General features: G+C 46.8%; 5 protein-coding genes across 7 annotated transcripts; 3 read left to right on the forward strand and 2 right to left on the reverse strand.

The window, feature by feature from the left end:
* The first annotated feature begins 942 nt into the window (after positions 1-942).
* On the forward strand, positions 943-6,604 carry LOC125947671 (ionotropic receptor 93a-like). Its single transcript, XM_049672885.1, has 3 exons — positions 943-1,098; positions 3,577-3,794; positions 6,437-6,604. The coding sequence occupies exons 1-3, from the start codon at positions 1,020-1,022 to the stop codon at positions 6,602-6,604; spliced, it is 465 nt and encodes a 154-aa protein (XP_049528842.1). The 5' UTR covers positions 943-1,019.
* An 8,609-nt stretch (positions 6,605-15,213) lies between these two features.
* LOC125947495 (uncharacterized) lies at positions 15,214-38,399 on the forward strand. The gene is made up of 6 exons (XM_049672318.1): positions 15,214-15,547; positions 20,900-21,003; positions 24,431-24,555; positions 28,883-28,990; positions 37,299-37,406; positions 38,204-38,399. The coding sequence occupies exons 2-6, from the start codon at positions 20,942-20,944 to the stop codon at positions 38,320-38,322; spliced, it is 522 nt and encodes a 173-aa protein (XP_049528275.1). The 5' UTR covers positions 15,214-15,547; positions 20,900-20,941; the 3' UTR covers positions 38,323-38,399.
* An 8,602-nt stretch (positions 38,400-47,001) lies between these two features.
* LOC119461467 (uncharacterized) lies at positions 47,002-79,074 on the reverse strand. 3 transcript variants are annotated; one of them, XM_037722783.2, is made up of 13 exons: positions 78,680-78,815; positions 69,049-69,123; positions 68,427-68,516; positions 68,271-68,361; positions 66,994-67,077; positions 66,607-66,683; positions 61,247-61,380; positions 60,617-60,713; positions 58,206-58,319; positions 57,228-57,343; positions 52,935-53,069; positions 49,755-49,952; positions 47,002-49,033 (listed from the first exon to the last, which is right to left on the reverse strand). In XM_037722783.2, exons 1-11 carry the CDS (start codon positions 78,680-78,682, stop codon positions 53,051-53,053), a joined length of 900 nt encoding a protein of 299 aa, XP_037578711.1. In that variant the 5' UTR covers positions 78,683-78,815; the 3' UTR covers positions 47,002-49,033; positions 49,755-49,952; positions 52,935-53,050. The 3 variants fall into 3 exon arrangements, with proteins under 3 accessions (XP_037578711.1, XP_049528688.1, XP_049528689.1); XM_049672731.1 differs by lacking the exon at positions 68,271-68,361 and having other exon boundaries at positions 78,680-79,074; XM_049672732.1 differs by lacking the exons at positions 68,271-68,361; positions 68,427-68,516 and having other exon boundaries at positions 78,680-79,074.
* A 4,566-nt stretch (positions 79,075-83,640) lies between these two features.
* Positions 83,641-102,404, forward strand: LOC119462717 (uncharacterized). Its single transcript, XM_049672729.1, has 6 exons — positions 83,641-83,763; positions 88,363-88,480; positions 89,907-90,034; positions 92,929-93,036; positions 96,555-96,662; positions 102,194-102,404. The coding sequence occupies exons 2-6, from the start codon at positions 88,407-88,409 to the stop codon at positions 102,328-102,330; spliced, it is 555 nt and encodes a 184-aa protein (XP_049528686.1). The 5' UTR covers positions 83,641-83,763; positions 88,363-88,406; the 3' UTR covers positions 102,331-102,404.
* Positions 102,405-115,077: 12,673 nt separating this feature from the next.
* On the reverse strand, positions 115,078-125,681 carry LOC125947672 (endothelin-converting enzyme 2-like). Its single transcript, XM_049672886.1, has 3 exons — positions 125,507-125,681; positions 115,763-117,377; positions 115,078-115,084 (listed from the first exon to the last, which is right to left on the reverse strand). Exons 1-3 carry the CDS (start codon positions 125,679-125,681, stop codon positions 115,078-115,080), a joined length of 1,797 nt encoding a protein of 598 aa, XP_049528843.1.
* Positions 125,682-144,179: the final 18,498 nt, after the last annotated feature.

Consider the following 144,179-nt stretch of genomic DNA (forward strand, 5'->3'; position numbering starts at 1 on the left):
TTGTGAATCTGGCCCCTGTTCTTTATTTACATTCAGCGTTACAGTAAAAACAACTTTACCAAAAAAAAAAAAACGCAACAAACCGTGATATCCGGCTGCTAAACGTTATTTAAGATCAATTTCGTTTAGGTTGCATTCCTTTTCGGGTTTATATTTGCTGCCCGTCACGGCCGCCTCAAGCGCCGCCTCACGCGGCTTGCGCGAGCTGGATGCCTAAACCTCTCGATCATGAAAGGCGCGCTGTGACACATTCTGATGATGGAACTTCGTGCATAGCTTCCATAACGTTTCACGCTAAGTATGCAACGGAGTATAGCATCATCGCACCGCTATTCTTGCCATCATCATCGTCATTATCATCATCCTCCATCCCTCTTTCGTCCCCTTTACCCATTCAACCAGCCCAGAGTAGCAAGAGTGGGCGAGCTGTCTGCCTTTCTAAAAATGAAATTCCGTCTCTCTCTCACCAATAAGTATTGAAATTATTTTCTGCCTGGCTTGGTTGTAATGGATGCTTTTATGATCCAGCTTTTTCCCGTAAAACACATTTGGCATAGAAACGTATGAAACACCACACTGCGCTGTGTTTCTTACCACCTGACGGAAGTTCCTGCGTTCACTGCTTGTATCTTAACGAATGAATCTCGCAATATAATCCTATTCGTCATAGTTTTCATGAGATAAATCCCTCGACACGAATCCTACCCTCGTTTGTCCAGCAGTAACTACAAACCACGGTAAGCTGTGCCCCCGTCCACTTTTCGTACGTGCATACCTAAGGAAGGCATGCTAAGCGCGTGCAAGTCTAAGCAAGGTCTTCCTGTGAATACAGCCTTAGGGACTTACCAGCCTTAGTAGACTTACCAGTTTCTAGGTGTGCCGGCGAATGTGTCAAACCTCTACCATTCTCACGCCTATACCTTTGCTTCGCAATATACGCGCAGGTATGGGCGCTCCTCCTCTTCTTTCTGGTTCTGCTTAGCATCGTCCTTGCCTTCTTGGATGTGGCACTCCACAAGATGCGAGGATTGCGGGCCGCACCACTCGAATCCTGGAACGAGCACTTCTGGATGCTATTCGAGAACATGTTCTGCGAAGGTAGTCTTTCGGGTGCATGAGTGCTCTTGAGCAAAGAACGCGTGTAGCTGCGTTGCACCATATACATAAACCAGAAGTTTGCTAAGCAGTTGGTTACCTAGAAGGCAGCATAGTACCAGAGCGGTGCAAGCGGTTGTATATCTCATTATTGAACCATTGACCTGTGTTAAAGTAAGCGTTACCAGACTAAAATAATAATGGCGAGAATTTTACTTGCTCAAGGCTAATACAATATGATTCTGCAGTACAGCATGCTGTTCGCTCCATATTATTTGAATTCGCCACAGTATACACATGTGTATAGTAGCTATATTGTGCTATTTAAATAGCCTCGAGGGTGTAGTGAAATGGCTTCGAATATGCTAGCACTGAACACCGCAAAAAGAACTACGAGTACGCAGTACGATAAGTGCCTATTCTGTTAATAAACGTTGTCATTAAAAAGTACTCAACAAAAGCGCGTAAATGTCGCAGCTTCGGCGGCTCTAACTTCTTACTGGAATTCATCAAATAAATGATACACTCATCTATTTGCAACGAATATGTCGTTCAGCTATGTCTTCTTGCACGCGCGGCCATTTATGGGAGAACGTAAAACACATACTTATAAGTTGTCCTGAGTTTGAAACTGCAAACATGTGCTTTGAAGACAACGCCGATGACCTTTGATGATTGTCCTTTCAGCTTAAAAACGTTGCTTGGTCCGTTGGTTAACGTGCCATTACAGCGATCAACTCTGAATGCTTTATTAGCCTTCTTTACTGAAAATGACATTGTAGCTTTGCAATACAATTAGTATGTCCTTGTGTGTTCGCATTGATCGCATTATTGCGATAGCTTCATCGCATTAGGTCTTTCATGTGTCAATTGATTCGGTCCATTTAAAATTAAGTTTAACCTAATTTCTTGCACTTTCTGAGTCACGAAAAGTGAACAACTGCAGAATAGATTGAAAATTACCGATTCTTGAGTGAGTTTTCAAAGGTTTACCAAATGTGGACTTCTTGTCAAAAATGAGGATTGTCAAAAATGAAAGAATAAACTGTTTCTTGTCTAGCGTACTTGGAAAGAACCTAACCAGCCACTTGAAAGTTATGCCTGGTGCTAAACATAGTAAAAAAATAACAATGAAAGAAGTGAACCCGCCACCTGACAACATCCGGACACTGTGAGCACACATCCAGACGCCTGCCTTCCAACTCGTTTCACCTAAAGCGCTTTACACATAATATTCACAATTGCAGCACGAGTCTAATCAGAAATGTTTCACGGTGTGTGCTACACGTTTTAAACGTTATTATTTTCTTCAACGCTATTCCTCTTTATGCACTATCTTGGTGCACCTAATTGTGCACAAAGCACCTGAGACGGTTATTATATACATTCGTCGTGAGATGGGTTCTTCGGCATTTTTTAATGTGTTATAGTGGGCGCAAGGCACCTTCGCTTTCGCCTGAGTGGGATATGAGAGAGAAAAAGAGAACCAGGAAATGCAGGGAGGCCAACCAGACGGACGCGCTGTTTGGTACCCTGCATTGGGGGAAAAGAGATGACGGAGTGAAAGAAAAAATAAGGGAAAGGCAAATTGAAGAACAGTCGGCGTGCATAGCAGTAGACACATCGTGTCTACAGACGCCTTATCCGGTGCATCAATTTAGGAAAAGTCGCTAGAGCTCACGTATCTTTCTGCGAGGCTGCTGAGTCACGATGGCTCTTGAAAATGTGGCCTGAGGGTATCTACTGTTAAGCAAACCAGGTTGTGGTCAGCAATCTGGGAGAGATGTCGAATATCCTCTAGTAGTCACATAAGTCGAGATTGTGTGCTTTCTGGCGATGAAAATTGTTGCGGGAGTTGAGGCGCATCGTAATAGACCTCGACATTTGTTATAAGTCTGGACTTGTGTGCTCTGATGAGCACAATGATCACTTATTCCGATACGCTTGTGTGCTCTGATGAGCACAATGATCACTTTTTCCGATATCAGACATGATAATTAAGCCAGCTGAGTTGTAAAACTTCCAAAAATATTTCTCTGAATGATTGAAGCATGGACCTCACTGACGTGCCTCAAGTCGTGCCCCTGAACAATCTCACCAAATGCGCAATTTACCTTAACTTCAAGTTATCACAGTAGGGACTTCACGAATGATCTCTATGGATGATGAAGCATAGAAAGCGTTGAGCTGTCTATGAGTCTGCTCACTTGTTGATTCAGACACGTTACTATGTAGGCTATTCACGCGCGAGTAAATGCCATTACCGTGCCTATTCATTCGACATATCCAGACGTTGAGGGCGACATGCATGCGTATAACTATGCGCACCTGTCTTGAATAAAGCCTTTGTTGAAATGCGTGCTTGCGTACGTTCAATTGCTTGATCGCGCCTGTCAGTACGCTTAAACAATTCGAAGTACAACTAGTTGACTGGGGCCTCTGGCTCTACTTTTTTTAAATGAACGATGTTTTATCTTGCAGCCTCCGCAAGAATGCCTGAAACCACGGCACTACGTATCGTTAGCGCTGTATGGTGGATCGCCATCGTGGTGCTAATGAACGCCTTCGCCGGCCAGATGCGCGCCTGTCTCATGGTTAAATCTGAGCGGCCGAAACTCAACACGCTGGTCGATATTGCATCGAAGCCTCAGCTCAAGGTGTATCTTCTGAAAAATACTGTGGCTACCCGCTACCTAGAGGTAGGTTATTGCACCTCTAGGCTCGGTCAAGAGTGCGACTACGTATTATCGGCGTTTTGTACAGGTGGGCGCATGTCAAGTTTTAATAGCGGAGCTGTTTAAGCCGGCCTTAAGTTGCGCCGCGAGCCGCAAAACATCGCTGAGCGATGAGTCACCTGGGTTCTGGGTTACCTAGCAATCACCTCGCGGAGCGGCGTGTGCTTCGCCTCCTCTCCGTGCCGTGCACATGTTGCCTTGACATGCGCATGCTCTCCTTCCCTCTCCTTAACGTCCCAGAGATTGTGGTTGTGAAGAGGAAAAGGGCTGCAGAAAATAGCGCCTCTTCCTGTTCACAACCACTATCTCTGGGACGTTAAGGAGAGGGAAGGAGAGCGTGTGCGCGGCGCGCGCAGGGCTCGGGAGAGGGCAAAAGAAATTGAAAGCGAGAGAGAGAGAAAGAAATTCTAGCAGCACCAACGCAACGCGCAAAGCTGCTGCCAACGCCGCCCGCGTTTCCCCGTGTCCCCGCGTTCGCGCTGAACGCGTGCGGTGTCCGTGACTGCAGCAGGCGCCTCTGGCGTCGGCTCGGCAGGTTTCGACCAGCCACGCCCCGGCAAGTGTGGAGACGCAGGTTGGCCGTGACGTCGCTGGGGAGATCAAGTTCGGAGCGGTTCGGAGCCGCCGTCACAGCGGCAGAACTCTCGTTGACTCTGTGGCGAGTACATGTAGCCTTGACATGGGACGACGAAAGAAGATCCGGGCACCAGAAGAAGAATCCGCTCATCTTGAAGCGCGTCGCGCGGCCAAGCGGAATCTGCGCGTCGGCGGCGAGCCGATTCGGAATACCGTGCCTAGCAGCACTTAGCATTTCCTAGCAAAACTTAGCCAAGCCTAGTAAAACTTGGAAGAAGAGCTAGGTCGATCGCCAGCTCCGCTGTTTTACTCCAGCCTTGCAACACTAGTGCAAGCTGATCACGTTTTTTATTTTCATATAAGAAATTAATGAGGAAAGTAAGTCTCGAATATGGAATAGTCATGAGCAGGAATGCAACAGGAAAAAATTAGGGGCAGCTTCGCACTAAGTGGGGCGAAGAATGGGCAAACAGCGAAGCTGGTGGCCCTTCCTTGGTTTAACCTTGCTTTCCTTTGCTTAACTTGGTTTGGCTTGGCTCGTTCTTAGCTTTAACATTGCTTAACTTGGTTTGGCTTGGCTGATTCTTAGCTTTGTCTTTGCTTTCCTTTGCTTAACTTGGTTTGGCGTCGCTTGTTCTTAGCCAAACTTAGCCAGCCCGGAGTATCGGCACGATACTCGGGTAGACGCGCAGTCTTCTAGCCATATATCTCGGGTAGCGCCACGGCGCTTTTGGTGCCGCGCTTCCACTTCCTCGGGAGTGACGATATTCTTCGGCCGTCCCATAAACACAGCGATGTTCTCAGTGCGGTGGTACGAGGCGTACTGTCGCCTCGCCGCGGCGACACGGAGCTTTTATTCTGTGCAGTGACGTCATATCCACAGCTGTGGCGCGGATGCTGCGGAGCACGCATGTGGCGAGGGTGGTGCGGCCACAGGGAAGCTCCGCAATGCTTGGCTGCGGCGACGGTAACGTGGGAGAGGTTGGTAACTTCGCCAAGCGATGACGTCACGTGCATCGCCTAGCAACGCCTCGCACCAGCTGGTGCAAGGCATTGCTAGGTGACGCACGTGACGTTCTCGCTCGGCGAGGCTCTCCAGCGTATAGAACTAACGGTAAACGCCCCGGTTAAACAGCTTCGCTGCTAATAGTTATTTCGGCACAATTAGGTACCACGAGCGTATTGGCGAGTAAAAAATGCAGCTTACTATTAGGGACAAAGGATAACTTTTAAACGCAAGGTCACTAATTATTACATCAAAGAACTGCACGAGTAGCCTCTCAAAAACTTTGGAGCTTGGTTTCAAAAAACGCGAAAAAAGAGTGGTTGTCAATAAAAGACTAGAAGAGGAGAGAGAGAGAGAGAGAGCTGCTCGAGAACTTGGGTGTCATAAAGGTCCCGTTGCAAGGAAAACGTCACAGGTTGTAGCGTAAAAAATAAAATTGTTACATGATTGGACTGACAAAAACAGCAAATCAAGCAAAATTATATGTTGTCGTGAGGCTTCTACCGCCAAACCAGAAACAGAGAGTGCAATACCCATTTCGTTTCTGCATTGCTTGGAAAAGTTTTGTCGTTGTCTCATTTCTGATAATTTGCGATACTGTTTAGCAGATGGAGCGCAATAACGAGAGTCGCATTCGGTTGTTGCAAACTATTTGGTTCCATTCGAATATTAAGAAAATACCAAATAGTTGCTTTTAGAATACGAACATGAATAGTTAATCTGCAGTATTCATTTCGTATTCGAAACTTCGCATATTTTCCCACCTCTGATATTTATGTGTGGCCCGTTTACGGACACGAGGTCCCTTACCATGTTTCGAATGGCTACCTGTGTTTCCAACCCTTACCTGCGGTTAACACACCCTGAGGTGAGCAACGCGAATATCAGACTTGATAGAAAGGTAAGGAAGATGAACACAGCATATTAGAAGCCCGACGATCCTGCCTACCTTTCCCTAATGACTTTTCTCTTTCACTCTCTCTCTCTCTCTTTGTCTTGTTCTATCGCACCTCGTGCCACGCAGTCATCCCAAGGAACGGCCGAGAAGACAGTATGGGGCATGATTCGCCGCCACAACACCGATCTCTACGGCCTCCTGCGCTTCTCGGACGAGATGATGACCGAGATTCTCCAAGAGAAAGCGGTTATGATACACGCTGACTCAATTTCTCTAGCTCAGGTATGCACATAGCACTTCCTCTTACCGTGACATAAATTAAGTACAATTTTTTTCTTCGCGAACGTGAATAAGAAATGAACACATCAGCGAGAACCCATCCCGCAAGTAGCGGAAAAAAGTAAGTGACACACCAATGCATTTCGTCGGACACTACGGAAATAATATCGCGGAAGTGGTGCAGTCCAGAGCATTCGTTCCAGGTGGACATACCTTGTCTTATAACTTGCTACCGGGCCGGTACGGCGTTCGGCCAGCCGGCCAGGAGCATAAGTACGCTCACACAAGAACGGGAACACTGCGCGCGTTTGTTCAGTGACAGCCCTTTTTAATGACGCTCTCCCGCAGCTATGGCTGACTGTATATAATCAATGTTGGTCTCACTTCAAGTAAACATGCAAAATAAAGTTTCTAGCACTGCAACCTCTTCCCACATGGACGTCGTTTTTGATAGCCTTTATCCTAAGAACGCCAAGTCACTCCCGTTGTGCATATCGAATGGCCTTTTCAAGATCACTTTAATTAATTTCTATCCTGCTGTGTGATTGCAACAGATGCAACACAAGCAAGGAAAGAAAGCTGGCGTTTGTATTTTTCCTGCTCAGCTTCAGTGGGCTTTTGTTTTTCGCTTGCCTGACCATACCCCGAAAAATGAGTCCGCAGTATGTTACTACGACTGACTCCCTAAAGTTTCTACGAGTTCAGCTTTCCCTAAGAATTCTGCTTTATTTCGCCAATTTGTACACGCATACCATATAACATGTGCCATATATATATGCTCGCCTTATGTGGGTACCTGGAAGTGCAGGAATCCGCATGAGTAAGTGTGCCGATTCTCTTACGTCATCATCCCTGCTAGGACTCAGCCTTCATGTTCAGCCTTCTATTTCAGTACTCAGTTCAAGCAGTTACTATCATTGAGATGCGCTGTATCTTCCACACTTCTATCTAAGGTCGACTTGCAGCATCTACATTACCCATGGAAAGCGGATCAATGCCTCTCACGTCAGTGCGAGGTTATGTTGACCAGCTTGTAATCCGGAGCACCCGTGCATTTTTATCGTTATCGCTTTGGACTCTTGACTTCGAAACCCTGCTTGTACTGTACTGAAGACGAAACCATTGATCATTTCTTTCTTCACGCCACCGTTTCATTTCGTTGCAGAAAATTTTTCAACTCCCTACATCATTTTGCGATCTCAATGACTATCCCAAACTTATTATCATTTGGAACTGTGTTGTTCGGCCGGAGCCACTGAGCAATTTGCAATGCACTCCTTAACTTTACAGAAGCATCAAGCCAGTTTCATTGCTCGGGGTTCTATCGCCCTGCTGGGATTTTATCACATGCTCTTTTAATCAGTAATTTTTAAACCTTCGCAATATTTTATTATTAAATTAGTATTATCTTGGTTTTTCAAAAATATTACCGTTTGTGAATACTCTTATAAATTCTCATTTGTGTGGCCAACCACCATGTGGGTATGTGTCATGTTGAAAAGGTATCAATATCAAGTCTATGCTACCTCTGTGTTATATCTGGATCGCCTTAGATTAAGAAAAGGTTGGGCGAGATACAACACACACCATGTTGAGCGTTGCTCGTGAACTGGCCTCTCTCTGCCTAGGAGAGACTTTTATTATGTAAGGGCGAAGAGATGTGTAGGGGGCGTTAGCAATCAAATGATATCACGTAACACGCCGCCACACAAGAACTAACAAAGCAAACAAAAGATCACATGAGGAATCGTGATGGAGTTCTTACTGTTCTTCCCGAACGAGTCTTCTTCGGGAGTGCTTGCGGTGGCACTGTTCTTGGGTCTGAGGGGCGGTCAGGAAGAGATCTTGGCTGTGGGTCTGAGTGGCGGTCAGGAAGAGCTCTTGGCTGTGCAGAATGGCTTGGCTCATTTACTATTGTTGACTCGACAGGGTAGTGGTCTTCCCGAATTGCCTGGGTATCCCTTGAGTAGCGTCGTACTCGTAGGTGGGGTCGGTTGCGCACGAAGGCTTGACCATTGGATGCTGTAACAGTATACCTCCGTGGCTCTGGGCCTACCTGGGTTATGACTGCTTTCTCCCATTTCTCTCAATGCCAAAACCAAACGGGCAGGTTCTTGCTTAATTGAGGCAGATCTCTAGCATGCTGGTCAGCATGCTTGTGCTGTGCCTGTTGCCTTGGTTGAAGCTTGGTCTGGAGAGCCTTATGCGGGTAGTGCGGTAACAAAGTGCTCGGATGGGCTGGAATAAACGTGCTTATCCTTCTTCCCATAAGCATCTCTGCAGGGGACAAGAGTCCAATGATTAGAGTTGCTCTGTGGTTCATCCAGGGGCGGATCCAGGTTTTTTCTGAGGGGGGGGGGGGGGGGGGGGGGGGGGGGGTCAGCTTCTGTCACTGATGATGATGATGATGATGATAGCCTTTCTTATTTACCGAAATTCACCGTTTCTGCTCACGACAAACCCGCGTTTCATACGGCTAGAGCAACACCTGTAGTCCGCCGTGGTGGCTCAGTCAGTCCAGGCGTTGCGCTGCTGAGCACGAGATCGCGGGATCGAATCCCGGCCGCCGCGGCCGCATTTCGATGGAGGCGAAATGCAAAAACGCCCGCGTGCTTTCGTTGTAGTGCACGTTAAAGAAACCCAGGTGGTCAAAATTAATCCGGAGCCTTCCACTATGGCGTGCCTCATAATAGGAACTGGTTTTGGCACGTGAAACCCCAAAAAGAGGAAGAAGACCTGTAGCGAAGCCATGTATCGGTTTCTCCGAGCTTATAGGAAAAGGACGTTACCCAATACAGCCATGTGCATGGCGGCTGTGCCTGATAATACAGGGTGTTCAAAACTAAGCTTTATGGTTTTCTTAAAATTAGGCACTGGGAGGCAAGCGAAGACCACCGGTACAAATAAGTTTGTGGCCAGGGGGGAACAAAGTGAGATGATAATTATCGCTGTGAGCAGCCTAATTAACTAAAATTGAACAATTATTTTTTGTCAACTGCAGTAAGTGGGCATGTTTGTATTGAAAACTTAGAGGCAGTCATGTTTCTACACAGTATCAGTCGGAAGAATTATTGTAGCGTGTCCGTGCTCCGAGATATCCGACTCCAAATTTCAATTGTTGTACTGCGCAGAGTTATCGAATCGCCGCGAAAGCGGTTTATGCTTTGTGTTGCTGTGGAAGGGAGGCATTTTGAACATTTTTAGGGCATTCACATCTTGATGGGTGAAGTGTTGTCATGAGATTTGTGCATGACAACACCAAACTTAAAGCGGCAGTATGAAATATTCGTTAGCATAGCTAAAAAGGTTTCTGCTGTCGATGGTGCAGTTGGTGCTCTTGATTTCAATAAAACTTACCATACTTGGAAATCAGCAGTCACTTTATTTGCGTAGCCCAGGCAAGGACCATGCCCAGTTGTCTAGTCACCATTACGCACGCGCACTGCCCTCCGGCTTCTCCGCTCGCGCCATTATCTCGGCATGGCAGCTGCCGCCATCTTTACAGGCTGCGCGGTCGCGTGTTACGACAGCGGTTACGGGTTCTTCGATATTTTTTTTTCATTTTGCCAGCCGTGAGGGGAAGGGGGACAGTTATTATCTTTGCCAATGCCTCCGCCCCGTTGTCAGACTCTACACCTCACGCAACAGCCGCGTCACATCAGGGAGGAGCTTTGCGCCGATCCTCACTCTCTTGCAAGTTGCATGCGTAATCGTGCGAACGACAATTAAAATTTGGAGTTGGATATCTCGTAGCACAGACATGCTAGAAGAATTCTTCCAAGTGAAACTGTGTAGAAACACTACTGCCTCTAACTTTTGAATTCAAACATACACACTTACTGCAGTCAATAAAAAGTTAATTATTCAATTTTAGTTGATTCGGCTTCTAAAAGCAATAATTATATCATCTCACTTTGTGTCCCCCTGGCCACATAACTTATTTGCGCAGGTGTTCTTCACGTGCCTCCCAGTGCCTAATTTTAAGAGCACCATAAAGCTTAATTTTGAACACCCGGTATATCTAGCCTGTTTTGTTTCTTAAAATAAAATTTGGGATGATCTGTGGCAGGTTCGTTATAAATGCGTAAGCACGCGTACGTTTTTGGAGTTCTATTGGGACACCTTGATTGCCTTAAGAAGATCCTTGTGTTCGGCTGAGACACCTTCGTTTGCTTTGGAGGAATAACTCCCCTATTCTCAAACAGTCCTCGACTCGAAGCTCTTCCTCCACTCCACCTTGTTGAGCACAGCGCCGCCTCTCGACTGATAAAGACGCGACAATTCTAAAGAATTCCCGTGAATGGTCATGAAGCTCAGTGAACACTTCTTTGGAGGGATGGCGGTGCTATCTTTCCTCTTGAGTCGACGTGTTGTGTTGACTAGAGGAACATTCTTGAATACGGGCGTAACGCCCCGCTCCAACGCGGCAACCACTACGCTGGGTGTTTACGATATGCGAATCACCGCGTATGAAGACTCACGACGCCACCTACAAGAAGAAGGATGTGGCGTGTTAGCCGAGAGCGCGAGCCAGCGTCTTCATGTTTTGTTTCCCACTCGACGTCATCCTTTTACACAAGGTGCGCATCTGCTCCTGTTTCTCTAACCACGCGACGCCATCCTAGACCAGCGCGCTCGCGTTGGCCGTTGACGTCACGCTCCCGCGAGAACGCTTCGCCCATGCTCCGCGAGAACGCCCACTCAGATAAAAGGATCCGGCGGGTTTGAGCCTCCTATGCTTAATGTACGACAATAAAACTGCGAAGTTACAATGAAAAACTTGTAGCGTACGAACGGTACTGTGCTCGTGCTAGATATTGTCAACGTGTAACTGTGATCACAGTTTAAAAAATGTTGCCTATGAGTAGTTCTTAGTTTAGCTGTTACTTGTTATTAATTATATATAAACACTTCAGCGACAGATCTTTCATTAAGCAGGTTGGTCGCGGAACCGATGACATCCAATGAGGCAACCGATGACACCCCGAGGGGGAGCTAAGTTAATCAGGTGCGAAGGCGCTCGCGCGCACATCGGCGTGCTTGGCAAAAGGGACGTCCCCTCGTTCATTCGACGCACGGCCGGAGCCAGGAGGTCCAAGGTGTTCATGAGAAAAAATAACTACGGCAACTTCGCGAAACCACACCCCTACGGAATACAACTAAGCTTGTGAGTAAGCTAGCTTTACTTCTACATGGCTGCTACAACTGGTACTCGCGAAAAATCCTTTGAAGAATGCTGGCGGCCATATTTTTTTGCGACAGGGCCATCCCCCTGTCAGAGAGGGGGCGATGCAGAAATCTGAGGGGGGGGTCAGGACATCCGGACATCCCCCCTGGATCCGCGCCTGGGTTCATCAGCACCACTGAGAGTTCTTTGCCTTCAGATAGTGCTTTTGTCATTGATGCTTTATTGGTCTGGACAGTTCTCTCAACTTGTCCATTTGAGCGAGGGAAAAGAGATGATGTGGGTTTGTGGATGATGTTCCATTCCTTGTTGAAGTTTCTGAAGTCAGAGGAATTGAATGGAGGGCCTTGATCACTCACGACTTCTGAAGGTATGTCAAAGCGTGCATACATATCCTTGAGCACTGTGATGACAGATGAGGCTGAAGTGGTTAACATTTTCTTTACCTCCACAAACTTAGAATAGTAGTCCACTAAAAGCAAATAAGTAGCACCACTGTGGTGGAAAAAGTCCACTGCCACTTTCTCCCAAGGACGTGTCGGTAGTTTTCTGTGAAGGAGTGGTTCTCGCTGGTTAGCTCGCTGATGGCGTTGGCAGACCTCGCAGTTAGATATCATCTGTTCAATGTCTTGGCTTATACTGGGCCTGTAGACACTTTGGCGAGCTGTATTTTTACACGAGACGATGCCTCGATGGGTCATGTGGAGCCTTGAGAGCACTTCCTTTTGGCATGCCTGGGGCACAACAAGTCGTTCAGCATAACACAGAAAGCAATCAGTTGTGTACAGTTCGCTTCTGATCGAATAATAGGGCTTCACTTTTGGGGCGATTTTTGAGATCTTGTCAGGCCAGCCATTCTGGATGTACGAGGCTACACGTTGGAGTGTGCTATCAGTAGCTGTGCAGTCTCAGCTAGCTTTGGAGTTGAAGCTTGCACCAATGTACAGGCTAGAACCTGATACTCTTGGTCCGAGGTCTTAGTTGTCTCTGCTGGATCAGGCGCTCGAGACAGTGTGTCTGCAACTGCCAGGTGTTTACCGGGTACATTCACCAACTTTGTAGTGTAGCGCTGAAGTCGATGTAGTAGGCGTTGTAGCCTGGGGGAGACTTTGTGGAAGTCCTTGCACTGTAGACCGATGAGAGGTTTGTGATCAGTCTCTACCACAATGCTGCGGCCACAGATAGAAATTGCTCACAGGCAAACACCACGGCTAACAGTTCCATCTCAATTTGCGCATAGCGCTGCTGTGCTGGCGTGAGCACTGCAGTTGCATAGGCTACTGGGTGTCCATTCTGCCGATTCCATAGGAACTTGCGTCTGTGGATATGGCAATAGACTGTGCAGGGTCGAAGTAGTGCAAGACTGGAGCTGTTGTCAGCTTGCTCATGATCTCATTGAATGCATCTGACATCTTAGGAGTCCAATGCCATGCAACATCAGACTTGAGAAGTTCTCGAAGGGGCTGTGTCCTTGTTGAGAAATTCGGGACGAACTTCATGAGGTATGTTGCCATTCCCAGGAATCGAAGAAGCTCAGCTTTGCTAGTTGGTGCTGGAATAGCATCGATGGCCTTGACCTTGCTGGGGTCAGGGGTGATGCCTTGCTGTGTCAACTGATGTCCTAGGTAGGTGACTGTCGGCAAACGCAGTTTGTGTTTGCCATAGTTCAGTCTGAGATTGTCAGCTCGTGCTGTGCTGAGCACTTTACGCAAGTGAACCACATGTTAATTCAGTGTTCTTGATAAGACCAAAATATCGTCAAAGTATGGCCTTACAAGACCTTGACGTTCGAAGATACTGTCAATTGCTTGCTGAAACAGCTCAGGGGCAGTATTGAAGCCAAATGATACCGGGAGCAACCTGTAGCGTCCCCAAGGTGTGGCAAATGTGCATAAATACGAGCTGTTTTCATCAAGTGCTAGCTGCCAAAAAGCACTCTTAGGATCCAAAACTGAAAACACAGTGCACCCACTTAGTCGCGCAAACATTTTTTCAGGAACTGCAATGTTGTAATGATGTCGCTTCACTGCTGCATTTACGTTCCTTGGGTTTAGACAGATTCGTACACAGTAGCTGCTAAGAGCAAACTAATAATTAGGCTTTTCAATTTATAGAATCACAATTAGACTTGTCGCCGGATAGATTAGGCAGAATATAGCGAGCTTCATTATAGCATTCTTTGAATAATGCCGGCTTATTTCGCGCACCCACTACAGCGATAACAAGATGTTGCAACCAGTTTTTTTCTCTTTTTTTTCGCCACATGAACCATGCATGCGCCAAGTGTTCATAAGAGTAATAGACACCGGGTGTCATAGAGGGTAAACAAGAACGGTACATTTATTGACATTAAGGGTAACAAAAGGTCATCGAGCAAGCCAGTTTTCCTATTCATTCGGATAAGATTCGAGAGGTAGAGCACTATATTTTTTCCATTATGTCACATTCAGTTTTTTAAGCTCAAAAGGTACTAACACCCTGCTACGCGACCGATATGTTTTAACAGGATTATGAACACCTTTTGATGGCACGATCATCTTAAAAACACGGTAGCAAGGAAGACACTTCACCCTTCCTAAATGGAAGAAGTTTAAGGCAAAGCTTTATATGGCTAGGCGAAAGCACCTGTCCTCATAAAACTATCATCATCAGCATTGGCTCGAGTGTCGTCGTATTCTTCCGCAGCTGGCTCCTTGAAGCCCCTCGGGTTGCGCTCATGCTCGGCACGCGCTCGTGCCACTGCTCCCGCGTTCGCCCTCGTCGTCTGCTTCCACAGCTGGCTGCGTTGCCGCTAATCATTCCAGCGTAGAATTTAACTTTTTGGTTGTCGTAATGGGGAGGCCGCGTTTACGGGCCATTCATTGTCTTACGTGACGGACAGATTTAATTTTGAAGCAATTTAATTTCGAAGAATCGCAAGCGGAAATGGCGGGCGAATGCTGCTAACCACGCCTCCGAACTAACTCCCGATGTCGAACACGAGTGACAACAGCAGACTGCGGGCCAGTGACGTCAGTGACGTCACTGAACGACGTCATTGACGTCGTTCTCTCCATCGCATCCGAACGTGTATGTAACCTCATAATTGAGAGAGAGAGCGAAATACCTTTATTCAATAAAAATATATACGTATTATATATATATATATATATATATATATATATATATATATACGTATTAAAAGGCAACCCCAGTGGTTTTTCCGGTGAGGTGCCTAGATTAGGTTAGTTGCTTCGCTCAGAAATACTTTAATGAACCCTCAGGATTAATCCCGTGATAAACACCGGGGCCACAAGTTTCAGCTTCGCTGGTTCACCATCTTCACAGAGCGGAAGGGCCAACAAATTTTCTCTTTCTTTATTATTATTATTATTATTATTATTATTATTATTATTATTATTATTATTATTATTATTATTACTTTGCTGTATGCTATAACATTCGCGGTAAAAAACTGTTACCATGGTATCTTCTGCTTCTTCATCTTTTTTTTTTTTTTTACTGTCACATTTAAACTGATTTATGGTTGCACTGGTTGAATGAAGGATCTCTTTTAAATGTTCCAATTGTCTATTCATCTAAACTGCTCTGTAAATTACGCCCGCATCTTTCGTTCCCTGTTATTTTTTTCGTATTGTTGAAATTCATGTATTCATCAGATGGCTCGACGCTCGGCGCTTCTAATTGCAGGCACCTGCCATGCTTGAGACTCATCATCATTATCCTCTACTCTGCCCTGAACTTCAGGTCGCTGCCACTTCACACTGGGAAGCGTAAGTGTATTTCACAGACACAAGCAGCGATTTTTTTATAGTGGTCCAGCGAACCATGTCACACATCATAGCAAATTCTTCTAGCGAAGGGGCCAAAGGGCAGGTGTTCGCGTTAAGATATTTATCACAGCAGCACATACCGTGACTGCCAGCGTAATCTACAAGAATAGACTACTGGGTGAGGTTTGATTACGTTCATCGCGGAACAGAGCAAAGAAACCTCCCAAGACATGGATGGCAGTGCTTGTGTGGTCTCTTCCTATCTGTGTTGGCTCTTTGCGCTTCTAGATGATAAAGTAAGCGTTCCAGTTGTGCAAGGTTTAGCATAATTTCACGACCCAGCTCTTGAAAACGAAAGCCTTTGCCACTCCTAGTATTGTCTAATTTACCGAGCACTTGAGAGTTAGCAGCCCGTACTGCTGCGCGAACGGCTCGACTTTGCAGGCGCCCTCTTACGGCTTGTAACACTTCCCTTGGAGGTAGCAATTCAAGTCTGGTGGCATTTCCCCGTGGTCCGTATGCATGGAACCCTACAAAGCGAGATTTCTTTTTATTGTGCGAAAGGTAACTACTGGGTACGATGCTATTGCTCAAGTATGTACTTTGTCAACGTTTTGCGCACCACATGTGTAATTGAATCGAATTGGATTGTTTAGTAATGTGCCAGAAAACAGTATACGTGCATAGTAATTTGGTGCTGTAAATTCCTTCTAACTTTAAAAATCTGAAGTGTTTTCAAAATTTCTCGTGCCTATGTTTCCCCTCCGACTTGGGGTTGAGGCGTCCTTGCCTATGATAGGTCGCGAAGAAGGAATGAGCGCATGCACGAGTCGACCACTGCAGCAATGAACATGAATTCTCCGCAACGCCCGCGAATACCATGAGCATGCCTATATATTTGCTTTTGTTCGGAAAATTTCAGTGTTAAGTGTGGCCTAAATAAAGCACGAAATTGTCGGTGACTTCCATATGCCAGGAAATATTTTCGTAATCTATTCTCCGCAGGAGGCACTCGACATCCGAGGGAAAGCCGCCACCACCAATTTTCTCATGGTATTTATTCATGGCACGACGTTTCGCCATGCGCGTGTACGCGTATTCGTACAGTGCACTACCCGCGGAACCACTCTCCGAACATGGTGCGACAATTTCGTGCAATTCTGGCGTTCACACTGACGTACGCGTCCCCGAATGCCTAATTCAGCTACCGGTTTATGTGAAAACGCTTTGGCACATTAATGCAATGTACGTGACTAAAGCTTCGAACGTTCGCTCTGGAAGTTTCCGAAAATGCGGCCGTCGTGTGCACATGGCAGCTGAAAGCACGAAAACTAACACAAGAACTGTAACACAAAAACGCTGTCATGATCTCCGAGAAATATCGCGACGTATGCATACAGCCGATAAACCAATATGTGCTTTTGCTGCCGTGTTTATAAAAGCGATGCTTTTCTTTGCACACCTCGCTGGTTTTCGTGACCGTGGGAGTTGCGGCCTCGCTGTTCCCATGCCGGATAGGCCAACCACTCACAGCGGAGCACGCGCGCCGCACGCTCCGCTGCTTCCTTGCAGCAACACCAGATGTCGCTGGCCTCCGTGCATCCCCGATTAGAGAAAAAAATTAGAGAGGAGCGGACTTGGCTTCAACCTTTCCTTTTTCAAGCAAGGAGAATGGATTAAACAGTCATTACCAGGACTGAGGTACGCGGATGACATTGTACTTATGGCTGACAGCAAGGAAGACTTGCAGAGATTAATGGACATCTGTGGTAAAGAGGGAGATAGCTTAGGTTTGAAGTTTAGTAAAGAAAAATCGGCAGTCATGATTTTTAATGATAATCAGGGCAGTGAGCATATGATACAGGAGGTTACGCTGGAGGTGGTGGATAAGTACAAATATCTTGGAGTGTGGATAAACAATGGGGCTGAGTACCTAACGGAACATGAAAAATATGTAACAGCTAAAGGTAGCAGAAATGCAGCTGTGATGAAAAATAGGGCACTGTGGAATTACAATAGGTACGAAGTGGTGAGAGGGATTTGGAAAGGGGTGATGGTCCCTAGTTTGACTTTCGGCAATGCGGTCCTTTGCATGAGATCAGAGGTTCGAGCATGGTTGGAAGTTAAGCAGCGAGGGGTAGGTAGACTGGCTCTGGGAGCACATGGAAATACACCAAATCAGGGGGTACAGGGTGACATGGGATGGACGTCATTCAAGGGCAGGGAAGCCAGCATCAAGGTAGAATTTGAGGAGCGATTGAGAGAAATGGCAGAAAAGCGGTGGGCAAGGAGAGTTTTCAGTTATTTGTACATGAGGAATGTTGACACAAAATGGAGGAAGCTGACCAGAAAATTGTCAATCAAATATTTGGACTGCAGGAGGGGTGCAAACCAGGAAACAGCGGTTAAGAAAAAGGCTAACGAAACATAGAGGGGTCTGTGGAAAACAGGGATGCAGACGAAATCAGCACTGGGAACATACAGAACTTTCAAGCAAGAAATTGCCAAAGAAAATATCTATGATAATTCCAGGGGAAGCTCTTTGTTGTTTGAAGCCAGGACGGGAGTATTGCAGACTAAGATGTACCGAGTCAAGTACCAAGGTATAGACACGTTGTGCTGTGCGTGTGGAGAAGACGAGGAAACGGCTGAACACCTCATACTTTTCTGTAAAGGCCTTAACCCTACAGTGCAAAGTAACGGGGCTGATTTTTTCAAAGCATTGGGGTTTAGGGACAGTGAAGGCAAGCTAGACTTTAAGCGGGTAGAAATAACCAAACGGAGGTTATCTGATTGGTGGCTAAAATCAAGGCAGGGGTGAAATTTCACCCACCACAAACTACAAAATATGTTAATAGTCATGGCTAGGTGGCGTATGCCACCGCCCGATTTAAAGGGTTCAGCCCTGCCCGCCCGCCCGTCCGTCCGTCCGTCCGTCCGTCCGTCCGTCCGTCCGTCCGTCCGCCCGCCCGCCCGCCCGTCCGTCCGACCACCCGCCCGCCCGCCCGCCCGCCCGCCCAAGCCCGCCCAAGCCCGCCCGCCCGCCCGCCCAAGCCCGCCCGCCCGCCCGCCCGCCCGCCCGCCCGTCCGTCCGTCCGTCCGCCCGCCCGCCCGTCCGTCCGTCCGTCCGTCTGTCCATCCATCCATCCATCCATCCCCGGCAGTGGAGGCGCCGGCCGCGCGGGGGAAAGAAAAAAAAAATTAATTTCGCACTAGTGGCGCGAAGACAGGGCAAACAGCGAAGCTGGCGGCCCCTGCGTGGTTATACTTCGAGACTCAGCCAAGTTTTCCGCGAGGTTATGCTTCGAGACTCGGCCATGTTATGCGTGGTGTTGGGAATCGTCGATATCCCCTTATAGAGCAATGACCACTCGATCACAAAGTAGGTACAGTGTGTTGTTTTATTTTCAGTACCAGTCATTCCTTTCGTCATCGTCGTCAGTTGGTACAACTAAGCATGACAAACCTTCGTAAAGCGCGTCTTCACGCCGGTAGACCTCGACCTCTTTTTCATCTGTCCCGGCGAAACCTGTGCATTGCTAAAGGGTGCCTCGTATGGCTCTTACTCTACTCTGTCTACAAACGTATCGCACTGAGTCCGATCGCAGAATCCCTATTTTTTCAGCTACGGCTCTTGCCGATCTTAATCAAGACCGCCTTGTGATCGCTGTGGTAGATTGCAAGCGGCATGCCAATCATTTGAACGCTAGCCGAATCCAGGTTGCCAAGAGCAAGTCTATGCACGTTCCCCGAATGGTAGTGCGTAACGAACCCCAGCTATGCGAGTAGCACTGCCCTCCGCCGTGCGTAAGCCGTCTGACGTTCATGAAGGGGATGCGTAGCGACACCACTGCGTTCTTCGACCTCGTTCACTCGGGGCAGCGACGCGAGTTTCGGTGGGTACACGAAGCCGCTCATCGTGCTAAACTGCCGCAGGAAATTATCCAGGGCTCGCAGGCCCGGATCGTTTTGGCGACGCTTCTGGTTGTTCAAACGGGTTTGCTCCCTAACGCGGGCTCGAAACTCTGGATCTTCTGCCATTCGCTGTCATTTAGTCGCCGCTTCGCCGGCGCGATACTCTGGATTGGCCCAAAGTCGTCTCATCCGCTCTCGAGTAGCGGCGCGCTGTTTTTCGCCGCACGCTTCCTCTTCCTCGGGAGTGACGAACCTCTTCAGTCGCCCCATTCCCCTCCGCAACGATGTCGACGCGGCGGCAACGCGGAGCTATATATACCCCGCGGGACCCTGACGTCTCTGCACAGCTGCGGCGACCAATCCGCATGGCGTGGTGACGTCATGGCTAGGCAGAGCTAAGGCGAAGCGATGCCGTGAGCGCTATGACGTCATGGCTTGACTCCCGCAGCTGTTGCGATGCTCGGCGCCGCTGAGCGAGGCGTTGTTAGGCGACGCATGGGATGTAATCGCCAGTCGGAGGCTTTCTCCGCACACCTACCGCTGCATCTGCCGGCCTAAATAGCTTCGCTGTTAAATAAAAACAAAGAACTAGCTAATTTTCGTGCACCCGCAGCAACACGGTAATGAGGAAGCAAACGCTCCTGGCGGATAGAATGAATTTGAATTGCGCTACCTACGTATGCGCATGCTGCCTCTGAAACCATGATGTATTCAAGACGTCCGTCGTACTCGCCGGTAGTCACCAACTCCGCTTAACAAAAGGCTCCGTATAACTTGTGAGCTCTCGATCGTGCGTGCTGCGTGCGTGCGTGTGCGTGTGCGTGTGTGTGTGTGCGTACTCGGGTTTCGATTCTTTATGCACTCACACAAAGCTTTGTTGTATATAGATTCGAACTCACTGGATCTGCTGCATTTTTTCTTGTCACAGTCCTCAGGCCACTCTACTTTTTGAAACGCGAGGCACTTCTTTGCCTAGTAGGAGCCAAGGTCAAACGTCAGGCTGTCCTACGTGACACAGTGTCGCCTATGCGCGCTTTCCCCCATGCGCCCGCTCGCTGGCCGCTATTGGACCGGCCCCTCGTATTCTACGAGCTTGTGCGCGCTCTCCCACGCGCCCGCTCGCGCACCACTACTACTATGCGCCTATTGGAGGACCGCCACTTGCGTGACGCAAACGCGTACTTTGAAAATCACTTTGTCGAAGACGTACTTGGTGCGGCGTATAGCCTCTGGGACCGCCTCTGGTTCCGATCGTATCAGGGTGTCGCGTCCCGCACATCTGGTGGTCCTGCAGAGTGATCGTTTCCTCAGGATGACGCGAGGTCGTTCGGCCTTTGCGCGACGTGCAGGAGAGAAATGATTTTCATTGGCTTAGGTATTCATGGAGTATGTTATATGCCGTGATATTTATTCAGTTTTAAAACCTCTTCCTTGCAGCTGCCGGCTTCTGAGTAAACCGAGACAGAACACGGCGTGATTATGTTGACCATATTCCTACTTGTACTAATCTGCATTGTTGAGAGCCAGGGCTTTCCAAATATGTAAGTACAGAGGAATTCCGTGCTCTTCTACTTTTCTTTTTACTTCAGAGTGCGAATAAGGGCAACAAATTACATTTTGCCTCGCACATACTGCTTCAAAAGCAAACCAACAGCCCAGCGCAATGTACTAGTAACATTGTGGTTACCAGTTATTTTAAGGGCATTTTGTTATTGATACCGCGAAGGAAAGTATTTCTCCCATCTTCGAGTCGCTTCGATGCGGTTGAAAGTAAAATACGCTTTGTCCCAAGTTGACAGTTTGGTGATGCATTTAGCAGTGGCAGACTGGCTCATTTGCCAACCCTTACAAGTATTCGCTAATATATCCGGGCTGCCTCTCACCTAAATGCAAAAACTGGGACGCCTATAAAGCGGACCTGACACATATATTGAGCGACTGCTCCGGGCTCGAACGGAGGGCGGAACTCCAACTTAATAACACTTGGGACTATAGGAGGTAGGGGTGTCCAGCTCGGATCCCGCGGTCCAGCTGCGGACCGTCAACTGGGCTTTGGAGGTCTCCGAAAGTCAAGGGCTTTCGGCCACCTCACTCCACCTAGCAGAAGAAACCCAGTAATTCAAATAACTCTTCTTCTGACGAAAATAAAGTTTTCCCTCCTCCTCCTCCTCCAAATAAAACAATAATTAAGAAAAAGAAAAGCTGCATCTTCTAATTGACAGTGTTGTTCAAGAAAGCCCACGTGAACTTGCTAATGATGTTGGGGGAAAAAAAGCGAAAATTAAACATTCAGTAAAGTTAAAAAATGTGGCAGCACTTAGATGACGGAATAACGGAACCGCAATGCATGTCGCTTGTGTGGGTAGTAAAATATACGTAGTAAACTACTGCAAATGCTTTACTTCGTGACCCCATTTGTTCGCGAATCGGAGGTTTTAGGTATATTCACGGCTACTTCGCGATTTCGGACTTGTGCCGTACGGCTCATTTGTGCTGCAAGAACTACAGTGCGTTGTTCATTATTTGTGTACCATTTCTGCCGCTTTGAAACAGGGCAATCTGTTGAGCTAATTACACGCCACTTCAATTAAACGTGCTTTTCATGCGCCACTTCTCATGCCGGCGCCTGGCTCTACGAAGTGGGACATTCGTTAGTTAGTGAGTTTGTTGATACTGTTAGACCTCGAAAGAACCACTACATAACAAATAATAACACAGTGCTAAGAGGCAATATGTAACATTATTATGAAACATAAATTACCACAGAAATTCATAACCATAGCTATGCAGGAAAATGGGCAGGAAAAATCACAGTAAAACAAAGTTTTCCCCATTCATAGTTTGGACGAGAGAGCGCACAGCGATTAATAGTACACAAGACACGAACAAAAAAAAAAAAAGATGCAATTTTTGAGATTTGTGCTATAGGAAGAAATAAATTATTCAAGCAGAGTTAAAAAATTTTCGCCTCCATTCCAACCTTTGTAAGTGGATGTACAGCGAAACTGTTGCCGACGTCACGCAAGCGCCACCGATACAAAGCGTGGCACCGTCGAGATCAATGTGGCGTCCACGACCTCGTTCGCGCCCTTTCCGTTGGTGCTTCGACGCCGCGGTGCACGTTCGCGGCGTCCATAGGCTTGCACGCAGCCCGCGTTCATGAAGTGAACGTCACTGTAATTTTTTAACAGCCTTTTCTCTGATGTACATTGCGGGCGCAGCACAACCGATCCAACGGACAGAGCGCCCACTCATCATGGACATACACATCGTGTGCACACGTTCGCCACGCGCGTACGCAGGTGTGCCGGAGTGCAGCTTATATCCTCATTCTATATAGTAGACTCTCCGCCTGGCGCAAGTGCGATATTGAACTAATTCAATTTCTCAAAGTAAAGTTTGACAAAATTTGTAAAGTACGACTGGCACACAACCTGCAGACATGATAGCATCCGATTGTAATTTCTACATACGAGAAAACATAATTCTGTGCCGCGTAAACTCAAAATTACACAAGCTCTGGAGACGAAATTTCTTCTTTGTCGATGCGACGGTGTACACTCACGGACGCAGAAAGTTTGCCGGGGCAGCCATATACAGCTTCGTTGTAAAATTCATTCACAGAAGAAGGTGTTACCACGGAGTCCGGAAGCATGTTCCAGTCTCGAATCGCCCTAGGAAAATAGCTGAACTTGGCATCGTTTCGTGTGCGCGGTGGCTAGATATACATGCTACACCGATGCCTTGAATGACGTCCATATCATCGACGCTGCAAATTCGACATGCAGCATTTGGGAATACTGCCATAGCACAGGTTTGCGCAACTAAGTAAATGGAATGCGCCATGTTCTAGGGTTTTTCGCCAGCTAGTTCTGCTAGCTGGCGAAATGAATTTTTAGTTTTCAGCATGGCGTTCAGGCTAATTCGCTTTCACTGAAAAGTCAGCGCGCCGCTAAATTTAGTGCTATTTTATAATTCCAAAACCAGCTTAAATTAAGGTCGAACGTCAGGAAAGGGTATTGGTCAATGATGCCCACGTTTTACTCGGCGTAAGCTGATACCCGTTTACTTCTCAAAATCTAAATTGCGATCTCTTTCGCAACGCTTTCCATTAGTTTACTTTTAGCAGTCCGTGACGTCATTTGGAGATGAAATCGTCGCCGCGCGCCGAACGCTGTATGTGCGAGTGAAAGGGCGCGAGGGGCGCGTCTTTCACGGGGAGTGAACGCACGGCGGAGAACAAACGCGCGTTCTGCGCCGTGCTCGCTTAAGGGCTGCAGAAGTAGGCGTCTCTTTTCTCCTTTACAATCACCATATATGTAGAGCAAACGCGCCTTCTTCGGACGCGCGAGAGGCCGTGGGGGAGGGGGAGGGAAGGGAGGCGACGTTTAGCTGCGGCACCAAGTGCCTATTTATATCAGAGGCTCCAGCAACAGTCACCAACGCCGCACGCATTTTGAGCTAACGCGGGCAAAACGCCGATGGCGTCGACAACAGTTCTGCGTGTTGTTGCTACCAAAGCCGCTCACCTTACTTCGTATGACATTGCTGTGTTGCTATCGCATTCATTGCTTCGCCCTTAGGGCGAAACTGTGACATTTGTTTTTTTTTTCTCAGGAGTCATTCCTTTCTCTTGCTCTTGTGGCTGTCTAGTATTTTTTTCTCGACAAAAAACCTCAAAAAAAGAAAAAAAAGTGGACTGTAATAAACCTTACAATACACCTCAATTCATTTATCTATCTGTAATAATTTGCCAATAAATGAAAACTGTTATTCCTTTTGAGATGGTTTTTCTTTTTAGTGTAAGCCTTAGTAATGCCAGTCGGTAGCAAAAGTTGAGTATAAAAACTTTGTATAACGTGACGGCTTCGGACGCTTTCCTTGTCTAAGTCGCTATTTTCGCGAAAATGTGAAAAGAAACATTATGTTCAGCTCCCTTCGTTCCCTCTTGGGACATTTATATTTTAGGCGATCCCTGTTATGCGAAGAGAATGCCTGCAACGCCACCTGCAGCCACCAGTTTGACGGATCTATTGGCATTAAGACCATTGGAATATGTGAAAACAACGAATGTCAGTGCTATCACAGCTCACGTAAGTGCCTCACAAGGTTCACATTATTCTTTTTTTTTTGCACACTGCACGAGATTATTGAAGTCTGCCGGACCTCAATACTGTTTTTCATACCATACCATACCGTAGTGCTCGAGAATAAGCGGTGACCTCAGTCTGCTTTTAAGATGGTTCGAGGTCTCAAATCTTTACTGAATAGGCTCCTTAGACGCAGACATTTCCCAAAATGCGGCAGGAAAGAAAATATCTCCCTACGGCATATCCTTGAAGTGAACAAAATAGGGCACAAGCGAGTGGCTGACAAACACCGGGCACTGCCATTTGATGGTCCTGTATCTCGCGATGTTCCCTTCAAAGATATGTATGCTCCTTTGTCAGCTCACTTCGATTTGGACTCTAATGCGTATCGACCTGCTAGCGACTGCCTTCCGGCTCTGCCACTCATTGCAAGCCGTGGACAGGTAAGACGAAAACGGTGAAAACACGTCTAGACGCTACTCTGACCTATGACTCGACATTCTCATAGAAGCGTATCATGATATGTAGTGATTGACATGCAATCTACTTTTGACATTGGCCTATTCACTTCATTGCATTCAATCTAGGCAGTATACAATTATGGAGGTTTTTTGCATGGTCTCCGAGGGTGCAGCGCGCTGTTTTCATTGTGTCAGCATACAAGTCGCACGATGTTTGAATATCAAGCAGTCTTACGACTGAAACTACTGCTGCAACAGATGAACTGATAAGAATATTGACCTCGAGGGCCACCACTTGAGAAACCGGCGCTGCTAGCGTTATGACGCTAAAAATGACATCACGTGACTAACGTTCATGCCTTTTCCGCAGTCAACGATGCTCGCTACATGCTGGGCGAAAGAAGAGCCTCGATTGTAGGGTTGCAGCTGCAATTTAGTTGTCCACTCTTATATAATAGTTTACTCCTTGGTGCCGCAGTGCCGGACGTATTCGACCGAGCCCGGTTTGAGTTCTCTAGCGCCCCAAAACGAAGCGGCTGTGAAATGCTTGGCTGATAAAGTCACCCCAAGAAAACGAAATAATATAGTAATCGTAAAACTCGAGCAAGCGATGTACACGGGGCTTGTGGTGTGCCCGCCCTCTTCATATGACATCAGTCAAAATACTCTGAGCAGATAAGCATATGACTCGCATGCACACACACGGCGGAAGCGCGGATTGAGGAGGCAAAAATATAAGTTGTTGAAGTTCCACGTATTATACAAGACCGTTAATTAATTATCGCCCCACAAGTGGCAAGCCGCATTCCACGCGACGAATGCTGTGAACAGTACTGTTATTGCGGCAAAAATGTGTATAACAACTTTTATGCATGATCATGCGAACAGATTAACCAATATGAAAGCATGAGGTTGCTCGCTCGCTAAAGATGTTTCCTGCGACTGGGATGATGTACACGCGCTAGGTTGTTAGCAGCCAAGACGCCACACACACAACGCTTAAGACATGCAAACACTCAGAATGAACCGTGGGTGAACCACTAGAAATCCGAACAATTGGCAGCCTGTATCATTGTGATGTCGCATTCTACTTGACGGAGAGATTCCAGCAGAAGGTGCCAAGGTATATCTTTGAGGCCAATAGGCTCTTCGGGCAAAGAGCAAATAACGACCAATACACGCCAACTGGCAAACAGCGAATGGGTCTGCCGCGTTAGTATAAGGTTTGTATACAACTGGTTGCTTTTTTTCTTTTTTTTTTCTTGTAATAGGGTGTCTAAGAGACAGTTGCGAGCGATGCTAATTTTTGTATTTGTATTGTCTTCTGTTAACACAGCATTTCTTGTAAACCATCGGGGGCTTATCTCGTCTGCAAAACAATCATCGCACTTGTTTGCATCTCCTTCCTTTAACGATGAATGCCCACCCGTATTTTCAGGTCGCTAATAACATGCGCGTATCAGCATGACGAAGCGTACGTTTCTCAGAGTAAAGTACCAGCGCATCGTGCTAAAGAAAGCAGGGAAGATAGATGCCAATGATTGTTTAGAGGCAGCATCAACCCAAGTGGATGTAAAGTTTTTTAAAGCGAATAGCTTTCTCGCTCGTTTGGCTGTTTTCGTAGTATAGGTCGGCGGTACGATGGTATAGTCGGGCGAGGGAAGGCAAGAGTACACGTGCTTACTGAAAGGGCACGGGCTCTCGGGCAAATGAGTTGTGAAAGGGGGGGGGGGAGATGAGTGAGGGGGTGTTTGTCACGAGTGATCTCTCACGCAACCTAGTGGCGAGGAGAGGTGGGAAAAGAGAGAGGGGGCGCACTGTCTTCGTTTGCTCGTTTGCCGCGAGAAGGCGAGGAAGAGGGCTCGTGCTCTCGGGCAAGTGAGTTGAGGGGAGGGGCCGAAAGAAGGAGGAGGGGAGGCTGTGGCTCACTCGTTCACCGCACGTCTCGCTAGTCGCCTGATAGTGGCCAGCCGATCGTGGACCATGCGGCGAACGAGAATCCCCCGAGAGGTAGGCGAGCGTTCCGGCGGACGCTGACGGCGTTCACGCCAGCGCACCAGGGAGAGAAATTTGGACGCTTCCGATCTCCACGGCAGCCACGAAGGAATTCCGGGATGGTAGGGAAGGCGCCGATGAGCAACCAAGTAGTGGGGATGGCCTCGCTTGCTCGTTCGTTCATTACGGCCATTCGCTTACGCTGACAATCGTCGATGATTTATGCATAATTTGTTTAGAGTTTCAGTCAGAAACGGTACGTCACGATTACACGTGCACGCCACAAATGACCTGAAAGTACCGGGAGCGTGGTGCTAAAGAAAGGGGGTGCACGCAAGGCAAAATGACGAATATTGTTTGGGGTCAAGGGGATCCGCGAAGAATGCCAACATTTCTCCTAATGTATGGGCCGATTTGCGCGCGGTCACTTACGCTATTGCGACGACAAAAGTAACGTGCTGTCTCAAGAATTCACTGTTGCTGCGACAAAAATGTTTGATATACTCAACTACTAACGTTGATACTCAAGATAGTAATCACATTCTGATATGCGATTAAAATACGCGTCAGCATGAATTTTATTAGGATTAACTCAAACCCCGTTCCTTCAGTTTTTAAGGGAAGCTTTATAGGGTCACAAGTTTCGGCGGCGGTGGCGGTGGTGGGGATGCCACGATGAAGAGTGGGCCGATCCTGGCGCTTGTGCAGAAAGGGTCCAAGCTCAATTGCACATACCAGGGACAAAAATGAAAGAAAGAGAGTGAGAAGGAGAGAAAGAAAGGGAGAAAGATAGAGAGAGACAAAGAAAGAAAAAGAGAGAGAGGAAGAAAGAAAGGGAGAGAAAGAAAGAAAGAGACAGAGAGAGAGAGAGAAAGAACGAAATTCACATGCCCTTCCCCTGTCGAGAAAGGGGGAGTAAGCAAAGATTGTCCTGTGCGTACTTGATCTACTACTTTCCCTTCCCTTTCCTACTACTTTTCGTTCCTTTTCGTAGTATTTTCGGTCCCTTTCCTTCTACTTTTTTTGCCCTTTCGTGCAACTTTTCCTTCCATTGCGTAGTTGGTTTCCTTCCCTCCATGTATACATTTAATAAACGTTTGTTTCATTACCGTTAAATGTCGTGAACTTAAGTTACCCTGACGAAGGTCAGATACACACTCGACAAGCTTCGCTTACCCCCATTTTCTCGAGATGTAAAGGGATGGTGAATTTTTTTTTACTCTTTGTGCATTTGTTTTCCCAGTCAACTGTCCGAAATGCGAATTCAACAATACACCATGAGCCAGTACATGTAATGTGATCACAAATAATAAATTATGGGGTTTTACGTGCCAAAACCAGTTCTGATTATGAGGCACGCCGTAGTGGGGGACTCCGGAAATTTAGACCACCTGGGGTTCTTTAACGTGCACCTAAATCTAAGTACACGGGTGTTTTCGCATTTCGCCCCCATCGAAATGCGGCCGCCGTGGCCGGGATTCGATCCCGCGACCTCGTGCTCAGCAGCCCAACACCATAGCCACTGAGCAACCACGGCGGGTGATGTGATCACAAATCACGAAGTGTTTTGTATGGGTGTTCCAGCTGCTGTTTTCGTCTCTTTTGCAGTCGGTCAGCAAACTGTGTGGGTGGCTCAGATTCTTAATAAATAACGCAGTATCTTAGTGACCTTATGGGGTAGACCCAATCGAAAAGGATGCGATGCTTGCTAACTTTTTAGGCGATACATACCCATTTTGCAGTTGGCATGAGTGAAACGCGAAAGTATTCAAATTATTCTCTGCACCTGGGACCCGCAAACTTTTACCTCTAAGTGCACAGTGACAAATTTAGCAGAATACAGGCTGAATAGCGGGCGCGTTTTGCTTGTGCAGTATGTGATGCAAACACCTGCAAGAGAATGTGCAAGGAGCGATACGGCAATGAAACCGACCTACACTCAGAATGCTTGAACGACGTCTGCAACTGTGGCTGGAAAAAGAGTAAGTTCTGCTTTGTACGTTTTGTCCACGCTTCCGCAGATAACTAGGTTTTGGTGCACGTCTAACATTTTTGGCTCGGAGTCTTAACACCATAACTACGCAAGACCTAATTGACCAAAGGGAATCTTTATGCATTCAAAAAGAATATGGCTTAGAAATGCGTTCATACTAGTGGTTGCCTAAACTTTATCCCTCAGGTATCCTTTCACCTTTAAATATATCGGGTACGTCTTTTCACAAGCCTTCTTTGCTCCACATACGGCTTCAGTTCGGCGTGCATGCGAGCAGCGAATGTTGCTTTTTGTAGCTTTTATATTTCATTGTCAGTGCAAGCTCAACACGAGGGATCCAGTTGAAGGGAAATGGGATAAAATGAACGAAAGGGTTAACGAAATCATCAATTCTTTTTATTAAGAAAGGACTGGCTTGATCGCGCATATTTATTCCGGTGAAGAGGCGTTTATTTCGTTGCGCGATTTCGTAGAGAACACAGCCGGTGACCGCCGCGTCTACAGCGCTGTACATATACACTGACTCGATAAATATGGGTGTTCTGTCTTGTCTTGAGCCGTATAGAGTCATGATGTAGTTTCCGTGAAACGGAAGCGTGCAGCAGAGCTCGAAAATAACAGCTTCTGCAATAAAACCGAGTTGACGCTTCCGCGCGCAGGTGCACGAACGAGGGGAGCCTATACGCTGGCGTACATACTCAGAAAAATTACACCCTCAAGGGAAAATTGGATGTCTAAACATCCTTCTCACACCTTTACTTACATTGCAAATTTCGAAAATGTGTGCATTGGTTAGCAGAATACCCTTACTGCATCCTTTTATATGTGCATGTAGTTAAAAGGTGTCTTGCGCGAAACACGCGCATACCACAATTTAAGGGTGCTGGGTCACTTCAGCATTTCAAGCAAGTAAAACATTGGCTGTGGCTTATCTCAGTTATGCCTGGGTGTGTGTAGTGAGAGGTACGGTTAATCTTATTGTTTAGCTTGGTTTTCTCTACGGTTACATCTTTATCGTTTAGCTTCGTACGTCAAACTGTTTAGGTTTGGTTGTTACCTCTCGTTAAGTTACATTAAATACTAGACATTTTTAAAGCGTAACGCATTTATTTTGAAAGTCTTCATCTTGTTGTTTCTCAATTGCCACAAAGACGGCTCCATTGTCGGTGAGGCGCGAGGATAAGGGGCTGTCGTCCAGTGACTTGAACAAGTCTCGGGTCCTATCCTCATCTGAATCCACTCGCCTGGCCGCTTCGTACTTACGACGCTTCTCGACGCGTGCGGCTCGTTCTTCCTCCGTCCACTCGGCTCGCTGCCTCCTCTTGGTTTCGTTCCGACGACGAAGCCTGGCTTCTTTCAGTCTCTCCGACTCACTTTCCATATCTGCCGACGAATCCCACCGAGCCACCCCTTCTATATATACGATGCAACGACGGCTCCTCCTCTGCTGCAACGCGGTTTCACCGGCTCCTCCTCTAAGTCATGCCAGATGGCGCGGCGAGCGGCGCTGCGGCGGTTGGTTGCTAGGCAACGGCTCAGCTCGCGGTGCGGCCACCGGTCACAGCGAAACGGCGAGAACACGGCCAATGTAGCTTTCGCTACAACAGCCAGAAGTGCTTATTTCCCAACGGTTTGAGATCAGTCATTGTACTAGCAGGTCGTATGGTCACAGTAGGCAATGAGTGTCAGCCTGCTACTTCACGTACATAACGCCCTGGTGGTGCAGTGGAAATAGTTTTTTTTTTCATTTATTTCCTATCCAGCTTTTCGCTTTTTGCCACTGGCTTCCTTTAAGCTGTTTCAGATCGATGTGTGTTATAGATCAGCTGTCAAACGTCAGAGAATCATAGGGCGTCAGCCAATCATGATTCTTCAAGGTGCGTGCTTTTGCGCAGTAAGTCTAGCGCTATTTCATGTTGTATCGGATGGAATAAACATTCGCAAGTGTATGCGGAGCAATCTTCTACCGATTTAAGAACACAGCATTTATTGTAGAGGTGACGCGCCCCATTTGTAAAGTGGAAACAGGCAACTAGATTGTCGGCTTTTCTTCTTGCTGCCTTTCACATCTTATTGCTGGCATCGCTAAAATTGGTTCACCTTGGTGCTGTTTTATAGCCTATCAGCGTAACATCCTATCAGAACAGCTAAAGGCGCTACTGCGCTCTTAATGTGCTCTGTTATTCCCTGTGGTTGTGACCGTGGAGTGATCGAAAGTTAATGCTTGCGAGTGGAAATTTGTAGGTCCACGGCTGCACGGATTCTTTTCTGTACTTTATGATTTTATTAACATCTAATAAAACACTTCAGGATTACATTGGCGGACGTCCGAAGGAGTGGGCTAGTGATAGAATAAAATATATCGCTGTAAGTGCAAAACGTAGTGCGCATTTGGGCAAATCACACATTGGGGAAAGGCTGCAATACCAAAAATCACCCTTTCAAGTGGGTGTACAAGTTCGTCTAAACACCATATTTTATGGGTGCAAGGCAGTGAGTTATAGCCACGAGAAAACACCTTGAAGAGTGCAATTTTCGTTAGTGTGTACGTTACCTGAAGCAACGCCAAATACATAGCAATGACAAGTGCGTGTCGTCTGACACGGCTCGAAATATGTCTATTTATCTTCAACGGAACGGTGGTGCCATGTCCATCAATCACTGCGCGGTGTGCTTTGCTTCGTCCTACCGAAGCGCTTAGAAATGGCGCCGCCGTTCCGTTGCAGTGACATCGCCAGCTTCGCGCGCGCGCGCGCGCGCGCACGTGCGTGCGTGCGTGCGTGCGTGTGTGCGTGCGCGTGCGTGTGCGTGTGGCTTAGAAGAATAACTGTAGAAGTGTATAGTATTCTTTCGGTAAAAAAAAAAAAAACGTCACATGCGTCAGTTCATCCTCGATCGCGCTCACAAATAGGCAACTGTCTTTCTGAGCAACCAGAGAAGAAATCCAGAGCGTGCATACAACTAAGAATTGCCTACTAAAATGCCACTACGTTTTTGCTGAACAACAAACAGGGAAATGTGTTTTGTTTTGAAATTTTATTAGCAACTTATATAGAGCAAGAGATAAAATACACAAAAGAATATTGCAGACCTGAGTATCTCGCATCTACAGTACAAACTGCACATTTAGTAGGCGCATATACGTAAAGCTTCTTACAATTTCTGAATGGCAGAAGTCATGGTTTTTTTTTTTTACTTTCCATGAGACAATCCGATCAACGCAAATTGGTTATCGCAATAGTTATGTGTGATTACCCGTGAAAAACTTGACACGATGGTAAATTCTCTCGGCGTGAACAAAATATGCTCGTCTGGTTAGTTCTCATTTAACAACCACGAACTTCGCACATCGCAGTTGAATATTCGATAAAGAAGAACAGGCAAGCAGGCGTGTTTTTAATTTTTCTTTGCCGACGCGCAAAATTTCGCTGCGTAACGTAAAATGCACCCAGCGCCGTAGAAGACAACGCGACGAAAACAGCGCTTGCTGTGCTTTCTGCACTAGTGCAGCACTCCTTCAATTAGTTTCCGCACCTTGCGAGGTCTAGCCAACTTGCAATGTCTAACCAAGAACAGGCAAGCACAATGTTCTGAAACTTAACCCCCTCGTCCGTGCAGCAAGCATTCGAGCATCTTCAGCAAATTTTCAGCTTCAGCTTATTTTTTTTTCATAGCGCGAACAGCAGTCGCCGATATTTAACAAAACTCAATTTCCGTCAGCGGGCCAGCTAGCACTCACTCGTCTCAGGAGTTGCTGTCGATAGGTAGCTTCAATGTATTTACACACCACAGAGAAATATACTACAACGCACGGAATATCCTTCCTTTCGTCTTATAGCCGTTTCAATAAGGTTAGGGGCTATTTGCTACATAAGTGCATAAAAAGCGTGCTTACCTTTCAGTCTCTTGGAAGCGGAAAAAAGGGGCCCTGCTGTCCCTTCCCATGTTGGTCCACCATGGAGCCATGGAGCCACGCAGAACATCTTGTGGCCTTTCTTCTGTTTTCATATATCGCTGGAGCACTGGCCGATGCCGAAACAAAATGTTGCAGCGCACAGTAGAAGGCAAAGGCGTGCACGTGTGCAGAGAGCAGCAGGAGCAGACGAATGGAATGGCAGCCAAAGCGATAAGAGCGAAAGCGCCACCCGTTGGCGCAATAAGTGAAACGACTAAAAAGATATCGCATGCCAAAAAAAAAAAAATAGCCAAGAACGGGAGATTAAAAAAATTCAGTGACTATAGTGGGTGTGCTAAAGAATTCATATAGTGAATCTATATATTATCTATATTGAATATATTGAGCATCTTCGGCATGTTCGTCAAAGAGCAAGGACACCGGCGCCTTGTTTTCGCCCGGCGCAATAGCCAAGTAGTGCATTTGCTGCGCCAAGTCCTCCTCATCGTTATAGACTAGCGTACGAACCACAGCGTTCATAGCCGTGGCACACTGTGCGGCATCGTCAGGATCCTGACCTCAGGATCCTGGAAGATGTAGTTAAACGAGCGTCCGTCCCATAGCGAGTCCAAAGGGCAACTACTGATAACAGCGCTAGCGCGATCTCTACCTCACGAGACAAAGGGACACAACGATTTGTGGGACGTGCACGCCACCGAGTATCGCAACACTTGTGATAGAGGCATCGGCGGTGGTGAGGGGTATAACAATGGGCCATCTATCATCAGTTTTGACACCTGTGCTCGGGCACAACTGGCGAGAAACCGACACGTACATGGAGCCAAATCTTATGCTGATGATGATAGTTTTTTCTATACGCGGACACAATCCTCAGGTACCTAGCCTTTAACAGCTTCGCTGTGAAAGTTGAGTAGCCAGCTATGTCGTGACGGGAAGAGTTGTAGGTGAAGGTCACAAAATGCAGGTTGATGTCCCAGTCTTGGTGGTCCTCAGATACGTACATAGCAAGCGTATCTGATAGTATGGTTGAGGCGTTCAGTCAGGCCGTTTATTTGTGGATTGTGCGCAGTGGTGAACTTGTGATTGGTTGAGCACGAACAAAGAATGTCGTCGACTATTTTAAACAGGAAGCAGCGGCCGCGGTCCGTGACTAACCATCGTAAAGAAAAAAATCGGCTACATCAGTAGTACAGCTGGTGCGAAGTGGTCGTGTCACAGCGTACCACGTTGCGTAGTCAGTAGCGACTACAACCCATCTATTTCCAGTGGTTGACATGACAAAGACCCTTGAAGGTCGAGTCCCACCGGAAAGATGGTTCATCGGAGACGTCATCAAGGAGCTGAAGGCTGCCAGCAGGCAGTAGGGCAGGAGTCTTGCTTCTCTGGCGGAGGTCACAAGCCGCAATGTACAAGCCGCAGAGAACGGAAGAGACCAGGCCAAAATAAGCAAGTACGGATGCGATTATACGTGCGTGGTATACGCCTAGATGTCCGGCGGTCGGTGGATCGTGAAGCTGGCCCAAAACAGCAGAGCGAAGATGCGTGGGAACAACAAGCAAGAGCTCAGCGCCGTCAGACCGGGCGCTGTAGCGTTGTAAGGTCTCGTTGTGAAGCTCAAACAGTTGCGCTGGAGAGTTGAGACCGTCTATAATAGGCCGCAAGTACGAGTCGCGGTGCTATTCTGCAGCTATGTTGACGAAGTCTGTAATGGCCAGAACGAAGGCGTCAGGCTCGATCATTTCATTTAATTTCATTTTATTTCCCATCTTACGGTACAGATGGAGGGGTTGTAGAAAAAAGCTGCGTCAGGAAAGCTTGACCAGTCTCTTCAAGTGTATCATGGGGATCGTCTTGGTACCGCGACAAGCAGGCGGCGTCTTGGTGAAGCCGTCCAGATTTGTAGAACTCAAAGCGTGTATTCTTGCAAGCGTATAGTGCCCAACGGCCAAGGTGACCAGTGAGGGCCTTGAGCGAGGAAAGCCCGGAAAGTGCAGGGTGGTCTGTAATAACAGAATTGTCTGCCTTGCAGGTATGAGCGGAATTTTGTGATGGCCCAGCCGAGAGCTAAGCACTCGTGTTCTGTGATGAGTAATTTTGTTCCGACGGCGACAGAAGTACTGTGATGGAGTAATTTTCCTCCGAGGCGACCACGCAGTGTAGGCCGTGCTGCTGTTGTGCGAGGACGGTGCCTATACCGCGGCCACTGGCATCGGCACGAACGTCCGTGCTGCAGGCTGACCGGTCAAAATGTACTAAAACAAGTGAGTTCGTGAGGATGGCAACGAGCGACAAAAAGGCGTCCGCTTGTTCACGTCCCCCAGTGAAAACGACGTCTTTCTTGAGTAGGCCACTGATAGGGCGGGCTACTTCCACTAAGTTCTGGACAAAACGACGGAAGTACGAGCACAGGCGAAGAAAACTGTGGATGTCCTTGGCCGACTGTGGAGCAGGGAACTGACTAACCACGCGGACTTCGTCAGGGTCTGGCTGCACGCCTGCAGCGTCAACAACGTGGCCGCAGATTTGACGCAGCGTCAACAACGCAGATTTGACGCTGTCCAAAGCGACATTTCGACGAGTTAATCTGAAGGCGAGCACGCCGAAAAACATCAAGCACGGTGGACAGGCGAGTGGCATTGTTTTCAAAACTAGTCGAAAAAACTATAACACCGTCCAGGTAGCAAATGCGTAGGGACCACTTGATGCCTTGAAGTAGAGAGTCCATTATGCGCTCGAAAGTAGCAGGAGCGTTACATAGGCCAGACGACATCACTTTAAATTGATAGAGGCCATCAGTAGTCGTACATACCTACATATATGAGCGCGTGTGAGTGTGCGCGTGCTACTGGTCGCCGCCCTTTGAGCCCCCCGCCCCCTCCTTTCAATGGAGACTTTAAACACAGGGAAAAAGAGACTTGTCTTCGTCATAGCAGCAACTGCGCTTGTTAGCGCCATTCTTAGGTACACGTAGCCCACCCTTCCCTACCCTCAATGGTCAAAGAGAAAAAGTCTGGTGCGCCAGGTGCGCCGAGTAAGCAGAAGTCAAATTGTTAAAAAAAAAAAAAAAAACCATCGTGGGGAAGGAAGGAGTCAACGCCTGTGGCCTCCCTTCTATCGAGCTAGTGGGACTGCTTTAGCGCTGGCGGTACGCGCGCGATCTCGCTAATATCATAGCTAATATGTTCAAACGTCATGCGGCCGCCAACGTCATCAGACTGCGAAATTCAAGCGGCAGCTTGAATTTCTCAGTCTTCAAGCGGAATTCAAGCGAAATTCAAGCGCCAGCTCTGGTTTAACTGAATGATCGATCCCCCGGTGCTTCGCCCACTCATCATCTGTCACTTCGTGGATATGCGGTGATTTTTTTTTTCTGATTCGCGTCCAGCGAAATGCGGCCGCTGCTGCTAGGATTTCATCCTGCGACATTGTGCTTATAGAAGCGCCACGCCATTTCCGCTAAGCCATCACGGTTGGTTATAATTCTAATATATTAAACTTGTTCGCTTGTGCTTGCAATGAAAATCGTTTTTTTTTTTCGTTTGTTTGATGCAAAAGGTTTGCACAAATTGCTTTTACATGCGTATGCTTAATTAAATTGCGAGACATGCACTCACATGCATGTGTCACTAACAATGGCACTAACAAAAAATACAGGGTGCCAAGTAAACTCACATCGAGTTTACTTGAAACCCAAGTGACTGTATAGAAAAGTTAATGGGGAACTCATGTGTCACCACTGCAAACAAGAGAATCGTCAATGCGCGAGTACACAGGCAGAGACTACATCGAGCTTACATCAAAACGAACACCCTTTACATAAAGATTAATGGACATGTACATGTGTTGAAAACTGAGCTAATTGGACGCAACTGGCGTCCCGGTGGCATCAGAGGGCTTAGTGCACAACTCCGCCGCACTTCGTTTCATCGCCGAGCCTGCGCCGTCTTCGCAAGACAAACCCAGAAGCCCGCGAATGCTAACAACGCTAACTACTACGAGCGCGCATAGCCCACGGCCGCGTGGCTCGGACACGAACAGGAATGACGTATCGTGTGAGCGCGCCGGCAGCACCATTACCATGACGGACGGCCATCCTCCTCCTCCATTCAGAGCTCATCTTCCTTCGTCTCTTCTGTCTCTCTTCCTTCTGTGTCAGTCGTTCCAGGGGCGCGAAATACTGTGACTCAACCGTGTCTCTCGTTGACGGTGAAATAAAGGCGCGGTTCACAGCGCTTCTACCGTTAAAAATGCGCCATTAATTTACCGTGTATGAGGGTTGAATCTGTAATCAATTGGAAACGCAACTCATCTCTTTCTTTTTGTCGACTTCCTCAGTGTGTTGAATATGCACAATTCTTCTTCTTTGTCTCGTCATTTTCAGATTGCGTGCTCTCCGAATGCAAACTTCAATGCACTGAGAGGTACCCTGGAAAGTCGGGTGTTGACATTAAGTGCAAAGATAATCTCTGCATCTGCGAGTGGACGGAGTGTGAGTGAAAAATGACAATGCCACCTCTACCGCACCTCAGAGGACAGTTGCAAAGTCGTGATACAGTTCTGATCCACCCGCGTATAGGGAGACCACGGAAACAGCGTTTAAGGATACAGCACGCATGACCGCTCACAGTCGCAGCTAGAAAAGTCCAGTGGTGACGTAACACGGTTTCAAAAAATACATGAGCATTCGGACGGAAATATTGAAGAGTGACCAAGACCGCTATTACTTGACTACTGGCGCTGCACGTAATACCTAAGCTGCGAATTGCAATGAGAAAACATGGCATGTGCGGGATTTATTTCGCAAGACAGTTATTGGCAAAAAAAAAAAAAAAAAACGCATTCATCACTTAACACTCGCAAGGAGATAATATTTCGTGGCCTTAATTGTTCGCCGGATGCCAAATCTTTTCATTTTCAGATTCATAATTTACAATATAATAGTGTCAAGTAAAAGGAAACAAGAGTCGGGGTGAACGCTATGTCTATTTTCTAGGAAGTCTGCCTATATATGGTATTAAGATCATGGCAACACGGCGTTCTTAGAGTCGCAGTTTTCTGGCAGCAAGTAATGTCTACTGATTAAACGACCTACTGATGGCAGAAAGTTTAGCAGCGAACCACTTCTAAGTGACATTGCCTCGTTTGGTAATTACCTTAATACTAATAGTTACAATAACTGGGCTGTAGTGGGCATTTCAAGAGAATGTCGCACATTACCGTGGGTGTTGCGCGGAAGTAGGGAGCTGAATCTCAGAAATTCCTTACACTTCCTCACCTTCGTTGCAGTCAATACAGACTCCACGACAAAGACAGAACCGCCTTATGTTGACATCGGGAAGAACAAGAATGCGCGGGGACTCCGTGTCGAGAAGGCGCTCCAGCACCGCAAGAAAGGGGTCCGCTGACGCAACAGCTCGTTAGCTGGAAAAGATCTCTGCAAGCGGCACCCAAGAAAACTAGTGCTTCGTTTACAAATAAACCAGTCGTTAAAGGAACGGGCCAGGACACCATTTTAACGTTTCATCTTCCCCAAAATGATATTGTGAACAAGGCCACAGCATTGTGAACAAGGCTCCCGGGGGAGCCGAATCGTTAAACATTTGCGGCGAAGTATTTCTGAAATAGCCTATCTCACCTTCAAATTTACTTATCCACTTCGGTAAAAAGGTGGTTCAGGGCCCCTTTAACGTGCACCTAATGCACGGTACACGGGCTGTTTTGCATTTCACCCCCATCGAAATGCGGCCGCCGCTGCCTGGATTTGAACCATCGGGCATATAGCAACACAACGCCATATCCACTACGTCACCACGGCGGGTACAAAGGTATTTCTGGGTTATAATATTGTCACGTAGTAGTGACGCTGAAGAAAACAGTCGTAAAACTGTGTACAACGAAACTGGTTGTTTATTGGGCGAACCTGTGCCCACAAAAGCAAGGTACACTCAAAGCACAACGATAACGGCGAACACAGTCGGCGATCGTCGAAAATCTGATCAGCGGCGAAACGCGTCGGCTTTTATACCTGAGTCATCGAAGGTTCTAGATTAATCCCTGATGCCCTCGTGTCTTCCAGAAAGTTCTAGAGAATTCGCGTCAGTCATGCAATCAGATAACATAAGCGTCGGTGAAAACAGGCAATGGAAAGAAGCATCGATAACGTTCTAGAAACTTCCGATACAGGCGCGTCCTGCGCCGAGCGATAACGTTTAACATTTGTTAGCCGGTGGAAAGCGGCCACCGGTGAAAGATAAACATCTATACGTGTCAATACCCTCCCCTTAAAAAGCATCGTCCCGATGCTACAAACAAATGTGAAAGCGAAAACAAAACCACACGTAATAAAGAAAAAAAATAAAGTAACAAAGTACCTAAGTTCGTCAGCGGGCGTAGAAAGGCTTAAGACGCACCACATGGACGACTTCGGGTCGTGCGTGGCGCCGCTGTGATTGCGAAATGCCGTCTGGCACGACCTCATAGTCCAGTGCGCCAATACGTCGGATGATCTTATATGGTCCGAAATAGCGACGTAAGAGTTTTTCGCTAAGTCCTCGTCGGCGTATCGGAGTCCAGACCCAAACACGGTCTCCGGGCTGGTACTCGACGTAGCGTCGTCGAAGATTGTAGTGTCGGCTGTCGGTCCTCTGCTGGTTCTTGATGCGCAGGCGGGCGAGCTGTCGACCTTCTTCGGCACGCTGCAAATAGGTGGCAACGTCTAGATTTTCCTCATCGGTGACGTCCGGTAGCATGGCGTCAAGCGTCGTTGCCGGGTTCCTTCCGTAAACCAGGTTGAACGGCGCCATGTGCGTCGTTTCTTGCACGGCCGTGTTGTACGCGAAGGTCACGTACGGAAGGACGGCATCCCACGTCTTGTGTTCGACGTCGACGTACATTGCCAGCATGTCGGCGATGGTCTTATTTAGGCGCTCGGTGAGGCCATTCGTCTGCGGGTGGTAGGCGGTGGTCCGGCGATGGCTTGTCTGGCTGTATCGCAGGATGGCTTGAGTTAGTTCTGCCGTAAAGGCCGTGCCTCTGTCGGTGATGAGGACTTCTGGAGCACCGTGACGCAGGAGAATGTTCTCAACGAAGAATCGGGCTACCTCGGCGGCACTGCCTTTGGGCAAGGCTTTTGTTTCGGCGTAGCGGGTGAGGTAGTCCGTAGCTACGACGATCCATTTATTCCCGGACGTCGACGTCGGAAAAGGCCCAAGTAAGTCCATCCCGATCTGCTGGAATGGTCGGCGAGGTGGTTCGATCGGCTGTAGAAGTCCGGCTGGCCTTGTCGGCGGTGTTTTGCGTCGCTGACAGTCTCGACATGTCCTTACGTAATGGGCGACGTCGGCAGAGAGGCGAGGCCAGTAGTATTTTTCTTGTATCCTCGCGAGCGTGCGGGAAAAACCGAGATGTCCAGCCGTTGGGTCGTCATGGAGAGCTTGCAGAACCTCTGGACGCAACGCTGAGGGCACCACGAGGAGGTAGTTGGCTCGGAGAGGCGAAAAGTTCTTCTTTAGGAGAATATCGTTTTGCAAGAAAAACGACGCCAATCCTCGCCTGAACACCTTCGGCACAGTGACGGTCTTGCCTTCTAGGTAGTCTACAAGGCTCCTTAGTTCCGGGTCGGCTCGCTGTTGTTCAGCGAATTCGTCGGCACTGATGGGTCCCAAGAAAGTGTCGTCATCCTGGTCGTCCTGTGGCGGCGGTTCGACGGGGGCGCGAGACAAGCAGTCGGCGTCAGAATGCTTTCGGCCGGACTTGTAGACGACGGTGATGTCGAATGCTTGAAGTCTCAGACTCCATCGTGCGAGGCGACCTGAAGGATCCTTCAAGTTAGCTAGCCAACACAAGGCGTGGTGGTCACTTACAACTTTGAAGGGCCTGCCATAGAGGTAGGGGCGAAACTTTGATGTAGCCCAGATGATGGCGAGGCACTCCTTTTCTGTTGTGGAATAATTTGATTCCGCCTACGATAGCGACCGGCTAGCGTAACTTACAACCCTTTCTATTCCGTCAGTCCTCTGCACAAGCACGGCGCCGAGTCCTACGCTGCTTGCGTCGGTGTGGACTTCGGTATCGGCGTTTTCGTCGAAATGCGCAAGAATGGGCGGCGATTGCAGGCGTCGCTTCAGTTCTTCAAATGCTTCGATTTGCGGCGTCTCCCACTTGAACTCGACGTCGGCCTTCGTGAGGTATGTCAGTGGCTCGGCGATCCGGGAAAAGTCCTTGACGAAGCGCCTGTAATAGGCGCACAGGCCAAGAAATCTACGCACTGCCTTCTTGTCGGCGGGCGGAGGAAAGTCAGTGATGGCCGCCGTTTTCTGTGGGTCAGGGCACACTCCAGACTTGTTGATGACATGGCCCAAAAACAAGAGCTCCTCGTATGCGAAGCGGCACTTTTCTGGCTTCAACGTGAGTCCGGAGGTCTTGATAGCTTGAAGAACTGTTTCAAGGCGCCGGAGGTGTTCCTCGAAGCTTGAGGCAAACACAACGACGTCGTCCAAATAGACGAGGCAAGTCTGCCACTTCAAGCCTGCCAGTACTGTATCCATGACCCGTTGGAAAGTCGCAGGTGCCGAACAAAGACCAAACGGCATGACCTTGAACTCGAACAGTCCGTCTGGTGTTATAAAGGCAGTCTTCTCCCGGTCTCTCTCGTCGACTTCGATTTGCCAGTAGCCGGTTTTGAGGTCCATCGACGAAAAATACTTTGCGTTGTAGAGTCGATCCAAGGCGTCGTCAATCCGTGGGAGAGGGTATACGTCCTTCTTCGTGATCTTGTTGAGGCGACGATAATCGACGCAGAAACGTAGGGTTCCATCCTTCTTCACTAACACCACGGGGGACGCCCACGGACTCTTGGACGGCTGGACGATGTCGTCGCGTAGCATTTCGTCGACTTGTTGCCTTATGGCCTCGCGTTCGCGCGCCGAAACTCGGTACGGGCTCTGACGGAGTGGGCGGACATATTCGTCGGTTATGATGCGGTGCTTGGCGACCGGGGTTTGTCGAACTTTTGACGACGACGAGAAGCAGTCCTTGTATTGCAGGAGCAGAGCTTTTAGCTGTTCTTTCTTATGCCAAGGAAGGTTCTGATTGACGTCGAAAGTTGGTTCAAGTACTACAGTCTTCGTTGCAGGTGCACTAGAATCCGTGAAGGCAAAAGCACTGCCGGCTTGTACTATTTCGTCGATGTAGGCGACCGTTGTGCCTTTGTTAATGTGCTTGTATTCGTCGCTGAAGTTCGTGAGCATCACTCTTGCTTTCCCTTCACGTAGCTTAGCTATGCCTCTAGCGACGCAAATTTCACGATCGAGCAGTAAGTGATGATCGCCCTCGATGACGCCCTCCATATCTGCAGGCACTTCGGCACCGACGAAAATCATTACACTGGAGCGAGGCGGAACGGTGACTTGTTCTTCTAGCACATTCAAGGCATGGTAACTGATGTCTGTATCCGGTGGTATCGCGTTGTCCGTTGAAAGCGTTATTGACTTGGACCTTAAATCGATGACTGCACCATGTTGGTTTAGAAAGTCCATACCTAGGATGACGTCCCTGGAGCAGTGCTGCATGATTACGAAGCTCGCCGGGTAAGTGCGATTGTTAACCGTGACTCGCGCTGTGCAGATTCCAGCCGGCGTTATTAGGTGGCCTCCCGCTGTCCGGATATCAGGTCCTTGCCAGGCCGTCCTCACCTTCTTCAACTTGGCGGCGAACGGGCCACTGAAGACGGAATAGTCAGCTCCAGTGTCGACGAGAGCGGTGACGCTATGACCATCGATTACCACGTCTAAGTCAGTAGACCGTCGTCTGGCGTTGCGGTTAAGTCGTGGCGTCGGATCACGGCTACGTCGGCTTGCTTCGCTGCTGCTACGTCGCGTCGGTAGGTCTTCTTTCGGCGGCGAAGTGTTGTCGTCAAGGCTCTTGCTAGGCGGTGTGCTGGTACCTCGTTGTGATGATGCGTGAGTTGTCGTCGTCGGTGGCGGCGGAGGATCTTCGGTATTGCGTCGTACAGCAACCGCACCTCCATCGGTTGCTGCCTTTAGTTTCCCGGATAGGGGCTCACGGACCGGCCCCGCGCTGGGCCAGTGTATGGTCGGCGCTGCGGCGACAGGTAACGTCCTGGTGACGGCGAGCGTGAGGGTCGTCGTGGTTGGAACTGGGCTCCGGCGAGGTAGTCAGCGATGTCGCGTGGTCGCTCGCCAAGCTGTGGACGTGGCGCGTTGACGGCGAACCCTCGTAGGCCCATCTCGCGGTATGGGCATCGGCGGTAGACATGGCCGACTTCCCCGCAGTGATAGCAGAGCGGGCGGTGGTCGGGGGCGCGCCAAATGTCTGTCTTCCGCTGGTAGCTGCGCTGGGCGACGGGCGGGCGTGCTGGCGGCGGCGGTGGTGGACGACGGAACTGCGGCGTTACGGGGCCCTGGCGCGAGCGCGGAGGGGGGCCGTGACGACGGGCGACGGCGGCGTAGGTCATCGCTTGCGGCTGTAGTTGAGGCGATGCCGGAGCTTCTGGCACTTCCAGAGATCGCTGAACCTCTTCTTTAACTATGTCGGCGATTGAAGTCACCTGAGGCTGCGACCTTGGGAATAATTTCTGTAGTTCTTCCCGTACAACAGCTCTGATCGTCTCGTGCAGGTCGTCGGCGCCTAGAGCTTGAGCTTCGGCGTAGTTTGTCAGCGCACGGCGGTTGTATTGTCTGGCTCGCATTTCAAGCGTCTTCTCGATGGTTGTCGCCTCCGAAACAAATTCTGCCACAGTCTTGGGCGGGTTGCGCATCAATCCAGTGAATAGATGCTCTTTGACGCCCCGCATCAAGAACCTAACTTTCTTTTCTTCAGACATGTCGGGGTCGGCGTGGCGGAAGAGGCGAGTCATCTCCTCCGTGAAGATCGCGATGCTCTCGTTCGGCAATTGAACTCTGGTTTCCAGGAGAACTTCAGCCCTTTCTTTTCGTACGACACTCGTGAAGGTCCTCACGAAGTTCTCGCGAAATAGGTCCCAAGTCACCAGGGTGGTCTCCCTGTTCTCAAACCATGTCCGAGCAGCGTCATCCAACGAAAAATAGACATGGCGCAGCTTGTCATCGTCGCTCCATTTGTTGAATGTCGCGGTCCTCTCGTACGTCTCCAGCCATGTTTCAGGGTCTTCAGCTGATGATCCACGGAAGGTCGGTGGCTCCCGAGGTTGCTGCAGCAGGATGGGGGACGCTGGGGCTGCCATTGAGGTCGTTGACTTGGCCTTGATCGCTGTGGTCTTCTCGGGAAGAAGTCCGTATTCTGGCAAAAGACCTTGCTGCCTACGGCTAGCTCGCTGGTCCTTGGCGATGTTGGTCTCGTCCTCCGGTTTCGGGCTTGGGTCGCGGCTTTGCGGGGGTGTCCGCTGCATGGACACAAAAGCACCTCCACCAGATGTCACGTAGTAGTGACGCTGAAGAAAACAGTCGTAAAACTGTGTACAACGAAACTGGTTGTTTATTGGGCGAACCTGTGCCCACAAAAGCAAGGTACACTCAAAGCACAACGATAACGGCGAACACAGTCGGCGATCGTCGAAAATCTGATCAGCGGCGAAACGCGTCGGCTTTTATACCTGAGTCATCGAAGGTTCTAGATTAATCCCTGATGCCCGCGTGTCTTCCAGAAAGTTCTAGAGAATTCGCGTCAGTCATGCAATCAGATAACATAAGCGTCGGTGAAAACAGGCAATGGAAAGAAGCATCGATAACGTTCTAGAAACTTCCGATACAGGCGCGTCCTGCGCCGAGCGATAACGTTTAACATTTGTTAGCCGGTGGAAAGCGGCCACCGGTGAAAGATAAACATCTATACGTGTCAATATAGAGACGCGCATCATTTTCAAAAAGTTACGTGACAACTGTCTTCACGAAATTCGCTCTGTTATGTTGTATACGAGATCTTCGCGATTCATTGCAATACATATACTGCCATCGGAGTCTTAATATTCGCGACCTAGCCCTGCCGAATGATCTCAATTCGTTTTCATGTTTCAAGTTCTACGCTTCGAAGGCGGTCCCGGAAAAACTTGCGCTTAATACAGCAAGTGACCACGGCCTTTTGCGGGAAGACAAGCTGCACGTCCCGATATGCAGATCAGTATTGTGTGCACAACCAAGATGCTCGACATTTTCCCGCCGGCTGGCCGTGATCGCTGAACACGCGTATTGTAGCGCTGCTGTCAGCCGGTGGTGTAAGCACCGAGTCAGGCCGCCGCTGTAGCTCTGCTTTCTGGCTAAGAACAAGGCCGAAGGTTGACGGAAGGCTCTCAGCACCGTCAAAGATGACTGGCTTCAGCAGAAACTGTTTAGAGTAGATTGTTTATAATGAAGCACTGTTCAATCAACCGTGCGCCTGCACTGTCGTGTGCCACAGGTCTCCAGGTATGATGCAGCCACGTGCTAGACATTCTATGCTAGCACTTACAGGTGCGCTTAGGGCCTTAACCTGGTTGATCACGAGTGTGCATGGCTCGAAGTGCACAATGCCTTGTCGAGCAAGTTCCCAATCAAGACACTAGACAAATGTGATGAGGTGGTCACCTACCTTCAATTTAAGCATCTCCCAACCACCTACAGAAGGCCTGATGCTGCATACCACCGGTTCTGATGTTAGCCGCGCTACTGACTCACTAGCTACTCACACACTCTTGGAAGCAGAGCTTCGTCGCATTACGCCGCATTACGTCGTCCCAGCTCGCCAGTGTACGCCATCCACAGTCAATTGTCCACGGGTGTGAACAAAAGTGCCACCAGTTCCGCCGGAGATTCTAGCAGCAGCGCTCGCGACAGCATGCCGGCCACTTTGACATGCGAATCATTCCGAATGGTGAAATCAATCGGTGGGTGAAATTGCAGCGCTAAGCTGTTATCGCCTACAACGCTAGACGATCAGCTGATTTCTACGAGCGATCAAGTCTTATTACGCTATGTGATCTGTATGGATGGCGAAAGAGCTGCCGTAAGATAAACATTAAACTTTCGCGATGTCAACACAATCGCAAGGCATTCCTCCAACGATATCATTTAACAAATATGAACATTATAATACTTTCGTGCATATCTCTTCTAAGGGTTACATGAAACCCTTGAAAACTAGCGGTGTCCTGGCGCATGGGATACTTTGAAATGTTTCCTTCTAATGTAAAGATAATACAACCTCGATGAGAGTGATATCTATACGTAGCCTATAGTTTTCACAAACACTTCTCTCAACGGTTGATGGCTATCTGTGAAAGTTAATTATGGCGGTGCCGTGGTTTTCCAGGTGGCGCATGCAGTACTGTGCTTTGAACAATTTTTGTGCATGGTGTACCGTGTTGGTCATACTCCATGACAGGGTGGTATAAAGGGCAGAAAGCTGGAACTTAAACACACTCCTGAAGTGGACGCGTTACAAACAATGCACGTTTTGCCGCGGTCGTGTGACTAAACTACGAAAATACCTTCGAATAACCATCATATGAAAGTGTAATGGGCTTCACATGAACTCTAGGAAAGATGCTGTAAACGTCTCTACAGCAAAGTGAACGAGAGAAAACTGATTTTGGCGTACAACCTTTTCTCACCAGAATATTTCAAAAATTAATTAGTAAGGAAATGTTCAGCTTGTGCGCAGTAGTCAGGCGAAATAAGGTTAGAGCAAACGAAGTTCGAAGAATGGTCTAACTTGTAAAAAAAAATACATTCACCAATACATAGGTTTCCAATGAGTCAGTGTTTACTGCACAAATTGAAGGCCAAGTGGGGGGGGGGGGGGGGGATTTGGGTTTTAGAGCAATCGTTTTATTGTATTCAAGCATCCACGAAAACATTTCAGTTTTTGCGTAGCATGAGCAGGGCGATACAAATATCATCGTGCGCACGTGATCCAACCCTTCCTGTCACCTTCATCATGACGTAAGCGTACTTACTGCAATACTTCACCACATGCTGTAGTCCAACAATCCGCAAAGTCATTCACTAGTTGTGCTGGTGAAATCGCTTCCTGCATATAGCTACCAGATGTCGATTCACGGGAGACAAAGGAGACATAAAATAACAAGAATGAAATAACACTAGCAATTCTGTGAAATAAAAAGCTTTATTCATATATTCATCATAAAGGCAAGTTCCAGGTAAAAGCATGACATTATAATAAAAAGCTCATTAGTTAAAAATTAGAAGAGATTACGCACAAGAAAGAACCACATACGGCTCTTTTGAGCTAAACATATCTCTTTCAGACAGAGTACAGTACTACATAATTTCACAAATCATCCTTCGCAAAAAATTGTTTTCGGTGTAAACGTATTACGTAATGAATTCAGTGCAGAAAATTCTCAGGCTGTCCAAAATACACAGTTCACTAAATTGAAATATATAACGTTGCGGTCTTGAACAAGACCACTTATAATTTGAGCATTCGACCACATCGGCGCTTACAACCACTGCATCACTTCACATTTGAATAAAATGGTAAGGTAACACACTACTAATGATTTTGCACTGGAAAGACCATAACCCTGTTTGCTGCTTCAAATTTAAACCATGTACCGCTACTGCAATTTTGCCTATGAACTCGTGAAATAAAAATGAAGCTAATATATTGAACGTACGACTCCCACCACGCGACATGACTAGAAATTCGGCTGTAATCACAGCAAGTGCATCACTCAGAAAGGGTTGTGACAAATATATGACACTCTTGAGCTTACTGATTACTTGAGCACCCCAGTATCGCTGAAGGTAAAGGATAGATTCATAGCCCATGGTTCGAGAAAATAAAACAAAAAAGTTTTCCGTATGATGCCGTATGACAGACGTAACAAACGAAAAATGAAAGTACAGAATTCGTGATCCTGCTGTAGTTGCTTGCGTGGTTTAACAATACAAGGATGGTGACTTAAAATAAGTTATCAGCAACCACTTTTTTTAGGTCTCTCAGTTTAAAAGCAAGAGATAGTCAACAATGTAGATTAAAAACGCGCGCCTTTCATTTTAGAGGCTTTCAAGTGTCACCGCAACCGTGTCCCCCAAAAAGTATTCTGGAAGAGAAAAGCAAGAAATTGTTCTTTGAGTCTCCTATTTAGCATGGCGAACACAGACAGAAGACAACAAGGGACCTCTCCAGACCTTGTTTACATTTGCAAAAAAATAGGAATGCTTATAGTGGCTTGAGGGGAGAATACATATAATGGCTTCACGAGGATACCAAAAGTAGTTTCGAACAATTTGCTCCTTCATGGGAATATTCCCCCATTTGTCACGATACAGAAAACAGGCGATGCGTGTGGTCTTTAAAAACAGAAATTGCGGCCTCCTGACAGCTCACGTTTTCTATTGTTTATTTTCACTAACTGTGAAGCTATGTTTGTGGAGAGATTTAATCACGCCAGTTTCTTTGATTATGGAGCCTCATGTTAAACAACGGGTGTTAAGCGTTAGACAAGAGCATTGACGCCAGTGTTGTCCTCTCATAATGAAAGAATAGAACGAGTATGTCAAAGTCTACCTCTATGTGTTTTTTCTTTTTTTTCTTAAGCACCTCAGCACGGGACCTTTAAATACGCTTGTCGCCTATCTGGAACAAGTTGACGAGAGACATAGAAATGAACATTTAACTTGCAACGAGGATCCACACACGTGGAGCGCCTTATCGGGCTTTAATGGGACCATCCGGCCAGGGTGCCCTTGGTCAGCAGCCAATCCAAGATGGAGATAAGTAAAGGCCTACATGAGTGCTTTAACAACACATCGGCGATATAGCACCTCAATTCGAGTAAAGTTTTTAGTGTGACTGTGGCTCTCTCTTGCTTCTCAATTCTCGTTCTAACAAGTCTAAAAAGTAACGCATATTGGCAGTCACGGGTATATCGGGCAGACGGTCGCTTGGAAACAGAAGTGTCTGCAGTACGTACAGAACTCGTTGGTAGGCTCTCGGGTACCCAAGGTCCATTATGTAGTAGACCGCCAGGCAGTATACCAGTACTCGCTCGAGACGGTTGTCAGTGAGTGAGATAACCCCTTTCGGGCTGCTGATATAAATCTTAAAGTTGGGGTGCCACGCGACCATGTTCGGCGAGTCATCAATGCCAATTGCTTTTTCTGTGTCCACTGGAGCCTGCAAATGATTTGCGCAGCACAGCAGTTATTGAGTACGCGGACTCATAAAGCCCCTCTTTGCCAGATTAGACAACGAAGCAAGACAAAACACGATCGCTGACTCGAGACTGGAAAGCTTATTGCTTACAAACACCACACACACACACGCACACACAGACACACACACATTATATATATATATATATATGAATACGTACGCCACCGTACACCTGCACACCCTCTAGTATACCTTCAACCAAACAGCGAAACGTGCTCTTTATGTATGGTGTTTGTAAGCAATAAACCTTTAGCCGCGAGGCAGCGCTCGCGTTTCGTCTTCTTTCTTTGTCCATATTGATTCGTTCGCACTTCAAGAGATAATGCAGATGTACCTACTCGCGAAGCTAGCTCCCGTACTTAAAAATTAGATAAGGCCTCAAATATCACGTGGAGTGTCAACATTAAACCACGGCCGCGGCGGCGTTTGTTGCTCAGCACATGAACAGCAGCACATCGTACACTGAGGTGGAAGGCGGTAATCGATGGTCTTTTTTATGAAGATACAAAGCATCAGCGCCCGTGAAAAGCATTATAGCGGTTTTTAGGTTCCCGTACTTATAGAAAGGCACACTGTAATTACATCTCCACTGTTTGAGCTTAAGAGCGGAATCGAGCAGCAGCTAGCCATTTTCACCTAGCTCACAGTTGTTAATAACGACAAAAAAAGCTTGCTGACAAACCTCAGTAATTAGTGGAGGGTCATCACCCTCTTCCAAGAACCGACACACGTCTATAAATGTGGCCTGTCGCTGCTGGTTCCCTGAGCTGGTTCTTGGAAACAGTTCATCGTCCTCTGAGAACACTCTCACCGCATCAACTAGCTTCTCTTCCAAGATGCTGATCTCGGAGCCAAATCGAAGTTCAGCTTCCTTGCAGAGCTACAGGAGAAATAATCAAGGAAATGAAGTTAGTGGTGTGGTGAGTCACAAGATGGACGCGGCAGACTGCTCCAAAAAGACTCAGTGAATGCGGAACAGCGATTATCGGTTTGATTTTTGCTTATCCCACATAAATTCCTGTACCGATTTCGAGCGCTCCCTACCGAATACGAGGTACTAAACGCCAGGAACTACTCGTCGACTGAACATTGAGACATATACCCGCCGTGGTTGCTTAGTGGCTATGGTGTTGGGCTGCTAAGCACAAGGTTGCGGTATCGAATCCCGGCCACCGCGGCCGCATTTCGATGGGGGCGAAATGCGAAAACACCCGTGTGCTTAGATTTAGGTGCACGTTAAAGAATGCCAGTGGTCCAAATTACTCTGGAGTCCCCCACTACGGCATGCCTCATAATCATACAGTGGTTTTGGCACGTAAAACCGCATAATTAAATTTTTTGCTCAGTAGGTGGAAGTGCGCTCACGATTTGCCTGACCGTGTTAGATTAAACTAGGACCAAAAAGTGCAGATTCTAGAAGATGACCTTGATTAAACGAATAACGTTTTGTGCACGGTTACCCAGCCACTTCTTCCAAACTTTTCAGTTTACAAAAAGTGGCCTAGGCCGAGTTGTGAATAGCACAATTCATGACGTATGCTTCTGCGGCTGTAAACCACTAGTGGCGAGCAATAAAAGTGCAGGCACGTCTTACGTGCGAAATAAAATAACCCGATATTGTTAAAACATACGCTGGAGGCTTGTGTGAGGCATGGAAACGCGATGCATTATCAGTGCGTGCACAAAAGAACCACTTGCGCTGATAACGGCGGATTGATAACGAATTCATTCAATCCATCGCTCAATCATTGATTCGTTCATTAATTCAATCCATCCAGGCTCCGACTACGGGGGGCCTCCGGGGCCAGAATCCATCACTCAATAATTGATTCGTTCATTAATTTAGTCAATCATTCATGCAATCATTAAACCAATCATTCACTCATTCATTCAATCATTCAATCCATCATCCATTAAATCAATCCTTCAATTATTCGATCATTAAATGCATCATTCCATCATTCATTCCTTCGGTCAAACCATCAAAAAAAGTTATGGCGTTTTACGTCCCAAAACCCCATAAACGTTAGAACACTCTATAAACATCAGTCGTTAATACATAACCTACCATTCACTTTGAACTAATACAAAAATATCGAAAATTTTTGTAGGAAAGAACGCCGCTCATACTTCGTTCGCTTGTTATGTATCTGATGTTATTTTTATTCTGATTTTTTTTATGGTCCCACGTATATAATGTACAACCTGTTTCGTTTTCTTAGCAAATGTTAATCTTCTAAAATTCAGCCTCATGGTACGTTGTATGGCTGGTGTTGCGTTGTTTTGTACAGCTAGTATTGCCATTGTAGTGTTGTTTAAAATGCATTCTGTTAAAACTTTTTTCAAATTCTGTTAAATCGCCGTGACGGGAATATTCTTTGTCTTTCAGTTAATAGCTATTTCGTCCATGAGGAATTCCAGCAATAGCTGGAATTATATGTGAGTACATGTGCGCACACTGTTTGCTGTACTATTGCGTTGCCTGGTCTTTTGCGTCACGTCAAGCTACGCAAGTAGTTTTTAGCCCAAAATGACCATCCAGCATGTGACGTGGAGAATAAAATTTATTTAATGTGATTTGATTTGAAAATCACGATCTGATTATGAGGCATGCGGTTCTGGGGGACTCCCGAGTCCTGAATAATTTGGACCACCTGGGGTTCGTTGACGCACACCTAAATCTAAGTACATGGGTGTTTTCGCATTTCACCCCGACCGAAATGCGGCCGTCATGGCCGGGATTTCATCATTCATTCATTCATTCATTCATTCATAGGCACCGACTACGGGGGACCTCCGGGGCCAGCACCTCCTCAGAGCACCCCCCCCCCCCCCCCCCCCCTCTCAAGTGCCATTATCAGAGTTCTGTTATCCACATCATTTGAGGTTTTGTTTGAGTTGCCTCTACCTTTTCACTGCAAATGTTATGGCTAAACCCTTAATGCATCATTATTGGCGTCGACGTGAACGGCTTTTAATTCATACTTCGCTTTATTTCTGCAAATCTTCACAATAGGAGGACAAGTGCATTAGAAGCGCCAGCGGCGGCTCCCTCATCCGTCTTTCTTCACTTCAAAATTTGTTTTTATTTTCCATGTAAACACCCTGCACAGACAATACATTTAAATGTATACAGAGGGCAGGGATGATTATATTTTTCAAAAGAGAAGGAGGTAGCCAATTAATTTGTTCTAGTAGTACGGGTAGCCTAAGCCTAGCGATGAATGCATAGCTGTACTTTCCTCTCGCTTCAAACTGCTTTGCGTGCTTTTGTGACCCTGGAAAAAACCTGCAGAATTCAGTGACCCCTTCGGCACAGTCTTTTATCAACGGCGTGTGAACTGTACTTGAATGATGTGTGTCTCACTATTTATTGCTTCTCATTCCTGCAGGAAATGCTAACGACTCACAAAAAAGGGACCCTTCTAAAACCACGAAGTTTCTTTACGTGCATAATAAAGTTAACTATATATATATATATATATATATATATACATGGTTGGGGTTGAGGGAGCTGGTCAGGGGAATGTGTTCCCAATGATCTAACAGCTAGGAAAGCCCACTTTCTGTGTTTTAGGCGCCACACATCACAAACTAAACTGGTTTATTGCGCCCTCACGTTAGTTATTAATCAATTTGTTAGTCCACTTTTGAAATATATGCCGACAAACAACTTCCGAAGCATATTGCAGCTTATAACGGAGAAGAACATTCAATTAGACGTCAAAAACTAAATTTAAAAGATTTCGAATAAAAAGAAATTCACTCATTGAATCGGTTATTACGAGGAAACATTATCGGAAACTGGCTCTGATCAACACAATCTTGTATCGCCAGGTGCGCTCTAATAGTATGTACTTACGAGCTCTTCCTGGAAGAAAAACATGGGCAGGGAGCCGCAATAATATTTTAGGCGTTCTTCATAGGTGTTTTCGAGATGCTTTTTCATTATTTCCATGTCCGATTGCGAGCTTTCGTCTAGTGTAGACCATAGGTCCTGGAATGCAGGAAAACAGACAAACAACATTATTTTTTTTTTTGCAGAACAACTGCAAGTTTGGAAGATGGGAAAGGCAAAAAAGTTAAACAGAAAGGAAGCTTCTGGTTTTCTACCCTACATTGGGGAAGGGTCAGATGGTAAATAAATGCGGAAAGAATAGCTCAGAAAGAAAGAAAACACGAAACCATTCAGAGCCCTTCCACTATGTGAAAATGGAAGACCAGCGAAGCTGTTGGCTTTTGTTAATTTGGCGCGTATGTGAAATGGTTGAAAAAACAACGCATAACTTCCCTTTGTGTCACCGTGCGCCGTATGCTGTATGTGCGAGTGAAAGCGAGCTTAGACGACTAGATTCACACCACCTTGCACCATCGGCCGCAGCACGTTGGGCCGCTCCGCGTTCGGCCTCTCCTCGCTTTCGCATCCATTCGCGATGTTGCGCTCCTTGAAGGCGCGCTCTTCCTCTTCCGAGCGAGCGACGCGGGTCTTACTCATACCGAGTCTCAGAGGCCAGTGATAACGTCGCTAGAGAAATGGTTATGTCAAGAGAGAATGAGACGCAGCTATTGCATGGTAAACTATTACGTTTTATCACAGACGTTTCGACACGCATTGTCATAATCTAGCGTTTGGGCAACAGTGTTCATCGCTCGGGCGCATTGTTTTTGGCTCTTTGGGTCCCACGTGTGACACAGGTAGTTCAAGGGTGCGTTACAGGTCCCCGAGCCCACAGGGGTATGTGCTATTGAGCTTGGACCCTGTCTGCACTATCACCAGGATTGACCCACTTTGTTGTTCTACGCGTCGTTTTGTCCGCGGACGCGATCCGCCAGAACCTAGCCCTTCGCAGTAAAATGAAAACATGGAGGGAGTGCGGAAACTCTCGGAATATCAAAGTTTCTTAATAGGCCACTCGAATGTAAACACTTCGATAGCGCCTTGACCGGCTTCTGGTGTAGAACTGGGCACGAGGACACACCGTGGCGCAGCCTGCCACCACTGCCTCAATGACGTCTAAAGGTGACTCACGTTACGGGGCGTCTGCTTCAGCGTCATCATGCGCCTCTTTTTTCGTCGCACTGCCACGAAATTTCGGTAGGTTTTTTTGTACTTGTAGGCAAAGGCATATGTTTTTATTTTTTTAAATCTTAAAGCATTACACACTACGAGAATATACGGTGTTGCTTCGAGCCGATGTGTGCCAGATTTTGCTCTACGTACTATCGCACAAATAGAAAGCACAATAACATTTCTACTGAATCTCAATGGTCGATAAATCCCGGTGGCAAATTTGAAAGCGCGCACGTACAGAAATAAATAGTTCCATTCGCAAAAGTGAAGCTGCCGAATACATGACGCGAGACATGCGCGACTAATGCAGCCAGTCATGCGCGAGGCACAGCGACATATCTCGTAAATTGACAGCTTTTAGTTGCGTTGAACATGTGAACTGATCTTGTCGTAGGTGTTCGGAAAATGTGAGAACGTTTTTTTTTTTTTTTTTACTTTCTCGCAGAGACCATACACGCAGGCCTGTATCGCATCATTCGTATCAGTCAGATTGTTATCTTTGGCCGTCTATATCCATGAAATGCAGCTGCAGTAGCTGGGGCTAGTCGGTTCTTAATTCTGCAAAATGTTTAAACTGCACGAAGAAGACAGGACGGGAACATGTATGAAACACAGACGCACACACTGCGCTTTGTTTGTGCGTCTATGTTCCTGTTCCCACCCCGTGTTCTTCGTTCACTTTAAACATTTTGCAGTGTCTGCATATGCAAACTAGATGCTGCAAGCACCTTCCTCACTTAACTTACCAGCAATGTCTTCGGACCTCTGTAGCTGCTTTCTTAAGTTTCTTAAGTTTTATCGCCCATAAAATTCTGAACTGTCGGGATCAGCGCGCACCTTTATTAGCCTGTATAAGAAGCGTATCGTTCCACGTGGTTGTGTCTCGTTTGCAGGCGCCCTGTCCAGTACAACGCAGATTACAGCTAATTGTAATTTTCTATCTTTAGCGTAGGACCTGCCCGAAGAGAAAAGAACAAAGCATGAAAATACGAAGATAGATGGAGTGTGGTCATATTTTTGTTTTCTACTGTCAAATTTACATAATTTTATCCTTAGGTTTGTATTACGTAGTACTCAAGGCAGTCTTTATAAATTTGCGCTGCTGATGAAAAAAAGTATCGCAGCGTCGCTCAAAAGTCGAAGCATCCATTGAGATAGCAAATTATTGGACAGCTGTATAAAGTAAGCACGGTAGTTTTATCGGCCGCATAAAGTTCTAAACATTTGCGTACTAACTAAATTAACAAGCATGGAGTAACACGCGCACAGGCAAACATCTCACTCGATGACCGCGGACACTCGCTATCAGAACGCCGGCGTCCGGAAGAGCTGCACCAGCAGCAAGCGAAGTGACCTTCGTGCAGCCTCTTGCTTCATCAACGTGAACTACGCGACGAGAACACGGCGCACAGGAAGCTATCAGCCCTCGGCGCATCTAGACTGAAACCATCGCAGATCACTTTCAAGAGAGGGCGCATGCGCAACACACGGCAGCGCTCAGTCGCACCATACGCAGCCAACGCGTGTGGCGCAGCCCTCTAACTAACCAAATACGTTTTTTTTTTTTTTTTTTTCACTACTGAGAATGTTACCCAGTGCAACCCGGCCGTGTCTTGAACGCTGATAACCTTTGACAAACTGTGACAAGTTCACTTATTGATGACAAAATTCCGAGGAGTGATCTCTAACCTCATTCAAGCTGCCGAAATAATGTGGCCACTTTAGTTTCGCGTAGACCAAGTCTCGTCGCTGCATTCTAAACGAATAACCCGACCAAAGCATGAACAAATCCCAGCCTTGGCTGGATATATTCCGCGATGAGCGTAATCGAAAGTATTTAGGAGGCCCCGAAGAATATTTTTTGTCTGTTTTAATACGGCAGTCAGTACTCAACGATAATGGGCGATCTCTACGAAAAAAAAAAATGTTGGCAGTTCGCACTAGTAGTACAATCTCGGGTCACAGCGGAGCTAGTTCCGGGTTTCGGTAAGTGCTGCTAGGTTTTGCTACGTTTTTCGAGGTTATTCATGGCTCGGCTAGGTTCATACTAAGTGTTGCTAGGTTTTGGTAACTCTTGCCTTTATTCGGTCGCCCCATAGTAGCTGTGCACGCGCGTTTACTAGACGAGAGAGGCGGCACGCCTGTCGGCGCGCCAGCTGCTCAGAGCTTTCTAGCAAATCAGTGACGTCACGGCTAAGCGAACACTCCCTTCTCCTCGGCTGGGGAGAGGGAAGGCGAAGCGCATGCATGCCGCGGCGAGACTCCGCCCTACGCATGTGTGTGATGCGAGGAGGTGGCGTGGCTCGGCGACGCACAGCTGGGCCGAATTTTCTGTCGGCACGAAACGGACTTACGAAAAGCTTACCCATACGAAAAGAAATCATCCCAAACTGTGGGATAAGATCGTCACGGCGAAGCCATGTCACGGGATCCCACTTTTGATGTAAAAACGACTGCAGCGCGCCGCCGTTCCAGCGGAATTCTAGGATTGTCTGCTCCGCAAGTGGCCAGTCGCCGAGGCAGGTCAAAACATACTTTGGTCAAAGCGGTCGCGACCGACTCCCTAGGTGTGCTAATATGTTCGATAGCTCCTTTGCTGCCGCAGTCGTCACAACCAGTCATGTTCCTCGATGCAAAATGACCGTATGACAATCTCGTTCAAGTCTAGACGGTTGTATTATTATCCAAGCGCCAAATAAAGAAAAAGAAAGCAAGGAGATGACAGGCAACAAAAAGTTAGATATTCGTAACTGCTGGTTGAATTTTGGTAAGGTCTGCTTTATCCTTACCGCGTTTTGCTAGCTCGATGGCGCTACCAGATGTCCGAACGTGTCATGAATATTCTTAAGATAAGCAATTGCGTTCTTTCCTATGCATGCGCTTGCGCCGAAATGTTTGTGTCGGGAGAGCCCTACGCCCTTTGTTTTCCCGATGTACAAGTTCTCTTGCACAAAGTTCATAACAAACATTTCTTGCGCCTTGAACGCAGACGAAACTACTTGACGGCAATCAACAACTAGAAATACCCAGAAACGTCCATTCATATATGCATCACCTGGAATGGAGCTCATTTACTTAACCAACCTGAAGCATGCGATACTCTGGGCTATTGTCAGCGGAGCCAAGTTCAGACGCAGCGATCTTCCTTTTTTGAGAGTTCTTCTGGCTGTTTTCTTCATTGAGGGATTTCTTCCGACATTCTGCAAAAAAAATTACCTGCACTTAGTCATATCTAATGCTGGGGGATCCAGGATATTCTAACTATAGCCTCTCGCAGGCACCCAAAAATGTAGGTGCCCACTGAGCTAACGATACAAAGTCATCGTTCGATTCACCTGCTCGATGACCCAATATTTAGTTTGCCTCGCTCTAACTCTAGGAATTTCTTAAGCAAGCGATAACCTGGGACATTATAGGAACATTTAAAACCCCTTACGGTCTAGCTGCAGCGGAAGTTCTTGTTCGCCGTTTGTGGGAGGGTACTAGCCTCGTTGCGTTTAGGCTCAACGAGGTTATAAGCCCACAAAAACGTCGCCATAAGCCCACAAAAACGTCTAAGGGCAAAGGCAGAAAGACGCATACTATACAAATCGTGGCTAAACGGTCACAGCGCCAAACTTCCCGCTAATATATTCTAGGAAACTTTACAGAAAATTCCTGCTAATGTTCCGTATGTCATTCTGATAATTACGTGTGCTTTCCGCATAAATATTCGAGAATCAATATGGATTACACATAAATTTAGTCTGTTTCACGTAAGAAGCATACGGAGAACATGACATTATTGGAGTGCATACTCAATGTTCCAGTACGGCGTTACAGCAATGAGCCATCTGCATGCAAAAAAGGACACTGTATATGGCTCAAGGGGCAGTAACAAGTGCTGCATCGTTTGTCTTTCGTTGATTTGCGTCTTTGTTCTGTTGAACATCGTTTATGACAAGCACATTTTTCACCTACGATTAAAAAAAAACTGCTTCGCGGCAATTATGAAATAAAAACGTACTCAAATGCACATGTCTTGCCCCTCACTTGAAATGAAGGCGATACGCTCAAACCAACCTGAAACTTGTCATCGTCTGCATTTGTGTTCCCGGATCTACGTTTCGCAGCAGCACTCTTTTTTCCCGAGTTCTTCGGAACTGTTCTGTCTACTGAGTGATTTCCTCCAATATCCTGCAAAAAAAAAAGAAATAAAAATTTCTGACAGTTAGTCACCATGTTCAATGCTGGATAATCCAGGATGCTGCAGCTACCCTTGTGAGCATTCAAAAGGTTAAGCGCCTACTGCGCAAATTATACAAAGTCATTGTTCGTTTGACCTGCTGGAAGACTCGTAATATTAAGTTTGCTTTGCTATAACTGTGGGAATTTCTTAGGAAACTGATAATTTGTAACATTGTAGGCACATATGAAAAGACGCACAGTCTAGTTGCAGCGGTTTTTGTTCGCAACTTCTATGAAGGCACTAAGCTCATGTGCATGCGCCTAGTCAAGTGACAATTTTTCAAACCTCGAACGTTCTTTTGTGCTCAGAATAAATCTAGAACGAGTGTCTTGCATAAAACAATTCATGAGGTGTTCATTTTTAACCCACTAACATCATTTCGGTATGAAGGTCTTTCAAGCCATGAAATGGAACTGGTCGAATTCATTCGTTCCAACGCGGTTATGTCCACCAGGGCCATTGGCCGCATATATATATATATATATAAAATGTGTCCCTGCCAAATGCCATTGTAGCCACACTCTCTGAGGGTGGGAGTGAATAAGAGCTCGGCGCACCAGCGGGACGTTTCGAAAGCGGATTCGAATGATTTCGCTGACCTTGTGCACAAAGTACTTCTCGCGTTTTCTCTGCGTACTGTATATTAAAATGAGCTTGTCGAATTCGCAACTATTGGCGACGTCCCGAACGTGTTACACGTCTTGCTGATGAATGCGATCGTTTGTAGCGCGCTGAAATATTTGGATACACGCAAGAACTGGCGGGACACCACACTTCACCGTTTTACTGACTCATTCGACGGTTTCAGAGTGAATAGCTTCCTTTGGCCCGTTTTCCTGGTCGGCCCATCACCGCCGATTAAAGGCGCCGTTGCAAAGGACTCGAGCGACCGAACCCAGGTGCGGTTTCGTCGCCGAACGTCAGCTGTTGTAGTTCTGAGACACACGCGCTGTCGCGCGAGAGCTTTGGGTGTCTGAAGGTTTGCATTCTCTGGTGTAGCCTTCGGGAAGGATACGTCTCCTCGTGCCGTGAGAACCAAGAAAAGCGCCGGCTGACACTTTATTAATGCGATTAGCACTTTTTGCTGACTTCACTCGTTTTGAGCATGTCTATATATCAACTATCTATTTGGCCTCTTATGCCGATCCAGTGGCCCAAATTGTCTACCTGCTTGGGCCACTAGGTATGTGGACGGGGTCCTGATCCCGTGGGGGTCGTTCCATCACCGTCATTTAATGGCAGAGCTGTTTAAGCCGGCCGTTAGTCCGTCCTTCGCGGACAAAAAATGTGGGCCGATCCTGGCGGTTGTGCAGAAAGTGTCCAAGTGCAATGGCACATGCCCCTGTGAACTAGCGAAGCTCAGCCTGGCAAAGTCTAGCTAAGTATGGTTGGGAGTACTTAAGCTTAGTCCGTCATCGATAGCCAATCGATAGCCAATAAATAGCTAATCGATAATCGATCAATAATCAATTTATTCTGGAAAACGTTGGGGGTGACTTGGTAGTGCTTGGCCTAGCCCAAAAGCCAGGACTGGCATGGTGTCCATCAGCTCCGCTGTCTCTTTAGCATTGCGCCTCCAGTGCAAGCTATGCCAATTTTTAGTTTCCTGATCCGACTCTCATCATGCCGCCGTCATCACCCTGTCTACGCCGACCCAGTCGCCGAAGTTGTCTAATGATGAATGTGGTGTTTTGTTACGCAAGGGCCAATTATGGCCAAATAGCACCAGGTCAGTGTTAATTAGTTGGCAGTGGAGCGCTGAATTACGAGAGGTAGATGCGACGTGTCTGTAAGGGGGCCTAAAAATAGTTGCTATAAACTGAGTAAAATCTGTGCGTAATAAGATTATGGCAATGACTAATGGGGTGTACTATGCACACGAAAGATACATTGAGAAAGAATGATATGATATATTAAAATATGTCACAGGCAATATTTCGCAAGAATCACTACTGCCTTAAAACCGTAACAAACAAAACCAAACAAATTTCTCGCGCGAAAATCATAATGCACTTACAGATCAAAATAATAAATGTTCACTTTTTCAGAGACCGTAACAAACAAAACCAAATTTCTCGCGCGAATATCATAATACACTTACAGATCAAAATAATAAATGTTCACTTTTTCAGAGAATAGGCGAGAGTTTCTGCTTTCAAAAAAGACCAGGATGCTACACTTCTATTGTTATCAGAAGCCGCTTGACAAAGTAAATTATACGACTTGTGGAATAACCCGTTTTTACCTGATCCCACTCAAACAGAGGACAATTGTAGGCGAATGCTTCGCGTAGTGCCATGCGCATCCTCGTGCGCTCACTCTGGTCATCGGTTGTATCTGTACTAAAAGAGATAACAAAAGTACTACATTATTAAACGTTGTTTGAAATTATAAACAAATACAAAGGCATATCGTAAAACCCTCCTATATTATGAAATGTACATGATGGCCCCGATACCATTCGCAAAGTTTGAAAAAAAAAAAAAAGACAAGCCTTTCATGCGAAACAACCTGATTCAATGTTTGCAGCAAGGGGAAGAAGCTGCTAATTTCTTTCATGTTTTTTACTTATTGGCTCTTGAAAATAGTATTTTTTTATCTACATACACTTAATGCAGCTACGTCTGAGCGATATTTTAGAACAGGCGTAAAGATATGGCTTCCGTTTAACAGTGGCGCGCTGTCTTATATGGACGACTTTCTGTCGGCGTATAAAAGACATATCGCCCTTTTCTTTCTTTTGTTATTCCTTTTTTAAAGCCGTGGCAATTTCTGGCTTGCGGCTCCTAGCAATGATGCTCACATGCTGGCGCTTCCGTGCTTGTGAGAAAATTATAGAAAGAAATAGTGAACAGCAGAAAATAGTGAAACTTACATGAGCTCTTCAATTTCGATGCGCATTTGGCGACACTTCTTTTGGTGGGTCCTTTCTGTTACATTTCTGTTATTTAGGTCGGAAATGCATTGTGATAACTCGCGTATCTCCCTTAGGGCGAAGTCAAATATTTCCTGAGGAAAAAGACAAAAAAGAGCTATCTTAATAGAAGAAAGGATGCACAAGACACTCGAAAGCCTATCTTGCGCAAATATAGAAGGCTTAAAAGAATCACGTAAAAATTATTACTCAATGCCTGACATTACACTTAAGTAGAAAGCCCCTTTTAGCATAGGCAAATAGTGGCGTCCCAAGAACAAAAACGAAGTGTGTTTGTGGGCGGGGAAGGGGGGGGAGGTTATTCTGACTACCATCTGCTCACATGTGGAGGAAATAAAGATATTCTCTGCTAAAGGCAAGTTTATCCACATGGGTCAAACATCACTTTACATTTTCCGCAAACGCTACGTCACACACCGACTGTGACATCAGTCACAAAGGGCGCGGACCCAACAGTGCAGGCAGATGTTAGCACTCGAAAACCCCGGCTCCAATCCTGCAAGAGTGAAAAGGATGTCAAGGGTGTGCCACATTAGCGGAGAGAGGAGAGAATGGTGAGGAGATGCAAGATCTTCGCGAAAAAAGAAAGTACAAAGAGAAAGACTGTACAGGAGAAGCGCTGATCCCGAGCACCTGTCAAGTGCTTCTCATTTCTTTTTCTTCATTTTTTTGCTGCGAATAAATAAGATGTTAGCACTAAAATATGGTGTCGGCTACTCCTTTTTAGATGGGTAACATGCAAATGCACTACATACTATAACGTACTATGTTTAAAGCAAAAAAGTCAAAATGTCACCAATACCGCATAATATTTCCTATCACAAAGGTAACAAAACGTAAAATAAGTATCATAAGTGCCAGAAACAAGACTTCACGAGAGAGAAGTGAATCGTACAATTACACATTTTGTAATTAATACACATGTGAGACAAAATGTTACCGATACCATATAATACCCCATATCGCAAAGGTAAGAAGACGCTATAAAATGAACATAGCAAGTGTCAGAAACAATATATCCCTATCACGAGAGAAACGTGAACCGGAGAATTGCGCATTGTGTAACTAATACACATGTGTAATTGCAAGTCATTATTTAATGTAGAATTACACATTGTGTGAATTGCACAAATTGCGGGAAGTACCCTAATAATGCTCATCGCATTGATAACTCGATATTAATGGGTTATTTCCCGCACTTTCCGTTATCTATCTTTTTATCTGCTTATATAGAGTGTCCCAACTATCATGCACCAAGATTTAAAGATGTGCAAACGCCACGTAGCTGGAGAGAACCAAGGTAGTGTTGTTTGCCGTCGCTTGGATACATTTTTTGCATTCCGCTTAATTACGTAATTAGTCCTAAAAACTACTGAAATATCATATTTAGATGAAAAGGGTCAATGAGAAAATTGTAGAGAAACATGAAAAACACCTGATAAAGCTTTCTGCTGCTTAATACGTGTTACATAAAAGTGTTTTTCCTAGCGTGAAAAAAAGCCCCCGAATATACGCAATATTGCCGTGCATATTCGCAGGCTCATGTTAAGAAAAACACTTTTATGTAGCACGTATTGAGCAACAGGAAGCTTTATCAGGTGTTTTTCATGTTTCTCTACAGCTTTCTCATGGACACCTTTTATCTAATTATAATATTTCTGTAGTTTATTAAGACTAATTATGTAATTAGGAAGTTAGAAGTTGACTATCGAAGTGGCTAGTTAGGCTAGATTATACATGGTTATATTATGAAAATGCCAGCAAACTTGAAAAACGGAAAAATCTAGAGGCAGAAATAGACAAAGCGACAGGAAAGTGTATGGACTAACAACTGAACTTTAGTGTTGGCCGAAAGGAGTTGTAATGGCCGTCTTCTGAACTTGAGCGGGCTCCACAAATATTTGATGATAAGCTTTCACTAAGTCAGTCTTAGATCATGCTCCCAGCCAAATTCGATGTCTGGTAATCAGCAGTCTGGTAAGGTGTGGGCGTTGAGAGCGCGGTAATCGCCACATGGTCTCCAGCCACCAGGATCTTTCTTTCGCACCATGTGGAGTGGCGACGCCCAGTTGCTTGAGGAAGGTCGCAGAATACCAAGTTCAAGCATATGCTTAAACTCGCGGTGAGCAATGGCGAGGCGGTCTCCAGACAGTCGACGGGGCCGAGTAAAAACTGGCGGTACAGTGGCCACGATGCGGTGGTATGCGGCTTCGTAAGATTGGTAAAATCAGCGAGGATTTTTGCGTTCGGCGAAGCGGGTGCGAGAGCTCGAAGCCCCGTCGGCGAGGCGGTGCAGAGTACGCCGTTGATGGAGAGGCGCGTGCTGAGATCAATGAGGTGATGAGTGTGCATGTCTACTCCGAGGTTGAAGAAACTGAGGGAGTCAGCGTCTAGAACAACTTGCGAGACACCAGCGACGATGAAAATCCAGCGAAACGTACGGCGCAATCCAAGGTTACGTGTAAGAGACCGTTGGCTGTATGTGCGGATGGCCAAGCTTATCGCTGCGAGTGGGCAGGTCTGTTAGTTGCGACGGCGACATGCACAAGAGATCTGCGACGACGATCTGCATGACGCTAACCTGGGCTCCTTTGTCGACAAGGAAGCAAGAGCCACTGATCTTGTCAGAAGCGTAGAATAGGCGGCATGTCCTCCGACCAGTACCACTTGCCGCTGTCAGTGGCCGGTCGCAGCATTTCCCGACCAGGGACACGGACGGGTGCACTTGGAGCAGAGGTGCTGAATACGCGGTGGTACCAGCACGCAGCCGGAGACGAGCTTTCTCTTCGCGCGTCGGATGGTTGAAGCTCCGGAGAGCACGGGGGCGCCGGGGAGCGACTGCGGGACTGGAACCTCAAAGATCGGCGTGAAAAGGGCGCGAGGTCATTGAGACGTCTGACAAGGACGCCCAGACGGTCCTCTATGCTCGCGAGCATATATAGGGTCTACGGTAGTAGCCGGAGGCGGAGTGGTAACGGCGTTGTAACAAGGTAACTGGGACCATGTTCTGCGGTAGGCGCTGGAGGAACAACTCACACCGCAGCTTCTGCTGTTGAAAGGCGGAGAGTCCACCAAGAAGCTGGCGCAAGCGTGGAAGGAGCTGTGAAGGGTGACTGTCACCAAGCTCTGTAGCTGTGAGGAGCTGCTGGAGCCTGCTGTACTCGGACTGACTTGTGGGAAATGATAGCCGCCGTCAACGTGTCGAAGGGATGGGTCGGGTCCGGCGAGGTGATAACATCCGCTAAGTCCTCGGCGACGTCCGGAGGTAAGGAGGACACCAGGTGTAAGAACTTGGCTGGTGATTCGACGTGGACGGAAGTGCATGTCGACCTGCAGGAGCCTGGTGCTGGGGATCTTGGGCCAAAATGGTGGCAGGTTGATGTGTTTTACAACGCGGCCACCGCCGCACCGCCAGGTCGGGCGCCCCCCTGGACGTCGGCACCCGCAGGAAGAGTGGAAGAGCCGGCCGGATCCATGTCGGAGGGTTGGAGCTGCGTTTTATTTTCCGTGTCACCAAATCTGTCGGAGCCAATACGAGGAAGCCCCAGCTCCGACAGCGTTGGGTTTCGAAATGTTCTCTCCATTTTTTAAAAATTTAATATCGCGCTGCACACATTGCGTGGCCGGGAGCTAAGTTCCTCTTCTTTGACGGGCGCTGCACGCGGAGCGAGTTGTGGCCTGCTGCCCAGGCCCGAAGCAAGGGGCGCTGCAGGCTCTTTTAAAGTAAAATGGAGTCCCCAATCATTCTCGTCACATGAAAAACAGGTTGTGTAGGGGCCAGTAGGTGCCGAATTTTCACTTAGCATGCGCTAGAAGCATACGCCAGTATTGTCGTGAGCGTCTGTCCCTAGTTCTTACATTTGCGGTGCGCGCATATTCTCGCGCATCTCTGGAATCTCTCTCAAGTCCATTTCATTGACATACCGTACGAGCAGGTGAAAAAAAAAAAAAAAGGTTGCTTATGAAACCGCCTGTTCAGCAGGGTCAGCAGGCACTCCTACCAAACAAAAACCTAAGCTCCTTACCTTTCCTTCGCTTCTGTCTCAGTCACTCAATATTTGACGCATATAATAACTATGGTAATAACGTCCCTAATAAAGCAGGCTGTCGCCATTTTGTGACATATGCGGACGTAATACTCCTAAAAGTACGGAATTTTCGCCCGTTGTTCGCTATACGAAACGTTTCTTCCGTGATGTAAAAGAGAAAAACTCTGGTATGCCAAACATTGGCGATCCCTCTAATTTGAAACCATAGGCATAATAGTTTCATGGCGGCAGGCATGGAATGTATCATATCTGCGAATACGTACAGGTCACATAGTACTGCGTACAAGGAGCACATCTGTATAGAGCTGAAAATGTCCAGGTAATCCAAATGTTATGTCAAGCATTGCCAGCTAACAATCGACAAAATGGTGATATGCAGGAACGGTATATGGGGTGTTTGTTTGTTTGGTTTTTTAGACCATACAGAATTTTAGAAATCACCTGTGGCAGATAGCATAACTGTAGTCCTTGGGCTGGATTACTCGAAGCGGCGGACATTGCTCGCACGAGAAATCTAAATGCATAATCTTCTAGTAAACAAAAAATCACTAATGAGGCTCTTAACGAATTAATTTACGCCACATATCGCAATTTACGGATTGTAGTCAACGAGTTTGCAAGGCATGTTCAATTGGAACAAGTTCTGAGAATGGTACGGTGATGGCTCAGGTAAGGACCTGAAGCACTTTGAGCAAGTTTTTTTGGTGACATGAAGTAAAACTTCTTTCGTAAAAGCAGTTTTTTTATTTTCCGTTTCAAAATACTGAATCGTTTCAGCTCTCATATTCATTCACTGGCGCATCGATGAAATCTCAATGCCTAATATTTCAACACATTTAAAACAAATATTTCGCAGTAAGTATGCTGCAAATCGTGCTTCACAGCTAAAATGACGATTTTGTCATTATGCGCCTGCTCTAAGAAGCCGTCACTGGTCTTTGTATTCATTCTCGCGACCATGTGTTCTCACAACATGTGACAAAACAAAAAAAAATGGTTTACTTGTTTGCCTGCTGAAGAAAATGCTGTATTCAGATGTTCATCAATTTCCGAAGCTAGGTGCCCTCACCGTTTTCTTTACCACAGGAAACTTTCTCTCCGCCTAAGGTTTTTGTCCACAGGGAACAAAATCTTTCCGCACATTGTGAACACAGAGCAAACGGTTCGTGTTGGCCATTTTTCATGCAATATAATAGTATAACATAGATGCACGCTGGAATATCTTTTTGTTACAGATGAGTGAATACTGACCTGAGGTGAGCGAAGAGCAGAATCGCTTTCCTCACATTCCAAGGCAACGATTTCGGTAGGCTTTTCATTTGGCGAACCTGTGGTAAACACACACACACACACACACACACACACCCAAAAGAAATGAAATTCTAGGCAATCTATATTTCTGTTAACTTGTTGAGGATAACCACGCCCAGCGTGACAGCGAGGTATAGCTGCGCACAATAAGGTGACAATGATCAGATATGAAGTAATATTACACGAAAATAACCTTCCACTACGATAACTGCTAAGCAATCTTTATTTTGACAAGTTCTTCGAATTTAATAGTTCTTGATTCTCAAGTAAACTTTTTTTTTTGTTTTGAAGTTATTCTCCCCGAAACAATATGTCAATATTTTGTACCTGGGTCGCTTCCAATGTCATACGTTTCTTCATCTTCAGGTAAGTCACCAGAGAAGTTTTGAAACTTGAACCCCGGCTTGCTCCCTGCGATAGGCATTTGAGAACACACCTTCAAACATAAGTTTTTATAGCTTAGCTTATACGTAATGTCTGAACCACGCAGCTGAGAACCGGTCTAGGGAAAGGCATATACTCTGTTGCGATCCTAGATCATATTCTGAATCGGAACCTAGTCTAAGGTAACGGTTCGGTTTGGCATCTTCAAAGTGATTTATCTAGCTACAAAGCTCAACTGCCCCCTCATGCACAGATGACGTTCAAAATTTGAGCGCCCTCCCCTCGGCTGGACAAAGCCCCTGTTTTACTCACTAGACTTTCTAGGATAACTACGAAGGTATAATTGTTAAGTAAGCATATGCGAGTACCTGCAGAAGTAGATCAAGTTTGATGAAAATTTAACTCCGCAAAACGCGAAGATGTTGTGGCTCGCACAAACAAAAGCCTAAGAACTTGTCTGTATCAAAGAGGAAAATATTGTAGCCCGCGAAGAACAAGCTGCACGTGTGATAAGTACCACATGTAACGACGGTATGGTACAAATAAATTAGAATCGGATCGCTGCAGAAAGTTATAAAATGCCGTATTTTCCGTCGAGGCATTCAGTAATTTGCTAAAATTATTTTTTTATTTATGGGAAACATTTGTCACCTAAACGCATGAAGCGTAGCAAATAGAAAAGGATAATGAGGCAGAAATACAGAACCGTAACTTCTGTTTTGGCTTTATCACCTTTAGACAAACGTGGTTTCGATCAGATGAATATACGTATTAAGAGGTCACGCAGATATATCACAACACAGAAAAGATAGAAGAGGTGTGGGTATGTCATTGATGGAAGGGCAACATTTTTACATGACTAAATACGCACTTTACGCAGTTTTCAGTTCAGCTGTTCAAATTCGTTTTAGCTATGAACCAGCTATCTCAGTTGAATACTAGTCTGATGCTCCTTTATTGTCACATCTCTTGGGCATGTTGAAATATAAATTGAGATCATCAATCCAGACCAAGCTATCTGCAACAAGAGAAATGTCAAAGTAATTTCATGGTTGAGCTTTAACATGCATTTCGGACAGCTAGGCTGTGAAGCGTCCTGGGTAACGGAAGCCGCTGTGACTTTTGCCTCAGCAGCACCGTCTGTCCATGGCAAAGTTTACAACATGCATTTGGCAGCAAAATTCAAGATACGGCTGTTTCCATTCCTGCTTCCCGCATACCTTTTGAACAGCCAGGGCTGTGAAGCTTCAGAGGGAGAGGAATAGGGCGTAGTTCCTTCCATGTCAGCATAGCCAATCCCTGGCAAGCTGTCTGCAACAGTTATTTCGTCAAAAAACTTAGGACATGAGTATTTCTCTAATCTAGCCACAACATACTGTTTGAAAAGCCAGGAACCGAAGCTTCCCGAGGAGTGTAATCCACTGGAATTTCTTCCATGGCAGTATATTCATTTGGTAACATGCCATCTGCAATGAGAATTCGGCAGAAACCTCAACATGTGAAAATTTCTCGACTCTAGCCCCACGCACACTCTGAAGAGCCAGGCTGTGAGGCTTCCTGTAAGATAAAATCTAATGAAGTTTCTTCCATGAGAACATTGCCAATTCGTGATCAGACTTCTACAACGAGAATTTCGAGCAAATTTCAAGATATGACAATTTGCTTTACAGCCCCCACATACTTTCTGAAGAGCCTTGTGCAAAGCAAGACACTAGGTTTTAATATTAGATCTTATACTTAAGCAAATCGGTGCTACCCACATTAAGAATTTGTGCACAAATCAATCAATTTACTTCATAGATGCACATATTTCTGAAGACCTAGGCAGTAAAGCTTCTTTAGCAAAGGAAGACACTAGGTTTTCATCCAGGACCTCATCCTCAATCAATGTTATGCCATCTGGAACGCCTATTTGAGTATTAAGCTTATGATATAATAATTCATCGGTAATTTTGATCTACTTCATTACGTACTAGGTACTTTAATTTATCTACGTACGTTTTGATGAGCTAGGCTGAGGCGCTTCCTCGCAAATGGGGGCCATTGGGTTATCAAGCTGGTCATCACTTCGCCCTGAAAAAAAAAAGGAAAAAGAAAAAAAGAAAAAAAAAACACTAGGTTTGCTCGGTGACTTGTACCACATCTTCACCAATTTGCTTGCATACTCGGCAGTGTTGCCATTTTAACGATTTTGTCGCTAGATTTAGCGACTTTTATATCTGTGCAGTGACAATGTTGTTTTTTTTAATTTAGCGACAGGTGACTTTTTAGCGACGTGACATAATTAGCGACATTTTAGCGGATTCGAAGTTAGGAAATTTCTTTCGGAAATAGCCATCTAGACTGCTATTATTCGAAAGGTACATGTGAGCAGCCAAAACTGACTGTACGACACATAGGCTCTGCAAACATGATGAAACGATGATTGCCTTCCCAGGATTCGCACTGTGCTCACAAAATGCTTTTTTTTTACACGACACCAATTTGAATGGGTCTGAACACTCTGCGTGACCTTTCATAAAATACGTTCGGTCATTAACAGATACATTGACTATGTAACGATGTATACATAAGAGAACCTAGGCTCGTTCGCGTGAGCTTGAACACACTGCTGGCTTATTGCACGGGTTTCGGACAAATCAGTACTGCGGAGATAGACCAAGGGACGGCAAGGTTGTAGTTGATCTGCATAAAGGTCATGTAATTGTCATTGCCGTGCTAACATGCGACTCTGTATCTTCTAGAATTTTGCTATCCGTTCAGGAGCGCTCAGAACTAGAAAAATTTTCAGGCAAAATGTGAACCAACTATCTTTGAATGCTAGAAAAACTATTGCTTGCTATTATCTGAGGGTAAATGTCGAATTTCAGCTTTCATCATTCATTATGTAATTAATGTATAGCAAAAGCCCACGACACACTGCTGGTAAAAACTGTCTATACATCTTACGCACGGGCTCTAGGTAAACGTGAAACGTTTCGGTATCGAGTTACGCCATGCTAGCGTACATTGGGGTTGCAAAACGTCCTACGTTACTTATAATTTACTCATAATCTGTAACGATACATTTAGCGGCATTGCAGCACAATTTATCAGAAGCTTAGCAACATTTTGAGTTATTTTAGTGACATGCTTCGAAAAATTATGGCAACATATACTCGGCAGCGATTAACAAACGAAATGTTACATCTTCTGGCGTGTCATATGTTTTCACGCTGGCAGAATTACTTTACATCTTTGTGAAGACGCGTCAAAATCTTTATAGTTTTATATCCATTCAAGCTGAAAGCAGCTTATCGTCGCAGCTTATCACAGTGTTGAAATTGAGGAAAAAGCAAGACAAATTAAGTGCTCACACAAAAGATTCACCAGAATCATGACTCACCAACATTGCTTCTCACAACAGTAATTGTGAGAGCAATTAACTTCGTGAACAGTGTCGGCGACCGTAATCTAGACCATTCCAGTGAATGCTTCGCTTACGACAGACCTCTGGAAGCTGCAGGCCGGTGGCGTGGAACCGTACCGTGCAATCCTTCCTCTCCGTGGAATCGCCACTGGCACCCGAGTCTACTTCAGTTCGGAGCACAGCCAGAAAAAGGTCTACTTTGAAAGCCAACAGTGACGCCGCAAATAATTGTCCGCCATCTCTTCGAATGCATACCTCTAGCAACCTCCATCAATCGTCGACATCGGGAGAGCAACGATAAGCAGACGACGAGGGCATCCACCTAAAGTCCCTAATTACACCAACCCGCGCGCGCGCGACGCCCCCGGGTCTTCGGGGCGCGCAATTCTTTTTCCAGGGCAGCTGGGCCCTCAGACTGTGGCGCCGCCGCATGGGAGAACGTGAACCACAGCGGCGCCTCGGATCTGTTTGTGCCCCGGTGGCCGCGGTGCCAGTCGCCGACGCGAAGTGCTGGTCGTTGGGGTGTTGCGGAGCGCTGCGTAGCAACACCCCAAATAAAGAAATACTGCTCCAGTCAGGTAGACTACTCCCTTCCTGATAGTGCGATTATATTTGGATCATCAAAACAGTGATGCGTTTCTTTAGGAATAGCCGAAGGACGGGAAAGGCAGACCACTGTCACCTGCCAGACTTGTACGCACAACTGTGGCTGCTGTTAAGGGATCGATGGTATTCCTAAATAAACGCATCACTGTTTTGATGATCCAAATATAATCTCACTATCAGGGATGGAGCAGTCTACCTGACTGGGAGTATTTTCTTTTATTTGGGGTGTTGCTACGCTGCGCTCCGCAACGTAGCAACACGAAGCGGCGGTCGTTGTGGTGTTGCTACGCTGCGCTCCGCAACACCACAACGACCGCCGCTTCGCGTTGGCTCCAGGCACCGCGGCTTCCGCCGCGGCACCGGGGCACAAACAGATCCGAGCCGATGTCGTGGTTCACGTTCTCCCGTGTGGCGGCGCCACAGTACGAGGGCCCAGCTGCCTTGGAAAATGAATTCCGCCTTCGGGGCAGTCCGGCCATGGTCGCAAGCCAACAGCCAAGCCGCCGCAACAGAACCCAAAGCGCACTACCTCTTCGCCGATTCCGCTCTTGGCCAACGACGGCTTCGCTTTCAAAATGATTGACAGATGCGTGACGTGATCAAAATTTGCGGTACCGCCCCGCTGTCTCTGACAGCCGCTGACGCAACCACAATTCTGACCAATCACGTGAGGGCAAGCGAATGGTTCGCATTCCTGAACCGTTCTAAGATTACGCCCCTGCTCCCTCACTTTTATTTATCGCCCCCGCTCCCTCTCCGTGGTAGATTCCGTGAGCTTCAATGTGCCTCGGCAGCCACAGAGCGTGGGCTGGCGATGCGCCGCAGATGCCCGCGCAACTCGGAGATGAACGCCGCTCGAGTTTCCTGTAGTTGCTTATCCATATCAGCTAACCAGCGCCGAATTTCACATTCACACGAGGACAAAAACTTACACAGAGCGCTGTCTTTAAACTGTCGCTGAAAGGCGCATGTATTTGCTATCGCAATAAAATGGCCATTTCAATTGCAAGGGTGTCCGCAGGAAACGTGACACATTCCATTTATTCCTTTGATTACCGAATAAAACACTCAAAAACAGTTGGCATGCTAAAATCACACGATCCTATAAGATTGCGGCCGAAGAGCGCACTTGACGGCTTCGTACACTCATCGAGTTGGAGTCGTGCCGAGTTTCACGCTAACGACCGTGGCACACTTTGCTTCGGCAAGTCGCCGATCAGTTCGAGACCCTCCAACAACGCCATGCCAAGGTGCTCGCGACAGACGGGCAGCATCCTGACCGGAACGTCTGGGAGCGCGGCGTCCAAAGCGGCGTTCAGTCGGCGTCGCAATGAGCCCGGCGCACATATGGCCAGGAGCGGCTTGTCGCACCACGTGACCAAGTAGACCTCATGCATATCCGCAGACGTGTACCGTCGGTCCTTGGTCAGCAGGCACGCGTAAACGCCGCCATCCACTACGACGTGTTCTAGCGCCACTTCGCACAGTTAGACGAGGCCAACTTCGAAGCCGAGAGCTTGAAAACAGCGTCGTAGTTCTGAAGGGCACCGGGCGTCTTAATGTGAAAAAGCAGCCAGGAACCAACGTGCCGTCGTCGTACTGCCACCAGCCAGCAATAGAGCCACGCGACGCGTCGCCGACACTCATCTTCCGAGTCGGCTTGCCGGATGGCGTCAATGATGGCGGCGACCGCACCGTTCCTCACCATCCTCTGTGCCGGGGGAAACCACGCCTGATTCTCGCTTGCCAGTGATCTTAGTTCCAGTTCTGTCAGCAGCTTCAGATGCAGACGTAAGTCAGTCCATCTTTCTCGGTCCATCTTCACAGCAGCGAAGTATAATGCAATACGCGAAGGCCGTGTAGCTTTCGACGTCTGATCGACAGGCGAAATCACACGCTGGGCCGAGAGCAAATGCCGCACCCTCCAGATGACGGCAAACGCCTGCAGAACGATGCCTGCACGCGTGCGAGCGATTAAAAAAGCGCAATAGAGAAACGCGCCTGTGACGCTTCTACAGCGTTTCAGATAGCGTCTGCAATAGGACGCACCACGCACCTGGCGCAGATACAAGGGCATTGGAGCGGACGCCGGACGGACGCAGCGTACGCTGGCTACCGCGTAACTACACTCTTGCGCAACATTGAGTTCCATAAAAGAAGCACTACAGGGAACACTGGCGATAGTGTCTATGGAGCTAGAAGCTGCGTGTTTCAGCCAAAGGCTCTATTGTCGACATGTTTCGCCATGCTGGCTCTGATAGGCTGTCGAAAGGTCACGTCTTTTGAAGTTTGTGTCGGGAAGCGGAAGTAATTGCAAAACGCAACTCTGCGTTTTCATCAAGATGACGAAACGTGACGTGGAGCTGCAGACTATGGCTGGTATTTTGTAGCGATGCGTTATGCTTTATTCTATACTAGTCTTATCATCCACCGCTCACGGCCGGCTGATCCCATTGATAACGTGAGCGGACCGTCGCTCTGACCGTTGACCAAGAGCGAAAAGCGCGAAAAGGCATTAGCATTGGAAAGGCATCGCTACAAAATACCGGCCTATTTCGAATAAAGCTTTTTTTCTGGTCCTTGGCAGCTATATAGCGATGTTGGTGCTTAAATGTAAAGTGAGCGTTTGCGTTTTCAGCCTATCATTGTTTTAAAAGGCGCGTGCATTTGGAATATTGGTAGACACAACAAATCTTCTGCGTCTTCTTGCACTTTTCACTGCAGAGTTCATCTTGTAATCAAGATTAAAGAGTTTTAACATCCGAGGTTATGACTATTTCGCCTTTTTCTGGTTCTTTTTTCTTTTATAAAAAATGAACGCAAGGCGACGCCTTAAAGTTTGATTACATAAAGCCCCTCTAAATAAAAAGTAGCGACGCTCTCCTCCTCCGCCTTCCCTCCTTCTCGTTTCTCCTCTCTTGTGGCGCTCCTTCCTCGACCGTGGCGCCATCTACACCGCTTGAGCGTAGCAGACGACCTTTCGCAGAGTGAATGCACGCTTAGCAATGCCGTGCGCTTTAAGCGTTCGCGTTCTAGCTCCGAGCAACTTCGTGTATAGCATAGAATTTCTATGCGGATTGTTATATATATAGACACGCGCACTTTTTTATCTTTCACAGTTGACCGCTTTTCATCAGCTAACAAATGTTTAACATTATCAGCTCGGCGCAGGACGCGCCTGCATGTATCGGAAGTTTCTCGAACGTTGTCGATGCTTCTATCCGGTTGTCTGTTGTCACCGACGCTTATGTAATATGTTTGTATGATCGACACGAACTGTCTAGTGCTTTCTGGAAGACACGAGGGCACCATGGATTACTCTGGAACCTTCGATGACTGATGTAGAAAAGCCGATGCGTTTCGCCGCTGATCACATTTCGACGATCGCCGACTGTGTTCGCCGCTATCGTTGTGCTTCGAGTGCAACTTGCTTTTGTGGGCACAGGTTCGCCCAATAAAAAGTCCATTTCGTCATTCACAGTTTCGCGACTGTTCTCTTCACCGCAACTACTACGTGACAATATATACAAATTCAGCGACGGCAGATTTTTTTTTCCTGTTTTGATAACACTTTTCTTAAATATCTAAACGAGCGCTAACGCCGTACCATGATGATTCCGAATGTATCGCGTGAACTACACTTGTCAAGGGCGTGTCGCAAGATCTTGTTGCGAATGGTTGTAAATAACACGTTTTTTTTGTGGATTCCGGCCCAGGTAAAAAAAAAAAAAAAAACTCCTGTGCGCTTCTCGCGGTCCACACCAGACCCCCATCTATTGCGCATTCAACACAGAGCTATTGCTTCTTTCAAAAACTAACCTCCAGCCGCGCCGGCACCGAATACCGTCGGAATGAGCCACTGCAGATTTACTGCGTCACGTCTGTGCATCATCCTTTTTTAGAGCATTCACTATCTTAAGCAGACTAAACAGCACCAAATTATGACTGTGTATACTGTACGGGCGCAGCTGGAAATGATTTTAAACGTATGTATGCAGAACTACGAAGCCTCATACGACGCCATATAGTTCGCACTACCAATTTTCAAGTTTTTATTAGTGGTCTGCATAGCGGTAGGATTAAAGCAGTCTCCTGAAGAAACGTCAGTCAAGAACTGCTTTAAGTGACAACGCACTCTTCACGGCAAGGGTCACTCGCACCTGTTGGCGAACGGAAACAATGTCATTTGAAGAACGGTCAGTGGAGCTAACTCTTCGGAGAAGGTCGAGTGGGGCTTCTCTGCTTCGGTTAGTTAACGGTTAATTTAGGGATAGTATCGCGTCAAGGGGCACTGAATAGAATGCGTTTTGTGGCTGGGAAAGCGCGCGCCAACTTATCAAAGCAGGTGTGGCAGTTATTGCAGCAGTAAGGAGCGCGCCGATCTGCGCGGCCTGCGCCGACTCAGGCAGGCTGCACCGCATTACACACAGAATCCCACACGTGCTGAAGTGACGGCAGCACATATTTAGGCGTTCAGCAGACTTATGTCCGACAAAGTACGCATAGGAAACCTGAACAGTGGGCAGTCAGTGGTGTAATATTACGAATACACATACAATCGCAAGTCGTCTGTTTTGTTAACGTTGCGGTAAGGTCTCCGTTAATGCACTAGGCACCTGGGTAGGACACCCAATATTCTTTCGCTTTATTTCAGCGTCATGAAATGATATGTCAGCGGCAGGCGGCCTGATTCTGCTGATATCAGCAGCATCAGTTCAAATGGCACTGCTCTCGAGACAGAAGCGCGTCATCATGACTGCCGTGCAGTAGAGCACGTTGCGTGAGCAAAAGAGTAGCCTCGCGCCGAGCTAGAACATTGACACGTCGGCGAACAACCTAATTCAGAACATATTTTTAGGCTGGCGCACCGGAAGTGGCGTGAAGAGGCCGTTTAAAACGCGCATGCGTGGTCCGTATGCGTTTGCGGTCGACTGTACAGTGCTCAGCGATTCAAACGCGATACTCGAAACGCGTGGCTGGCGGCATTTTGGCACCACTGGCGGGCTCTTGAGATAGCCACCCGATGCATTGCGTTATACGGTGACAACGAAAGCCTTTGTGCCGCAATGTGACAACATTTGGCCTCCCAGCGATCACCGAGCGCTCACCGCTGGTGCAGAAAAGTGCCGGCCGCCATGCGCTCCGAGTATCGCGTTTCAAGCGCTGAGCACTCCAGACAAAATTAGAAAAGTGGAGCTGTGGCCAAACTAAAATACCGTCTAGCAGACTTGGCGAGGAAGCAAGGAATTGGATCCCTCATGAGCGCATGCCGGTGCTCACAGCCAGTACGCTCCTCTCGATTTGCTTCTTTACGCGTAGATCGAGGAGTCGTCGGCAACGTTCGCAGCGTCGGCGGCGAAGCTGCAACGCTCGCTTGCATGATGTCGCCCGATACCATTTATATACTTGCCTGTGTCACGGGGGCGTGTTTAGCGCTTGCGAACTACACAAACAGCTGCGCTATCAGTGCGATCACGCTTTAGCGAGTGTTCAGCCGCAGAAGCTGCGAACCTTGCTTCGATCTACAGGTAAAGACAGATCGGTAGATGAGAAGTGGTTATGAATGCCAACCTAAGCCCATGCACGTCATCCAATTTCTAGCCGCGGTACGGCTAGAGGGCACTCAGCTGCAGTTCGGCCACAGCTCCCCTGTTCCAATTGCTTTTGTCCGCACCGGTATACGTAAGACTCGCTTGTCACCGCAATCTTATTTCGGAGCGGCACTATCAAGTACACTTCCCGCTAGCTCCTCACGTGATACACGTTTTTCAAGAAGGAGCAACAGATGTTATCCCGTTCCGTATCTCTGCAGTGTCACATCACACTATGTTACACCCTCCTTAGAGAAAAATTCTGGGGTTTTACGTCCCAAAACCATGATCTGATTATGAGACACGCCGTAGTGGGAGACTCGGGATTAATTTTGACCCCCAGGGGATGTTTAACATGCCCGCATGCAGTGCACAAGACACGGGCATTTTTGCATTTCGCCCCCATTGAAATACGGCCGCCACGGCCAGGATTTGATCTCGCGACCTCGTGCTTAGCTTAATTAAAAGTAATTAAGGGTTGCGAACAGTAATAGAGACTACTTAACATCAATTCGAGACTCCGTGATAAGAATGGTCACGCAAAATTAAGACTAATTAAGAGTTCCAAAGAGCAGTACATACTAATAAGGGTCAATTAAAGACTCCGTAAAAGCAAGTAAGAAAGCAATTAAACCGAATTACGACCAATTAGTAGTTACTTAATTAATCAACATAAGCAAACAATCGCAAATAAAATGACGTCAACGCAGTAAAGCTTTCGCCGTCAAAGCTGTCTTAGCAATAGATATGGGACCCCACTGAAACGTCTTTTTTTTATACGCATTTTACTCACACAGCTGAACACCCCCTTGATTAGCAACGTAATACGACACTGAACGAAAAATTGAATATTTGCGCCAACCAACGCAGACACGCGATAAAATTTTAAAATACTCTCAACTGAAAGTGCAGCGAAGCGGCCAGATTTCGTAAATAATAGCGCTCTATGCGATGTTCATCGTGACTGCGAAGCATTGAATAGACCTTTATTATAGTGCCGGATGCATAAAATTATTTCCTCTGCATGAAATTTGCGTGTTGGAATACGCTTTCTGATGTCATTTTCAAAACTTTATTACTGTACGCAGTCATCCTTGTTAAAGGAGCCGTCGTGTGTTACAGTCAAAGTTCTGATCTTATTCCCAAGTAGTAAATACGGCTCGGAATATAATTGCACAAGGACTAAAATACATCGCGCAACGCGATAATCCGGTTGAAAAGTGCACTCCAGTGCTATTATATAGGCGATCCGTGGCGCTCGCCCACGTGCCTGAAATATAAGCGAAGAATTCATAGTTTGTTCAGGCGAAATAATGAACTCAGATATCCAAGCCGTTAGGTGTAAATAAAAGTAGAGCATGGTGAACTCAATGTTCACCACTGTGCTATAAACGCTCCTGGATTCCATATCCACGCAAGCTCTCCAGAAATCAGGACTATCAGAATGGACGCAGATTCCGACGAGATTACGCCACAAGGATTACGCGGGCGTTTAGAGATAACACTGCAGAGCGCGCGAGCACGCTGCCGCCTACACGCCCCGAACACCCCCCTCTCTCTCTCTCTCTCTCTCTCTCTAGATGTGTTGTCGCAGCGCGACAAACCGCAAGTTTTGTGACGCAAAGCAACGCCTATCTAGATGCACTAGGGAGCGAGGCTTTCTTACCAGGGAGGCCGCGCACGCGCAGACCAAGGCTGTATGTTTCCGCGGGTGCGCTCCGCCGACAAGCGGCCACCGGTGTGGCGTTCCGAGTTATTTTGTGGGCACCTGTACATGAAGTGCGCCAATCGGCCGATAAAAGGGCCACCCGAGCCTATAGTCAAACAGATCTGCAGGCCTGCGAGCACGCTTCTTAAAATTCTCAGTCTTCGTCCGAGTTACGGTCGGTAGCTGTTTTCGCCGCATCGTGATTGAGTTTGGCACGCTTTACAGACGCGGCTGTTCGCGCCTGTACCACAAGTGGCGCGGCCATCGCATCTGCAGGTAGACGCACTAATTTAAAAAAAAAATGGCACTGCTTACCATTGAGCAGGTGTCGCACCACGTTAGTGAGCGTCAGAGTGAGCAATTCCAGGCTTGTCTCTACTCTCCGAAGTGCTTCAATGACAGCGTCGACCGTGCTTGTCCCAGCCGGCGTTGGTAGAGACGGAAACCACCACAGGTTGTCTCTATATGTACTCTGCAGGTACTGAAAATCTTGTTCCGTAAGCTTCTCGAGTTCCGAACGCAATCGCGCCAAGCTTTCTTCGTTGGCCATCCTGACAGCGGAGAATAAACGCGGCGCACAAAAGGCTGAATTCGTGTCGCCTGTTGGCTTTCAAGGTGTGGCGGGATCAGTAGCTCGGCCAACGCCGCACCTGACACGCCGTCCGGGTGGGCACAGATATCGTCTTGGATGTTTTTCAGCGTGAACACGAGGGCCCGTGGCATTCGATACTACCAGCGCTGTCTAACGGCGGCACCGAATGGTTCTGCGCATGCTCAGTGGGTGCAGCGTAAAGGAATTATCACTTCGCGCGCATGACGTCACGCCATCGCGATCGTTGTCTGCTATACGCCTAGTTTTACGACCGAGAAACAAAGTATTAGCCTATGGAAAACGTATATCTGGGAGCATGAAAGGAGCCGTGGTGGAATAATAATGTGTTCTACCACTTCCGACTATAGTGGTGAGCTTTTGTTTGCGAAGAATTAGGAAATCTGAAAGCAGACATAAACTTCGTGCCAACTGTCTACAATTTACTCCAAATTTACTCCAGAAATTGTTCCGGCCGAAGAATGTTTCACCAAGTATCGTGATGTAAGCAGTGGCTAATCCCAGTCAACAGTTGTTACGTTTGTAACTGTGCCTAACCTATTTACAAACGTGAACTAAATGAAGAAAATTGTCTGTACCTTCCCTCGGGCACCCTGTTTTTCGGCTTTATGAGATTCTCGTGCGAATAAGCCTGCGGGAAATGAGTGACAGCCAAATAATACTCCGTGGTATTTAGCTCTGGCCACCAGATTGAGGAACGCATGGCTTGGTATTTCAGCTGGGTAGTGTGGCCTATGAGTAGCTACCACCCGCACTGAACGAAAGAAAAGCGCCAAGCGGACGACATGCGAGCACTCCGATGACGTAATGAGGGCAAACGACGGCTTCTCTCGTAATCCATGCGCACAACAATGCTGCGATGCCGCTAGGCTGCACTCGTAGTACTGAAATCCAGGTGCTGCCGTGATCACGCTCAAGAATATCAAGATAGTACCTGTCAAATTAAGTTTGCAAGCGGGCTAGCAATTCCAAAATTATCTGCGCTGGAAAGACATACAAAAACCTGGCAACACGGTGAACTCTGGTCACTTTCGAGGGATGGTGGTTTTACACGGGAACGTTGGCTGCAAGGTTTTATTTTATTTTTACAGCGAATCAGAAAAGACGTACACAGTGATCCGTCAAACAAGATTGTGCAGCTTTTGCTTATTTAATCGCTGCGCTGCGCAGACGGTATAGTGCGCAGTACGTACGCATGCGAAGCCGCTAAAGTAACAAAGATCAATGCTTATGTACAGTCACGTATAATATACAATGCTATTGCACGTAATAATAAAAAGAGCAGAGACACACGTTAGTACAACCCAATTCTCAAGGCGGTGAATATCATAGCGAAATTTGTTGAAAGCGTTTTATAGCAAGGTATAGGGAACAAAATAGGTACTGCGTGCATTGATTTCGCTTATTGAATTAATTTGCTGGGTTTTGCATCTCTTTAAACTACGATCTGATTGTGAGGAACTCGGCGGAAGCGGGCTCCGAATTAATTTTGACCCCCTGGGGTTCGTTAACGTGCACCCAATGCACGGTACACGTGCGTTTTCACACTCCACATCCGTCAAAATAAGGCCGGGTTATAACCCACGACCTCGAGCTCAGCAGCGCAACGCTTTAACCACTGAACTACCGCTCCAGGTACTTTGCTTTTTAGGGGCGAAGCTCCTTAGGGTGTGGGTCTGTCCCTCCTCTGTAGTATGTAGTAGTAGTAGTAGTCGTCGTCGTCGTGGTAGTAGTCGTCGTTGTCGTAGTAGGTAGCCACGTCTACTTTTATGAAAAAAAAATTCCGAAAGTTGTGTCCGTAGCGCGGAGTCGAACCAGGGACCGAAAGACTGCGCGTTTCTATCGCGTTTGTGCTAGCGCGTTACGGCCCGTGTAAGACACCAATATGTCCCATGAGTCACACACTGGTCGCCGGGAGGCGCGGGCTCTTGCCCTCCGACGCCACTACGGCTCCAAACAAAGCGTATTTTACACGGACATCGCCGGCCCTTACCATGGGGGTTGGTATACGGCGGCCGTAGTCCACCAAGACAGGCAGGTGGATGGTCTCTCCTTCCGTGCACCCAATGCTACCCATGCTGAAGAGGTGGCCATAGCCCTAGCTATCTCACATGACACTTCCAAAACCATCATATCTGACTCCAGAGGAGCCTGTAGAAATTTCCAGCTGGGATGGATCTCACCCCTAGCTGCTCAAATTCTTCGACCTTGCCCGCGGGTAGGTGACCCCTCTCCCCGCTCACTAATCTGGACCCCCGGCCATCAGGAACTCACAGGCAATGAGGCAGCCCACGCTGCCGCCCGCGCACTCATTCCCCGGGCAACTGCCTCCTCCACCGATGACCACTCTGATCCAGAATATAATCCTCCTCTTCTCACTTTTAAAGACATAAGTACCCATTATCGGGACTCTCACCGCCGCTTTCCTGCGCTCTGCAAAGGGCTCAAGAAGGCGGACGAGAGAATTCTTCTTCGCCTATTCACGAATACGCTACTGTGCCCGGCAGTGCTCAAACACTTTGACTCTTCCTTTTCCGGCCTCTGCCAGTACTGTGGGGAGGTGGCTGACACTTACCACATGGTATGGGCATGCCAACTCAATCCTTCTCTAACCCCCAACCCCAACCCAACCCGAGAGGACTGGGAGGTGGCCCTGCTGGGCTGCCTGGACCTTCCGGCTCAACAGGCCATGGTCCAGCGTGTCACGACAGCGGCCACGACCAATGGGGTCCCTGAATAGGGACTCCACCTAGTATTGTAGGGAGCTGGCCCACTAAGGGCTGGTTTTCCCGAACAACCTCTATGTAAATAACACATTAATAAATGTTTACCACCACCACCACCACCACCGTGTAAGAAGCTGGTGTAAGACGCTGTGGCCTCTCCGCCTTACCCCTGTATTCATAAACGCTGATGGCGTCGGCAAACGCGGTGCACGTTCCGGCATGTGTAAACGGCTGCGTAAGACGCTGTGGCCTCTCCCCCTTACTAGAGAGTACTGTACGTTTCTAACGCGTTTGTGCTAGCGTCCCCTTAAGCGGGAGATGGTGCAATTATAATGAAGGGCGCTGTTATAAAATAGGAATGACGTCACATATGGCGCGTGTCATTGCTGGAAGTCAATCGTTCGATTTAGTGCGGCGAGACTGGGCGAATTACACGGAAGATTCACGGTTTACCGATGATTCCCTCCGGAGCTTCGCCCACTCATCATCATTCACCCCGTGGATATGTGGTGTTTTTTAATTTATTTTCACTCTTCGACCTTCTACAGAGTACACAAATTGGTACGCCATTCAAGGAGCACAAATACAACACATTTTGAAGAACACTAAAGTGGTCAGCCCTACCTGCGGGTATACTTCGCTTATTATGGTGGAAAAGCTGGGACACCACATGGAAACATGACCGGACATGGAAGAGCGACACTCACAACTAAATTAATTTAGAAAAGACAGGTATGTACGTCTTTCTTTGGCTAAGATGCCCGCATGCGCGCTCATATTTGTGCGCCGAAACCGGGCCAGACAACAATGGAAACTAAATTGCCAAAATGCATGCTTATTCTAACAGGAATTCTAACAGGCACTTCTGCGCAGCGGTTAACAGCACCCCGTTGTCCCTAAGTGGCACCTATAGTCGTATATGTATGTCCACATTATGGCGTCCCCTGTAAGCAACTGGGACGTTTTGGGATGTTAGAGCCTATATTATTGGGGAAATAATGGGGAAGTATAGCATGTACACCAACATATGACTACGCACCGCATTAAGAGTTCGTAATAGCGCAGCGAGCTCAGTGGATGTGGCATTGCGCTGCTAAGCACAAGATCACCGTGTCCATCGCGGTCGCAGCGGCCGTATTATGATGGAAGCAGAATAGTGAAGAAGTAATAAAAGAATCGCGCGTTTGCCGTGCATTGGGTTCACTTTCAAGAACAACATTGGTAGTCAAACTTAATCCGAAGCCCTCGAATTCGGCGTCTCTCATAACCTGTTGTGCAGTTTTGGGAAGTCAGATCGCACTTTATTATTTAATTCGATTAGAATTATTTGGTTTCTTCACCCACTTTCCGGTTTGTTTCTGTGTTCTAACCCTTTTCACGCCAACTTGGGTCGCTGGGTATTCTATGGTCCATTGGGTACAGTATTGGGCTTGCCGTGCTAAGAGTACCGTGTTCTAAAACAACTGTTGGACCATCCTGGGTCACTGGAAATGTGACGCTGGGCATGTGCCGCTCTTAAATGAACCTTTTTTTACGCCAGCTTGGGTCAGTTGGTACGTGCCACTGGTTATGCTATGGGAGACACTATGGCCAATGTTCTGGTGAAGTTAAATGCGCGTGGATGAATTATACTGCCTTTGGAAAAAAAATCCATAACAAGCTCTCGAAAATGAAATATGCGGGCAAGCTGTCAAACGGAACAGTCATATACGGGCAACGTTTGCAAGTATGTGATTAACAATAGGCAGCCGAAACTCTTATTGCAGCAGCTCGAAAGAAACAGCTTCCCTGAAAATTTGGTTGTGATCGTGCAATGTCGAACGAGTTTACTGTCCTTTTTAATTTATTTTACTTCTGTTATTTTATTTTTATCTTGCTAATTTTTTTTGCTTGCGCGATTACATTTTTGGCCAGTCCCCTCTTTGTGGGTATTCGACATGGTTTGAGGTCATCGTTATCATCATCAGCAGCAGCACTCCCTCAGTTGAAGCAAAGACGAAGAGGTTGACGCATTCTGTTCTGCTGCCTCGCTTCGCCCACGCAGCCTTTCGCCGCGCACAATCGTAAGTGATCTCTTAGCGACGTTACTGGAGTCCGATGTACTTTACAGCCATCATTCATACTCACAAGTAGCATTTAGTTCATAGCGCTTTAGTAAGATGAGTAGAATTAAGTCGGCAGTGTAGGTAGTCATCAAGACACTATTGCATTAGGGGTACCAACGCAGCATGTCTTTTTATCTTATAGCTATTTAATAATCTTGCAATCAGCTTGCTTTGGTATATTCAGCCCCGCGAATCAATCACGCTTTTGTCATTTTGTATGCGAATCTTAACCCAGCGTATCGAATTTGTAGAATTTGCTTTGTTTTGCTATTATTTTTGCTACTAGTCAATGGTTTGCATGCCGCCGTGCCGCCGTTGTGAACGGGATCGGTGAACTGGAATATTGGTTTACTTGATTATGTCGAAAGCTGCTTCAAGATATTTACTGTGTATGGGACATCTTCGTTTCTGACCTTCCGTTATATGGCCAGGAAGCTGGCCAGGAGATGACAAATGTTATAACTACGTACTGGTCTAAATTTATTGTTTAATTAGGACATCCTCATTATCTGCTTACATAACACTCTCAGGTCTATGTTTATGTGAAGAGTTCCGCGACAGTGAACATGTAAGCGTAGTTGGTATGTGCAACGTGCGAAATCAAGCACGTGCGGTCGAGTTCATATGACTGTACCCGTGGCCAAAGGGGCTCCAAGAGTGCACGATGGCGGGGACGTACAAAAGTTGGTTTCATAAATACGCGCAATTAGAAAGTAATTGGAAGGTTTCTCCATTTCTTTTTTTTAATTTTATATGTTGGCACAGGCATGGCAGTTTTGAAGCCCTTCGACCCTAGGCACCATGTTGCAGCTCGTTTTGAACTCGCCTGTACGTACTGCAAATTAAAATATCGGGCAAAAGTTTATGGACAGCATCCACGCCACTTCCAACGTAGGATACCCAACAAAGTTTTCCCGCTCAAGAATCGCAGTGCCTCACTCGGTTCCAGGTTACACATGCTGAATTCGACAAAATTCTGTTTGTCTTTTGTGTAATCGTATCGCTTAGGTCCGGATACTATTGTCGCCGATTGTATACATATTCGCGCTTATCAGAGTGCAATGCGCGACGTGAGCACCTTCCTTCGATGGGAGGTAGGTCACGTGTCCGGCGCAAAATCGCAACGCAGCCTGATTTGGTTGATTTCCTGCCTTATATGCTCGTTCTAGCCCCGCAGTTAGGCCAGAAGAAACAAACATGTGAATCCTAAAGGATGAGGGTGGTAACATAGGGTTTCACCACGCGTTGCGTGCTCTTGCGTGTGGGTATATATGTACAATACGACTAACAAAAATCACAATCAACATTCGACCAACCCTTTCTTCTGAAATGGTCGGGAAATACGTTATCTGACACTGATTAAGCATGCTGGCAAAGTAGCGTTCTGCTGCTGGTCACGGGTCGGTGGATTTGATTCGCTTCCAAGGGGGCAGAGTATTAAAATACAAAGAACTTCAAGGGCACGATTTCTTTGCCTTTTCCTCCCATTTGGCCCCCGAGTGCTGGCTGCTGCAATCTTTGACGATGAGCCAGTGCCGGATATAGGGCAAACCGATGGACCCCGGGGTGGCAGGTGATGTACGTAAGCGCAGACGCGAGCTTCAAAACAAATGCGCCATACTCGTCACGCCGTCGCTATTTTATAGCTGTCATTAATTTGTTTCCACGCCGCCATCATCATTCCGTTGTGGTCACTTTGTCATTACGTCGTCCTCGTGTAGTCTTGGTCAGTCGTACTGTCGTCACTCCGTGAGTTGACACTATATGCCGTAGTCGTCGGTTCGTCGCCTTCGTTCCATCGTCGTCGTCCGTCATTCCTTCGAGGCCATCGTTCCATCTTCGTTACTCTTCCATCGTTATTCTGTTGTGGTCAATTCATCGTCGTCATTTCTCATCGTCATGCCTTCCTCAATATGTCGTCGTGGTCAGTTCATCATCGTCACGCCATCCTCATTATGTAGTCGTCGTCATTGGGTCGTTATAACACCACCGTAATTAAGCAGCCGTCATTGTTCTAGCGTCGTTACTTATCTGTCTTGTACTATAGCCAATTTCTAGTCGTAAGCCAATTTGTTCATTACATCGCCGTCATCATTTGGTCGTCATATCGTGCTCGTCATTCCGTCGTTTTAATATAATTGTGTCCATGCCGTCGTTGTCGCCCCATCGGGTAATCACGCACTCGTTATTGTTCTTACGTCGTTGCATTGGATTAGGTTTTGGGGTTTTACGCACCATAACCACGATTTCATTATGCGGCACGCCGTAGTTTATGGCCGTAGATTATTTTTGACCACCAGGGGATCTTTAATGTGCCCCAAATACACGAGGCACGAGCATTTTTGGCTTTTCTCCCCCACCCCCATCGAAATGCGGTCGCCACGGCAATTGCCACGTCCTCGCACTGTTGTGATCCCTCCATCGACTTCGTCCAAACTTTATCATTCCGGCTTCGCCACGCTATCGTCGTCATTCACTTGGTTGCCACGGGCGCAATCTGATTGTTGGAGCGGCACAAGTTTACGTTATAAGGTGGTCATTCCCATTCGACTTCGCCGTGGGGCTCTATACCCGCAGATAGTCACTAAACAAGAATCCACATGACTAAAGCGGTGATGTAAAAAGTGACAGGTAACGTATGCGTACGCCATCCATCACCTGCACATGCACTGCCTAGATAACATTTTTTTTTCTTTTTGCTTCACCGCAACCTTTAAAATGCTCCACGACGAGCCCCTGCAATTCCCCACGGAAGTTGTAGTTAAGCTCATGGAGGCAGTCAGTTAGACATCGCCAGTTTGTTCCAGTTGTGTGTTACAGAAACAACAGAACGGAAACAACACAAAAACACAGGCCGCGGCGGCCGCATTTCGATGGAGGCGAAATGCAAAAACGCCCGTGTGCTTGCGTTGTAGTGCACGTTAAAGAACCCCTGGTGGTCAAAATTAATCCGGAGCCCTCCACTACGGCGTGCCTCATAATCAGAACTGGTTTTGGCACGTAAAACCCCATAAAGAAGAACTCAAAAACACAAAAGAAAGACAAGAATGAAATAAACGTGTACGCCACTTTGTGTTCGCAATCGAGAAAACGCACATGCACGCGAAAATCAGCCATCTTGACAACAATACTGCTTGTCTTATTTATTTATTTATTTATTTATTTATTTATTTATTTATTTATTTATTTATTATTTATTTATTTATTTATTCTGTACTGCCGGCTTATGTGCGAGGCCGTAGGCAGGAGTGGGTAGTAAAATAGCAGTTAGAACACGTGACAATACGTTTTTTAATACAATAAAACAACAAACGAGCGTAAGAAGAAGACCAATAACTGCATGCGCGAAAAAAATAGAAATTTGCTGTTCACAAAACTAAAAGAACATGGCAATGATTGGGAAGTGTGCAGCGTTTTAGCACAAAAGTACAAAATTGTCGATTTTAGCTAAAGGAAAGATGAAGACAAGAAAGGCATCAATACATTCAGGAAGGGTTCACAGATAACCGAACTAAGCACTGTGAAAACGCGAATCAGGCGAAAACAGTGGTGAAAACGCTCTAGTGAAAAGATTAAGCGGAATATCTGAAAAGAACCATTAGGTTTCCGTTGTTCCTTCCGTTTGTTTTGTTTGTGTTTGTGCGTGTCTTTGTGCTTGTGCGGGCGCGCGCGCGCGTGTGTGTGTGTGTGTGTGTGTGTGTGTGTGTGTGTGTGTGTGTGGTGTGTGTGTGTGTGTGTGTGTGTGTGTGTGTGTGTGTGTGTGTGTGTGTGTGTGTGTGTGTGTGTGTGTGTGTGTGTGTGTTGTGTGTGTGTGTGTGTGTGTGTGTGTGTGTGTGTGTGTGTGTGTGTGTGTGTGTGTGTGTGTGTGTGTGTGTGTGTGTGTGTGTGTGTGTGTGTGTGTGTGTGTGTGTGTGTGTGTGTGTGTGTGTGTGTGTGTGTGTTGTGTGTGTGTGTTGTGTGTGTGTGTGTGTGTGTGTGTGTGTGTGTGTTGTGTGTGTGTGTGTGTGTGTGTGCGCGTGCGTGCGTGCGTGCGTGCGTGTGCTGAAAACGTTGGTCTCTGTCCAGGCCGAATGCAAAAGAGAAAGAAAACGAGAAAAAAATGTGTACGGCGTTTTGGGCGCATTTATAAAGGCCCTTGGTAGCCAGATTATTCAGAACTCCCTACTCCGTCGTCTGGAATAGCTCCTGATTTGGAACAACAAACCCCGCCCAAGAACCGGCGGAGTGCATCAGAGGCAAAATATTTGATCGGAAATTTATGAGTCCAGAGTTCGAATTCACTGCAAATTTTTCTGCATAAAATTCTGGCAAAACACTACGGGATTCCAGCGACATACTCCAATGACAGAAACCAGTGGATATGAAAACAAGGTAGGGGAGTGAGACCATAACAGTTATCGCTACAAATTAAGTGTTGAGCCTTGCATTATGGCGCGTCTCGGTAGCAGCGGCGCTGCTTTGGGACATTAAAGCCTCTGAATTAATACACTGATACACTAACGCTTTTCTGTCCATGCTGATGACACTTGCTTACGTATGAACGCTTCTTATTTTCAGCTCCTGATTTAGGATAAGAGAGAAGAGGCAGCGATTGGGCAACCATGTTGCGTTTCGCGTGCACCGTGACGCTTCTCTTATTCTGCACTGCGCTGTGCCACAGCACGCCAGGTGTAATGTAAGCACGGCACAACTATAGTTGTGCACTTCTTTGTTTCTTCCGCAATAGACTCGTGAAAGTTGTTCTCAATGGCAGCAGTTGGAAGAGTCTCGTGAAATTGGTGAATTTTTGTTATTGGAATGGGTGCAATGAGGTAATTAAGCTACCCAAGAACGTAGAGCTTTATCACGACGTAGTTGAAATTCGCCGAATTTCAACTACGGCGCACATTAACGTACACGGCGCCGAACTGACTATAGCACCGAGACTCACCAGGCACTCGCGCCTCATGTACCGCATTTCTGGTGATTCGGTTTTCGGAACTAACCTTTCTTTTTAAGTCCCAGTGCAAGCAATTGTACCGGAGGCAGGAAGATAATATCGCAAAAAAATAAACATCTCCAAGGTTTTCATTTCAATAAGCTAACCTGGTTTAGCTAAAAGCCAGCTAAACAGATAACTTTATTTGCCTTCAACATTTATTGAGCTGGCATACATGCTATTATTTCATATCAGGATGCCTAAACTATATGTCGCTCTGTTTATTTCACGTCGTTCGAACGTCTTCCCTTTGGTACGTTGTGCGACAATGTAATCCCGCTTCTTGACGTCTAGCCCAATGTTACGCCGCTGGTATACTGCAGGAAAGTAAACGAGAAATGTGCTCTAGAAAGCAAGTGTAATCGCCACCTTTAATATGCACGAACTCTTTTGTTTTATGGCCATATTTTTGAGAGAGGTTTCTTTGATAAGAGCATGTAATGGGAGTCGGCGTACTCAGAAATTTCTGTTAATTTCTATGCGATTCCGCAACAATTTGCGATACTTCCGTATACAGGGGCAGGACTCCATTTTCACGAAGTTGTTGTCAGTTTCCGTGAATGATTTCGGCCGCTACAAACCGGCACTCTAAGTTCGGGCTCTACGCAGCTTTTTACATACAATGGTCGAGACTCAGTGCAGTGGGTTTTTGATAATACAAGGCTTCGCGGAGCGTTTTGTTGTGCGTTTGGTTGTAAACGCAAATCGCAACACTAAGATAACTTTTCTAGAGATGAAATATCGGACTTGTTATCAACTATATCTGCGAATGAGTGTTGAGTGTATGTGTCCCTGTGCCAGCGCCGGAGCCGCACTGACTTCAGCTTTCCGGTACTTCTCATAATTTCCGCCACCTGACTTAGTGGCTCGAGAGTCATGATATTCTTGCGCTGAGCACAAGGTCGAGGGCTCAACTCCCGGCCACGGCGGCCGCCTTTTAATAACGGCCAAATACAGAACAACGCTCATGAATGTCCGACTTATATATGCCCGTCAACAAACCCGAGGGGTCGAATATTGATTTGGGATGTTAAATCGCATAACGTTAAATTGCGAGTTTTTGTCGTTCACAGGTTCTCGCGCTTTGGACATCCGTTCTTTTTTTATATATTCATACTTCTAGGCGCTCCGAGCCTTGCGACGTGAATTCCTGCAACGCAAGCTGCACGCAACAGTGGCAAGGGTGGAACGACCAGGACGTCTACGGGAAGTGCGATCAGAAGGGCGTGTGCCGCTGCTACCATCGATCGAGTGCGTATAACACTAAACAGAGAGTGGCTGCGGCCGTCGCTGATGTCGCGTTCAGTATTTCATCTAATGAAGTTGCTAATGCCAATGTTCGAAACTGGATCTATTAGGATTCAAACATTGATGCCGAACAAAATTAACACTAGTGTAGTTCTTTTTTTTTAATACATAGGTAGTGTTCTAAGCATGGCAGCCATAACCTTATCCAGTGAAAATGTTGCACCCTTAAAGGTACTGCTCTGTCCCATAAGGCTAACACCCTTCTTAAGGGGTAAATCGAATCGTTAATAGCATGGTAATTTAGTTTGCTTTCCCTTGCTCGCAGGGAGTCGTTGATAGTGGTAGCGACGCTGACCTCACCTAGCTGTTCGATGCGTTAAAAACAAATCTGAATTCCCGGACGAGTGAAATGGAAGGATTTCATTCTCTACGACTTGTTTCCCCCCTTTTTTTATCATCCTTCGCTCACAGCCAGCCGATCCTGGTGGTAATATATAGTTCGGAGCACGTCTCGAAGCATCGACGAATAACTTGCGCGAACTTTCATAGGTTTGAAGGTAACGGCACCCTGTTGCGAACAGGTAACTAACCAGGATCTCGTTTAAATATTGAGACGAGGCTACTTAACAGAAAAACTGTTACCCGAAAAGCTCCGATGAGAACGAACATGAGAACGAAGAAATTGTATTAGTCGGCATAACGCTGCACCGAATAAGATAATATTTCTTACATTTAAAGAAAGCATTATACCTAAGAGCAAACGTTAAAAAAGGGAAGAACACGAAAAAGAATCTTTATCATGAGGTATGCAACTTCAACACAGCGATAAGAAACGACATTATAATTCTGTGAACTCTACCTATTGAGACGTCTGCGGTTGAACAAAATTTCGTACATACGGTCCTGTGAATATTCACACGACTTTTTCGAATCCCTTATAAGCAAAAGATACGCTCACTTTGAGGCCGTACGCTAGTAACCCGCCTTGATTGCTTAGTGGCTTTGGCTTTGCGCTGCTAAGCACGAGGTCACGGGATCGAATCCCGTCGGCGGCGGCCGCATTTCTATGGGGCGAAATGTAAGAAGGCCCGTGTACCGTGCATTGGGTGCACGTTAAAGAACTTCGGGTGGTCTAAATTAATCTGGACCCCACTCCCCACTACGACATGCCTCATAATCCGCTCGTTGTTTTGGCGCGTAAAACCCGAGAATTTAATATTTAATTTAACCTATCATGCTAAATTTGTTCACATCGGATGATTTAATAAGTGTATTTTACAGAACTGCGATATCGCTCGTTGATGCAGAGTTACAGTGTTGTGAACCTCTTGCTTAAACTGTATTGCGAAACATTCGCTGCCTCATGCGAGGCGCTTTGCGGTAGGTTTCTGTCACGCCCCGTTGCGGGCCTATTGACAAAAAAATAATCTGATACTTTCGATGTTGGAATTGAACCAATGTCCAGAATCACAAAAGAGCGCTGGTCTATAGCCGCCTGTACATTTTTCGCGCGCCAACACCAGCTAGCAAATTTGGGACGGTCAGGAGCGTGCGTATAACCTGTCACGTCAACAGTTTGCTTTAAAAATTTAGGGCACGCGGGCTCGCCGCCAGTTATCATTATAGGTGCCCCACGCGCAGAAATGGAACAAGCGGAGAAGTGTTCACTTTGCTAATGGCCTTCGCATTCGTCATTTCAAGTAACAAAAGTTGCTTCTAAAAGCTTATGTGCACCAGTTTCCTGCACCCTTTCTTATGGCGGCTAGCACTTTGAGACTCCATGTGGCGTTGTACCACCTTCGAGACCGGCCCGGGTCCGAACGGAACAGGTTGTAACTTTCATCGCCGGAGTACAACAAATCCGTCGTCATTCAATCGTCATCGTTGCATCATCGCCATCATCGTTGCCTTGCTGTTGATGCATACACAACTGCATGTCTCACACACAAGCTTGTTCACCTGGTAACATTTTGTAGGACCGCGAACGATGACGCACAGCCAGCTACCAGCACAATGTTTCACTTTATTTTACAAATATATAATTATACATGTATATATATATATATATATATATATATATATATATATATATATATATATAAAGAAGGTGAAACGCTGTGCCGGTAGCTGGATATTAATGAAAAGAAGTGCAGGCACTCGTACAAAAGCAAAACCATTTAATTTGGAGGTTTCGGCCATGCTCGGGCCGGGGTCCGGCCTCATGAAGGCCGGCCGAAACCTCTAAATTAAATGTTTCTTCTTTTCTCCGTGCGCCTGCAGCTATGTTAATTTATGAAGCACCGGATCCAAAGAAATACTTCATGTATATATATATATATATATATATATATATGTACATATATATATATATATATATATATATATAAAGACAACGTCTTTCTTAACCAGTATCTCCACTTTTTCATGTCGGATTTGGGTTTAAAGCCCTTTTCGTGGGACGATCCTGGAGATAGTGCCATTTTAAAAAAATGTGCGCCGATCTCGAAGGTTAGTGCAGTCTAAAGCCCTTCCCGTGGGCTATGTGCAGTCTAAAAATGCCGGCCGATCTCGACGATGGTGTAGTCGAAAGCTTTGAACAGTCAAGAAGCTCCGCCTGCTCCACTCACGCGAAGAGTGACGCAATAAAGTGCCGTGCGTATTGACACCGCCTCATTTTCACTCCCAACTCAGGAAGACACTATCTTTGATCGACATCAATACATGATTCAATTGCCTGCCAACTTTTCTTATTTAAGCTTCCCGAGTTGTTGGCAGTTTTTAAAGTAAGTATGAAGCACTTGCAGTTACGTGTGCCTTTATTGCGTGCGAGGAAGGCTAAGAGACAACTACTTATATTTCACCGCGGTAGGTTAATGGCGCTCATTTTTTCCACGTAGTGTGTGAGGAGGCGAAATGCTCGAACACGTGTCGTGAGAAGCACGGAACAGAGAACAATCTCAAGTCTGAATGCATCGATGGCGTCTGCACCTGTACTTGGAACAAAAGTAAGAGTTATATACTATTACATATTCTGTTCTCTTGAGCATGTGGAATAGAACTGGCTTCCAAAGTGTCTGTGCTCAGTTTGCTGACTTCTGCGGTATACAGGGTCGGTTTATTTCCTGGCGAATAGCTGAAAGGAGCGGATAATGGTATGCGATAAATAACTGATTTAAAAGCATCTTTAGAGCATAGTAATTATCGCAAATATTAGGTATCGCAAATCACTAAAAGTAGAAATGACGTACACAACTTAGGTACACGACATAAAACGCCCGCCAGAAAGTCTGATTATTTATGTTTGCTTCTCTGTCAAACTTGGAAGGGCCTAAATCGTGTAGAACTTAGGTTGTAATAATTACGGCAAAGACGCCGCAGCCCCTGTTACTACGAGTAGCAAATAGAGGCAGCCATCCCTAAATCTTGATGTATACAAACCTAGTGTTTAACCTAGACAGGATCGAAATTTGTGTACAGCAATACTATCGTGTAGTTTAAATTCGGCATGCATGAAATCGTAGTTGCTGACACTGACGCAAAATCCTCTGCTACCATTTTTCTTTTCTTTTACGTATTTACGAAGTAGAAAAAATACTTGTCTTAAGGGGTAGGACAATTACTAGCAGGCGTACTATGAAAATGTTTGAATTGATACGCGAACAAATTTTTTAGACATATAAAAAACGTAATAATGGCGTACAACGTTCAAAAGCGACACACTGGCTAATAGATGCATGCCTGTTGAATTCATACAACCTAGTATTTTTCGAGGTGCGCCTAAAAGTCGCACACGACCGTTGCTGCGGTGCGCCATCACCGGTATGCAGGTGCACGCAGCGGCCAGGAATCGAGCCCCCGACCTCGGTAGCCGAGTACCGTATATCCCCTCACCCGTCGCGGTGATGCCTGACCACGGCGGCCGCATTTCGATGGGGGCGAAATGTAAAAACGCTCGCGTCGCGTGCATTGGGTGCACGTCAAAGAACCCCAGCTGGTCGAAATTAATGCGGAGTACTCCCCTACGATGTCCTTCATAGTCATATTGTGGTTTTTGGCACACAAGTACTCTACGCCAATTTACGCCCTTAAGGCCCCTACAGGATGCAAATCGATATATAACTCGCATCCTTAGACCCGTAAGAGTGTAAAGGTATGAGTTATAAACAGGAAACTCTCTTAAGGTTGTAAATTGTTTGCAGTGCATAAAGCGCCAGAATTAAAATTGTTTAATAGCCACTGTGGCAAGACGTAATGACCTACTTTTAGCCTATTTATTTATTTATTTATTTATTTATTTATTTATTTATTTATTTATTTATTTATTTATTTATTTATTTATTTATTTATTTATTTATTTATTTATTTATTTATTTATTTACGATTCCCACAGTGTCCGTAGGGGCATATCCTAGGGGTTGTAACAGCGTTCTAAATGCGGAGAATACATATGCAGTAGAAAACGCAGATCGATAACACTTCATTCAGACTTGCGAACGGAACAGCCACCATCAGAAGTTTAGTTAATAATAGCTATACGCAAAAAAAATGGGCGCAAAAAGTTCAATTTGTATAAACAACGAATACAGAGAAGGAAAACAAACAACCTACGGTGACCAGTTTGACCCAAGAGAAGTATCTGAAGCCAGGTAGAAAATGTCGAAGGAGAAGCGCAGGCAATTTCCTCAGACTCCATTCGCCCATTGCGTGGCAGGAAGAGCGCAGTTAAGCGAGTTGATCATGCAAGCAAACTCCCAAACCTTCAAACAGTGGTCAGCCGTACGCGCAGGTATTGCCTTTATGCACTTTGGCTCCTTTACGTTTTTTTTTTGTTTTAATTTTTGTGAAAACCTGTCTCACCGTGAAATCTTTTATAATACAGAGACAACCTCATTGACGTTTACCGTAATTTTCTTTTTGTTTTAGCAAAAAATAAATAAAGATGTGGCGTATAATTGACCTTATGCCTTTAGTTGCACTATTATGTGTCTGTTCTTTCTTTCTTTTTAAGAAGAAGTAATTGTCTGGGATAGTTCGTGTTGCACTGCTGATGAGGACTTTCTTTCTTGCAAATTGATGAGGAACATTCCTCAACAGCTGTGGGTTTGTTTCCGATGGCACATTTAGCGAACCGCTACGGTCTACTGACTCACCGCTTTATAAATATGTGGAGAGCGTCTCGATCGTTTCCTGTATTATGGCTTTCAGAAATTATTACATTGCTTGTTTAGTACGCAAAATACTCAACTTTCCCCTTTCTCAACATCCTCTTCATCTTGCCGTGCGTAAACACTATATAGGGTAATTATTTCTCAAGTTTTATGGAATTTTTAAAAATCGCCTGTGGCATATTACGTAATTCTAGACCTTCAGCTGGATTATTCCAAGAGGCGGTATTAGAGCACGAGAAATGCAAACACAAATTCGACTAATTAACAAAATGCGGTTATTAACTTCTTAATTAATTAGCTCACGGCACATACTTCAGTTTACCCATTGTAACCGGTGAGCTTTCAAGACGTAGCCATTCGGAATTAATTTCCAGGGTGGCACCAGTTTCGAGATGTTATTTCCCAAAGTGTGAAACGAAATAGATTGGCGTTCCAGTTATTTTTGTTCTTACATGCATAAAAGAGCGTTTTCATAAAAAAAAAAACTAAGTTGAACAACAGTGCATTTTTTACGGCAACTTTCATGGCGCATATTTCCCAATCGACGTCATTCTGGAAATTCATTCCAAGAGGATAAGCCTTGCCAACTCACGGGCTACAATTCTTAAATTTGCAATATATGTGCCATGACGTGATTATTTCAGAATTTAATTCGCAGATTTTTGTTAATTATTGAATATGTTTTTTTTAGATTTCTCATGCGAGTAATATCCGTCTCTCCGAATAAACCAGCACAACGACTAGAATTATGTTTTCTGCAACAGGCTATTTTTTTTATTCTATAAAACTTAAAAAATTATGACCCTGTATGGGCAAGCAAGTACCGCTGACTTAAATTTTCCTAGTTGCAGTCATGTATTCGGTGCGCAGGTTTAATATACTTCTTTCACGCGATAACTTGGAACGTTGTGCTTGCGGAAATAAAGGTCACCAGAAAATTTAACCTTGAATGTGAAAGTGTCTACTTCTCCAATCAAATTTCTGAACACTTCCTAAGTCAAATAACGCTTGTTCACTTAAACAATGCTCTTACTCGTTTAGCAAACATGTGCGTTCTTGAGCAATATCTATTTTCAGTGTTGGACCCCATACTAGCCTTGACGCATTTCTTGACTTGTGTAACTTGGCGGGGTCCACCGTATCACATGTGCTGCGCTGTCTTTATTTGTGCCAGCACGGGAGAGTTCACGCATAGCGTTTTTGATACGCCGCAGGCAGTCTTCAGTGGTGTATACAGTACAGCAAAGCAACAACAAATTGGGTACTGTAGTTTGGAAGTTTCGACATTACCGAGTTGAAAAACTTAATCATTTGATTTACTTTCACTAATCCAGTCTGTATTTTCCTCTCTACAGAATGCGAGCTGTCTGCATGCGAAACATATTGCAAGAAAGTTTACGCCGGAAAGCCCAACATTGAATGGAACTGCGAGGCAGACAAGTGCTACTGCAAGTGGCATGGAGGTAACTTGGAATTATCTCTCTCTCTTTAAATAATGGCTCGGTAAACGCTGTGAGCTATATTTGTGAATATAGCCTCTCTCAAACGATGCTAAACACTGTGTTAACTAAACGACTGTAGAGAAATAGTATGATACAAAGCCGTTGCTCATACTGCTTTTACGCCGCTCTTTGTCACCACTTATTCATATTTAGCTGAGCACGTTGCTGAACGCTTTCTCGTTCGAATTTTGTTTTGGAAGTCACAAGTTTATATTGCGTCCAACTGAACGAGGAATGGGGGAAAAAATTCGGCAGTGACACTTAAAACTGCTTACGTGTTAGAATGCGAAAGCGTTATATAGTCCCTTTGCTGAAAGGCCTTTTTCCGCGCGTTCCTTATGCGCGCGTTCCTTGTGCGTGCGTTCCTTGTGCGCGCTATGGAGACAACCAGAGGTCGGTGGGCCGACTGGCTTTGAGGGCCCGCGGTAAAACCACAAATGAGGCAGTGCGAGGTGATATGGGCTGAAAGTGAGGGAAGCACATAGACAAATTGGTTTGGAAGTCTAAGGAACATGGCTGAAAAGAAATGGCCGACTGAGGTGCAGAAATGTCTGTACTTCAAAAGCGTGGACATGGAATAGAGGAAGAGGTCAAGATAGTTGGTAACCAAGGGTAGGGTAATTCAAAGTGTGAACATGCAATCGGTAGTCATAAAAACAAAGTGAGAGAAATAGAGGCGGTAAACTGGATGCAAATGTTGGAAGCAAAAATAGCCATGAAGATTTACAAAAACGGCAAGACAGAAATTAGGAGGGAAAATCTGTAGAATAACGCAAAGGGCAATCAATGCCTTGCTATTTAAGGCCTGAGCTAGGTGCTTGAGGACGAAAACATACTGGAGAAAACATGTCCCACAGCATGAGGCATGTGTGTGTTGCAGAAAAAAAAAAAACAAAGTCCGGAAACGACTCGGCCCATCGTGATGGAAAACCAAGATATTCAATTCACTCAGCGCAACATGTCTGGAGTGTCCATGGGCCAGGAAACGTTGGGATTCGAAGTGAAAAGGATTAACTGGTCAGCAGCCTAGATAAGTAAGAGCTGATTAGAAGTATTGGTGGAAGAAAAGCATGGAAGAGACCGATGGAACCAGATTCATTGCAAGTTTATGTAACGCTTCAGTACAGTGTTAGAGGTTTTAAGTACGAAATTTAATATCAAGATCACATAGGCGATAGGCTAGATGGCGATTAATGTAGTAAGACAGTAATTAAATCAAGGAGGCACGGTGACTGTTTGTCTCCGTCCCGTTTCAAATGGGATGCCAATGAACATCATCATCATCATTATCATCATTAGGATTTGCAGCAGCCAGAGATAAAACATTATTGCAGCAGCTCTTTATGTTCAAAGTGGACTTGAAAAGGTTAAAATGCGGATAGCTAACGAAAGTTGCACTCACTCTTGCGAATCGCAAAACTCCCATCGTGCTGCTTTTCCAGCTTGCGAGTCAGGCTATCGGCATCGCTCTCCCTTTCCGGGTTGCTGGCATCGGGACTCCGATTTTTTAGAGATTGCTTGATCAAAATATTCGGCTCACAAAATTTTCACGTGCTTTTGGAAGTAACCGCTGCCAGCATAAACATTCCTGATGATGTGCCTTTTAAGGCCTTACAGAGAAGTTACGAAGTCCGGTGCTATTATTAAAGGGACCCAGAAATACTTCTCGAACAGACTAAATAGGCATTGCCGATCTGTTAATGAGTTACACTGTGAACATGTGAGCCAAATATTATTGCACTGCATGCAGCGAGGAACTTATTATCTGATCTCGAAAAACTGTGAACGGTCGCTTGCTCTCGCATCCGCAATGTCGTTGGCCCACCAACGCTATGCGCTGAATTTCTGATCGCCATAACAACCTCAGTAATACATCATTGCTAATTTTACGTTAAATGAGTGAAAACAAAAAAATTATACGATCTCAAAAATACAGAAAAATGATTTCATCTTGCCACTGCGCGTAAGTGCGTCTGCTGAGCGTGGACTCCGAGATGACAGTGGCGTGTTGGGTAGCGTAGTCTACCGCGGCCGCCACGGGGTGACGCGACGAGCCCTTTCGCCATCGCTACACTTAAACTTTTGGCCGGTGCTTTGACATCTTGGCTTCGCTGCATAGCTTCCAGCGTGCTAGCGGACACAAATAGAGAGAGAAAGCCGGGTATCGGCGCGATAATTCCACTTACAGTTGAAAGATTCGAAACATTGTTGCGGCATGAGATTCTTGACATGACGTCCTTTTGTGAGGCCATTGTATGATTAGTAAAAAGTGCTTCAGGCCGATAGTGATATTTCGAAATTTACGCACCAGGGTGGCTATGCTGACTGATTTGCTTTTGTTTTTTTAAATTGTACACGGTCTTTGTTCGCTGGTGGCACCGCTTTGAGGATACTAGAAGTCTATGAAAGGCGGATATCCTAGCCTTAGGATATCCTATTGTAGCCCTGCATGAACAGCTTCTTTATTTCGTGTTCAGCATGGTTATAGGTGACGGTTAACCTATCAAGTGCAGTTAACCAACAAAGTGCAGTTAACCTATCGACTTCCTCCTACTCTCTCTCCACCCAAAAACAAAGTGGCTGGAACAAGCAGTTTCCGAAACCAGAGAAACGCGGACTCCTTCATCAGCACCGCTATACCGCAAGAATACCCTTCCGCGGTTAGTCCTCCACAAGAGGTCACCGCATGCCCCTCACAAAAAAAGACGGTCGAATGAGTAAACCGCCAAAGCAGAACGTACTTACGGCGCATTTCCGGCGTATTTCGAGCGTTCTTCATCCGTATTTCCGTCGCGACGCACGCCCTGCGTCTGCGCGCGCATTTTTCTTCACGCATCAACTGCCTGCACTGTTTTCATGACCAAAATTAGCACCGTATAGACTATCCGCCGTGCGCGATTGCTATGCGGAATGCATTTGCTAAGGCGCTATAGTACGCATTCATCCCGTGGAGTAATAAATGGACGCGCCGACATCGAGTGATGCAAGGTCCATATACAAGCCGAGACATCGTTTCCTACAAAAATTAGTAGCGGAAACTCGCGCTGCGATCATTTAACTACCGTGGAAAGGATGTTTAGTACGTGGATTTCTTTCATCTTCGTTCTTGGGGTTTGAGACGTACTGGTGGTTTCGTTTACTACGCGTTAGTACGTGCTTTCATTGGTACAAATATTGGAGTAACCCTGTTTTCAATAACTCAGAAGGCAATTAGACCCTGCACAGGTTTCTGATGCTCAATACGTGCTACATAAAAGTGTTTTGCTGAGCGTGAAAGAAGCCGGCAAATAACCGCAATATTGCCGCGCGACTGTCCGCTCGAGGCACTTTGCGTGTAATCGCAGGGCTTTTTTGACGCTCGGAAAAACACTTTTCTGTAGCACGTATTGAGCAATCAGAAAGCTGTATCAGGAGTTTTTCGTGTTACTCCACAAGGTTCTCATTGACAAGTTTGGTCTAATTATAATATTTGAACAGTTGTTTCATTAATTCAGACTAATTATCTAAGTAGGCAAGCCACAGCAAACATTACCGTGGTTCCGTCTAGCTACGTGGCCTTTGCATATTTTAAATCTTGGTGCATGATAGTTGGGACATCCTGTATATAGGCAGTTGCCAAGGGCTTTTACTTTTCAATATTACTTTGCAATTACATTTTAACATATATATATATATATATATATATATATATATATATATATATTGCATTTGAAAAAGCTGATTTAGTATATCAATAGCAGAACGGAAACGTTCATACAGGACCTCAATGTTGTGTGGAAAGTTCGCGAAGAACGGCAATGTTAACAAGACCAAATAAGTTTACGGCCATGTCACTATGCACCAAAAGCAGGTATCCCAAATCTGTATAACAACATCTGTTATATTGCCTAACCGTTAGACCGTGATCTGCCGAAGAGCGCCACCTTCGCACCCTCAGCAGAAGCCCATGAGAGATGTTGCCGTTTGCGCATCGCTTTTGGCTGAGCGTCAAGCTTGCTTCCTTATCAAGCTGCTAGCTCGCTCGCTTCAGGCTCGCCCTACGACGAGGCTTAAGCTGCAACGTCACTCATGGGCGTCTACTAAGGGGGCGGACGTGGCTCTCTTCGGCTGTTCTGCTCTAGTTTTCAGGGTAAAATTGGCTTGAGTAAATTACGCTCTAGAAATTAGCAGCTCGATCCTCTGTGCATGTCTGAAAACACTTAGGAATTCGTAAAATGACGTGCTTCAAATTTTGTCTTACGATCAATCGTCTGGGTCTTTGTGTTAAAAGGTGAATATAATTTGCATAATAACTTCTCAACTTACTACATCCAGTAATCTTAAAGTTCATCCCTCTGTGGTTAAAGCAGTACTGAGGAAATTGCTCAATTATCCCATCTCTCTTTATTTAAGAAATCTCGAACGGATTTTTTTTTACACACCGTGTATTAGTTTACAGCTTACTACAGATCTTAGAATAGTCTCAGATATAACTACAATTTCCTTGAATATTTCAGAGTGACGAAAAAATATCTGCCCCATCTGCTATGAATATTCTAAAAGACGCAGCTTACAGAATCACACAGTGGTGCGTGAAAGAAAAATGTATACCGAATGCTACATTTGATAGAAATGTACCCATTTACAGCAAATGAAAGACAGAAAGATGACCACCTAAATCAAAGTTTCACCCCTACGATCTTTATATTTCATCAACTTCCATTACATCCAACATTCTTCATCAAACATGGCACAGCATTTGTCGAGTGAAGCGATTTCTCTCTTGCCGTATTATTTAGAATATGACCTCGCTATGTAAACCGTAACAAAACTTGTTGCTGGGCTTGTTGATGCTTACAAGCCATGGTATGCATTTTTACAGCGCAATGTACTAGCACCTAGACGCAGAAATGAGAGAACTACTGCTTCACTATCAACTAATAGTTTAATTATAAGAACAATGCACATGCCTCACTCTTGCGTGCCAGTAAAAACACGCTGCAGAAACTCTATTTCTCTCTGTAACAAGGAAACAGATGACCATGTTTACACAGTTATCGCGTTCTCATGCTGTGCAGCATGCCTCATAAACCTCTTTTAATCATTGCTGATATCGCCTATATAAAAACGTGTGTTCCCGCAAAACGTGGCGTGCAGCCAGCCAACTAGCCCAGCTCGTTACCTTTACTGCCATGGTATATAGGCAGTACTTGCGCGACGTCGCGTACGTCACTTTAGTAGTCCTATTCACATCTTTCAATGTGCTGCTGGAGATCATCGGATCGGCATAAGATGCAGCTTTTCACCGAGCTGGATGTGCAACAATATCGTGGCGTCGATGACGTCAGTGTATATTCACTATACGGATACCAACCAAAGACTGTTTGAGCTTGTGTGTGTTTGTATGTGTTTTTTTTGCGTGTCTGTCTGTACACCAGCCGTATCATGTTATCCCGAGGTAGCGCTTCCCTGAAGGACGCGAATGACTCATCGTTGCTCTCTACTTGTCGCAGTGGTGCGAGGTCCGGCGCCGGGCTCGTCTGGCTCTGATGGTGCGAAACGTGAGGAGAGGCTCCACCTGGTGGAGAGTGACTCGTTCTACCTAGAGAAAGAGGTTCAGTTTTCCGATGCGAAAAAAGCCGCACAGTGACCTGCTAACGGCTCGGCATCTTCCTGGTGTCAAACATTTGCAACAAAAAAGAAACACGCGCTTCCAGGGCTCAATAAAAAGGGTTGTTCTTCTTGATGATGTGTCTTCCGTAGCGCGCGAAATTGACGACGTCAGAATAGCCTCAATTTGGGTCAGTTGGTGTAGCACTACGGCTGGGTGGACAGCCCAGAAACTGGATGGAACACGAGCGACAGGACAGCGGTTGTTAGTCAGCGCGGACTCCTGTGTCCAAGCTTAGCACTGTTCACCTGTACGTAGATGATTTCAACTATCGTTGAAATTATAGGTGGAGCCGTGAACAATCTTTTGATCGATTTGTATAAAGGAACTGGACGGAGGGGTTTTCCCCTTGAATACTTACGTTCTACGCACAGCAGGTGTTAATACTGAATGGAGGGGGGCTACACACAAAAAAAAGGTGGCGCCGACATAAACGCAGCGTTTGTACATCTTGCAGGGGCAGCGCAATAACGACTAAGACAAAAAGCAGGAAAGACACAGGACAGCGCTGTCTTTCCTGCTTTTCGTCTTAGTCGTTATTGCGCTGCCCCTGCAAGATGTTCAGCCAGTACCAAGTCGCAGAAATGTCGATTCTTCTGCAGCGTTTGTGTCGACTGCTGCTTTATCTTCTTTGTCCAGTCTTTGTGCGCTGCCCCCATAGTATTCAGTATACCATACCAACTTGCTAAGTTATCTACTTTGCTGAGAACAGTATAGTGTTTCAAAGAAAAAAAATACACCAAAGCACATTTCACGATGACTGGCGATAGTCGTGCGATTAGCAATACGGCAATGTAGCGACGCACCGTATTTCTGAAGTCCAGTTTATTTCACATCTGTAGTCATTCTGAGATGCTTGAGTTACTTTGGCTATATGTTACATAATCCGGTATCCTCCATCGTTGCTATGGCACTCGCTTGCCAAGGTCACCCATCAGCATGGCGGCAGCATGGCGACGACTGTATAGCGCTGACGCACTGACGACTATGGAATGGCGAAGAAGGAATGACGTCAGTGAAACGACAAAGGTGGAATGACGACAACGATGGAATGACGACAGTGTGGTGACGTTACTGTAGGGTTGACAATATAGCAAAACGACATCATGGCGATAGCAACTTAACAACGGCATGACGACGACTGTGTGATGACGATGGGGTGACTGCGATTGTGTGAATACAACAAGGACACTAAATAAACATATAAAAAAGTCCAAATAAAGCTCACAGGTCCTTGAAAAACACAATATACTGTTTCATGCTGAAAAAAAATTCGCTTAACCTTGCACTCGGCCGCGGAACGCTTGCAACAGCGAAGCTGGGCGATCGTAGCCCAGCATTTTGCGGAAGTGCGCGCGAACTATTCATCTTATTACTCATGATGATGATAATTTTTTTTCGCGCGTCTCGGACTTACGGCCGTCACTGCGCGTTACATAGCGCAGCTTGCAACACCGACACCGCGTTGCAATAGCCCACAACGCGTTCCAGCAGACCCGCTCCGTCAATGCGCCTCTCTCTCTCTCTCTCGCTCGCTCTCATTTTCTTTATCTCTCTCCCGAGCATAGCGCACAAAACCTCTTCTTCACCTCGCAGAGCACGAGCGTGCGACCACGCCAGCTGCGACCGAAGACGACGACGCTCGAACGCAATCATATGGTTCGCATAAATGCGTATTCTACAAGCGTGTCTGTATAGCTTAGTGGTTACGACGCTCGCCTTGGGACCGTGGGTACGCGGGTTGGAATCCCGCCTCGGCAAGAAAGCTTATTTCTTGATACGAACCACAAACCACAAATTACGGCTGGCTTTAATAGGTTCGCTGTTAAAAAAAAATCTGCAGCCCCTCCCCTGTCGAGGAAACGGGGTAAGCGAAGCTTGTGTCTTTCTTCGTGTTCCTTGGAACGAATTGCACTGACGAGTAGCACGTTGTGCTCGAACCACAACCGGTCACACGCACTGCAGCTGGCTCCGAAGTTCTGGTTGAGAAACTCGCGTTGAAACCTGGCTGTCGCACCGGGGAAGTTGGCGCTAGCGCTGCCGAGGCGTGCACCACCGTTGTCGGGTTCCTGGAGGGCAAGACGACGCTGACGTTTCGCTTGGGGCTCGGAAGCCCTCACGCTAGAATCGGAACGTCAAGACGAGCCCTTTCGCGAGCGAGTTCGGGGTGCTGTTGCTCAAACGCAGCCTGATCTGAGGCGAGGGAAACCAAAACTTCCGAAAAGCCTAAAGTGATCTGAGGCGAGGGAAGCCCGGCGCAACGCGCGCCAAACCCCTTTCGCTCCCTGTCCCTCCCCCGCGAACTCTGATTGGTCGCGCGCATCACGTGACCAGGCGCCGACGTAGCTTTCCCCGCACCTGCTCTTTCGTTCTTTCTTTCTTTCATTCCTTCTTTCTTTCTTGTCTCTGGCTACCCGCATATCCAATGCAGGTATGGGCCACACGTGAGTTTTTTCGTGACTACAACGCCACGGAATCTTGGGAGCCAATACAAGCTTCGCTTGAAAAAGTATCGGTTTATGTATTCAAACAAGCCAAAGAAGTTGCAAGGACATTACTGCTTCAATTGAGTAACTACAATGACAGTGGTGAACAAGGGAAGCCTTAGCCTGCATGGAGCCAAGTTTCTCAACACGCAAACATACTTGTGAGGGCCGTGACTAATACAAGTTCACACGCTGAGGCTTCCCTTGCTCATCCGCTGTTGATTATCTGAATGTTAAGCCGAACTTACTATTCTCCGAGTATATTTTAAGAATCTTTTTGGGAACAAACTGTGCTCATGTTTGTCACCTGCTGTTTGAAGAAAAAGAAAAATCATTTTTAGCGATTTGTCCTGCTTCTAAAATGCGCAGTAGACCGGTTGTGTGCGCTTGCCTTTTGTAGCAAACTTATCTTACTGTGCAGGGCTAGCCTATTCATTGAATTGATGCTAACTGTTCATGATCCATGTAAAAGTGACTGACAAAAATGCAGTCATCATGAAGTGTTATTTTTTTTTCAAAATTGCATTGAGTGCCTTTGATCGTTTTAAAAATATTTACGTGTTCATGTAACAAAGTATTGTTGTGAGGAAGCACGTGATACTTGGTGGTATTGCCCGACAAGTTTGTTTGCAAAGAGCAGATAACAGGGTTTGTGCATTAGCAAGTAGAAGCTTGCTACCTTATTTCTGTTCTGGCGGTCATAGTTGTAATGACTAGAAAATAAACAAGTTGGGACTCAACATGTTATTTCTCCGTTTGCCATAAAACAGCCTCAAAAGCAAGTAAGCTTGTATGTGAAATTTTAGCAATCCTGCTGGGCACGATACAAAAGTGCAGACTGATGCTTTTCCGGTAAGGCTCACACCCCTCTATCTGGTAAACTTTCTAATATTTCATGGTGAAGCATGGAGTTCAACAGGACCTGTTGACATTAGGGTGACAGTTGAGCTTCTTATGGCTTGGCCGTGGGCAGTTTGAAGACCAATAATCCATCTTTTGTCCGTCTTCCTGAAAAGAAAAATGATGAAGTCATGACAAACGTGCAAGCACAAAATGGTGAAAGAAAAGTTAGTCCAATAAATGAACAAATTATGGTTCTAGGTGAAGTATTCAGAAACACATCTTGTGAGGATCCTGGCCCTTGATGTTACTTCCTGTGGGGACACATTCACTGTTGACTTGTGTACGTCCAGAGACAAGAGAGTCGAAAAGGGTGAACAAATATGAGCTGGAGTCGGAGTCGAAAGAAAGAACAGCCTGAATTACTATGGTGAAAGTGCGGGATGTGCATGTTATTCATGTCTGATTAAGAAAAGCACAGGAAAGCACAAACACAACACTGTTTTGCATGGGGATTTCTTTCATTTGTGTCCCCGTGTGTGCTGGGCTTAGTCAAGGCCTCGATTAGATGACGATTGTTTCTATCAGATACTAAAGAACAGTCATTTTATTGTGTCTCAAATGCAAATAATCAATGTGTATCACTGGAATTAGATTTTCCACTAATGTACAGCGATCGAAATCATCGTGGTGGATCATTTATACAGAATCCGCCTAAGCTATCTATTACTTATGCTGTACTCCATGTTATGAATATTAGCAATGTGGCAGCATAACAAGAGCCTCGTTTGAATTGCCTTTGAAAAGCAATGAACATATAATAATTATTATTTTCCGGAAATGTGAGAGAATTCAGCAGTTTTAGGAAATGTCATTGGAATTAATAAACAGCCCTTCTGAATAGCTGCAAGTCTTGAAGCTTTAAGGTGGCGGTCCCACTCCGGCGGCACGAGCCCCCCGTTTTCAGTACTTTTGAAGCAACTGTGGCAGCTTTATATCCTGCTTAGGATATAAAGTTGTCGTATATACCATAAAAAGCTTTGTTCTTGTAGATTCCAACTATATATAATATAAAGAAATTGATTAATGTGATTTAGAAATAAATGTTCAAGAAGAAGCATGAGATACATGGTTTTTGCGAACTGTGTCGCAGTTGTGGCTGTATTTAGAAGAAACTACCGCATTTACTGCATTACAACTTGCTCTGTAGCTTTAGGACATATTTATCTCTTTCCTAGACGCAGCAAAATAATGTTTCGTTTTTATTTTTTGGATAATTTGCTTTTGAAGATTACCAAATATCGCAAACGACTGTTGGAAACAGCCCGGCAACTACATGCTCAAGGAAGCTAAATTTTGGAAGAATTAGAGTTCCCGGAATTTCAATTTATGATGCGAAATTTCATTCATGTACCTTTAATAGTTTTCCTAATAATTCACCGAAATTAAGCAATATTAAGAATTCTGGTTCTACTTTTGCCCATTTTTGCGGGAAGGTACTAAAGCTACTAAGCTGCGGTTTAAAACTAATAAAGGTACATGAATGAAATTTTGAGTCCTAAATTGAAATTCCTATAACTCTAATTTATCCAAAATTTAGCTTCCTTGAGCGCGTAGTTGTCGGGCTGTTTACAACAGAAGTTTGCGATATTTGGCAATCTTCAAAATCAAGTTATCCAAAAACTAAAAATTCAACATTATTTTGCTGCGTCTACGAAATAGATAAGTATGTCCCAAAGCTATAGAGCAAGCCGCGATGCAGTAAATGCGGTAGTTTCATCTAAATTTGGTCACAACTGAGACACAGTTCGCAAAAACCATGTATCTCATGCTTGGTCTTGAACATTTATTTCTAAATCACATTAATCAATTTATTTACATCATATAGTTGGAATCTACAAGAATTAAGTTTTTTTATGATATATACGACAACTCTATATCCTTAGTAGAAGAGCCGCCACGGTTGTTCCAAAAGTACTGAAAACGGGGGGCTCGTGCCGCCGGAGTGGGACCGCCACCTTAAGTAATAACTACAGAAATCGGCTCCATTCGCCTCGCATGCAAAGAAATTGAAAGTTAAAAAGGCGAAGCAGTGTTATTTTACTCACCGTTGCGCACATCCACAGGCTGCTTGGTTCCAGCGATGAATTTTCGCTCTAGTTTGCCCCTTTTTTCACGCAACACGTCATTACACGGCCAAACGCTGCAGATCTTTAACAATGGAAGCAGTGCTACCGTTATGCAATAAAACGCCTCGGCTGAGAAAATTCACCGCATTAAGCACGTTCGCTTGGTGGCGGCTATCAAAAGTCGGACGCATAAACTGGCTGAGATATTATTGTTATCAAAAGAAAATATTACCCCCGTACAAATTGTATCAATAAACGACCAGGACTGCAATCAATACCAATGGGCTCCTGCTTATCGCAGGTCAGTGGGATCTGAAAATCTTGATTAAAGTTACAAAGCACAGACTTGGGGCGTTATAACGTAAAATGATTCCAAACTATTTTGATTCCAATTTCTGCAATCAGCCTCCACGATTGGTCAAAACATTTTCGGGCCGCTCCCAACTTCGCCTGTCTGTCACGCGACGTCACGAAAACCGCAATAGCTCCCCATCTGATATAACGTGTACACACTGATTATGCATGATTAAACCGCACAAAAGAAAAATAATCATTCCTGATTCGATGTCTTTTCACCAGTAGCTGTCTGCTATTGGTTCAATGTTTTCTGGCTACGCCCACTTTGCCTGTCTGTCACGCGACGTCACAAAACCGCGAAAACTCACCATGTCAAAGTGACGTGTACGCGAAAAAAATGCATTAATATGCCGAGCAAAACTGAAAAATTTTCTGAATAGCCACAGACTGCCCGGTTCCGAAAGGAATCAAAGATGGCTGCCCGCCGATCGCTCAGGCCCTCGCTACTCGCACCTGCCGGTGAGAATGTATTTATTTGCGCATGATAAAACTTTTTGCGTGGCAGTAAAACGTTATCGAGCCCTTTCGGCATGCATACGACATCGCTCTGTCAACTCTTTCTTGTTGAGGATCCGTTTTAGCGGCATTCTTATCCTTCCGTTTTACGCCGCCTCGAGTTTCGAGCAGCCACCGCTAGCTAAGTAAGGCGAAGCGGACCAATCGGAGAAGCCGGCACCACCCTCTTCATGCGGTTATCTATTTTCACTGTGCTGGCTCGGCTCCATCGAAACCCTCTCCACTAGAGCGTGCTCCTCGCCTCTTGTCCGCCAATTAGATAAGAAAAACGGCTGAGTGTAGACAATGTTATTGGTTTTGAAAGCGAACAAAGCTAACATCCTATAAACGAGGAGAGTATTTGATTGGGTTGTTCAGACAACGCTGCGGGTCACCGCCCGATGCTTGCGTCGGTGGTTACGTAAATTTGACGTCAGGAGTTTGAAATCAAAATGGTTTGGAATCATTTTACGTTATAGCGCCCTTGAATTACAAAACTCCGATAAAAACAATTACCTTCATGTTTTGTAAAAAGAAAGCACATGTTAACTGTTTGTCATATACTACAGCTACATTTATTAAATCAAATATAGGTGGTGTCTGAAACCCGACCTCTACGACGTGTTTCCGGCTCCCAAAATTGCTTCTGCCGCATTCAACCAGCAAAAGCATAGCCTTTAAGATCTGCATTTTAATTCTAGGTGGCTCCACCCTATGGGGTGTACATTTGGACACCATCTATTTAGCCACGTGGAACGCCCCTAGCTCAGAAAAATGAAACATGAATCAATATATGTGACCAAACTACACTAGCTTCGCTTATGCGCGTCATGCTCGAAGCTGTCGCGGTAGATTTATCGCCCTCTGTGGCAACCGCAGGAACTACAGCTGAGAGTGTTCGGGGCCTGGTTCTAAATCTGCTCGCTAATTCAAGCCTCCATCTTCCTGTGAACTGCTGTCTTGTTTAGAAGTCTAATATAACGACACTTGTCGAAATAATGTACAATCTTTCGGAAACAATAAATAACCGGGGACAGAAGGACCTAATTTTGTTGGAATTCGTCAAGGTATTTGATGAAATTTCCAACGCAAAGCCCTCGTTAACGATTAACGCTACCTTTACGATTGCCAATATAACTAATTGATTCGCCTTACTTCTCAGGCTATCGAGCAATATATTGGCATAAATGACTCTGACACTAACCTCTTAGCCGTGGAATCCTGGGTGCCAGCGGGTAGTGCAATGGCGCCTCTCATGTTCCTCATATTTACTAACGATATTCTAAGCGGCATCACTATTCCATTGCGATTATTTACAGTGGACTGCGTTGTATATAATGGCACGCGTCTGGTTTTTCACCTCCACTGCAGCGTAACAACAGCAAAACAGATACTCTGGATCATCAGTTCGACTTGCAGGGTAACTTGCACAAAATCATAAGATGGTGTGACCGATGGCAAATGACTCACAGCTTATCGAAATCAGCCTTTATTGCGGTATACTTTTTTGCATAATATTGACAGCCTTTTGCGCGCATTGGATTCCCGCTACCATCGGGAAGGGTAGACGTGCGGGAGAGAGCACAGGACACGCGTACAAAGCCTTTGTGGGTCGCGCGCGCTCTTATACAGGCCTCGTTAAGTTTGGTGTGCCGTTCCTATATACCCACACAGTGTTCACCACATAATATGGCCCTGCGAACGCGAGCTCCCACGCTTGCTACGCGAGTTCATCGTTAATTACTACAAATCGATGGCATGCAGTGACGGAGCGAGACCTGGACTGCAGGAGCTACGAATTTTGTCGACTTTCATGTCATTCCGGATTCCATAAGAGCAAACTACACGGAAAGAGGGAAGCTAACCAAGAAGTTGTGCGCGCTGCGGTGTCTTGTGTACTAATGTAGCAATCCCGCGCGGTTAAAGTGTGATCTCGCAAACGCTAGAATTATCGGCCACAATATCGGTTCAGCTTATTGTAGCCACTGTTGCCCGGTATGTGATCCTTAACTCAAGAAACACAGCTTTAAGCGAGTGACGCAGCTTAATAGGAAGGTGTTTTGTCTCACAAATGTCAATAAATTGTTAAACAAGTGCCTACGATAGAAAGAACAAGGTCGACGTACATGGTTGTTCAATGGTTAAATAATTAAATGACAACTTTATGCCTCTATTCTGTGTCCTTTTCATTCTTATTATTCACCTAATTAATGCTTTAATCATATCGAATTTCACGCGCAGTTACAATGACACCCATTGGGTCTCCTTGTCTATCCTGCAACGTAGCAGACGAACGTTGTATTTTTGGTAAATCTCGGCAGCCACGCATCAGCGATGGGCGACTCTCTTCCGCTACGGCCCCCAAACGCTGCTCAACGTAGTGCGGCTGCTGGTAGGCACGATACGAATCACACATTTTGGCAAGACAGGCCTCGCAAACTTCGGCCGTGGATGGATGGATGCTAGGACCTACTAGGCCGTCTTTATGGCACTCCACGCCATCTGGCGGAGCATGCGGCAATTAGGCTAGAGAATACTTTACGGCGGCATGGCAGAGGTTGTACAGCAACTCAAGGAGTCGCACACCACCTTCTTTACTGCTTCTTACAGTCGTTGCTTTATTATATCCTTAGTTTCTGACTATTGCTACTGGTATGATGAGGTATCATTCAATACCGTTATCACGTTCATACGACATCTACAAGTCGCCTAACCGACCATTTCTTTCTAGAAGTGGTTACAAGATACCCAGATCCCCGATACGCAAAAACTGTCGCAAGTCGGCTAAGAAGATGTGTATTCAAAAAGGAATAACTAGTCATGTGTGCTCCGTGCATGGTTATTTTAAGTATGTTGAGTGAATTGTGAATCAGAGCTCCTGCCCTTAACTGTTGCAATTAATGTAAAATACAGACGAATGATAGGCACGGGCACGCAGCGGTCAAGTTCGACGCAGCGTGTCGAACGGAGTATTGAATTTGCGCAACTACGCAACTTACTACTCTAAATATACACGTATACACAGTGCTTGCATAGAGGCACGTAGCTGTATGTTTACATGTAGAATTTCCGTGAAGGAACGTTGGAGAAACCGCGCAAAGCCTAACGTAACATGGTGGGGCAGGTGACCGGTTAATAGTCTGCCTGTATGTATCCCTCACAATGGCGGCGGAAAACAAACCTTGCCTGACCCCAACACAAGGTTGCCGGCATTATGTATGTCTCCAATAGCCAGGGCAAAAGGGTAGTTCATGGCTATGATCACAGTATCGGTGATACTGGACTTAAGGCTTAGCAGAACATAAGATAAGGGAACATAGCATTTGCTGAAGATATGGCGGAACACGCACGTAGATACGGTGCGCAACGGCGCAAATAGAGCTCTATGGAGCTTTAGAGGTACGCTAAGGGACAATTCAAATAAAATGCTTTACATACTGCTACGGGGCAGTTGCAGGCGATAGCAAAACGTAGGGAAGACGACGAAGGGCTCTAGCGCGAAAGGGATTCCATCTTGCTGAGCGTACCGTAGCCTGTGTAAAAATACCCTGTAAATAGTCTCGCGTTTGTAAATAGTCTCGGTCCCACGTAGCAATGTAATATAACGTAATAAGGCCGGTTACGGAATTAAATGAATACTCGGCTGTACTTTGTTCTCACAAGGTATATATTATGGTTCATGCATATTGCTTCAGGTCTGTACAGGCATGTCTTAAACCGGGTGTCGATTTTCTTTTTAACGCGACATCGTTAAAGGCCCCGTATCGCAGAAAATTCGGCGTCGGTGTCGGCATTGGCGCCCGCGGCCGAGAAAATAATCCCCAACCACGCAGGCCCTCCAAATATCTTAAGGTATGCCACAGCAATCTATCATTAATATCACCTTGTCTTGCATTCCTGGCAACGCTATTCCCCGGAATTTTGAGAATGACAATCCACAAACAAATGTCATGAAACAAAACACGCACAGCGCATGCCTTTTATGGTAAATCTTCTCAGACTGAAATATTAAAATTACGAAACAAAAACGGAAACCTGAAAATTATGCAATTTTTTTGGCGCGGCTGTGCAATATCTCCGGGATCGCCTCACGCAAGAGGCCGCGTTTCTACCAGAAAGCTCGCCTTCGTGCACAGCGTTCGCCGCCAGTGTTTCCCGGATGCTTAAGCTGCAGTTGTCGGGAAGCGTGAGAAGCACTCAGGTTCCACTCTTAAAAGCGAAGCTTCAGCATTCTCCCACTTCTTTATTTTCAACCTAATTTTTTTAACTGTCTTGTGCCATATACGACAAATCTACTTATTGACGTGGAATATCCGAATAGGTGCAAATTACACACACAGGAAGTCGAAATGCTTGATTGACTAATTATTAAAATTTCACTAATAAACTTTTTACCTAAATACTTCAGAGCACATATTGCAATATACGAATTGAAAGCAGTCATTTCTCAAGCCACATCCACTTGGAACAAATCTTGGAACTAGCGCTAGTTTTGAGCAGGGTATCGAACCGAAACTGAACCAATAACCGAAAACCAAAAAAAAAAGAACGTTATTTTTCTCGTACGGGACATGACTGGAATATTACGATTTTTTTTTCACTCCGGAGGAATACTGTCAGGAAAAAAAAAACAACGGTTTTCGGTTTAGGTTGTATAAGTCTTTTTGAGCTTTTCATATATGCAGCACCAGAACTTCCGGCTCAACTATGCTACCTCATTTGTAAATACACACCACCTTCGAGGGATGTTAAGAGTAGCAGCACCGTTAGAACGGTTTTCAGCGTATTGCGTTAGGGTCAGACTGAGTGTTGTGTTAACGGGACAATATTGCATCGCATCCGACCCGTGGAGTAGCCAGACTGCGATGCGTACAAAATGCCTGAGACAGTGAAGCGCCTGCACTTGTTGGTTTCACCCTGTATAACTGTGAACAGCAGGCATTGATCTCTTCGTTAGCACGAATTACCGACTGGCCCTTGAGTGAAAAAGTGTTACAGGGCCATTGATTGGTCATATCAATGAAGCGAGCCATCAGTCCTTTCTTATAATATTTAGTTAGTTACTGAGGCTTAACATTATTGGCTGTGAAGAGGCCCTTCGAACACGAACGTGTGTTTATCATAAATGTATAACCGAATTCTATGGCCTGTCCTCAGAATTACTCATCAGTCCCCTATTTTTCTCCTCTTTCCTTTCCCCCGGGAAGAGTTGCAGGCTGAAAGACTCGCTCCGTTTTGTCAATATAATGTCCACTCTCCCTCTGTCTTCTTCTATAAAACTTCGTTGCACATAGATTACAGCATTCATGTTGGACCTGCATAATTACTTTGTAACTGCATTCGGCCTGAAGAACAAACAACCCGAGTATCTTTGAAGGCAGCTTAGCAGCAGCGTCGACATTTTGTAGTAATTAAATTTCTGCTGTTTTCCTGTATTTATTCTTTGGTTATGCAAATGAACCTGAACCGTTTCGAAATGGTTCGAACTGTTATATTTCTGAAGTGGAGTTAAACCGGAACTGAACAGTTTTCGGTGAACCGACCGGAAACCGGACCGAAAACCGGAACGAAAAAAAACTTCGGTTTGACACTGTGGAACTTTAGAGATAAACGTTGTCAAACTTGGGGTAAAAATGCACTGTTCTTGCACGGATTTTTTATTTTTTTGATAAAACGCCTTTTTATGCAGTGTAGCTAAAAAGTACTGTAACACCAATGCATTTTGTCGCAAACTTTGGGAACTTATATATGGGAAGTGGCATCATCGTCAGAATTCATTCCAAGTGGATGGGGATTTCGAAGTCAGCGGCTAATTGCAATATGTGCCGGAATTGAATAATTATTTAGCGAAACTTAGTTAATTAGTAAAGCATTTTTGTTGATTTTTCGTGCAAATAATGTCCGCCTCTGAGAGTGCTTCAGCTCAAGTAGTAGAATTGCGCTACATATATGTCACGGTGATGATGTTTAAAAATTCTGTTAACGATAAAAAATTCACCGACGATCACGATATTCCCTAGTGCGAAATTTGAGCGCAGCTCTATACGTGTTGTCATTTCGCGACGTATTGGCTGGCGCGGACAATCTGTCTCGTGCAGCAAGTTGCAAACGGAGCGAAGTGTGGCGTGACTGCCTCTCTAATCTGAAGATCGCGACAGCCAGCGCGTGGGTGACGCGTGGGCCTGATTCACAGCAGCCGCCGTCGACATACCTCCCAGACTACACACGCTACTCTGGCGCCATCTCGTAGCCATCGTCACCGCTCTACACTTTTCTTCTAACCCTTTCGCCATGCCCTCCTGCTCCGCTTTCCTCCTCGCGTCTTTCATTCCCCGCTGTGCTCCGCGTTCGCTTTCATCTGTCGCTATGCTCATTCGCTCGGTTACGCCGCCGCCGACGCCCGCCGCAGGAACGGGCGCCTAAGAGCTGCGTTGTAAGAAACATATACTTCACCACTATTAACACGATATGGAACACTTGACAGTGCTTGCGACGATCATTTGGTGTTACGCTTATACGTCAACAGCTGTAAAATGTAATTCATGCAGTTCTTTTTAGCGTCGACAAAATGATACACGTGAAATTTCTGTCAGTCCTTACGAGCTGTATTACACTCTTGAAATAGTCTTTTATTGGGGCTACCATTATGAATAAGCAAGCAAACAAACGAATGGTCCCACATGCAACGTTCCACGTAGAACACCAAGCACAAGAAGCACATGTCAGAAAATGAGTCATTTTGAGAAAACATACCTGGCATTTCTCGTTACGAACTTTATATGATACACGCTTGATTAGAGTCAGCAGACAGCCATGCGTGTTTCCTCTAAAGCACCCCATTACGGTCCTTACAATAAAGTTTGTCTACAATACATACACACCTAATAGTACTACACCCCTTTCTGAAATAGCAGGTCATGGCTACATTCGAAGGTTGAATGCATGGCGCTATTCTCTGGGCACTGGAAGCTTTTCGCGAAGGGCTTAAACAAGCGCAGCGGGAAATTGCACCACAGGGCTTCGTTAAACACAATAGCATTTTCCCGTCCTTGGGAACACATATGAAAACACAATGATATGAAAAACAACTGTTTGGGAGTGTACTTCCGGAAGCCGGCGCTGTAGTCCGGATAGCCTGGACTGAACTGGAGCGCAGTAAGTAATGGAGAGAGGCTCTCCCAGGCTACGTAGAGCGCGGACTTCGTTTCGTCTGACGTCACTTCCGTACCATTGTAGTGATGCTCGAACGCCTTCACGAGACACTCGATTAGTCGATCTTGCCTGAGTTGTTCTTCTAGTGAAAGCCAAGGCCGTTCCTTGCCATCGCCGTCGATGGTTCGTCCCTTGAGGTCGTATGTGGCGGATACCTGCCGGGCTATCAAAGATCCTACGGAAGCGTAGTACACGCTTTCGTACGCACCGTCTGGAAAAACCCCCTCGAGCATATAAACGTCCGGAATGAAAAGTGTTGAAGGCGCGTACGAGCCGTTAGCCTGGTGCCAAGGATTGGTCCAGATGGTGGTTGACTTCAAGCGCCTGAAGACCCGGGCCCAATAGTCGCTCGGCAGGCTCTTGACATTGTGCAATAAGAAATCTGTCATGTCTTCAAGAGGGGTGTTTTCTGTGGCCTCCGAATCTATTTCCTGATCACCCAAGAGAAGCGCAGCGCGGGCTATCTTTGTGATCACGACCTGTTTTGATTTGGGTCCTAGCCAAGCCGACTGTCTCAATAACTGGTGGGATGATCCTACTACTATTCTGGCCACCTCTTCCATCTTCCGTAATCGACGGTCGTTGAACAGGTAGGGAGTAACTGAGCTACTCAAAGCTCCCGAAATGGCGGCATCGGTCATGTGGCAGCAGACAGTGTAGTGGCGCTGCTGAGCGACGGACCATTCATCAGGATAAATTATTTCCGCTAGTTGACGGCTTACAAAGCGCCCGATGGCCTGGATTGCAGTTAAACCGATAAAGAGAAGCACATTTTCTCTCGGTGTGTCCGTTAGAATCGTCGTCAAAGCCATCAGGTATTCAGGATTTTTGACGTCGACTGGCGTTCGGCTAGAGAAGGATGTTCCTCGGAGCGAATTAAGGGCAATTCCACGCACCCACTCTTCCCCAGAAATAGCTGGCGTAGTGTTCAAAGCGAAGTCGTCGACATTGGAGTAAGAGGCGGAGCCAAGTGCTTCATGAACGTCCAAGCGGTCTATAAGATACGACTGAAGCTGAGCTATACCATGGCACAAACTTGCATGCTGATTTTTGACTTCAGTGCCATCGGGAACATCTGCTAGTACTTCGTAGAGGCGGCAAACGTGACGAACGTTGCCGCCTCTGGAGCGGTGTTCAGTCACAAATGCACTGAAGTCTATTCCCATAAACATGTCCATCAAGTGAAGTCGGTAATTGTCAGCTTTGCCGGAAGACACATAGGCGTAGAAAAACACCGGGCACCGCCATTCGAAAGACAGATCTAAGAGGACACGGAAGGGATCGTGGCCCACATCGACGGCCGGCCAGGTTAAGCCTGTCATGTTGAGAAAATCCTTCAAGTAGTGTATACCATGGTCCGTCTTAATAACGCAGCTCTGGTAGAACGATGCGCCTTTCTGCAAGTTGTTTTGGTTCTTTTTGGGTGCCGTGATAGCCATCACTTGTGCTGCAATTTTGCCCTGAAAGTCCAACACGGCGTCTTCTAGGAAGGAACGCCCACCGGCCACTGCGATGCAAGTAGGATTAAAATATGTATTACTGTCGTATATTTTCCAGTTCAGTAGTAAACTTCACAATTATTAAAGTACGAATTTATTCATAGGCAAATGCTATTATTTGGGAACAACACGCATGTTTCAATTACCAGGATATCAAAACCCCAAACATGTTTCTGCTTTGACCAAGGTAAAGCCAAGAACAGGCGCGTACTTTAACAAGTTACGCTACATGAAACAATCACATCGCGTGTAGGAGCGCGTGATAAAGAAACACTAAATGTTCCGACCGAAGTGGGACAGACGGAATCAATTGTGTGTCTTGTATCCGAATAGATCGGGAAAAAATGTTCCTGATGGTATTACCTGCAGATCCATATCACCGGTATCTAACGATCCACAAGATATGAACACATTGTAATTACAACAGGCGCACTTTGAGCAAAAACGCTAAACCCTGAAATGGACGCCGTGATGAAAAGTACGTTCGCGATGGGAAGTGCCTATGCGCTGCTTGCGCTCCGAGGTCTCGTTATCTGAAAAAAAAAAAAAACTTGCTAATGGCACAATCTAGTTCTGATTGAAAGTAATTTCGACTATTTTGCCGGAACCCTGGCTCTACATGCACTCCGGTCACGCTACCCGTCGCACCCAATGTGTGGGCCTGCAGCTGCGCCTGCAGCTGCGCCCTCGCCCCTGTATTGCCGCCGGTGGATATCTGCGCCTGTGTTTGTAGGTGCTTTAAAAAAACACCAAAATCAGCCATCTTACTTCACCAAAGCTGCGTTTCTGCGCAAAGCACAATCTTCACATATGATACGATAATGTCTTTTTGGGAAATCGTGTTTGTTGTACCTTTTCACAATCCCACCGCTAACTTGCTACCTCAGAAGCTAATATAAAGCCAAGGTTTTAAAAATGACAAGGAGGACCGTACGTCTGGAAACATTTACCATCATCATCATCATCACTTATAAATTTCTCGTTAAAAATTGCGCGTTTCGCGCCAGGACCCGGCGACATTGTCCTAGAGAAAGTTACCAACACTGACTGGAGCAATGAGTTGCCGTGGGAGGAAGCGGGTTGGATACCCGAACCTATAGGGGTAGCATTCTGATGGAGGCGGAACGCTTGTGTGACTAGACTTACTTGCACGCCAAGGATCCCGAGTTGGTAATTATTTATCGGGAGTCCTTCCTTAAGCCAGGACTCCCATTAATGCAGGAACAACTCTGAGTGCGCAATAAGTGCTCTCGAAAAGCGCTATGCACTCGTCTTGGTGTAAGCTGCACTGACAAAGCGCCGGCGTGAGTCATTGCAAGCTTTTGTGGTATACTGTGCAACGATGGAATCAATGCTGTGCTTCTGTTATGAGCTATACAGACTGTTGCATCAAAGCTTTGGGACCACGACGGCATTTCACAGATTGAGCTTCTTCTGTACTTCTTCGTCTCTTTTTCCTCCTTCTTCTGCTCCGTCTACTTCTTTTTTAAACCCAATGTGGCGGTCTCTTTCGGCGTCGAAAACCATTAACGCGTGGATTCTACGCTGTAACATCCGACGAAAAAATCCTCCTTCATTAACGACTAGGGCGTCACTGGAAGTGCGCTATATTTACTGCCGATTTGACGAAGGTAGCCAGCATCACCGTAGCCAGCACCTATACTTCGAGGTAACGTTCATGGAATCAGCCCTGGCAAGGGCAGCCAGCCTAGCCCTCGACTGAGGGCCGCTTATAGGCACAAGCTTGACCTATATACTGTAAATATATGTCTCTCCCTGTATGACACTACATACCAAGTCGGAACATGTAGAAACACCTACGCGACACGGCGCAACCAGAATCACATGAGTGCTTTCAACGACTTCGAATGCGCGAATAGCTTTTCGTGAGGTTTTCCTCCGCGTATATATAGTACGTGCCTCGGGAAAGAATATGCTGAAGGACCTGTTGCACCCCAAAAGAATTGGCTGATTCTTTTAAGCGACAACACCACATCAGACCCAATTCCGACGCATATTTGGCCTGGAATATGCTGGCGTAAACATTTTCATTTCGCGCAGTGCGACACTAACGCTATGACTGCGGCCCGTATGCGTCCCGCGATTTGTCTCCCTTGAAGGCCACAGCAAGTTATACCGCATATTTTCGCGCAAATTGAACCGTGGTCACCTCGTAATGAAACAGCGACGCGCTAGTACGGGAAATAACTGCGCCGAAAATTCCTCGGAAACTTAGCTTGAGCAACAACGTACCGACTCAAGCCGAGGGGTGGTTTCAGCCACTGATAAGAAAACAATAAATGCGAACCCAATGCTGTGTTCCAGCGCGACAGGGAGCTCGAACGGACGCGTTCGAAAGCGGCACGTTGACTCGGCCATATCAGGCAGTGTTGCTAAAACTGCGAAGTGTTCACTCTCATAGCGTAAGAACGATGTGTGTATAGGTGGCTTATCTCGCAGCCAGCTATGCCAATTTAAGGCAGCGCTTATATTAACTGTGGGAGCGGGCTTCTCTTTTACAGCGAAGCTGTTTATGCGGACCCTGTGCCGTCGTTGTCGGACTTCGCTAAAAGGGGCCACGTGACCTAGCGGGAGAGGAGAGGAAAAGAAAAGCTCAATAGGGGGGAAAGGTGTTGGATTGACCCCTTTCCCCCGGTATGAGAGGGAGCCGTTGCAAAGGAGAACGGGGAGGCGGTGGACGTAAGTCGCGTCATCCAATACTCGCATTGGAGGGGGAGAGCGTGAGGCGCGCCAACCAATGGCGATGTAGGAAAAAAGTAGGTCAATGGAGGAGCGGGTGTGAGATGAGTTCGCGTTAACTTTGGTTGTATATACGGAGCTTTGGATTAGTGGTTCTCCACATTGCATCCCATGTACGACTATGGGAAGACCACGAGTAGTGCGTACTAATGAGGAAGCAGCTACCTACCACGAGCGTCAGTGACAGTTGCTCGTGAACGGGCTCGTCGTCGTAGGGCCGACACCGAGCTGCGCGCCCGAGAAGCCGAAGCTCAACGGCAGCGCTGAGAGGCTGACCCCGAGCTGTGTGCCCGAGACGCGGAAACACATCAACACCGTCGGAGTCTATAACCCGGGCTCCGTGAACGACGTGGAACATGTTGTTTCTAAGATTTCAAGTGTCGCAGGAGTTACATACATTAATAAAGAGGTGCTGCCTGTGCAGGACAAGATTATTCTTTACAATACATTATTTCACACTCATATTAGTTATGCACATTTAGTTTGGGGAACTACGACTGTTACAAGTTTACGTAAAATTCTTACAGTGCCGAAAAGAATGTGGCGACACACTCTCGGTGTTCCTAGAGATCACCCATCTCTGCCTTCGTTTGAAAAGTTGGAAATTATGAAAATTACTCATATGTATCCATACCGCCTGCGTTTAGCATATAAAAACGATGTAAAAGAAAACAAACTTTCTCTCGTTTTCAGCTTCTTTGTCAAAGAAAACTCCTTTATATGATACACGTAGTAGGGAAATTTGGAACGTACAGACTTGTAGAACTACGTATGGACAACAAATGATGAAAAGAAAACTGGCAGAAATATTGAACCTTGGTCACAGACGCGCTTTGCAGCTAGAAAATACATCAAAACGGCAGTTAAAATTGTTTTCTTTTCTACCTTAGGTGTATTTCCCTGAACAGTGTTTCTCATTTGTTTAATTTGGTACGCATATCATCATTTCTGTTTGTCTTTAACGCGTTTCCTAAACTTTTCTTTGTGAAATTTTAGTGATGAATGTTCGTGATATACGCTTATGCATATATTAGTGAGCCGTTCTTGTGTGTGGGGGGGTTTACATATGTCTTCCAGCAGTGTCATGTGAATATAAATCAAGTACTACAGTTGCATGTTCACACGTTTGGGAATGTGCATATTTATATGCCGCAAAGATGCTTGTAGCGATAGGTATTATTTTTGTACAATCAAAAATGTGTTGTCATTTCTTGTCGATAGCTGAACTGTCTTCCTTTATGGAATGTATTTTTTTTTCCTTGGGGGAGGCGGAAACTAGTCAAGCTGTCTGTTTCAGCTTTCTTCCCCTTGCCTCCCCCATCACAATGATGGAAAAAATAAAGGGTATTATTATTATTATTATTATTATTATTATTATTATTATTATTATTATTATTATTATTATTATTATTATTATTATTATTATTATTATTATTATTATTATTATTATAGAAGCTCTAGAACGGCGCCAACGTAGAGAAGCAACCATCCTGAATGGTAGAGCCACGGCTCGCTTCGAGCGGGAATTCCTGTATCGAGACTTTGGTTACAGTTGCAAGGTCTGCGAAAGACTTTGGTTGGAGCACAACCTCACGCAACTAACACAGCTTCGCTGTTCGACCGTCTTCACGAAGTGGAAGGCGCAGGTGATTTTTGTCCTTGATTTTACTACCTCTTTGTTCACGAAGTAGTGTATATATATATATATATATATATATATATATATATATATATATATAGTATATAGCGTATATATGTCCCCACGAAGTAGTGTATATAGCTCGTCAGCCAGTAAATTTGTCGCGAATAGCCTGAAGTTGTTTGAGACACACGAAATGGTCTATAAAAATACAGACCCCTTAAATGGGTTAGACTGAGCTGAACGCCGTCCCTCATTAGCCACGTGTTGCGGGATGTTTTGTCGATTGGCTTATTTGCATACACATGCCGTATCTGCACTCTCCTGTCGCAGAACATGTGGAGAACGAATAGAATTATATCGCACATGGCACTCCACCTCAGTTTTACAGCGAAGCTGGATTGGGGCGAGGACTTACGGAGTCGACGTCTATCGGAAACGCCTCGCTTGCGTAGTATGAGGGATAATGCGGCGCACTCCTCATAGGTTTGGCTGTCGGCGTTCAATAAAAACACCACGCAGCAGCCCTCCTGGACATTGTGTACGTACTCTCGAAACGAAGAAAGTTTTTTAGTGTCAAAATAATAATGTTGGGCAAACAGAAAGCCCAGAATGGTTTACAGATGCTATCTCTTTACCGAATTAGTGAACTGCGCGCGGTCGCCGCGATGAAATGCCCCGAACCGGCTTCTTGTGTGAAAGGTAGGCAATCGCTGAGAGCAAACTATGTTAAATATGTTCTTATAGTGGGCTGTCTGTATCACTAAATGGAGCATAAAAGAACGAAGCTTCAATGCAGCGATCGCACGGGTTCGCAGCGACCGTCTGCATGCATGTGTGCGCACCGTGTTTTGCTTTCGCTGCGAGCGCGTTTTCGCACCGTGCCGTGAGGTTTACGCCGCAGCACATAATCACTTGTACACAAGCAACCATTGTTTCGTTGACGCTACCAGAGCTTTTCAAATATAATTTCGTTATAGCTAGGGACTTCGACGCCTACGGCAACTTGTCATGTGCCTTCGCGACGATTCAATCTTTCCTTCGTTTTTTTTTTCTTCTAAATTCTTGGACATTTCAGTATCATCATTGCTCAAGTGGCGTTGCACTGTGTGTTTATCGGTCTTCTCAGCGAGCAAGTTCCTATTGCTTTTTTTTTGTCTTAATTCAGTGCATTCATTGTTTGGTGCTAACACAAACATGACCATATGCCATTCCTTTATTGAATGTGCCCTTCGCATTCGCATTCCAGTGAACGTGCCAGTTTATTTATTTATTTGTTACAAGTACTTTCAGAGCCCGGGGGCATTACAGAAAGGAGTAGTCAATACACATACATTACAATTTATGAAAATACAAGTTAACAAAATAAGTAATCTTGAATGGCCTTCTGAACTTAGTGTCGATAATGGCAGCGATGGAGGCAGAAAGGTGGTTCCATTCTGCGCTGGTTTGGGGAATGAAAGAATCGTTATATAAGTTGGTTCGGTAAAATGGCACACCAATCTTAAACTTGTGGTTCACACGCGATGAAATGTGCGTCGGTTGAAGAAAAAGGTAGCTTTTTAACACTTCATTTTGATGATAAATTTTGTGAAACAGGCACAGACGAAGACATTTACGACGTAAAGAAAGATTGGGCAGGTTTAGTGTGTTCTTCATTGTGTATACAGAAGTTAATAGACCAAAGCTTCATGACATTAGTCGGGCAGCGCGCGCGGGCGATTGTCTCAGTGCGCGCTTTCTGCTACTCACCACGAACATCGCAACTCCGACGCGTAGCAGAAATATTCCTCGCGGAAGTGCTTGCTGCCCACCCAAGTTGTAGCTGATGGCTGCTTGCGGGTTCTAAGTTTCGAGATCCAAACTTCATGCTGCTACTTGTTCTGCAGGTACGTGTGAAGGCTGACACCGGGCTCCATTGTGTACGACCGGCACTGCGGCACCGAGCAATAGCCTACCATGTTGGACGCCTTCAAAGGCAGCCACTACCTATAATAGTACTTTCAACTGTTGTCGAGCAGACACCCGAAGCGGGAAAGCCTCCCCACTTAAGCAGAACCAGAACGCAGGTGAAACTATAAACTTTCGCTTCGGCACTTCTGAAGCAGCCGACGTGGCCGCTCTGTACACTTGATCCCTCATACCACGGCACGCCGACGGCGGCGCCAGCTTCTGCAGTGGTGGAGCTCACGCCCAGTATGACTAAGATCCCGGGATTTCTTCGTCTCCGTCGACAGCAAACTCAACCAATCACAGCGGAAGGCGCGCGCCACATGCACTGCTGGGTTCCTTGCAGCACCACCAGATGGCGCTCGCCTTCGCGCATCCGCGGTAGCGCGTGCCATGCGGGGCTAATAAAAAAAAGAGAACCAGAAAGTTCGCCTTCGTGCAAAGCGTTCACAGCAAGCGTTCCCCGATAAGCTGCAGTGCCGGGAAAGTAGCATACGAAGCAGGGAATGACGTCACTACTCTTTCATATGTAAAAGAAGAACCCGCCTATCCAATGATTTCATTTGTGTTATGATAGCGCTATAGAAGGGCCACCCATAGTTCGGACTCCCGAAGAGCAGCGTGAACACGATAAGCGGCGACGGGAACAACAACGTCAATATGCACAATGGCGTCGTTCTCAGGCTAGGCAGAACGCAGCGGTACCTGCCCAAAGCAAGCCACGCACAATTAGACGCCTGAAGAGCAGCGTGAATACGATGAGCCATGAAAGGAACGGTAACCTCAATATGCGCAATGCTGTCATGCTCAGGCTCGGTAGGACCCAGTTCAAGGCTACGTCACATTGGTCTATCGGATCAGGTGATACCACAGCTTCAATGCCCAAACACCTTCATAGTTGCTTCATAGAGTGGATTGGAGCCCACATTTACAGCGATAGCTCTGCTACTCCAGGTACAAACCCAGAAAATGCTTGGTTCCGTAAAAATGACCTTCAAGCTCAGCCAAGGTCAAACTGGAACTTAGCCTGCCACTACCGGTGGAACGCTCGCGCAACAATTCTGATGGTGCGCGGGTCAAGCAAGCACGCTCACGCAATAATTTTGATGGTGCGAGGGTCACCGTCGTCATCGTGTTAATTAAGATAGAGTTAAGTCAGGCGTTCGAACCCACGAGCTTCGGTGGGAGTCGAACCCTCGAGCTTATATGCGAGTCGAACCCAACACCTTTGGTGTTAAGGCAAAGTTAATTACGCTACTGGTGAGAGTACGCCGAGTGCTGGTAGCTTCGCATGTGCTGTGCTTTCGACGCTTAGTTCGCGTTGAAGCGAGACGCATCATTAGTCAATTCGCTCACTGCTGCTGCCGCGCTGAGCAGCGTCTGTGTGTTGTCTTGTGGTGCAATTGTAGTTGCTGGCGGCGCCGAGAAGCGTCTGTGTCCTTTGCCAAAGCAAGCAAAGCCGTGCTATCGCTCGACGAACTTGGTTCAACCACGTTCAACCACGGCAAACTTTTTTTTAAGAGGCACAGTTGTATGATCATATCGCAAGAAGGTCATCCATGTTTCATTCTCCATCCGACACAAGTTCTTTTTTTTTTCATCGTGCAGCTGTTGTCTTGCGTGCAGGTAACCCCCTAGCACGTTCCCAGGATTCAGATATAGGAGAGAGAGAGAGACAAAGAGAAAGAATTCCCGCGCATTTTCGCATGGATAGCTATTCACTACATGAGCCCGATTCATGGTGCACGTTTACTGATCATCGTGATGATATGATACCAGCGCACTCACCAGGCTTCCAGTGGGAGCACACGTAGGCGTGGAAGTCTTGGCACGGGTCCAACTCCAGATCCATGGAAGATTCGAGCTTGTTGATGTAGCGAAGGCACGATTCGGAGAGGCACATTCCGAGGGTGCTGTGCCTGACTTGCAAAGGTGAGAACAGCACCGACAGCGCTGCTACCATGGTACACACCATGACGAAGATGCAGATTGCAGTGCGAATGATCTTTCGCCTTCTGTACCGAGCACGCTCGCTCGAGCTGGCCGCCAACGGAGACTGCAGGAAGAAGGATGGTAGCCCTCGAAATAAAACATAGCGGCAACTGAAACGCAATACACTATATGATTTTATGCTAGTAGATTATTCATTCGAACATATCCAGCTTTTCTGAACATCAGGGTTTAGTTCGCATGAGTGCCACCACGTGGGGTATCGACCTTTACTTTTCAAACTTCGTGCGGTGACGCATTGATGACGTCTACGAAAAAAAAATAGAAGCTATCTCAGCACACTGAATTCAATGGCAAAGCTTGTCCCGCCGGCGTTGTCGGTGTTCCTGATAAGGAGTAGGCGCTCGTCGGCTGGAAATTACTTTTAATTCCAAGAGCGTTTAGTCGCGACGAGGCAAACCTAAAGTCCCTATATAGAAAAAGTACCGCCATCAACTCTTTCCTCCACCGTCTCCTCTCCTAAAGCGCATGCTTCTTTCTTTACTTTTTAGAAAGTCCACGTTGAAGTTTTCAGGCCGGGCGCGCGCCGCCGCCGCCGTCGGCGACTGCGGCTGCGCAAAGTGACTTTCAACATGGCTCTGAAGCAGAAAAAAAAATACAAAGAAGCGAAAGCGCGCGCTATCATCGTCCAATCGGAGATACAGGAGAGAGAGAAGCGGCGTTGATCAGAGAATGGCGGTACTTTTGTTATATAGGGACTTTAGGCAAACCTAGCGATGGTGGATAGCGGCCTTTTCAGAGGCTTCCTGAAAGTCAGCCACGTTTATTTTATTGCGATAGCAATTATATGAACACTTAAAGCGGATTTCTGCCGTCGCCGTGATGTTCCGCATAAAGTCCAATGGTGATAAAATCGTCGCCGTGCGCGTATGTGCGAGTGAAAGCGCGCGCAGGACGCGCGCTTTCACGGAGAGCGAACGCATGGCACGCGAAAGGCCATGGGGATATGGGAGAGAGGGAGGGAAGGAGGGAGAGGGGTGACGCTGTGCTGCGGCACCAAATGCGTATCTTGCAACCGAGCGCAAGTGGAACTGGCGACTCAATCTCCCACGTGAAAAGAGGAAAGCGGGAACGCAGCGTGCGAGGGAGGGGGTGGCTTCTACTCTGCTGCGGTGGCTAGAACTGCGTACTTCTACTTTGCACTGGTGCGGGCTGTCGCGCGCACCTATCTTGAAAGCGATCTCCACACGGCTCTGACCTTTGTAAGCGTTGTGCTTTCGCCGCTCAGTTTTCATGGAAGCGATAGACCGCATGAACCTTCGGTCGCTGCAGCGGCCGCGCTAGCTCACGCCAGCGTTTTGACAGTGTTTGTCTGTGGTCATCGAGTGTGATCTACTCATGTTTGCTTGTGCGCGCTGACACCACGCTTGTTAATTCAGTTAGTAAGCGAATGTGTCCAAGCCGATAAAGCTACTATCCCTGCTCGTATAGCTCTCTACTAATGTGCTATTGCAATTGATGCTTCGCCTTTCGGGTGAAGCTGCAACATTTTTAATCTACGGAGTCAATGGGCTAGGACAACCATTGGAAGCACTACGCGGCAGCATCAGTCGGAACACATCCTTAGCGTCAGAACGTCGCACAGCGCCTATTAGAAACGCCGTCGTGGATGGCTTTTGATTTGGACTTATCGGTTTCGTTAAGGTGCCCCCCATTATTTCCGCCAATTGGCAATTCATTTAACTACAGACATACATGACTGTTTTTTTTTCGTTCTTTTTCAGCCTGTTCATTACTTGCGTCCTCCACAGCTATACTGCGAAGGTGCTTCATTTTTACCACACTGTACTTTTAAGTGACCTTGTCTTCGAATTCTAATGGTTTAATAAGGTCGTGTTCTTGCTACCATTGTCGTACGTAATGTACACGGTGGTCCTTTATGAAAGGGAAGGCGCGAGCGCATGGCATGTTCTCTGCTGGATGGATAGATGGATGCTATGAGCGTCCCCTTTGAAACGGGGTGGTGGGTTGCGCCACCAAGCTCTTATTAGACAGTTTTAGTTTAACGTTAGCGTAATAGCGGGGCTAAGGGAAATAGCGTTACCGTTCCGCAAACGAACTTTGCAGAAAGAGAGTAGACAGTTTTAGTTTAGCGTGGTTACCGGAATAGCGGGCGTACCGGAATAGCGGGATCGAAGTGCGCATGCGCAGAACGCTAACCGACCCATACCGTTTACCGTGCGCACGCTATTTCTCAGAGTTAACGTTACCGTGTTAGCGTGGTGTACGTAGTGTACGTAAAACATGGCGGCGGTCCCGGTCGCCCGCTTCGAACTGAATTTGGCGTTGTTTTTGTAGAATTAACTTCGTAGCAAATGACTGCGTAAACGGCTTTTGCTTAGTCTCATGCCGCTTCGCCGAGAGAGTGTTATGGCTAATCTTGAGGAATTTTCGAGATCGCTTCTCGTTTCGAACGCGCCTAAGCCTAACAAGAGAAACATTTTTCTGAGATGCGAGCGCCATCTGTCGCTAAAGTCGGGAGATAGGCGCGACGACGGCATATGGCCTCTGAGATAAGAGGATTTCGGAGGCTATGGTAGACAGCTTGTACTGCTTGTCTGTTTCGTTGCATATCGACGGACATGTGAAGTAAAAATACAACGCGCTCCTGGCTTCCATTGCGCTGCCTATCGCACTTTCTCGACGCACACACACATAGAATTAGGTGCCCTGTGTATGCGAAATTCAAAGCGTAATGGAATAGCGTCCCGCACGTAAACTACGCTATCACGCTATACTAAAACTCTCTTTCTGCAAAGTTCGTTTGCGGAACGGTAACGCTATTTCCCGTAACCCCGCTATTACGCTAACGCTACACTAAAACTGTCTAGTTTTAGTATAGCGTGATAGCGTAGTTTACGTGCGGGACGCTATTACATTACGCTTTGAATTTCGCATACATAAGGCACCTAAGTCTATGTGTGTGTGCGTCCGGAAAGTGCGAGAGGCAGCGCAATGGAAGCCAGGAGCGCGTTGTATATTTACTTGCCATGTCCGCCGATCTGCAGCGAAACAGACAAGCAGTACAAGCTGTCTACCATAGCCTCCGAAATCCTCCCATCTCAGAGGCCATATGCCACCGTCGCGCCTATCTCCCAACTTTACCGACAGGTGGCGCTCGCATCTCAGAGAAAATTGCTCTCGTTAGGCTTAGGCGCGTTCGAAACGAGAAGCGATCTCGAAAATTCCTCAAGATTAGCCATAACACTCTCTCGTCGAAGCAGCATGAGACTAAGCAAAAGCCGTTTACGCAGTCATTTGCTACGAACGAAGTGAATTCTACAAAAACAACGCCAAATTCAGTTCGAAGTGGGCGATCGGGACCACCGCCATGTTTTACGTAAACTACGTAAACACGCTAACACGGTAACGTAGAGAGCTTTAGTAGTGCCAAGTTACCGTACGGTAAGTGCGGTAATACCGTACCGGCCGAGGACTGCGCATGCGCGCACTTTACCGTACGGAAAGACTTTCCGTACGGCGTACTTGACGGTAAGGAGTCTCTACCGCAAACGGTAACGTGCGCACCATGTTTTGCGAGCCGAGCCGGACCAAGCCTAAACATAGCGAGCAAGTGGCGTCGGTCAGAGAGTCCATGCCGTGCATGTCCGCGTCTCGCGTGCGTTTTTCACCATGGTAGGACCAAGGGACGAGTTAAGTTTAATTCACCTTCTGCGACGCGGCGAAGTAGTGGCACGTATGACAGCCCTTCTAACCGAAAGCATAAACTTGAGCTGAGCTGAACTGAACTTGTGACCGTACCCTTCATAACAGGCGAGTAATATACTCCCAACTAATGAGAAAAAAAACTAAGGTTAAAATAGACGAAAACCAACTAAAGCAACAACATAAAGCGTGGCAAGAGAAAAAAAAAACACTTCGGGTTGGTGGCGCCATTTAGTGACGCAGACTTTACTTAGAGGGAGCACCGAGATTTAATTGCAGTAATTAACTATATTCTACTTATCTGCTGCTGTAAAGTGTCGCCAGTGGTGCAATTTACACCAAACAATAATATTTTTATATGTTGCTCCGACAAGAACACCTACGCAACAAAAAAAGGTTTCACCTGTTGCTGGACAAATCGTCACAAGATGTCGCGACCAGCCTCGTGACTGGCGTCCACGTTTGCCGTAACTGGCGCTTCCGTAAAGAATAATATATGTATGAACAAGCAAAAGCTTTCTAGTATTCGCCAAAATTAATATTTCGCGCTCAGCACATAGTCCTTGCATACTCGCAAAGTCCGAATGTTAGCCACTATCATCATTATCAAGTTACCGTACGCATCGAGCACACACGCAGCTAAACCGTCTTCGGTCATCGCGGTACGTTAAGTACGGAACGGTAATACGGTACCGTATACCGCACTTACCGTACCGTAATACGGCAATGCTAAAACTCTCTGAGAAATAGCGTGCGCACGGTATACGGTATGGGTCGTCTAGCGTTCTGCGCATGCGCATTTCGATCCCGCTATTCCGGTACGCCCGCTATTCCGGTAACCACGCTAAACTAAAACTGTCTACTAAAACTCTCTATTATTTGGCCTTATGTCCTACCTTTATTTTTGAGAAAACACACAAATACAAAGAATGGACAGTTCGCAAAAATTTGTAAGTTGGCTTTCCTGCATGAGCTTATTCCAACCGAATACTCTCGATCACAGACTGCATTTCTAGCTCAAAGTGCATTCCCCCCTGAACTTTCCAGCGAAGGCGCACGAGCCCAAAAAAGACTTTTCAAAAAATTTCTGTGTAATGCCCTTCCTCATTGTAAGCTCCACGGTGTACGGAGATAAAGGGGGAAACGAAATAAAGGAAAGGCCGGGACGAGCGTTGAATGGAAAGAAATGTTCGTTCTGCTAGCCTGTGGTCCAGGTTATTTGGCTGGAAAATATTCTTGCTCGCGCATGCGCAGCAATATTTTTGCAAACTGTCCACTCCAAGCATCAAACTTTTTGAAACATTACTGGGAACTCTGTTTCTGTACGTCTCCGTCGTTTGTGGTATCCCTACTTTTCTGCCACCAAACCTCCAACCGCCTTTTACTAATTTCTATAGTGGACATGATTACTTTCCCCCTGCTATCCCTGAACCCAAGGGCTTCAAAGAGGTCGGATGAGCCTAGACTGGCAGCTGGGTAGATTTCTTCACATTCCAATAAAACATGTTCCACGGTTTCTCTAGTTTTACCACAGCAAGCACATGCGTCTTCGTCCTTGGTGTACCTCGCTTTATATCTACGCGTTCTAATGCAGGCGCGGATCTAGGGGGGATGTCCGGATGTCCTAACCCCCCCCCCCTCCCCCTCAGATTTATGCATCGCCCCTCGCTGACAGCTAGGGTGATGGCCCTCTCGCAAAAACATGGCCTCCTACATTCTTCAAAAGTATTTTCCGCGAGTACCAGTGGTAGAAGCCATGTATAGAAGGAAGGCTAGCTCGCTCACAAGCTTAGCTGTATTTAGTAGGGGTGTGGTGTCATGATGTTGCCGTAGTTATTTTTTCTCATGAACTTTTGGACCTCCTGGCGCCGGCCATGCCTTAAGGCCCAACCACAGGCACGCTTCGCCACGCGCCGGCACGCGCAAATGCGTCAAAAGCGTCAGTCGCGAACGGGGAGACGCGTGCCGGCGCGCGGAGATTTTGCCAGCTGCCGATGCTAGAAAACCAGCGGCGCGAGCCGACGCGACGCCGGCGTCCACCAATCAGAGCCTGCAAACCGTCGCCGGCGTCCACCAATCAGTGTCCGCGAAGTGTCTGGCTGCTACGCCTGATGATGGCCGCCGATGCGAAGGCGCCGACACCAACGATCGTCCGAGTGCTTCGGACGCACGACGCGCGCGACAGTGTTTCTGAAAGACAGTGTTGTGATACTAGGCCGACACGACCCACGACCGTGGGTGGTGGAAGTGCGACGAGAACTTGTGCCGCGTTCGAACGACGCCGCCGAACCCAACCTGCCGGCCCGCTGGATTCCGCCGATCTCGGTGCGATCGTCTGCTAAAACATCCAACCTAATCACGATTGCAGACGATTGCGGCAACGCCTGTGCTTGTTGTATGTATATTTTCTTGTGCTCGAAACGAATGGAAACTTGCTTTCGAAGTGCGAAGTGTGGATAATCAGCACTCGTCTACCGCCGATGTTGTTTACATTACGCGTAGGCCTAGCGCGTCCGTCGAGTTCGACCGGCGGTGAACGAGCCCAGCTGAGAAACTCTGCCGAAGGAAATGAAATTTCAGTTACGTTTTGCGCTGCTGTGATTTGAAATACGGCTCTCCTGACTTCGTGCTGTGTGTGGTGTGGTGTAAATGAACCGTGTGGAACTTCAGGTGGTGAACCGCGGCGTGTTTCGTGTGTGAATTATGTGGTCTCGGGACTCGGGTTTAACGGGCGAGCTCTGCGCTGTTTCCAGCGGCAAAAATAACTTGCGAAAGCGAAAGACGCTAGTAGCCGAACAATGGGAAATACGCGTACATCTTCAGCCATGCCATTCGTTTAGTTGAAAGTGCACTCTTCGATTCGGCGTGTGAAATCTAGTTCAGTACAAGTTCACAGTACTCCTTCACTCACTTCTTTTCAAGTGCAGGTGTCTTATGGGCTAGTTGGCGATAAATCGCTCGTGCAGCACTCAAGAACGCTGACACACTGAAGGAAACGCGATACAACACTGTCATGTGTTCTTGTAGTTGAGCACTTGGGAAAAAAAATCTGTTTGCACTATGTGCACCGTGTGCAATGCATAGGAGGACCTGCGTCATAAGGAGGACCTTATGCATGCTGCTGCGTATACCAGGATTGCTTCGATGCCTGCTTCAAAAGCAGCACGTACTGAGTCAGTGAAACTGCAATTGGCTTTTGATATATCATTGTTTTGTTTATGGAAAGAGCAGGTGGTGTGAGTGCATGCATTGCAGGGAAGGGGTAAAGGTGTCATCAGTGCATTTCGGAGTCTGTATGCTTAAGCTGCCCAAATCTCTTCAGCTTGCACTAAAATGCATCTCGCTGTGATACTATAAACTGTAGTCTGGAAAAAGATTAACTCAAAACCAAGTTCCTAATGCATCTTCGCAGAATGTGTTTAATTCACTATAGTCGGATACAACTTTAGAAGATAGCGGTATTTGCCCCTCAAAGGCGGATGCATACGAGCCGGCACCACTAGTTAACTATTCACTAGTTATTCACTAGTTCACAAATTCACTAGTTCACACTTGCACTGCAACATTATGTCAATACGCAGTGCAGCATATGCGCTTGAAATAAATACATTTTGTAAAGGTGGACGACTGGGCCTACAATAACAAACTTTGTGTTAGCACTGAAATAAGTGCTGCCATGCATATCAGCCACACCACAACCTCTGTGCACCCAACCTACTTCCTCAGTGGCACCCCCGTGAAGACCGTTCGGACCCTTCCCACCCTGGGTGTAATATTCAGCCCTTCTCTCGACTTTTCCGCACAAGTCACTAGGCTCGTCGCATTCTGGGATTTGTGACCTGTCTCTCCCTTCCCTGGGGACCTGAGGTTTTCAGAGCACTCTACACTTCTCTCGTACTACCACAGCTTGAGTACTGCTCATCAGTTTAGTCCCCTTACCAAACTCATCTCGCTGACAAACTTGAGCTTGTTCAGCGCCGGGCAATGCACCACCCTCTACTCCCATCTTTTCGATCGTCGCAAGCTCATGCCAGCCTACAAGGATCACCTCAAAGCCCTTAAGTGGCGCACCCTGCAATACCAGCGCAAAATTGCACTTGTCCGTTTATTCTGCAGGGCGCTGTGTGGCTATCTGGAAACACTTATATTTCTTGTTCTGTTCGTCTGAACAAGCCATCAGGACAGCCGGAGCCCCATCACACCTGTACAGTCCAACGCCGCAACTCCATTCTTATACAGAGCTTTTTCTCCATTAGGACTCCCATTCCTTGCGACCGTAGTGAAACGGCACTCCTGTGCATTGTGCACCGTCGACTTCCCAGTTATTGGCTTGTATGTGCGTGTGATGTGTTCTGCAAGTGAGCAAGCGCGCGCGCGCGCGCGCGCGCGCGTGTGTGTGTGTGTGTGTGTGTGTGTGGTGTGTGTGTGTGTGTGTGTGTGTGTGTGTGTGTGGTGTGTGTGTGTGTGTGTGTGTGTGTGTGTGTGTGAGCGAGCGCGTCATCTAGAGCAAATTCCTGCTCTAGATGGCTGACAATCCCGATTTGATTATGAGGCACGCCGTAGTAGGAGACTCTAGAATAATGTTGACCACCAGGAGATCTTTAACGCGCCCCCAATGCACGGGTTACGGGCGTCGTTGCATTTCGCCCCCATCGAAATGCGGCCGCCGCGGCCGGGATTCGATCCCGCGACCTCCTGCTTCGCAACGCAACACTGCAGCCGCTAAGCCACCGTGGCGAGTGTATAATTGGTAGAACGCAGTTGGCTACTGATGATGAAATGTTCAATACATTACTCTCGTGATTGGATTCGCAAAAGTACAAAAATTTGGTCTGGCTACCTTTAGTGCATTTAATTTATTCCACAACTCAATGATGCCACCAGCCCACGCCATTTTGTCAGCGTTACTTGCGTGTGTATGACAGCAACTCTGTGTTGTTCTACGACAAAAAAGAAACGGAGAACCGAGAGGAACATGGCATTCGATGTCAACGGCGAAGCTTTGGTCAGACTCATGGTAACTGAGCTCTAGCACAATGAACAACTAGGGCGAGTTCGTTTACGTTCATGTTTTTAACGCTCACAACAGCCGAAACACAATGGAAGAGGCACCGCGCCTGTCCTGGGTGCTTGCTCTCGTGTCTTCCGTCTCTTTAGCAGCGTTTCAAAACTAACGGAGCCCGTTAGTTCTGGGAGATATGAATCGATTGTGTATGACCTCTTCGACCTTAATCTGTGCGACCTCTTCGACCTCTGCGACCTTAATTCTCCCCAACTAAATCATTCTGTGATCTAAACCAAAATCTGAAATCTTTCTAGAAAGGGTGAGCATGTAGATTAACTTATATTGAATTCGTGCGAGCACACTCGCCCAGAAAAAATTGCGGGGCACGCGAGTGCGTCGCCACGGTTGCGCATAGGGCCAAACCTACGCATGCGCAGTGATGCCTTGAGGCTTAGGATTGTGTCGTCTGCTACAATATTTTACTGCGCCGACAGAAACGCGTACTGGAGTCGATTACGCAATCTATTATAAGCTCCAGGTAGTGAAACCGTCCTCCTTTCATATGCGGTGCACAAGCGCAACGCCAGATCGGCTTGCCACGAAGACGATTTGCTACTACAAGTACGTTTCGCTTTACCGAAGCTAAACAAAGGCTTAGTAGATCGAAACAATTAAGCAGACAACCCGAAGCCGCGCCTTCGCCTTGTATTTTAGATGCCGCCTGCGCGGCCACACCATGCATGAGCCAACGATGCAGACCAGGCGGCGCCGGTCCGATGCATACTCACGCCGGAGGTAGGTTCACTGCTGGTGCCACGCACGAAGCGGCCAGCGCAGCCTGTTGATGAGCTGGTCTTCAAGCAGCTTCTCCGTTTACCGGTCGCGGTGCTGGGCGTTGGCGGAGAGGCCGCGTGTGCGTCCATTGTTTTCTGTTTCCTCACTGCTTTCCTGATTCACCGTGGCACATACCCACAACGGATATCTGACCTACAATCGAATACATACGTATTTTCGCGCGTATAACCCGCACCAAAAAAAGAGAAAAAGTTGGCGGTAAAGTTGGGGTGCGGGTTAAACGCGAATTTTACTTGGAGGTGTGGCTTCATGGCAGCGCGGCGCGCACTGCCGTGTAGGCACACCTCCAGGCAAAGTTCTCCGCCATTTAGTTTCGTTATCTCCTAGGGAATCCCACCCTCTGCTCACCACTTCGTGTTGAAGATCCCTTCTCTCTTCCTTTATGGTCGTCCATTCTGTTCCTCTTTACGGGTCGGCATTTTGCGAATAGAGCATGCGGTGCCGGCGAACTCGTACGACGCCCGTTCCGGCGGTGCTCCCTCGGTACCATATACCCTCGAGGCGTCCTTTACAGAGAGAGAGAGAGAGAGAGAGAGAGAGAGGAGATTGGGTTCACGCGAAGCGCTTCGCGATACGGCGGAGAGAGAAATTGCCATTGCCCATGCGAGGGCAGCTCCGGCCGCACTGTCATCCTCTGTCGCGTGAATGCTAGCTGCGCCTGCTAAGCGATCCGATTCACGTCAGATGTCACGTGACCGATTCGTCCGCGATCACGTCGGTCGTATGTGAATCCAGCTTTATCAGCATCGCCGAAGAGGGTGGAACAGAGCTGAAGATACTTGGTGGGCGAGTCATGCATCCGTGGATAGGCTGTTTTTGCAAATGTTTGAGCGTTGTTGTGTGCAGTTATTTCCGCGGGTTATACGCGCGGATATTTTTTTTCTTTCCCGGCTGTTGTAATTGGGGGTGCGGGTTATACGCGGTGGCGGGTTATACGCGGGAAAATACGGTATCATGGTGATGATGACGATCTCAATAGGGCTTTGAATAGAATTCTGGGGTTCTACGGGATAAAACCACGACTTGATTATGAGGCATGTCGCAGTGGGGGACTCCGGATTAGTTTTGACCACCAGGGGATCTTTAACGTCTCCCCAATGCACGGGACACGGCCGTTATTGCATTTCGCGCCCATCGAAATGCGGCCGCCGCGGCCCGGATTTGATCCCGCCACCTCGTGCTTAAGCAGCGCAACACCATAGCCGCTAAGCCACTGCGGCGGGTTGTAATAGGGCTTATAGAATGCCTATACCCACAATGGCTTTGGGCGAAGAAGTGATTGGTCGTTAGAAACGAAAAGATAATAACTTCACAAATTAAACAAACAGCCACAAAAGTGCGAAACGAGGAACAAAAGCGTAATATGTGATTGGGCACTCAGACGAGAGGAATGGGCTTAAAAGAAATGGAAATAAAATTAGTGCAGTGAATGACGCCGGAAGGATTGTAGAAGCGATAAAAGAGGGATAGTGAAGGAAAGAAAGCAGAAGTTAACATTAAGCACGTTAACTATCTAGAAGGGAATCGCAAATAGTGCCAGCCATATCCATGCGGCTAAGACCTTCTGTCGCGACTAAGACAACATCCCTTAAACTCAAACCAAGTTTACTAAGCAGAGTAAAAACTGGCTATGAATAGACATAACCTTTTTTTTACAGAAATGGGCATGGAGAATGGGTCACCAGACCAGGTCTGTGTCAACATAAATTTAATGAGGAGCATGCAGCAACATAACCTAGCAATCGAAACCCCTATTTTTCTTGGTTTATGGGCACTGATCATTGTTCTAGGAAAACAGGAAATCTTGAAAGACTGTCTAGTATGTTAATGATGATTGATATCTTATTTATTCCAAATGTATCACATAGCGGTGATATCGGCTCCTACTACGAGAACTGAGATAGCAGGCCTAGTCAGAGAAGCTCGAAATAACAAATCGTCCATTTTGTATAAATGTATTATTCACTTGACCCAACAAACATAAATATCGAACAAGATAGATTGATAAAGAACTTTATTGAGGTCCTGAAGGATTCCGCCCCCGTTTTATAGGGGGAGGATCGCGGGCCACTCCCACGTAGGGACGGGGAGGCCTAGCCTCACCGCTGCGTCGTGGGCCTTCTGGACAGCCTGGAGTTGTTGTAGTAGGACCGGGCTCTTGATCATGGAATGAAATTCATCTTCAGAGAAGTCGTGATGCTTTCCCTGTAAAGAGGGGCACCTCCAGAGCATGTGTCTGAAATCACTGCGATCGTTACAGTCTGGACAATGTGCTGAAATGTCTGAGTAGTGACTGTAAATGGAGAGACTGGGGTATGTCTCCGTCTGAAGCATGCGAAGAGAGATTGCCTGTGGCCGAGACAACTTTTCGTGTGGGAGTGGGAAGGACCTACGACATTATTGCTAAAGAGCTCATGATAGCCACGCGCCTGAGATGAATTCGATGAGGCCGTTAGAGAAAAACAATATGAAAGCCGATCTGTGACAAAAAAAGTTTGTCGCTGTTTCACCCGAAAGGCGAAGCGTCAATTGCGATAGCAAATTAGTAGAGAGCTATACGGAATAAGGATAGTAGTTTTATCAGCTGTATAAACTTGGACACGCAGCAGCACCAGCAACGCGCAGCATTGTTGTCGACGCCGTCGGCGTTTTGCCCGCCTTCGCACCGAACGCGCGCAACCGCGCAACCGCGGCGTTGGTCACTGTTGCCGGTGCCTCTGGGGGCGGCTCGGAGGTTTTCGACGAGATAAGAATGGGACACTCATCGAGCAGCGTCGGAAATCTTACCCACCTTCTCGCCTCGCTACGTTTTATTGCGATAGCAATTATATGGACACTCAAAAGCAGATTTCAGCCGTCGGCGTCGCCGTCGCCGTAGCCGTCGCCGTCGCCGTCGCCGTGAGGTTCCGTATGACGTCAATGGAGATGAAATCTCGCCGGTAAGTGGTTCTTGAGGGAAAGGGAAAGGTTGGCGCTATCTTCTGCAGCCCTTGAGGGAGCACGGCTCAGCGCCAGTGCCGAACGCTGTATGTGCGAGTGAAAGGGCGCGAGGGGCGCGCGCCTTCACGGGGAGTGAACGCACGGCGGAGAACAAACGCGCGTTCTGCGCCGTGCTCGCTTAAGTGCTGCAGAAGTAAGCGTCTCATTCCTCCTTTACAATCACCATATATGTAGAGCAAACGCGCCTTCTTCCGACGCGCGAGAGGCCGTGGGGGAGGGGGAGGGGGAGGGAAGGGAAGGGAGGCGACGTCTAGCTGCGGCACCAAGTGCCTATTTATATCAGAGGCTCCGGCAACAGTCACCAACGCCGCACGCATTTTGAGCGAACGCGGGCAAAACGCCGACGGCGTCGACAATAGTTCTGCGTGTTGCCGGTGCTGCTGCATGTCCAAGTTTACACAGCTGATAAAGCTAATATCATTACTCCGTATAGCTCTCTACAAATTTGCTATCGCAATTGATGCTTCGCCTTTCAGGTGAAACTGCGACAACTTTTTTTATATAAATACGCATTTGGTGCCGCAGCTAAACGTCGCCTCCCCTCCCTCCCGTCCCCCCACGGCCTTTTGTGCGACGGAAGAAGTCGCGTTTGCTCTCTATATAGGGTGATTGTAAAGGAGGAAAGAGGCGCTTAATTCTGCAGCCCTTCAGGGAGCACGCCGCCGAACGCGCGTTTGCTCTCCGACGTGCGTTCGCTCCCCGTGAAAGCGCACGTCCCTCGCCACCCATTTCACTCGCACATACAGCGTCCGGAGCGCGGCGATTTCATCGCCGTTGACGTCATACGGAACCTCACGGTGACGGGAACGCGTTGAGCGTCGGCGAAGTGGCGGACGTGCTTCGTGTCGGCTCCGCTATTTTCCTATGCTTTGGCGGATTAGCGAACGTTTCGTGGAAATTCTACTTACCATGCAGCGATCGACGGAACCTACAAGCAACATGGGGATGCTGGATTTCTGGCGGTAGGCACATTTTTTCGATTTTTACTGCCATTTGAAGTTCGAGCTCGGCCAGCTGAGCGCTAAGCCTAACGTGAAGCAACCGAGCCGAAGCCTCGGTGAGGCCGTGCGGCGCTCGCAAGCTAACATGAGCCTGGAGATGGAGACCGTAGACGCTGCCGCTTCCCCGGACGAGCTCTCAAGCGGGGGAACGTGGTTTATTCGGAGGAAAGGCCGTTTCACGCCCGAGCACGGCGACGCATCCGCTGTGCGCGAGCCGACGGGGAGTGGTACGAGGCCTAACCCCCGGCTGGGGAAGAAACTAGCTGCAAGATCGGTCGAGAAGCAGTACGCGGAGGTTCCGGAAGGTGCTGAGAAAATTATTATTCGCCCGAAAGGAGGTATTAATCGCATCCTGGAAGAAGTTGGAAGACTGCGCATGCACGTCTACCTGGCCCAAGCAGCCGGGGTCGACCCGGAGGCTGCAGACGAAGACGTAGCATCACCAAACCTGACGCAGCAATCGATCATGATAGCTACGCTAGACGCGGCACGAGCAAGCAAGTACGCTGCGATCACGGCACTTCGGGTCGGTAGATCGATGGTCGAGAGGAAGGCGTATATTGCCATGCCGGAAAACGGAGGGAAAGGAGTGATCCACGATGTCCCGCTGGATGCAACTCACGAAGAAATCCCCGATGCACTTAGAAGAAATAAGAAAAACCCTTCGATTATTGGAGTCAGAAGACTGGGAGCGAAATCCAAATCTGTATTGCTCCTGTTTGAAGACTGGAAAGTGCCGATGGAAGTTTACCTCCGATGCTTCCCCACACGCTGCTACCTATACAAGAAAAAATATGAAGTGTGTGTCACCTGCGGAAAACTTGGACATCGGGCCGACGTTTGCCCGAACCCCGATGACGTCAGATGTCGGGGATGTGGAGCCGCCAACCCGGAATCAAATCATAGCTGCGAGCCTCGATGCTTGCTATGCAAGAAAGCCCACCTCCTAGGCGACAATAAGTGCCGGGAGATATATCGCATGCCGTACATCATCAAGAAGAGATTATGGGAGAAGAAGATGGAACAAGAGAAGCTCCAGGCGGAAACCCCGACTCAAGGCGAGCCCCAGGCCAGCAAATCGGCACCTACCGAGCAAAACCGAGGCAGAGCAAGGGATGCTACCAGTGACCAGGCGGGGCAGCAGTCGAGAGAGAGATCTAGTTCGAGACCCGGAAGGAGGTCCAGTTCGTGGTCCGGAGGGGGCTGCCAGCAGAATCCAGCCAAGGGGCCTGCTGACCAGGGCCGAGGACCTGCTAACCAGGGCCGGGGACCAGGCCTGCCGCCCAGGGACCCCAAGGACCCATGGGCGAAAAAGAAAAAAGAAGAAAATATCCACTCGGTAAGCTTTGGTAGCAAGGGCTCCCAGGCTGAGAAAGATGAGATTAGCTTACTTAAGAAAGAAATAGAGGAGCAGAAGAAAACAAACATGAGGTTAGAACGATTGCTGAGGGAAACCCAAAATCATCTGATCGCACTAAAAACAGATAAGGGTCCCGCAGAGGCTCCCAAAAAATGCAACACCCAAATCACTCCTCCTGATTCCGTGCCAGCTTCATCTGGACCGGAGGAAGAGGTCATGAATGTTGATTTTACGAGACAACCCCCTTCCAAACGCAAGGCGGGGGAGACCGACCCGCTGGCGAGCTGGCAAAAGAAAATTGAAACGTGGCTGACAAAAATGGACAAGGAGAACGAAACTATGAAAACAGGACAGCTACAGAATGGAGGAGCAATTGCGCTATTACAGGCACAAGTCAACCAACAGTCTTGCAAGATAGACGCCCTGAGTGCGTCGATGGATACCTTAGGCACGACAATAGCTAGGCTGTGCGAGAAAATCGGGGCAATAGAAGCGATTCTTAATAGAAATGGATAAACGTTTGGATAAGAAAAATGCCTCCACATTCTGGCAGTGGAATTGTAGGGGGTACCAAAGGAAGAGAGCGTTGCTGCAACAATACCTCGAGGTACAACAGGAAGCACCCGTAGCCATAGTCTTGCAGGAAACGGGTAAGGTCCCTGTTAGGTTATCGGGCTACCAAAGCTTTGACAGCGGCAATGGGGATAAAAGCCGAGTCACCACCTTCGTAAAGCGAAACATTGCAACCATAGTCCATGATGTCTCCCCAAGCGAGGCAGAGGCTGTTCTCGTTGAGATTATCACAGGAAAGAAAAATAGAGATAGCATATTCCTGCTGAATGTGTACAGCACACCCAGGCAGAAGAAAATTAAATTCATTACTTTATTCCGCAAAGCACTCAAAGCCGCAGCTGGGAGAGCGCTCATCATTATGGGATACTTCAACGCGGCTCACGAGGAATGGGGATATACCTACAGAGACCCCAAAGGTAGACGAATTTGGGAGGATCTACAAACGCTAGGGCTTACTCTACATACTGACCCATGCGTCCCTACTCGCACAGGCAACAGTATAACCAGGGACACTGCACCCGACCTCACGATAACCCATATGGCGGGAACAGTAACGTGGAAAAGCACAGGACAAAATCTAGGCAGCGACCACTTTATTATTTCGCTCACGCTAGGAAAAGGCGTCAAGACTCGCCTCATCAAACAGCCGAAATTAACGGAGTGGGACAAATTCAGAGAAATAAGAAGGAGGCCTCACTGCCGGACGATATCTACAATATCGACGAGTGGACACACCTCCTTAAAACGCACATAGGGCAAGCGACTACAACTATAGAGGATGAGGACTCACCCCCAGCGCTAGACAGCAAGCTGCTGAACATGTGGAGCAGAAAGAGTAACCTGGAGAAAATACTCAAGGCACAAAGATGGAACAGGAATATCAGGCGCGAATTAGCCAGACTCAATAAAGAAATCGAAACATATGCGATTAAGCTCAACGAGCAAAATTGGCACAGCAAGTGCGATGAGATGCAAGCCAATATGAGTCTCTCCAAAACCTGGAGCCTTCTCAGACATCTCATCGACCCTAGTAAATCAAAAATGCAGGCTAGTACAAACCAGGTGAAAGCGAGGCATGGCTTCGTTGGTACAGATGACGAGCTCATTAGCGAGCTCCAAGAGACATATCTTGGAAAAACAGAGAGCGAGGTGTTTAAGGACTACGAGGGACCTCCCAACCCAGATCTCGATGCCCCCATCACCTCGACAGAGGTTAGAGCAGAGATTAATAACCTCAGAAAGAGATCGGCCCCGAGTCCGGACGGGATAACGAACACAGCTCTCAGGAATCTAGACGATGAGTCCATCATCGCACTAAACAAGTACATGAACCAGGTGTGGGAGACAGGAGAACTCCCAAAGACATGGAAACAGGCGGACGTAGTCTTTATTCCAAAGCCAGGCAAAGTACCCAGCTTGAACAACATGCGACCAATTTCCCTCACCTCGTGTGTAGGAAAATTGATGGAGCATGTTGTTCAGACGAGACAGACGAGACATGGAGGAGAACGATCTCTGGCCGCATGAAATGGTTGGATTTAGGCCGGGGCTCAGTACACAAGATGTCATGCTCAGACTAAAGCATGATATCCTAGACCGATATGACTCAACTGACACCAGGGCGATCCTAGGCCTCGACCTCACCAAGGCATTTGACAACGTTAGCCACGAGGCTATCTTGGCAGGCCTCGAAGAGGTAGGTGTGGGTCATAGGGCATATACATACGTCAAAGACTTTCTGTCACAGAGGGAGGCGAATATAAAATTTCTGGGTGTAAAGTCCCCTCCCATCACACTTGGGAGCAAGGGGACTCCCCAAGAGTCGGTGCTATCACCCTTCCTATTCAACATAGTGATGAGGAGTCTCCCAGCCGAACTCAAGAAGATTAAATCGATAAAATTTAGCATGTACGCGGATGATATCAACATCTGGGTTAACAGTGGGAGCGACGCAGCCATCGAACTTAAACTACAGATAGCGGCAAATATGGTGGAAGAGTATGCGGCCCGCAGAGGCTTGTCGTGCTCGCCACAGAAATCGGAGCTATTCATCATTGAGCCAAAACATCAAAGGAGACACGCTGGGGACAGCATACCAATCAATGTATTCATAAACGGAAAGGAGGTTACCAAGGTGGAGGAAATCAGAATTCTGGGCATGTATATTCAGAATATTTTTTGAGTGTTAATCATTTTTCGCTGAGTCATTGTCATTTTTGCTGAGTCATGCTCATGACTATGGCTTATACCATCATGATTTAATGTTTCCTTCACTTAGTGCCCATGTCGGAACCTATTCCTGTGGTTTTAAGTGTTAATCATTTTTTGCTGAGTCATTGTCCTTTCTGCTGAGTCATGCTCATGACTATTAGTTCTACCAGCGCATCCTTTAGTGTTTCCTTCGCTTGGTACCCATGTCTGAACGAATTTCGGTGGATTTTGAGTGTTAATCATCTTTCGCTGAGTCTTTGTCATTTTTGTTGTGTCAAGCTCATTACTATGATTTCTACCATCATCCTTTAATGTTTCCTTCGCTTAGTACCCATTACCCATGTCCGAACCCATTTCAGTGGTTCTTTAGTGTTTATCTTTTTTTCGCTGAGTCACTGTCTTTTCTGCTGAGTATTGCTCATGACTATTACTTCTACCATCATACTTTAGTGTTTCCTTCACTTAGTACGAACGTCCGCAGCCATTCCAGTGGTTTTTGAGTGGTAATCATTTTTAGCTGTGTCAGATTTGCTGAGTCACGCTCATAACTATGGCTTCTACCATCATACTTTAGGCTTTCCTTCAATTAGTACCCGTGTCCGAACCCATTACAGTTATATACCAAGTTTACGAAACGACCATGAGAGCACCAAGACGAGGGTGGCCGTTTCATGACCTACATGACACGCATGTCATTGTCATGGCCTATCATTTATGTTTGTTATACCCTGTTGTACTACTATGCCAATTTTGGTACATATCAAGTTAACGACAGGACCA

Source organism: Dermacentor silvarum, chromosome 8, assembly GCF_013339745.2.
Source record: "Dermacentor silvarum isolate Dsil-2018 chromosome 8, BIME_Dsil_1.4, whole genome shotgun sequence".
Lineage (NCBI taxonomy): Eukaryota > Metazoa > Arthropoda > Arachnida > Ixodida > Ixodidae > Dermacentor > Dermacentor silvarum.

Coding starts and splice junctions, on each gene's coding strand:
- LOC125947671 (XM_049672885.1), top strand. CDS start 1,020: ATGCGAGGATTGCGGGCCGCACCACTCGAATCCTGGAACGAGCACTTC. Junction 1,099..3,576: donor CGAGAACATGTTCTGCGAAG/GTAGTCTTTCGG, acceptor TTTATCTTGCAG/CCTCCGCAAGAATGCCTGAA. Junction 3,795..6,436: donor TGGCTACCCGCTACCTAGAG/GTAGGTTATTGC, acceptor CGTGCCACGCAG/TCATCCCAAGGAACGGCCGA.
- LOC125947495 (XM_049672318.1), top strand. CDS start 20,942: ATGTTGACCATATTCCTACTTGTACTAATCTGCATTGTTGAGAGCCAG. Junction 24,556..28,882: donor TCAGTGCTATCACAGCTCAC/GTAAGTGCCTCA, acceptor TTGCTTGTGCAG/TATGTGATGCAAACACCTGC. Junction 37,407..38,203: donor CATCTGCGAGTGGACGGAGT/GTGAGTGAAAAA, acceptor CCTTCGTTGCAG/TCAATACAGACTCCACGACA.
- LOC119461467 (XM_049672731.1), bottom strand. CDS start 78,914: ATGGCCAACGAAGAAAGCTTGGCGCGATTGCGTTCGGAACTCGAGAAG. Junction 61,381..66,606: donor CTGCTCTTCGCTCACCTCAG/GTCAGTATTCAC, acceptor CTTTTTCCTCAG/GAAATATTTGACTTCGCCCT. Junction 58,320..60,616: donor CTCTGTTTGAGTGGGATCAG/GTAAAAACGGGT, acceptor TTTTTTTTGCAG/GATATTGGAGGAAATCACTC.
- LOC119462717 (XM_049672729.1), top strand. CDS start 88,407: ATGTTGCGTTTCGCGTGCACCGTGACGCTTCTCTTATTCTGCACTGCG. Junction 90,035..92,928: donor CCGCTGCTACCATCGATCGA/GTGCGTATAACA, acceptor TTTTCCACGTAG/TGTGTGAGGAGGCGAAATGC. Junction 93,037..96,554: donor CACCTGTACTTGGAACAAAA/GTAAGAGTTATA, acceptor TCCTCTCTACAG/AATGCGAGCTGTCTGCATGC.
- LOC125947672 (XM_049672886.1), bottom strand. CDS start 125,681: ATGGTAGCAGCGCTGTCGGTGCTGTTCTCACCTTTGCAAGTCAGGCAC. Junction 117,378..125,506: donor GTGCTCCCACTGGAAGCCTG/GTGAGTGCGCTG, acceptor CTTGCATCGCAG/TGGCCGGTGGGCGTTCCTTC.